The 144,179-nt window shown below is 41.1% G+C and overlaps 2 protein-coding genes across 3 annotated transcripts; one reads left to right on the top strand and one right to left on the bottom strand.

Moving 5' to 3' along the window:
- Nucleotides 1–32,776: 32,776 nt before the first annotated feature.
- Nucleotides 32,777–92,534, bottom strand: LOC124612918 (ubiquitin-related modifier 1). Of its 2 annotated transcripts, none has more exons than XM_047141409.1 (5): nucleotides 92,319–92,534; nucleotides 57,575–57,645; nucleotides 43,168–43,249; nucleotides 38,515–38,563; nucleotides 32,777–33,953 (listed from the first exon to the last, which is right to left on the bottom strand). In XM_047141409.1, the coding sequence occupies exons 1-5, from the start codon at nucleotides 92,360–92,362 to the stop codon at nucleotides 33,885–33,887; spliced, it is 315 nt and encodes a 104-aa protein (XP_046997365.1). In that variant the 5' UTR covers nucleotides 92,363–92,534; the 3' UTR covers nucleotides 32,777–33,884. The 2 variants fall into 2 exon arrangements, with proteins under 2 accessions (XP_046997365.1, XP_046997364.1); XM_047141408.1 differs by lacking the exon at nucleotides 92,319–92,534 and adding an exon at nucleotides 91,957–92,123.
- A 53-nt stretch (nucleotides 92,535–92,587) lies between these two features.
- Nucleotides 92,588–109,283, top strand: LOC124612919 (zinc finger HIT domain-containing protein 3). The gene is made up of 3 exons (XM_047141410.1): nucleotides 92,588–92,742; nucleotides 93,308–93,468; nucleotides 108,213–109,283. The coding sequence occupies exons 1-3, from the start codon at nucleotides 92,672–92,674 to the stop codon at nucleotides 108,383–108,385; spliced, it is 405 nt and encodes a 134-aa protein (XP_046997366.1). The 5' UTR covers nucleotides 92,588–92,671; the 3' UTR covers nucleotides 108,386–109,283.
- Nucleotides 109,284–144,179: the final 34,896 nt, after the last annotated feature.

The raw sequence follows: 144,179 nt of genomic DNA, 5'->3' as shown, positions 1-144,179 counted from the left end.
GGCCGTCTGGCACACAGGAGTTGGGACAGGTTTGTGCGACATTGTGGCGATGATGACAGACGCCTTGCCCAATGATACACAATGCTTTTGTTCACTGACAGACCTCCATTAACATTCGGCAAGTGTCTATAAATATCTGTGAAGCTCTAGTTTTCCACCAGAAAAATACTCAATGACAGCTCTCTGCTTGGAATGCACCTCCGTTACACATGCCAGTTTGAAAGCTATGTATAACGCCGTCACCCATCGGAACTTTATGAAACTATAGGGGCTGAGGCCCCGCAAGAAATGCTATATTTTTTTCAGCCAAAAATGGCCGAGAAAAAGATGTATTGCAGTACTTATTGAACAACCCTCGTGTTTTGGCAACTAACTTTCATGGTGTCTTTGATACAAAAATTTCATGGTCACATCTATTGTCGTCCACAACACAACTTCGAGTGGGCCAGTGCATTTCTAGCCTGGAGATATGGAAACATGCTGACCATTTATATGACTTCTTAAGGTTTCCTTTTTTTTATTTTTCTTTAACATGCACACAGTTTAACTGTGGAAAATGTATCTCTCTCTTATTAAAAACACACATATACACACACACATCTTCTGCAACACATTCAGAAATTCTTGTGTGCAGCAGGAGTAAGTATCAAACAGATATGTTTTCATTTTTCATGTGAAGTTAATTTTATTATTGATTAAATCCTTTACACCATTGTATAGATGGCCACAGATTTTTATGGCTGAATACCTCAGTCCTTCCTGTGCCCTACTAAAGCTGAGATATGGATATGTAAATCATTTGACCTTCTGATATTAGACACAGGAAAAAAAAACCATCAAGTGCTACATGGGGAGTTAAGTTCTGTTTTGCTGGCACCTGAGCAGTATTTGAAAGGATTGAGAAAAGTATAAGAAGAATTGCCTTCGGAATTACAGCTGGTGGTGAAGCCAAGCAGGGAGAACTTTGCATTCTATTACCACAGTGCAAAGGTGGGTGTAATAACAGACAGCTCATGATTGTTCATATTGGTGAAGGTACCAGCAGAGGGGAAGCACGTGGTGTTTAGTTTTTGCACAGTACACACTTATCCAGTGAGGTTAGTGGAAGTTTGAAAATGCAAGCAAGTAAGAGAGCAAAGAGGGCTGCTATTAGCGATGACCAAGGGCGACCTCCTGTAATGCCACAGCGGGTTAGCCTCTGTACGCCCAGCTTGTGAAATTGTGACAAGTAGGTGCATGCGTCATGCAAGGAGAGAAAAAGAGAGAAGCTCTCCAGCATCATAAATAAAACCAAGAAAATGTATCAAACGTACATGCTGTGCTCCATTTCCAACAAAGTGTAACTAGAAAAAAGTTTTTAATAAAAAAAATGTTTGTCAAAGATTTTGTAGTATATGTGGCACTTACGATATCCAGAAGGATTTGGTTACACAAATGTATGTCAGTTGATAGGCTGCTCTCTGCCAATCAATAGCCGTTCTAGCAGACTTGGACAGAGGCAAGTTTCTTGCCGCTGTACAACAGTATAACTGAATCTCTTTTCATGTGCAGTACATATGCATCTGGTGCTTTTTGACGAAGCCTTAAGGGCTGATGATTTTGACTGCCCCATCACATGTAATGGAATGACATGTAATGCAACATACTTTTACTCAGGTATGGGTATGTGGTACAATTCTTTTATAGCTGTTTTCTGATTTACATGCATATAGTTAGGACTACTTTGCAAAGTAGACTACCTCTATCTGCTTATATTTTCTAGATCTGAAGATGATCATTACTGACCAAAATTAATAATGTGATTACAAATAACCATTATGATCCAAGATTGGAATTATATTAAGGCAAGTATTTTCCTGGATCGCTGAAATTTTTTTCATGACTATACCACAACTTGTATAATCGTTTTCTGCTGACTGTAATAGACCACTTTTCTTGTTACACCAAGATGGTGCATATGCCAGACCAACAGGCAGTCGCAGTTGCACAAGTGTTAGTGAATAGGTAGATACTGAGTTTCTGGGTAGCAGTGACAATAACAATGAACCAGTGGATGAAATGGCTCTGAGCACTATGGGACTCAACTGCTGTGGTCATCAGTCCCCTAGAACTTAGAACTACTTAAACCTAACTAACCTAAGGACATCACACACACCCATGCCCGAGGCAGGATTCGAACCTGCGACCGTAGCAGCAGCGCGGCTCTGAACTGGAGCGCCTAGAACCGCACGGCCACCGCGGCCGGCACCAGTGGATGAATTTTGTGTCAGACCTAGATTAGATTATATTAATACTTGTTCCATAGATCATGAATACGACACTTCGTAATGATGTGGAATGTGTCAGATGAATAAAAGATGTCTGTACAAGATATTACATTATACAAAATATTGCATGACACTAATGTTTAAGGTTTTTTTTTCCCCCTTAATTTATATCTAAAAATTCAGCCAATGAGTAGGAGGAGTTGTCATCTAGAAATTCTTTTAATTTATTTTTAAATGTTAGTTGGCTATCTGTCAGGCTTTTGATGCTGTTTGGTAGGTGACCAAAGACTTTTGTGGCAGCATAATTTACCCCTTTCTGTGCCAAAGTCAGATTTAACCCTGCATAGTGAAGATCATCCTTTCTCCTGGTGTTATAGCTATGCACACTGCTATTACTTTTGAACTGGGTTGGATTATTAACAACAAATTTCATAAGTGAATATATTTACTGAGAGGATCCCTAGATCCTTAAATAGATGTCTGCAGGATGACCATGGGTGGGCTCCAGCAATTATTCTGATTACACGTTTTTGAGCAATGAATACTTTTCTACTCAACAATGAATTACCCCAGAATATGATGCCATACGAAAGCAGTGAATGAAAGTAGGCATAGTAGGCTAATGTACTGAGATTCTTATCACCAAAATTTGCAATAACCCTAACAGCATATGTAGCTGAACTCAGACATTTCAGCAGACCATCAATGTGTTGCTTCCAGTTTAACCTCTCATCAATGGACGCACCTAAAAATTTTGAAACTTCTACCTTAGCTACAGACTTCTGTTCAAAGTCTATATTTATTACTGGAGTTGTGCCATTTACTGTACGGAACTGTATATATATTGTGTTTTATCAAAATTTAAAGAGAGTCCGTTTGCTGAGAACCACTTAATAATTTTGTGAAAAACATCATTTACAATTACATCACTTAGTTCTTGGTTTTTGGATGTTATTACCATACTTGTATCATCAGCAAAAAGAACTAACTTTGCATCTTCATCAATGTGGAATGGTAAGTCATTAATGTATATCAAGAACAGTAAAGAACCTAAGACCGAACCCTGTGGGACCCCATACTTGATAGCCCCCCCAGTTTGAGGAATCAGCTGTTGTTTTAACATTACATGAACCACTTATTTCAACTTTCTGCATTCTTCCAGTTAAGTATGAATTAAACCATTTGTGCACTGCCCCATTCAAACCATAATGATTTAGCTTATCTAAAAGAATTCCATGATTTACACAATCAGAGGCCTTTGAGAGATCACAAAAAAAAATACCAATGGGTGATGTTCGGTTATTCAGAGCATTTAATATTTGATCAGTGAAAGCGTATATAGCATTTTCTGTTGAAAAGCCTTTCTGAAAACCAAACTGACATTTTGTTAGTACTTTATTTTTACAAATGTGGGAGGCTACTCTTGAATACATTACTTTCTCAAAAATTTTTGATAGAGCTGTCAGAAGAGAGATTGGGCAGTAGTTGTTGACACCCGACGTATCCCCCTTTTTATGCAATGGCTTTACAATGGCATATTTCAGTCTATCGGGGAAAACACCCTGCTCCAAAGAGCTATTACATACGTGGCTGAGAATCCTACTTATCTGTGGGGAACAAGCTTTAAGTACCTTGCTGGAAATGCCATCAATTCTGTAAGAGCTTTTACTTTTCAGTGAGTTTATTATTTTACCGATTTCAGAGGGAGAGGTTGGTGGAATTACAGTTGTTTCAAACTGCACAGGTATGGCCTCTTCTATAGGTAGCCTTGCCTCTTCTAGTGAAGATCTAGATCCTATTTTCCCCACAACATTTAAAAAATGATTATTGAAAATTTTTCAATTTCTGATTGTTTGTTAGTACACCTGTCATTCAGTTTTATGGCACTAAAGTCTTCCTGTGCTCTTGGTTTCCCTGTTTCCCTTTCAATAATATTCCAAATTGCTTTAATTTTATTATCAGAGTTACTGATCTCAGACATGATACACATGCTTCTGGACTTTTTTATAACTTTTCTTAGTACTGCACAATAGTTTTTATAATACTGAACAATTTCGGGATCAGTACTCCCTCTTGCTGTTAGATACAGTTCTCTTTTACGGTTGCAAGGTATTCTTATTCCTTTAGTTATCCAAGGTCTTTTTATATGTTTTCTTGGAATTATGTTTAACTATTTTCTTGGGAAAACAATTTTCAAATACCCTTAAAAATGTATCGTGAAATAAGTTATACTTCAAGTTTGCATCGGGTTCCTTATACACTTCATCCCAGTCTAGCTGCTGTAGGCTTTCCCTAAAGTTCGCAATATTTATATTGTTAATTGAACGCACTGCTTTGAAAGTCTGATTTGATATACTGCATGGAGCTATGTCATGTACTGTAACTAGCTGTGCACCATGATCTGAAAGACCATTCTCAACAGGATAAGCATTTATGTCCTTAAACTTATCTTGGTCTATAAAAAAGTTATCTGTCAATGTGCTGCTGTTCTTTGTTATCCGAGTAGGAAAATCAATGACGGAGCTCAAATTGAAAGAACTGAGTAATACTACTCCTATTACACTCTTTCAGGGAATCAACATTGAAATCCTCACAAATGATAATTTGCTTCCCCCTGTCTGACAGATAGCACAACAAAGCATCCAAGTTTTCTAGAAATAGCTGGAAATTCCCTGAGAAGGACCTATACACTGTTACAATTATGAAAGTGCCATAATTTAGTTTAAGTTCAGTGGCACATGCTTCCATATGTTGCTCTACACAATTTTTTTTTAGTTTCTAAATTTTTTACACTGTGGAAGCTTTTGACATATATGGCAACTCCTCCTCTCATCATATTATCTCTACTTACATGTTCAGCTAATTTGTGCCCATTGATACAAACCTTTTGCATATCAGTGACTATGTGATGCTCAGACAGGCATAGTACATCTATTACAGTCTCAGTTTCTATATCTTCTAAACAAAGCAGAAGCTCATCAATTTTATTCTTCAATCCCCCAATATTTTGATGAAATATACTAACATTACTTTTCACTTTACTTTTGTGAGTATCTTGAACTTTTTTAAGATCTTTAGTACTTGCCTGGCTGAGTTTCCCACTGGACACTGATCTTACACTAAAAAAGAGTTTCCACCATGAGATGTAGTTCCTCCCCCCTTTAAATTTCCTGCTATCAGCCCAGCCAGTTTACCCTTCCCTTTCTTGTTGAGGTGTAGGCCATGTCTAGTATTGTCCCAACTACAGAGTGAATCAACAGGAACCACACCAATGTGTGACCCTGCACCAGATCCAAGCAGCCGTTTCAACTCCAAATTAACTCTCCTGACAGAAGAGCTCAAATGAGGTCGGTCGTGGCGCTCCAGAACCGACACTGGTATGACTCGATGTTGATGCAATCTTTGCCAGGTCACATTCTATGCTGTACCCCAGATCTCTGTCAATACTGTTGCCCAGCCCACCCACAATAACCACAGTATCTTCCTTAGTAAAGCCTCTACATAGTGAAACTAAATCCTCCGTAACCTGCCCCAGTCCAGCACTAGGTTTGAAAAAACTTGTGACCTGTTATTCTGACCCTAATTCATCCTGCAGAAGTTGGCCCACACCCCTAGCATGCGAACTACCTAGCAACAAGACTTTCTTTCTCTTTGCAGACTTCCCCACATTCTCATTCAATTTGCTGCTGAAAGCTTGTTGAGCCATGTCTACATCTACTTCTGTGAGAGGCTCATCAGTTTCTGACTGAGGCAACAGGTCAAACCTATTTTGTACATTAATAACAAAGCTGTCAGAAGAATTTCTTGGCCTGTTCCTTATGCCTGTTGCCACTTCCCACCCCTGTTTACCCTTCTCCCCCCCTTAACCTGCCCAGTTCTCGCCTAGCCTCATCTAACTCAGCCCGAAGGGCAGCAATTTTCCTCTCCTGTTCCACAACCTTTCTATCTCTACTGCATAGCCTACAGAACCACGAGTCTCGCTCATTTTCCCAATTCCCACGCCACTACAATCGCCCCAATGAAAAAAGTTACTACATCCATCACTCCAGACCCCAGAGCTAACGATTCTATGGCACATCAGGCACTTTACACTCATGGTACAAATCGATTTTAGTGACAGAAAGACAATTAAGTTACCGGAAAACAATGAAAATACGTGTACAAAAAATTAGGCCTACTCGCGACTATGTAAACAGTGGTTCAGAAGTTTTTTACTGGAAATTACTTAAGAGATGACGATACTCTACAGATATAAAGGGGCAGCAAACGTAATAGCACACTAAACTATCAGTAAATGCACTTAAAATTGCGGTATAAAGTTTAATCTGAAAGCTCAAAAGTTCGGCCTGGCCGCAATATGTAAACAAAACAAACTTTACGTGATTGCTGTGAAAAAACGCGAGTAAGACAAAAACCTTTAATGGTGCGCTTGAAGAGCACTATAATTAACATAATAAATTAGTTTAAAGTGTTAAAAACAGTTTATTACTACTTAAATTACTTATCTTGTACGAGAGCTGTGACTCAGACGTCCGTATAGTAGGCGCAGGGCTACCAACAACCTGATGAAAGAATTGTGGTAACTTGCTCCAGGCAAAACAAACTGGGAATCAGTCTACTTCACCCACAAAGTAATGGAAGAACGGAATGAGTAACTGAGCAATTGGGAAGACGCTTAATTGTTAGGTGAACTCACACCATTCAGATTTGGACACATGTCTATCCTGCATGGTGAGTGCATAGAACTATGAAGTACACACTAGTACAGGGTTGCCAACATTAGAGATGGTTTACAGGAAGAAGACTCCATCAGCATGTGATATAAATCATCAGAAAAGTGGCAGGAAAGGGGAGGGAATAAGAGAGTTGGCTAGAACAGTAAGGGAAGTATGGAGGAAGGTATAATGAGTGAAAACTAAGTCATTGGGAGAAGCAGGAAGAGCCAGTCAAACAAATGGGGGAATTACCTCAGAATGAAGTGGTTCAGTGGGTTATAATGTCAAGCCCAAAGGGAAAGGTGAAGTCTGTAACACGGACCAGGATCCCTACCAAGTGACTAAAACTACATCACAGTTGAATGTACATGGTGTATATAGTACAGGGCATTAACATCATTTTGGATAAAATTATAAGTGTACTGAGACATGCTGTTTGGAGACAGCGCGGTTCAGGGGAGGGGTGGAGGCAGGTGATATTTGTCTCTGACTGAGATTTCTGTACAAGAGAAAGACCGAAGAAGAAGGATGCCAGTTTTGATGATGCTGCACCCCTTTGTCAGAGGTAGGATCATCACCTAGATGGAGTAGCTGTGTTTTTCACACAACCAGACATGATGTTACCCAGACACAGGTGGTCATTCGGTTCACTGTTTAATGTGTGGGAGTTGTAGAATGAAATTAGGAGCTTGGAAGAAGTTTTTACTGCATACAACAATTAGCAGGTACTAGTGGGAGGGAGGCGGTGTCTCGAAGAAACATGGGAATTTGCTTGAGACACATGGATGATTGAAGGAGCAGATGCAGGAGGTGATGGGAGTGGTTCTGCATGAATCCAGGGGAATACAAAGGGGGTAGGGTCAATATATGCTGCGGGCAGAATATTACAGACCATCCTCAGAACAGCAGACTGGAGCATTGTATGCAGGTTAAACAAAATGGCAGAGACCGCAAGGTGGTCAGCAGAGCCAAATAAAGTAACTGTGGAGTGGCATTCTATGTTGATCATGAACTTGGAGAACAGAGTGCTAAACAACACATGCATGCCCCAGAAACTGACTAAGGAATAAGGAAGTTGTGGATTATGCCAGGTCCTCAGCTGGCACTCTGAACTGGGATTTGGAAACAGTACCAGCTCTAACACAGGTGCTGGATGTAACACTGACATTAATCTCCCTGGGAGATAGTACCAGAGTAGCCAGATCGGAATTATGAAATCCGCAGGAGGCATCCATCAAGTGCTACATGAGCCAGTTAAGTCCTGTCTTGCTGTTACCTGAGCAGAACTTGAGAGGACTGAGGAAAGTGCAAGGAGAATTGCCACCAGAATTATAGCTCATAGAGCATAGCAACCAGAATTTGCCAATATACTACCACGGTGCAACAGTGGGTGATGCAACAGATAGAGCCTGATTGTTCGTATCGATGAAGGTACCAGTAGCGAGCAAGCACGCAGTCTTCAGATGTTACACAGTTTGAGGAAGTTGGAAAATTTGTGCAAGTAAGAGAGGTAGGGGCGTTGCTATTAGTGAAAGATGGGGATCAACAGGTGGTGATGACCAAGGATGAACTCCAGCAATGCCACAGCAGGTTTGTTACCACGTGCCTGACTCGTGAAATTGTGACAAGTAGGAGCACATGCAGTATGCAACTCCTCAGGGGTGAAACAGAGGAATGCCCTTTCCAAATGAAGGTGATCGAACTGGAACCATATTTTTGTAGGACAAATCTGCTCTGGTTATTCTCAAGTGCACAACAATGTAGTGATAGTTTCTAGTTGCTATTAGCAGGGGAAACTAATGGGGGTAAGACAATTGGAATTAAGAGGCAGCAGATTGTTGACGAATGGGATTTTGTGTTATATTTTCGGATCCATGTTTCATTTGCCAATTACTGTGATGGGAGTTATTCCACAAAATGTGACACAGCCACAGCCATACTGGTCATTGAACCATTAGTGATGTTGTTCCAACAAAATCTTACATTCCTTAAACCTAGCCTGGACCATTCATTAATCCAAAATACAGCAGCTGAGTTGTTAAGAATAGCCAATTTAGTCTTAGGTAATAGTTTTATTGATAAAGGGTAGAAGTCTGGGTGGGGGTAAGATCTGAGGGTCCAGGTTTTATCTGTAGGGGACAGCAGTGAAGTGCCACGGCCCAGTCTTTAAACAGAAAATTATTAGTCTTTAACAAAAGTAAGGAAAAGCAGAATGGAAGCACCATAGAGCATTTAGTTAACAGGTGTGGCAACATGTGGGTTATAATAACAGACATGCCAGTGGATTGCGCAGTGAGGACAACCGAGCTCAATGGTAAACAGTACACTGCAGCCGTAACCATGTCTCAAGTGGTGTGGTGTCGTCACGCCAGGGCAAGTCTCTTATTTTGGCAACATGGCTAGTGATACATGTGGGCTCTAGAGGTATATGAATAAGCCTGGATTTTAAGGCAGGAGTCACTCATTATTGCTGAAATCCAGAAGTACCACCATGACATTTGAGCAGCACTGTACAGCAAGATGACCAGGCTCCACCAGCTGCAGCCATGGGTTCTACACTAGGCTGCACCTGCCATCTCCACCAAGTCACTCGTGGGACTTGGTGTCTCAGCCCAGCTGATCTGCTGTCTGCACCTGTTGATTCTGATTTCCTAGCACGACTCCGTACCACAGTCCCAGCTGCCAGTCGACTGCTATCTGAGGGCAGTGATTCATACCCCACACAAAGCCACCTACGCGTTCTGTCACAGTGAGGCGAGTGGCCACTGGATCTGCATGACACTGAGGAAAGTAGTGCACACATCGCCACCACACATGTATATGCAGAGCCGAGGGGCCACCTCCCAAATGGGGCGCGATTGCAGCACTTGATGCACTGCTGATGTAATGTCCATGACCCACAGGGGCGGCTGGTCTCAGCAGCATGAGATGCGTAGTCCAGCAGCCTCAGGCAGAAGCCACTGCCAAAGTGGGTCCAGCCAGAGTCAGTGAGGAGAGGCACGCCTGCCTCACTATGCCATGTACCAAGGTCAATAATGCTCTTTGTAATTGAAAACATTGTTTGCCCTAGACCCCATAGCGTATCACCACCAATCATTCATGCCTCAGCATGCTACACTTTGTACATGACTGCAAATGAAAGGAGGAGCTAACTGTATGCTCTCAAAATCAAATACATGTAATACGAGTATCGGCCATATGCTTGCTTTGTGTAACTGTTGTGATGGAATTGTGAAGATTACCCTCATTTATCCTGACTTACAGTGCCCTTGAAAAAGAAACAGAAATACACCATGGTGTAGTCTACATATATTCCTTGCTATTATATAATTATGACTTGTTATTCACCTACATATACATTGTTCATATCAGGTTACTGTAAGAAAATTGCAAAGCATTTCTGGTAACACACTAACCAGGAACACAACTTATAAAGTGACTACACAAAGGAATCTATCTAATGTTTGCCACAGGGATCAATATTAGGTCCACCATATTATAAAGTCTTAGGTGTTTATTTGAGTAAAAACTAGAACTGAAAGCCGTTTTACAGGGATGTAAGCTGTGCGACTAGTGTGTTGTGGATAATATCAGATTCTGAAGTTTTAACAAAATCAAATAGGGTTAATGCAAGAGTAGGTTTAATAATGAATAAAAAAAAATAGGAGTGCGAGTAAGCTACTACAAACAGCATAGTGAATGCATTACTGTGGCCAAGATAGACATGGAAACCACACCTACCACAGTAGTACAAGCTCATACGCCAACTAGCTCCACAGATGACGAAGAGATTGATGAAATGTATGATGAGATAAAAGAAATTATTCAGATAGTGAAAGGAGATGAAAATTTAATAGTCATTGGTGACTGGAATTGAATAGTAAGGAAAGGAAGAGAAGGGAACGTAGTAAGTGAATATGGAATGGGGGTAAGGAATGAAAGAGGAAGCCGCCTGGTAGAATTTTGCACAGAGCATAACTTAATCATAGCTAACACTTGGTTCAAGAATCATGAAAGAAGGTTGCACACATGGAAGAATCCTGGAGATACTAACAGGTTTCAGATAGATTATATAATGGTAACACAGAGATTTAGGAACCAGGTTTTAAATTGTAAGACCTTTCCAGGGGCAGATGTGCACTCTGACCACAATCTATTGGTTATGAACTGTAGATTAAACCTGAAACTGTGTGAATTTAAGGAGATGGGATCTGGGTAAACTGACAGAACCAGAGGTTGTGAAGAGTTTCAGGGAGAGCATTAGGGAATGATTGACAAGAATGGGAGAAGAAATACAGCTATATGAAGAATGGGTAGCTTTGAGAGATGAAATAGTGAAGGCAGCAGAGGATCATGTACGTAAAAAGATGAGGGCAAGTAGAAATCCTTGGGCAACTGAAGAAATATTGAATTTAATTGATGAAAGGAGAAAATATAAAAATGCAGTAAATGAAGCAGGCAAAAAGGAATACAAAAGTCTCCAAATGAGATCGACAGGAAGTGCAAAATGGCTAAGCAGGGATGGCTAGAGGACAAATGTAAAGATGTAGAGGCACATAAAACTAGGGGTGAGCTAGATACTGAAAAATTAGAGAGACCTTTGGAGAAAAGAGAACCACTTGTACGAATATCAAGAGCTCAGATGGAAACCCAGTTCTAAGCAAAGAAGGGAAAGCAGAAAGGTGGAAGGAGTATGTACAGGGTCTATACAAGGGCGATGTACTTGAGGACAATATTATGGAAATGGAAGAGGATGTAGATGAAGATGAAATGGGAAATATGATACTGCATGAAGAGTTTGACAGAGCACTGAAAGATCTAAGTTGAAACAAGGCCCCGGGAGCAGACAACATTCCATTAAAACTACTGATAGCCTTGGGAGAGCCAGCCCTTACAAAACTCTACCACCTGGTGAGCAAAATATATACGACAGATGAAATACCCTCAGACTTCAAGAAGAATATAATAATTCCAATCCCAAATAAAGCAGGTGTTGACAGATGTGAAAATTACCGAACTATCAGTTTAATAAGTCATGGCTGCAAAATACTAACACGAATTGTTTACAGATGAATGGAAAAACTGGTAGAAGCTGACCTCGGGGAAGATCAGTTTGGATTCCGTAGAAATGTTGGAACACGTGAGGCAATACTGTCCCTATGACTACAATAAGGAAAGGCAAACCTACCTTTCTAGCATTTGTAGACTTAGAGAAAGCTGTTGACAATGTTGACTGGAATACTCTCTTTCAAATTCTAAAGGTGGCAGGGGTAAAATACAGGGAGCGAAAGGCTATTTACAATTTGTACAGAAACCAAATGGCAGTTATAAGAGTTGAGGGGCATGAAAGGGAAGTAGTGGTTGGGAAGGGAGTGAGACAGGGTTGTAGCCTCTCCTAGATGTTATTCAATCTGTATATTGAGCAAGCAGTAAAGGTAACAAAAGAAAAAAGGAGTTGGAATTAAAATCCATGGAGAAGAAATAAAAACTTTGAGGTTTGCTGATGACATTGTAATTCTCAGAGACAGCAAAGGACCTGGAAGAGCAGTTGAATCGAATGGACTGTGTCTTGAAAGGAGGATATAACATGAACATCAACAAAAGTAAAACGAGGATAATGGAATGGAGTCAAATTAAATCAGGTGATGCTAAGGGAATTAATTAGGAAATGAGACACTTAAAGTAGTAAAGGAATTTTGCTATTTGGGGAGCAAAATAACTGACAATGGTCAAAGTAGAGAGGATATAAAATGTAGACTGGCAATGGAAAGGAAAGCATTTCTGAAGAAGAGAAATTTGTTAACATCAAGTATAGATTTAAATGTTAGGAAGTCGTTTCTGAAATTGGGTGAAGTGTAGTCATGTAAGGAAGTTGAAATGGTTGAAATGGCTCTGAGCACTATGGGACTTAACAGCGAAGGTCATCAGTCCCCTAGAACTTAGAACTACTTAAACCTAACTATCCTAAGGACATCACACACATCCATGCCCGAGGCAGGATTCGAACCTGCGACCGTAGCGGTCGCGCGGTTCCAGACTGACGCGCCTAGAACCGCTCGGCCACACCGGCCGGCAAGGAAGTGAAACATGGACAATAAATAGTTTAGACAAGAAGAGAATAGAAGCTTTCGAAATGTGGTGTTACAGAAGAATGTTGAAAATTAGATGGGTAGACCACATAACTAATGACGAGGTATTGAATAGAATTGGAGAGAAGAGAAATTTGTGGCACAACTTGACTAGAAGAAGGGATCGGTTTGCAGGACATGATCTGAGGCATCAACAGATCACCAATTTAGTATTGGAGGGTAAAAATCGTAGAGGGAGACCAAGTGATGAATATACTACGCAGATTCAGAAGGATGTAGGTTGCAGTAGGTACTGGGAGATGAAGCAGCTTGCAAAGGATAGAGTAGCATGGAGAGCTGCACCAAACCAGTCTCTGGACTGAAGTCCACAACAACAACTGTTGTATGTGAATTTTTACTGTTGTGTTTATTGTGAGCCCCCGACTGGCGGGTGTGTTTCATCAGGGCACTGGTCACATTTGATAATGTTTTCACTAGTGGCTGTAATTCTTTCTGTAATTAAATTGTTTCAATTATGTAGAGAATTATATAATCTGCTAAAATACATTTGTTTTAATAACACCTCTTTTCCTATTACATTTTTTATGACATTCAAGCACAATTGTTTCCGTTTTATCTGCTGCATTTTACTTGTATAAGATGTGACTTAACTTTTTATACACTTGAGTATAAGGAATGTACTTCTTTGAAATAACGCAGTGGCGACATCTATTGGGCCTTTGATGGAGGCATGTTTCTTGCCGCTGCATACATGCCATAATGTTATTTGCTTAAGTAGGCAAAACGGCTAATGATTTTGAATGCAGCATCACATGTAATAGCGTAATATGTAAAATACAACACTTTTCTTATTCAGGTATGGATACCTGGTACACTTCTTTTATTGTTTTCTCCTTTAAATTCATATCATTATGAGTGTTTTGTAAATTAGGTTACCTCTATGTGCTTTTACTTTCTAGGTCTGAAAATGGTCATTACCAATGAAAATTCGGTGTGCCCGAGCGGTTCTAGGCGCTTCAGTCTGGAACCGCATGACCGCTACGGTCGCAGGTTCGAATCCTGCCTCGGGCATGGATGTGGGTGATGTCCTTAGGTTAGTTAGGTTTAAGTAGTTCTAAGTTCTAGGGGACTGATGACCTCAGATGTTAAGTCCCATAGTGCTCAGAGCCATTTGAACCATTTTTTAACCAATGAAAATTAATAACCTGATTGCAAACAAACATAGTGATTCACACACAAAATTATAATAAAGCACATAATGATTACCTACCAATGATTAGTTGAAAGGGTCTAACACGTCCACCCCAATAAATTGAATGTTTGCATTGCTTCTAGTAGCCTTTGTTACAGTACCTGCTTCCGACTCAAATCCACTCAATGTGCTCAATTCACAGAATTTTTGACTTATTAATCATTATCATCCTTCTTTCCCTTCCACTAATACTTTTCTTCCACACACTGATTTGTTGCCCGAGATCCCCCATGGCTTGATAAAATGTGATCATCCATCTCGTTTAACACTTCTAGTTTCAGCTTGGCTGGCAACACTACCTGTGGCCCCAATTTTGTCTCTCTACGTAACAATCCACTGTGCCTGCTAAACTGTTGTTGCTTGCCAAACTCCTTACATTCTTCATCTTCTGCACTGCTTGCCATTCCCCAAGGTCGTGATCTAGTGCCTGTACTACAGTTGTTTTCTAAGCCCGTCTGCATTGCCCTGTTTCCTTCCTGGTTGTGGATTCCTTCATACACAAATTCACCGAGTTTCAATGCTCACCTTGTCAATCTACTGAATGAGTCCTTCAAACTAAGTAACACTTCAAAGCATCATGGTCCATCACTACCTTGAAATTCCTTCAGGTAACACCAGGAGTATGTTACCCCATATATCAAGTTAAACATTGAAAACTTCCTGGCAGATTAAAACTGCGTGCCCGACCGAGACTCGAACTCGGGACCTTTGCCTTTCACGGGCAAGTGCTCTGGCAGAAGTAAAGCTGTGAGTACCGGGCGTGAGTCGTGCTTCGGTAGCTCAGATGGTAGAGCACTTGCCCGCGAAAGGCAAAGGTCCCGAGTTCGAGTCTCGGTCGGGCACACAGTTTTAATCTGCCAGGAAGTTTCATATCAGCGCACACTCCGCTGCAGAGCGAAAATCTCATTCTGGAAGTTAAACATTTCCTTTTCTGTTGCAGAATAATTCATCGTACAGGTAACATAAGTACATCACTCTGTATATCCAGCTAAGCATTTCCCTTTCTGTTGTAGAATAATTCTTCTCTACTGTGATCAACTGTCTTAATATGTAGGCAATAGGACGTTCCTGTCCGTTAATCTCATAGCTCAAAATACACCCCAGAGCATGAATTGACACGTCACATGATAATATGAACTCCTGAAAGTCTGGAAATACCAACACCAGACTACACATCAATACTCTCTTCAACTCAACAAATGTTTCCTCACATTCTTCCAACCATGCAAACTTAATCCCCTTCTTCAGCAACTGTGTACGTGGGCTGGCAATGTTCGATAACCCCTTCATGAATTTTCCATAATAATCTGTGAGACTGAGAAAAAGACTGTAATTCCTTGGTCGTTTGCGGTACCAGAAACTCTACTGCCTGTATTAACCTTGGCTCAGTCCTCATACAGTCATTACTAATGACATGGCCCAGATAGCTAACCTCTTCTAGCAGCTTCCACTCCTGTTAACACAATGCTCTATGACGCTTCCATGCTACTTTTTTTACTTTTGTTAAAGACTACTAATTTTCCTATGAAGGACTGGGTTGTGGCACTACAAAAGAAATGCTTTTCATTATCTCCAAACAGTGGAAACACCTGGTGTGAATCTTGGTGGAAGAAATCAGACATGACTTTACTGAAAAAAGGATACTTACATTAGTCTGGAATTATTTGAGAAATCCACAAAAACTCTTTTAATTACCATTTCTAAAACATGTTTTCAATCATTCTTTACCATATCTTCTACTTTTGTCAGGTATTACAGTGTTGATGCAATGCTAATTCCAGTAACAGTTCAGTGCGAAAGTTAATCCAGCTGTGGTGTGTAGGGTTGTGATATACCCTATAAAATGAATTCCTACAGATAATCACTAGATAACACATCACATTGCTTTGCTCTTCCAGGTAGCTGCCACACGATGTCAGTAGAGTGGCCCAAGTGGGTTTCTATATTATGAAAAGGATAGTTGCTACTCATCATATAGTGGAGATGCTGAGTCACAGATAGGTACAATAAAAAGACTAACATAAAATAAGCTTTCAGCCAACAAGGCCCCTGTCAAAAATAGCACACACACACACACACACACACACACACACAAACGACCACAGTCCCTCTGGCAGCTGAAGCCAGACTACGAGCAGCAGCAATGCATGATAGGGGGCAACTGGGTGGGGGTAAGGAGGGACTGGAGTGGGGAAGGAGAGAGATAGCAGGGTAGGGGTGGGTACAGTGAAGTGCTGCTGGGTAGCATGCAGGGGCGAGGCGGAGAGAGGGTAGGGCAGCTAGGTGCATTTGGTGGGTTAGGTGGAGAGCAGGGGAAAGGGGGGGGGGGCCAGGAGGGTGAACAGGAATGTAGGATATATTGCAGGGAGAGTTCCCACCTGCACAATTCAGAAAAGCTGGTGGTGGTGAGAAGGATCCACATGGCACAGGCTTTGAAGTAGTCATTGAAAGGAAGAATTTCATGTTGGCTGGCGTGCTCAGCAACGAGGTGGTCCAGTTGTTTCATGTGGACAGACAGCTTGTTGGTTGTCATCCCCATATGGAATGCAGCACAGTGGTTGCTGCTTAGCTAGTAGATCACGTGACTGGCACAGGTAGCCCTACCTTTGATGGGATGGGTGATGTTTGTGACTGGACTGGAGTAGGTTGTGGTGGGAGGATGTATGGGACAGATCTTGCACCTAGGTCTATTACAGGGATGTGAGCCAAGAGGTAAGGGGATGGGAGGAGGGTTGTGTAGGGATGGACAAGTATATTGTGTAGATTCAGTGGACTGCAGGATACCACTGTGGGAGAGGTGGGAAGGATGGTGGGCAACACATTTCTCATTTCAGGGCACAACGAGAGGTAGTCGAAACCCTGGAGGAGAGTGTAATTCAGTTGCTCCAGTTGTAGGTGTTACTGAGTTACGAGGGCAATGTTCCTCTCTGGCTGAACAGTGAGACTTTGGGAGGTGGTGCATGACTGAAAAGATAGGCACAGGAGATCTATTTCTGTACAAAGTTGAGAGGATAATTATGATCTGTGAACGTTTCAGAGAGACCCTTGGAATATCTTGAGGGGAACCACTTTTCACTGCAGATGCAACAGCCATAGGTGGCTAGGCTGTACGGAGGGGACATCTTGGTATGGAACGTTTGGCAGCTATTGAAGTAGAGATATTGCTGGTGGTTAGTAGGTTTGATATGGACAGAGGTACTGATTTAGCCTTCTTTGAGGCAGAGGTCAACACCTAGGAGGGCGGCTTGTTGAGCTGAGTACGACCAGGTGAAACAAATCGAGGAGAAGCTGTTGAGGTCCTGGTGGAATGTGGATAGGGTGTCCTCACCCTCAATCCAGATCACAAAGACATCATCAATGAATCTGAACCAGATGAGGAGTTTAGGAAGGATTCCTCTAGATGGCCCATGAACAGGTCGGCATAGGATGGTGTCATGCAGGTGTCCACAGCTGTACCCTGGACTTGTTTGTAGGTAATGTCTTCAAAGGAGAAATAATGGTTTGGAATATATCAGACTTTGGGAAAGGTAGTGTTCAATAGCAGTAAGGCCATGCGCATTGGGGATGTTAGTGTGAAGAGAGGCAGCATCAATAGTGACGAGCAGGGCACCATGTGGTTAAGAAGCAGGGACTGTGGAGATTTGGTGGAGGAAATGGTTGGTATTTTTTATATAGGAGGGTAGGTTCAGGGTAATACACTGAAGGTGTTGGTCTACATGAGCAGAGGTTCTCTCAATTTGGGGGGGGGGGGGGAGGGGGGGGGGGCGGCGGCACAGTAACTGGCCACAATGGGGCGTACCAGCGTACTGGGTGGTGGTGTTTATGGACTTTAGGAAGCATGTAGGAGGAAGGAGTGAGGGGAGTGATAGGAGTGAGGGGAGTGATACGAGTGAGGGGAGAGAGATGGACTCTGGGAAGAGGTTCTGGGCTGGGCCTAAGGATTTGAAGACAGACTGGAGATCCTGCTGGATTTCTGGAACGAGGTCACTGTGCAAAGTTTGTGGGTGGAATTATCTGACAGCTGGCGGAGTCCTTCTGTCAGGCAATCCTTCTGGTTCCAAACTACAGTGGTGGAACCTTTGTCCACAGGTACGATTATAAGATTGGGATCAGTTGTTAGGTTGTGGACTGCGGTCATTTCATTAGTTTGCATGTTGAGGGATTTAGGGAACGATGGTGAGGCAAAGTTAAGAAATTCTGGAAAGTTAACAGGGGGTGATTTGGGGGCAGTGGGGATGGATCACGGATGAATGGAGGAGTGAACTGAGTCAGGCAAGGTTCAGCATTGGTCCTTGGTTGAATCTCATTGGCAGGGTTGGCGGCAAAAAGTGTTTCCACTGTAGGAACAGAGAGACGGTCTTTAACAAGTCCTGCATGACTGATATTTCTGGGGGGCTAAGGCTTTTGGAGGAAACATTCATGACTGTTTTGGGACTGTTTAGGTTCTGGATTCTGTGTGGTGGTGGGAGGGAGTTTTGGAGGATAGAGTAAATGTAATAGGTTTGCAAGACAGGGTTTGTCAGCTATGAGGGGATATGGGGGAGGTTTGGTGGTTGTTGTAGAGGTGGTAGACAGTGGTACTCCAAGGCAGGAGTAGGAAGCAAGCAGGGTGGAGAGATTTTTAGGTGGCATATTGCTCTAGTTCCTGGAGGGCAAGAGTTTCAATGGATATCGTTCCAGGAATTTGGGATTGCATAGGAGGACAATTTTACACATGGAGAGAAGGTATTGCAAGAATGTTTGGGCTTGTTTCATATGGTTTTGCAGGACTATGTTGGTGAGGGCTAAGGATTGGCGGAATCAGAACAGATGGAGCTCATCCCCCATTTGGGGGGATTCCATGTGCCAAGCAACAACGCAGAAACAGTATGTGGGATTGGGTTCTGACTAAGGATAAGGAAACTTTTCTATATTGATGCAAATGGAAGGAACAAGAATCCATGGTGATGGCAAAAATGTGAAAAAAATTATATAAAAACAAAGATGATGTGACTCACCAAACGAAAGCGCTGGCACGTCGATAGACACACAAACAAACACAAACATACACACAAAATTCTAGCTTTCGCAACCAACGGTTGCCTCGTCAGGAAAGAGGGAAGTGTATGTTTGTGTGCCTATCGACGTGCCAGCGCTTTCGTTTGGTAAGTCACATCATCTTTGTTTTTAGATATATTTTTTCCCACGTGGAATGTTTCCCTCTTTTAATACATTACACGCAGTTTTTTCGAAATTTTCCCGAATTTCTCCGTCCTTTTAACATGTTTTGGCGGCAACACAACCACCTAACCTTTGTGCACATCGTTGTCTACCAACCCAAGTCCAACATAGCCCAGCTGTAACCAACACCTTTTCGCCTTTTTCACACCTGATCTCCAGTTACTTTCCAGTTCACCTTTATCTCTCCCCATATATTTTTATTTTCATTTTCATTTCAGCCTCATGTTACACTTTCCACCTTCTAATACCATGTCACCCTCACAACACCCCCACAACGACCCCATTAAGTTTTATTTACATTCCCTCCGCAAACGTGCCTTCGTCCTAGCCAGATTACGCTCCCATATTCTATTTTCTCAGGCTTGTCTAACATTTGGCATTACTCCCAAAGGCCTCACACTTAAAGTTCCCATCTCTGGCTACAACCCTTCTGTCCATCAGTCCCTATACCAGTTCCAAACTGAACAATCCATTGCCCTCACCCACCTAATCCTTCACCTACACATCAACTTAGCCAATGAACACATCCGTCAACTCCTATCCTTAATAAAAAGTCCTTAATCTTTCCTCTACCACATCCACACCAGCTGTTCAGAGCATCCTCCTACAGGCCAACCACAAATTAGAACAGCATGCCACCCTCCACCTCAAAAATCTATCCAATCTCCTGGTTTCCCACCTCCAGAAAGGCAACTCATTCACCCTTCACAACCTTTCCAGCAAACCTCAACCTCCTCTCATTGCACACAAACCCAGTCTCTCCCATCTACTCAATCTCCCACTTCCAGCTCCACTCCCTCCAAAACCTCAAAATTCCAATCAACACAATCTGGAACCACAACACCCTAATTCAGTAGCTAACCTTTCCTCCAAACCTCTCTCCCAATCCGAAACCTCTGTCCTATCCAAAGGCCTCACCTTCAGCCCCACTCCTAGATTCAACCAAACAGCCCTCGTCAAAGATTTACTGTCCTACTCTCGTACTCTCTGCTGGAAATATCACTTTGCCATGAAGAAAAATGATCCTAATCCTACTCCCAATGATCTAACTCCCCAGGACACTATCCAAATTGAACCCTGCCTGGAACAGTTCCGTCCTCCGTCGCAGTGGGACCCACCTCCTCTTCCACAAAATCACCCTCTCCAAACCTTCCAGGAATTTCTGACTTCCAGCCTTGCATCTCAATCCTTCTTAAAAAACCTTAATCCTACTCCCAACATCACCACTACTGAAGCCCAGGCTATCCGTGATCTGAAGGCTGACCGATCCATCGCCATTCTTCCGGCGGACAACGGTTCCACGACTGTGGTACTTGATCGTCGGGAGTATGTGGCTGAGGGACTGCGTCAGCTTTCAGACAACACCACATACAAAGTTTGCCAAGGTAATCCCATTCCCGATGTCCAGGCGGAGCTTCAAGGAATCCTCAGAACCTTAGGCCCCCTGCAAAACCTTTCACCTGACTCCATCAACCTCCTGACCCCACCGACACCCCGCACCCCTACCTTCTTCCTAAAATTCACAAACCCAATCATCCCGGCCGCCCCATTGTACCTGGTTACCAAGCCCCCACAGAACGTATCTCTGCCTACGTAGATCAACACCTTCAACCCATTACATGCAGTCTCCCATCCTTCATCAAAGACACCAACCACTTTCTCGAACACCTGGAATCCTTACCCAATCTGTTACCCCTGGAAACCATCTTGTAACCATTGATGCCACTTCCTTATACACAAATATTCCGCACGTCCAGGGCCTCGCTGCGATGGAGCATTTCCTTTCACGCCGAACACCTGCCACCCTACCTAAAAACCTCTTTCCTCATTACCTTAGCCAGCTTCATCCTGACCCACAACTTCTTCACTTTTGAAGGCCAGACATACCAACAATTAAAGGGAACAGCCATGGGTACCAGGATGGCCCCCTCATACGCCAACCTCTTCATAGGTCTCCTAGAGGAAGCCTTCTTGGTTACCCAGGCCTGCCAACCCAAAGTTTGGTACAGATTTATTGAGGACATCTTCGTGATCTGGACTCACAGTGAAGAAGAACTTCAGAATTTCCTCTCCAACCTCAACTCCTTTGGTTCCATCAGATTCACCTGGTCCTACTCCAAATCCCACGCCACTTTCCTTGACGTTCACCTCCATCTGTACAATGGCCAGCTTGACACGTCCGTCCACATGAAACCCACCAACAAGCAACAGTACCTGCATTATGAAAGCTGCCACCCATTCCACATCAAACGGTCCCTTCCCTACAGCCTAGGTCTTCGTGGCAAACGAATCTGCTCCAGTCCGGAATCCCTGAACCATTACACCAACAATCTGACAACAGCTTTCGCATCCCGTAACTACCCTCCCGACCTGGTACAGAAGCAAATAACCAGAGCCACTTCCTCATCCCCTCAAACCCAGAACCTCCCACAGAAGAACCACAAAAGTGCCCCACTTGTGACAGGATACTTTCCGGGACTGGACCAGACTCTGAATGTGGCTCTCCAGCAGGGATACGACTTCCTCAAATCCTGCCCTGAAATGAGATCCATCCTTCATGAAATCCTCCCCACTCCACCAAGAGTGTCTTTCCGCCGTCCACCTAACCTTCGTAACCTGTTAGTTCATCCCTATGAAATCCCCAAACCACCTTCCCTACCCGCTGGCTCCTATCCTTGTAACCGTCCCCGGTGTAAAACCTGTCCCATGCACCCTCCCACCACCACCTACTCCAGTCCTGTAACCCGGAAGGTGTACACGATCAAAGGCAGAGCCGCGTGTGAAAGCACCCATGTGATTTACCAACTGACCTGCCTACACTGTGATGCATTCTATGTGAGAATGACCAGCAACAAACTGCGCATGAATGGACACAGGCAGACAGAGTTTGTTGGTAATGAGGATCACCCTGTGGCTAAACATGCCTTGGTGCACGGCCAGCACATCTTGGCACAGTGTTACACCGTCCGGGTTATCTGGATACTTCCCACCAACACCAACCTATCCAAACTCCGGAGATGGGAACTTGCTCTTCAATATATCCTCTCTTCCCGTTACCCACCAGGCCTCAATCTCCGCTAATTTCAAGTTGCCGCCACTCATACCTCACCTGTCTTTCAACAACATCTTTGCCTCTGCACTTCCACCTCGACTGACATCTCTGCCCAAACTCTTTGTCTTTATATATGTCTGCTTGTGTCTGTATATGTGTGGATGGATATGTGTGTGTGTGCGCGAGTGTATACCCGTCCTTTATTCCCCCCTAAGGTAAGTCTTTCCGCTCCCGGGATTGGAATGACTCCTTACCCTCTCCCTTAAAACCCACATCCTTTAGTCTTTCCCTCTCCTTCCCTCTTTCCTGATGAGGCAACAGTTTGTTGTGATAGCTTGAATTTTGTGTGTTTGTTTGTGTGTCTATTGACCTGCCAGCGCTTTCGTTTGGTAAGTCACATCATCTTTGTTTTTGGATATATATATATATATATATATATATATATATATATATATATATATATATATATATATATATATATACACAAACACAGTTATAATAAAGGGAAACATTCCACGTAGGAAAAATATATCTAAAAACAAAGATGATGTGACTTACCAAATGAAAGTGCTGGCAGGTCGACAGACACACAAACATACACAAACATACACACAAAATTCAAGCTTTCGCAACAAACTGTTGCCTCATCAGGAAAGAGGGAAGGAGAGGGAAAGACGAAAGGATGTGGGTTTTAAGGGAGAGGGCAAGGAGTCATTCCAATCCCGGGAGCGGAAAGACTTACCTTAGGGGGGAAAAAAAGGAAAAAAGGACGGGTATACACTCGCGCACACACACACATATCCATCCACACATAGTTTGTTGCGAAAGCTTGAATTTCATGTGTATGTTTGTGTGTCTATCGACCTGCCAGCACTTTCGTTCGGTAAGTCACATCATCTGTGTTTTTAGATATATTTTTCCCACGTGGAATGTTTCCCTCTATTATATATATATATATATATATATATATATATATATATATATATATATAGACACACACACACACACACACACACACACACACACACACACACACACGTACATGGCGTAGAATTACACCTGAAAATTTGCAAAAATACATCCAAATATGTGGGGGGAAAAAAATCACAGAAAGGATTAAATAGGGAGAACAAGATTAAATCTGAGGGAGTACGATGATAGTGAAAGGCAAAAATCCACTAAAATTGCTGTGAAGTCACAAAGAGATCAAAGAGAACATTTTTTTATTTATATATTTTACTGTGGGTTGCAGGGTGCCCTCCCTCTACCCTCCCGTCTGCACCTAGCTGCCCTACCCTCTCTCCACCTTATCCCTGCACACTCCCCTACAGCACTTCACCATCCCACACCCCTAACCTGCTATCTGCCCTTCTCCCAACCCCAGCCTCCTCCTTACCCCCTCCCAGTTGCCTCTCCCATCACGCATTGCTGCTGCTGCTGCTGCTGCTGCGCTGTTCGTAGTCTGGCTTCAGCTTCCAGAGGTTCTGTGGTTGGTTGTGTGTGTGTGTGTGTGTGTGTGTGTGTGTGTGTGTGTGTGTGTTTGAACAAAGGTCTTGTTGGCCAAAGGCTTATTTTATGACAGTCTTTTTGTTGTGCCTATCTGTGACTCAGCATCTCCACTATACGGTGAGTAGCAACCATCCTTTTCATAATATTGTTACATTCCATCCTGGATTTTCCAAGTGTGTTTCTGTAACTTTAGTTGTGAACAGGACTTCGTGAGGTGGTGTTGAAACAAGTTTGAGCTTGCTGGGGTTTGGAAACCCCAACTTACCACTATCATCCCAGAAGAAGAAAAGTCAAGGTATCTATTTCATTGCATTTTGGATGTTGTTATTGTTGTGGTCTTCAGTCCTGAGACTGGTTTGATGCAGCTCTCCATGCTACCCTACCCTGTGCAAGTTTCTTCATCTCTCAGTACCTACTGCAACCTACATCCCTCTGAATCTGCTTAGTGTATTCATCTCTTGGTCTCCCTCTACGATTTTTACCCTCCACACTGCCCTCCAATGCTAAATTTGTGATCCCTTGGTGCCTCAGAACTTGTCCTAGCAACCGGTCCCTTCTTCTCATCAAGTTGTGCCACAAACTCCTCTTCTCCCCAATTCTATTCAATACCTCCTTATTAGTTATGTGATCTACCCATCTAATCTTCAGCATTCTTCTGTAGCACCACATTTCAAAAGCTTCTATTCTCTTCCTGTCCAAACTATTTATCGTCCATGTTTCACTTCCATACATGGCTACACTCCATATGAATACTTTCAAAAATGACTTCCTGACACTTAAATCTATACTCGATGTTAACAAATTTCTCTTCTTCAGAAACGCTTTCCTTGCCATTGCCATTTTGGATATGATACAATATTTTACTGTGTAACTAATAGTAGCAAATACTGCTGTGGATGGATCCTTACAGGATCCTAAGGGACCAATTACGAGCATTGATTGATGACTTACTTGATCAGGGAGCAATTGCATCTGATGATGAAGATGAAGAAGATGCTGTTATTGTCAGTGATCGCAACACATCATCAGAGCACGAAGAAGTGAAACAATGAAGACGTAGTCAGTGATAGTTATTATCTGGGAAAAGATGGAACGACAAAATGGAGAAAATAATTTTCACAACCTACTGTTAGAATGCCTGTTTTGCTAAGTAGATGTGTAATATTTTCTTTCAAGTTTAAGTCTATTGAATCAGCACATTAAGATATCTCAGATAACTTCAATACCCCATTATCAAAGCATTAATTACAAAAAATTCTGTACAGATATACACCAGAAAGTCCAACTTAAGAGTTGTGAAACCAGTTGTGTAGGTCTGTAATCGACTTGAATAAATACAGCTACAGTTGACTATTGAACTTTTCTTCAGTTTTACATTTTAATAGCTTTAATACCCATATTTAAACAATTGTTTACTGTATGAATTGTTGATCAATCATGTACGAACAAAGTCGCATAACATTATTACCCACCTTACAGGTGGTGCTGGTGATGCTAAACAATATTCAACACTGCTAGTGTATCTCTTTCCTTACATTACTGAAAAAATTGTTTTGTTTATACATAAGGAGACAGGTAGTAAGAGACAGAAGCATTCACGTGAACACATACTAAAACCCATAGAGAAGCGTCAAATGATGACAGTACTAGTGCTACTGTATTCAGCAGGGATAAACAAAACAAGTAGATTGATTTAGGCATCTGATGGAACTGGAAAAGACAGTTTTTTTCTTGGGCTACTATATCCTTCCAAAAATTCCAATCTCTTGCAGTGTCTTCATTTTGATGGCCAAGATAATTTAGCAGTAAGGATATAAGTACACAAATTGGTTCCCATTAGAGATGTTCTTGACCAGTTTTTAAGTAACTGCATAGAGCATTTCTCTGTCAGTGAATACATTACATTAGATAAGACATTAGAAGCATCTTGTGGGAACTGCAAACTATGATTTGAAAATCTTGACCTTAGTTGATGCCTTGCTGTATTAAATCAGGAATTTTGAAGTCTGTATAGGTCATCAGCCAGATGGATCTTTCAAAGTTAAAAAATAAAGCAGAAGACTTAGTAGAACAAATTATGCAACCCATTTTGGGTTCCAGTAGGAATGGTATGACAGATAACTGGTTCACAAGCTGCAGCCTTACCTCCAAACTTATGAAGGAACATAAACGTACAATGGTTTGTTCAATGCAGAGAGACAAGAGAGATTCTACTATTTGTCAACACATGAGGTCGAAGAGTTCACTCCAGCATTTTTGGATTTCATGAAGAGAAAACTTTGGTTTTGTATGTTCCCCAAAAGAGTACAGTGGTATTACTCAAGTCAAAAATGCACCATGATGCTACCATCAATAATTCCACAGGTGATACAGCTAAACCAGAGTTTAACATCTTCTATAGTATTGCAAAATATGGACTTGATGTTGTAGATGAACTTCTTGCTTCACGTTATACGTCAAAAAAAGGTGGGCTGTGGCCACTGATCTTGTTCTTTACTTTAAAGCAGTGGTTCCCAACAGGTGGTCCGCGGACCCCAGGAGTCCGCGAGCTATGCCAGAGGGGTCCGCAAGACACTATTAGAATAAAAAATATATTAAATATATTTCGTATGATAACAGATTTTTTTGTTTTGGCCGCTTCCTGCATGAGCAGAGCTTTAGCAAACACTAACTTCTGCGTCTAGCGTCTTCCTAGAGCCAACTGAGACTAGCACACTCTGGCGCAAAACTAGAATTAGATAGAAGCAAATAGTTCTGCTGTATGCCGTTAGACTGCGCGCGCTGCCTCTTTGCAGCTGACAACTGACAGTCACTTTACAGAGAAACTCACATTTCATACGACAATCAGCCATTGTTAATTTACTGCCAGTGCTTTCAAAGACCGTGTTGTTTACATATTCAGTATTCTGTATTAAAACATTAGTGTTTTCGCGGAAGCTACAGTTTGCATAGTTAAAAATGGACCATTGGTCAAAAAGTGGTTCGTTAAAACGAGAAAGGCCTACAGATGAAGAGGAAGAAAATGCATCTGATGTTCAAGCAAATAAGTCAGTGACTCTCGAACCGAAGTTGTCAGTGTCCATTGAACCTAAACTGTCGGCGTCCCTTGAACCTAACCCTTCCAAGATCAGTGTTAACCTTAATGGAAAAATTAGAAAATATAACTCTGATTACTTGGAAATCGGTTTTACGTTCACTGGACCTGAACAACAGCATAAACCTCAATGTGTAATTTGCTATGAAAACCTTTCGAATGAATGTATGAAACCAGCAAAACTCCGCCGCCATCTTGAAATAAAGCACCCAGAGTACAAAAGTAAGTCATTAGTTTTTTCAAAAATAAATTAGGAGAATTGAAAACATCTCGTAAAACAATTACCAAACACTGTGGTGCAAATGTAAATGAAAATGCAACCCTTGCGTCTTACGAGGTGGCTCAGCTTGTTGCTAAATGTAGGAAAAACGACACAATTGCTGAGGACCTTATACTGCCATCAATTAGCAATAATACTTTGCAAGAGAATGTTAGGTGATGCAACTGCTAAGGTAATAAGAACTGTCCCACTCTCAAATAATACTGTTCAAAGATGAATTATTGATATAGAGTTAACATCAAAGAAACATTGCTGGCTAGACTTTGCGTGAGTGACATGTACACCCCACAATTGGATGAAAGCACAGACATATCAAAAAAAGCTATAATGTTGGTTTTCGCATGATCCTTATGGGAGGACCAAGTGTTCAAAGATTTTCTTTTTTCATGCGAACTACTGCATACAACAGCAGACGATATTTTTACTGCATTAAATAATTATCTCAATGAACACAGTGTCACCTGGACAAAATGTGTAGGCTTGTCAATGGGTGGAGCAAAGTCAATGGCTGGCAAAAAAAACAGGACTTCTAGCTCACATCAAAGCAGTAGCCCCTGAGGTGAAATGGACTCACTGTACTGTTGTACCCATCGTGGAGCCTTAGTAGTCAAAAGATTGGCTGAACCTTTGCAAAAGATACTTAACAAAGTAGTTCAAATCATCAACTACATTAAAACTCGACATCTGCAATCCAGATTATTTTCTTTGTTGTGTAAAGAGACTGGCGGAGAGCATGAGCAACTTCTTATTCATACGGAAGTAAGATGGCTTTCTCGAGGTAGGATCTAGTCAAGATTTTTTGAACTTAGAGACGAGGTTCGTGTCTTCCTTCTTGACACAAAGTATGCGGATTTTCTCACTAACTTCTCTTGGCTTTGCTCAGCTGCATACTTGGCTGATGTGTTTGAACACTTGAATGTGTTAAACTTGAGTTTACAAGGAAAAAAAGGACACATGTTCAAAGTTGAGGATAAGATTAGCGCTATGGCCAAAAAGTGTCAGATCTGGGCGTCAAGGATAGAAAACGAGTCACTAACTAACTTTTCTACTTTAAAACAATTCTTGGAGTCATCAGAGGAGAGTTTGTCTGACCAGAACAAGATCAATGTAGCCGAGTATCTATGCAGCCTAGCCATCACTTTTAGAGAGTATTTCCCTGAACCTGGCCTTGACAACAGATAGATTCGAAATCCCTTCAGCTGTGAAGAAATAGACAAAATCCAAGGCCTCATTGAAGAAGAGCAAGATCAACTTGTGGATCTGTTCAGCTGTGGTACGATGATAAACATTTTCATTTGTGATAAAATTACAGACTTCTGGGCATCAGCACACAAGGACTACAAGAAACTTGGAGATAAGGCAATGAAAAAGATCCTCCCATTTGCAACCACATATCGGTGTGAGCAAGCATTTTTTTCCTTGTGTTTCATGAAAAACAAATATAGGAATCGGCTCGACATGCGGTCGGATTTCAGAGTGAAAGTTTCCAGTTTGGAACCTAATATTTCAGAAATAATTGACTCAAAGGTCAGATTGAACTCATCTTATTAAGAACTGAAAATTAAAACTAACTGTATACTGGTGGAGTACTCTGTTGTAACTGAATTTTTTCAAATAAATAATACCTTGTATTAAATTAGTGTTTTCTTATTTTTCACACGTCTACTCAATGCAATCTCAAGTGTAGTACACTTGAAAGACCAATATACTCAGTTTTAATATTTTCGTGTCATTTTCAGTTCATACTTAATTTTTATTTTTTTAAGGAGTTTGTTATACTAAACACCCAGATTTGAAGACAAAGATTTTGAGCAATAATCAAAAATTTAACAACAATGATGGCTAAATTGAAAAAGTTTTAAGCTGAATATTTTTCCAATAATGAATATGTCAATGTTTTTTCTAACAAGGGAACCTCCCCATCGCACCCCCCTCAGATTTAGTTATAAGTTGGCACAGTGGATAGGCCTTGAAAAACTGAACACAGATCAATCGAGAAAACAGGAAGAAGTTGTGTGGAAGTATGAAAAAAATAAGCAAAATATACAAACTGAATAGTCTATGCATATGATGTACAACATCAAGGACAATCTGATCTCATGAGCGCCGTGGTCCCGTGGTTAGCGTTAGCAGCTGCAGTGCGAGAGGTCCTTAGTTCAAATCTACCCTCGAGCGAAAATTTTAATTTTTTATTTTCAGACAATTATTATCTGTCCGTCCGATGCGATCACTTTTTTGGGAGTGATTATCACATCCACAAGAAAACCTAAATCGGGCAAGGTAAAAGAATCTTTTTACCCATTCGCCAAGTGTACAAGTTAGGTGAGTCGACAACATATTCTTGTCATATGACGCACATGCCGTCGCCAGTGTCGTATAGAATATATCAGACGTGTTTTCCTGTGGAGGAATCGGTTGACCTATGACCTTGCGATCAAATGTTTTCGGTTCCCATTGGAGAGGCACGTCCTTTTGTCTACTAATCGCACTGTTTTGCGGTGCGGTCGCAAAACACAGACACCAAACTTATTACAGTGAACAGAGACGTCAATGAACGAATGGACAGATCATAACTTTGCGAAAATAAAGTAGGTAAAAATTTTCACCCAACGAAAGACTTGAACCATGGATCTTTCATTCCGCAGCTGCTCACGCTAACCACGAGACCACGGCGCTCCTGAGCTCGCGCTATCCTTGATGTTGCTTATCTTGAACATGGACTACTCAGTTTGTATATTTTGCTTATTTTTTCATAGTTCCACACAACTTCATCCTGTTTTCTCGATTGATCTGTGTTCAGTTTTTTCAAGGCCTATCGAATGTGCCAACCTATAACTAAATCTGAGGGGGGTGCGATGGGGAGGTTCCCTTGTAAGTACCAAAAATAGAAAACGTATAAAAAGACTCTTAATTTGGGTTCTTTAGGTACTTGATACTGTGATATGACAAGATACCAATCACGCTCGATGAGGGTGTCCTCGAGAAAATTTTGTTGGGAACCCTTGCTCTAAAGAATGTGGCAGGTATTAATTCCCAAATAACTTATGATTCTAATACCAGAACCAAGTATATACATCAGAAGTTCTTCAAGAATTTGTCTCTAGAACTTATTAGGAGCCGAGTAAATCAGAAACAAAATGTGAATCTCCTTAGAGAACTGGTGCATGTGGCTGATGACATGCAACATAATTATTATCCCAAGAATCTCCAAACAAAGCTAGAAAAAAAAGGTGTTCATGTAAAATGTCCAAGGACAAAAGACCACAAAACAAAATATACTTGCAAGAGATGTGACAGATGTTTGTGTATGGACCATTTCATAGTAATGTTATGACTTTCTCAGTGAGGAGAAATTAGATTATGAATAATGGAAAGGTTTTTTGGCAATGTGTTTGTTATGGTACATGACTTTGTAATGCAGAGCAAGTAAATGTATATGACCTAATTTAGAGTTTTTTTCTACATTATATTGAGCTTTGTTAATTTAATGTGTTCAGTATTTCAGTACAATAGCTTTGGACACAAAACATTAGTTTCAATATTGTATGACTCGATATTTGTGACCAGTATGTGACTAATAACTAGTAAATAAAAATCCATTCATCTATATTAATAGTACACAATACTACTAACCTATACCAATAACCTGCAGTTTATTAAGCCACTAATTCAAATGCTAAAATATTTAAAATACACAAGAGAGTACGTGGGGTCTACTACTCCGCACAGACCACTGATGTAAGAATTTCATGTCACACCAGTGCTGGGTTAAGCATGTTCAGTTAATGAGAGAATGTTTCCTGGATAGGACGCTGACAGGCTTACAGAAGTATGCAAAAGTAAATCATAAAAACAAAATGTCCACAAAACATAAATAAAACTTGCCCGTGCTCACCCCACCTATCCCCCCCCCCCCCCCCACACACACACACACACTTTTTCAAAACAAAACAATTAAGACAAGATTTCGTTACACTAACTGCAATGGTCTGTATGGCAGTGCAACAGCTTTATCAGCAATTAGTTCCATTCTTGAAAGACATAAGCAGAGATTTGGAAGACACCCTTTGCTGGCAGCAACAGGCTCTTATTTGTTTCCTACATGTCCAGACATATACCCAAACTCCACCAACAACATTCCGGAAGTTGTTCAGGGATATTTTCCAAGTGTTTTGAAATAAGGACCAGCGATCTCCAGTGGTTCAGTACAGAGTACTTGCATTTTATTTTATTTCTTACCCCCGTTCACCTTCGTATACGTATTGCACTGAAAACATCTGTATGACAGTCCACATCTTGGTGGCATGCGCTCGCTGCATGTTTTGTTTGGAAACAACTGTGTTTCCTTCACTCACCCCCTGCCAACACTGATGACAAATTTACTCTTCACCCTCAAGTTTGCATTCAATACTGCTCAATTCTGTCCATGGTTTGTTTTACCTGCAGCTTCTGTTATACGTTAATAGTATCATACCACAGTAAGAAAAATTCTACTGATAAAGATCTGGACAAATGCATCTGAGTATGGATTCACTGAGTCCTATGGGAGAGATGCTCCTAAATCATAATTAGTCTCTAATGAGCAACCACAGACCACAGGTTCCAGGTACCAAAACACTAATAAAATATCCCTGACTAACTTCTGATATTTTATTGCTGACATTAAGATTCACCTAACATAAGAGTAAGATCCACAAACCAGTTTATCCTACAAGGATCTTCAAATTTTAAAAAAAGTTAATCGGAATGAGCAGTTCTGTGTGGATGGACACTGTCTGCAAAGAGAAAGTCTGGATGAATCACATCACTAAAAAGGAACACAAGCGGTTCCAGTAGCTCCTCCACATGTATCTTTTTGTATATTAACATGAATATAATAGAGGGAAACATTACACGTGGGAAAAATATATCTAAAAACAAAGATGATGAGACTTACCAAACAAAAGCGCTGGCAGGTGGATAGACACACAAACAAACACAAACATACACACAAAATTCTAGCTTTCGCAACCAACGGTTGCTTCGTCAGGAAAGAGGGAAGGAGAGGGAAAGACGAAAGGATGTGGGTTTTAAGGGAGAGGGTAAGGAGTCATTCCAATCCCGGGAGCAGAAAGACTTACCTTAGGGGGAAAAAAAGGACGGGTATACACTCGCACACACACACATATCCATCCGCACATACACAGACACAAGCAGAAAGTATGATTTGAAAATCTCTGCCTTAGTTGATGCCAGGCTGTGAATTTAGGAGTCTATATAGGTCTACAGCCAGATGGCTGTAGCAATAAAGCAAGAGACTTAGTGGAACAAATTAGACAATCTATTTTGCGTTCCGGTAGCAATGTTATGCAAATAACTGGTTCACAAGTTGCAACCTTGCCTCCAGACTTCTGAAGGAACATACACTTAATACAGTTTGTACAATGCAAAGAAATAAGACAGAGAGATTGCACCATCATTTGTCAACACGAGGTCTCTAGTTCACCAATCAAAATGTAAAGCTCCGAAAATTGCACAATCTCCTTTACACCTCTTTATCAGAGCCCCATCATCAACAAACTGGTCTGGTCTCATCGTATTATGTATTATCTTTGCCTTACAAACAGATTTTGTCAAGTAGTTATAGTCAGATATCAACCCTGAATTAATTTTCCCTCTACAGCACAGGGTGTGAGCTGATTTGAAATTTCCAGGCAGATTAAAACAGTGTCAGACCAGGACTCAAACTCAGACCTTTGCCTTCCACGAGTGAAATGCTCTACCAATTGAGCTATGTAAGCATGACTCCCAAACCAACCTCACAGCTTAAATTCCACCAGTATCTCTTCTGCTGAGTAGTGCTTCGATAGCTAAGCCAACAGAACACTTGCCAGCAAAAAGTGAAGTTTCCAGGGTTCGAATCCCATTTCAAAACTGAGATTTAATTGGCCACGATGTTCCAGACATCAATCTTGTTGTGAAGTCGTCACTCTAGGTCAAACTAGTACTTTCCAATGGCAAAAATTTTATGTGTCACTGTTTCAGGGCTAAAGATTTGAAGTGACACTTTGTAGCTCATTCAATGTCCTACATATTCAATGCAAACATGTTTTTGTGACATTATGTTGTGAACTTTTTGACAGAAGAGAAAACTAACTGAGACACTATCAGTCATTGCTTTGCTTAATACCTGAATTGTGTGATGATTCAAAGTTGTCGTCCTGATTCAGAAATGACTGAACTTTTTGTGACAACTAACTCTGCATACTGTAACGACTAGAAAGTTTTAAATGACAGGAAAGCGAATGTTTATACATCTATATACATATATTTTTAGAAAAGTATTGTACATAAATTAGTATATTAATGCTGCATCAACAGCAGGGTTAAAGCCAAAATTCCACTGCTGCACAGTGCTCAGGACTCTTCAGCCCCCATGAAGAGTCGATATGAACATCACATTATCACCTTGCTGCAGCTCATAGTCAAGCTCCCCCTAGAAAGTAAATAAATAAAATTAAAAAATTAATAAATAGTTCCAGACACTTTTTTATTACTAGGAAACTGTCACAGCAAAATAGTACACTTCACTGTTCTTGTGTATGTCAAGCTAATGTGGGCAGTACATCTCAGCTGATTATAACAACTTAAAACACCTGTATCAATAATAGTGAGAAAAATATAGATTGCTACTCACTGTGAAGATAACACTTTGAGTTGCAAACAGGCAACTGAAAAGGCTGGAATGTAACAATATTATCAAAAGGATAGTTGCTACTCACCATATAGCGACTCAGCATCTGCGATTCAGCACTTCCGCTACATGGTGAGTAGGAACTATCCATTTCATAACATTGCAACTGAAAGAGCTGTTACACATTTAGCTTTTGGCCAAAGCCTTCTTCAGAAAAGGAAACATGGGCACACACATTTACACTTGAATGCACACTTCACCCACACATGACAGCCATCTCTGGCAACTCTAACTGGATTGCAACTGTCACGTTGAGCGACAGTCTGGAGTAGGGCAGGGAAGGTGCAAGGATAGCAGGGTATGTGTGGGGAGAGAGTAAAGTGCTGTCTGTGGAGGGGACTAGATGGAGGCACAGCAAGATTGCCAGGTGCAGCATCAGGAGGCTGTGGAGGCAGGGAGGTGGAAGGGGGGGGGGGATGCCAGAGGTGGGGGGGAGGGGGGGGGAGAGGAATGGAAAACAAGGGGATCAGAGCAGGGGACATGTGGGCAGCTGCATTAGCAGAGGGTGGCACACAATGAGGATGAAGAAATGTGAATACGGAGGAGGTTATAGAACAGATGGAGCAGAAACTGTTGGGTGGAGGTTGTGGGAACAGTAGGTTACCACATTACAATACATTCTCCACTCTCAAAACTATCCTAGCCTCAACCTATGGTAATTTACTGTCCCACACCCTCCACTCAACAGTTTCTGCCCCCTCTACTGTATTATCTCCTCCTTATTCAGATTCCCTAACCTTCCTGGTGTGATACCCTTTGCTAATGCACATGCTCATATTTCACCTTCCCTGCTCCTCTCCTTTTATGCTCCCTGTTCCCCTCCCCCTCGTGCCCCCCCCCCCCCTTTCACTGCTCTGTCACCTCCCAGCCCCACAGTCCCTGATGCTGCACCTGGCAGTCATGTCATGCCTCCACCTCGTCTCTGCACGCTCCGCCAGACAGCGCCCTTCTCCCTCCCCCCGTGCCCTGTACCCTGGTATCCCTCTTCCTTCCCTGCCCCACTCCAGATTATCGCTCAATGTGACAGCAGCACTTCAGTCCGAGTTGCTGCTGGATATGGCAGTCATGTGCATGAGGTATCCTTGCTTGTGTAACTGTGTCCATCTTTCCGTTTCTGAAGAAGGCACTGGCCGAAAGTTAAGTGTATAACAGCCTTTTCACTGTGCCTGTCTGCAACTCAGTGCATCATCTTTACAGTAAGTAGCACTGTATCCTTTTCCCAGCAACATCTTAGATGTGTGGCAACATGTACACTGTGTATTTTCATATCCAAAAACTATAAATACAAATTCCACCAAATACAGCACAGCAGATTTCAAAGCCACGAAATCAAGATTGCGCTGGGCGATGAATGTGTGTATGCCAATCATAGCTCATGTCATATGATCTCACCAGCCAATGACAGCGAATATTCAGAGAACAGGACGCATTACGTAGACAGCAAACAACAATATCACTGTCAAGTAGAGTGAACACACAAATAGGAAAAGTTAACGGTTCAAATTAATTTACACAAAGCATAGCTACAAGAAAGGCAAAGCTTTCACATATCGTCTGTAGGCAATGAAAACCTCATAACTCCATCTGTCTGTGAAAATTCGTAATTCCAGTAACCAGTGACTCCATAATCAGAGAGAGATTTGAAAGTGTACGTATTCCCCTTATCTGTCAAAAACGAAGCTTCCACTATACAGTTACACACGTGGCAACTTTCTGTACCAGTTTCTATTGTTTTTTTATGGAACTGTTTTCGCTTCACCCGCAAAATTTAACAAATGGAATTACGAGGTTTTCATTGCCTACCATCAATATATTGGTTGTCAAATATTTTTGTTGTTTTTCTGGGGTGCACTTAGGCAGGATCCTCAGAGCATAGGGCACAGCTTAAATTGCAGCTGCTGAATATTTCTGACATGCATAATTACTAATTTCACTGCTTTGCACCAAACAATCCATGTGTTGGCTGGCTGATTGTATGTTACATCAAGAACTTCGACTTTTCCATAGAAAAGTCAATTAGTGTGAAATTGCTCAAGAACCCACAATTTTTAAGGACAATTATACTTTGTGCCTCTACGCAATTTGTGTCATCTTTACAATGAGTAGCAATGTATCCTTTTCATAATATTGTTGATAATTTAAAGACAGGTTTTTATTCTTTAAATTAGATTAACATTACTAAAACTGATGTTTATATGCATTTCAATCAGATGTGTTACTATCACTGTATTCCCAAATCCTCTCAATTGATAATACGTAACCATATTTCTAATACAATTTGAACAATGGGCAATATTAAGAAGATTCTCTGTACAAGCTGGCAGTGAAAGCAACCAGAATCAGTCACTTGCATTCAGTTATAGGCAACATAACTGTGTCACTTTGTTCCACAAACTAATTCTCTTTGGTGATGTGCTGCACTGCTAAGGTAATTCTATATTTTCCAAGCATCAGAACTTAGTGGCTGACTGTGACTAGTAATCAGCTGTTGCACAGGTTGAGTGCTGTCTCATGCTACTGCTTTGAATACCGTTAACTTGTACTTTAACACAGTTAATTGTCAATTTCATATTCTAGAGCTTTTATAGCTTGCATTAACTTGGAGCACAGCTCAACTAGTGAATGCTAGGACACACCAATGCAGAGAAGCTTTCAACTAGTGAATGCCATAACACCTCAACGTGGAGAAGCTTACAGCTTGTGAAAGCCAAACACTCACCAAGGTTAATATTTTATTAAACAAACCACTGATTGTGATTTTTATTTACCACATTCCAGCAACTTACTTAAATATTACTAAACTTTTGTAGGCACTTGGAGTTAGACAGCGTGGCACAGTACCACAAATGCTCACAACAGCTGGACAGTAATTTGTCAAAGTCTATGCAGCACCCTTCCTCAACACAAAATAACAAAACTAAATGACTTTTTTATCATGGCTGTAAACTTTTAACAGAGAAGCACTATCCTTCAAACCTAGCACACAAAAATATTTCTCATGCTTTATCTACACATGCCACTACTTCTCTAATGACCATCATGAAACGGACACAAAGGAGTATCCTCTCTAATATCCATTATTACCCAAAAGCTGACACAACTTAACTCGTCATTTGCCAAGGCTTTGATTACTTATCATTGCGCCCAAAAATGAGAAACATCCTAGCCATAATTCTTCGCACCCTCCCAAACTGGTAATCCATCACCCACCCAGTCTACGAACCTCTTGCCACATGAATGACATCTTAGTGGATGACCTATGTGCTAGACCTTTTTTATGCATCCACCTAGCATACCCTGGCTCCAGTCTCATCACAGGCATACTCTATGCTGCCAATGGAAGGGGAAACTGTGAAAACAGTCATTTCATATGTATCAAATCTGCAGTAACTTCTGCACAGCCTATTATGTGGGTATGCTCACTCAAATGAATGGCCACAATCAAACTGTGAGCATGAGCAGAGTTGACCACTAAGCTGTGGAACACAACGCTGAGCACAACATGTTACACTCCAATGGCTGCTTCACAACCAACACAATCTCAAACATCCCCTTCAATAACAGCTTCTATGGGCTACATAGGTAGTAATAGTGCTTATAACACATCCCCTGATCCTGTGATTCTCCTGGCTTCTACCTCTGCTCACCCCTGTCTCACAACCACATTCTCCCAGCCATCCTCATGAACCTCACTTCACTCATTTTACACTCATACCCTCCTCCCCACTGTTTACTTCTTCTTCTATTCAAACAAGAACAGTCCCTGAAAAATTTGTCAGGGGTCAAAGAAATTCTGTATGTTTTGCTATACTTGATAAAACAAAATGATTGTCATGACAGACCATCCACAAACACTCTACTATAATTTGAAGTTAGCAGCTGTCTAGCACTTGGTAATTTAAATTGTTTTTCAAATGTTTTGGTAATTTTAGTATCAATTAACACTTTGTGACACTCTTTTGCTTACTAAACAATGCATATCTTACCATAGCACACAAATAAGTTTTAAACATTACTTCAGATAAGCTGAGTATGGAAGCTATAGTGTGTGAACTGAAAAGAAAATGATGTAGCAAACACTTTCAAGATTCTTTCATTCAAGCTGTTGATATTCCTGAAGCAGCAAGATGCGATTGCTGAAAGGTAATCTAAAGTAAATAACTGTCACATTTTCACCACATTCTATCTACACTGCACATACATGCTGCAGGATATTTGCTCAGTGCAGCAACAATAGAAACACGTAAGAGGCAACAACTGTTGCAGTTACTAGCAACACTAAAAATTCAAAAGAATATATTACCAAGAGTTCCCAGTCAGCATCATTAACAAGAACAAGTATACCAGGCCTCCTGAAACAATAAATACAAAATAAAATAAATAGCTAGACATAAAAACTTTCCAAATCAAGTAAGAAACCAAATGTAATGTAAATACTAGGTTTTCATTCACTCTGACAACAAATGAAAATTAATGTACACTCAAATATAATACACTATACTCATTTCAGTTCCTACTGTTTCTGTACATATGAATCATAACATAACAGGATGTGCACAAGAGAAGTAACTCACAAAGAAAAAACAATAAGGGCGAGTAAGTGTGGCAGAAATAATGAGGATGAGATTGGGTTAAAGAAAGTGAAAAGGAGCAGTAATTAGTGTGATTTAAAATAAAAAAAAAAGACTGTGAATGTGTACTGACAAGGCAGTTTCCATCATGAGAGTTCAGTGGGAAAAAGGAAGGGACCAAAATCACAGAAATTATGAAAAAAATTCTTCCTGCTCTTGCTGTTCCAGATCATGAATGGTAACATAGATATTGAGTTTGGCCAATGTAGACAGTCTATACTTGGCCATTTACCTTGATAAAGCTGCCTTGGCTGCTAGTCACACAGTAGAAAATGTTGGACAGAACTATTAGTTTTAATCATAGGCCACGTGCATACTTACATATTTCACACAATTGCTGGCATGCTGCACCAGTGGTAGAAGTACAGACTGTATCACATTATTTGCCAGCCCATTCCTCTTGACTACATATCAAGCAAAACTATCTTTATACATCCATCAAATACCATAATCTAGAGCTCTACCACTGGCACAACATGCATGTGTTTTGTGTATGACAAGTATCAAGTTTTCAATCAGAACCAATGGACAAAAACCTGCTGTCAACATTTACAATGGAAACTCCAAGTTGGAATACCAACAATACTAGGAAAAGTATAGACTGCAACTCATGGTAAATATGACATATTGAGTTCCAGACAGGCACAATGACAAGACTTACACAATTAGCTTCTGGCCAAAGACTTCTTCAGAAAAGAAAACATTCACAAAAGCAAGCATACCCCATGCACACATGACCACCATATCCGGAAGCTCAGACGAGAATGCAACTGTCACCCCCCACCCCCCACAATCTTCTATCCCTGTCCCTTCCCAGCCACACTCCAGATTGCTGCTTTCATTCAACATGACAATTTAAAGACTGATTTACTACCGAAAATGGCAGTCATGTGTGTGAGATGTGCTTGCTTTTTTGTGTGTGTGTGTGTGTGTGTGTGTGTGTGTGTGTGTGTGTGTGTGTGTGTGTGTGTGCATGCTTTCTTTTCTGAAGAAGGCTTTGGCCAAAAGCTTAATGTGTAATAGTCTTTTTGCTGTGTCCGCCTGCAAATCAACATGTCACCCTTACGGAGAGTACGAGTCTCTACTTTCCTAATATTTTTGTCCACATTTACATTTTTACTTCACAAGGAAGTGACATAATTTTATGTTAAGTGTATATTTCTGCAAGTATCCAGATTTCTCTAATTTTGTTAGTGTGGTTTATGTGTATATGTGTATTTAAGACAGAATAATGTCTATCTACAATCTTTTGCAAAATGCCCCCAAAATTTTAAAACTAGCCATAATGGAATATCCTCTGTGGAAAACAAACAACAGAATGTACCAAAATAACCATTCACTAGCTCCCAGTCTCTTTACTATATAGTGGGACGTTATCTTTACTCATTTCATTGTTCATTTACACACCTCTTGTGATGCACCCTTTTAAATTCCCCGGTGGCAACATCAAGCGCTCATGTACTATGAATCTTCCTGAATGTCTTAACGATTGTCACAACAGACTACCTCGCTTCAGTATAGTCTATTTACAATCCTGTGAGAATTACTAAAATTATATTAAAAGTTTACATCCTGAAGCATGCTAGATCTTGTGTTGGTCTCCTGAAATTTTTTTGTATTGAATAACATAGTGGGAACCATATAAGAATACATGCTTGATCAAATCATCCATCTGGCTAGATATTCCATTAGCACACTGTTTACTGACCAAACAGTGGTATGGAAAGACTTTAAGAAATCAAGTGACATTGTTCCCTATTATATACAGCATTACAAATAACTGACTGCAAACCTACTTCATTAATATTATTAATTATGTAAGTCATCTTAGTACGTCCTTGAAAACTGGATTACTTCTATCTCACTCAAGTGTAACGACCTGCAGCAAACAACTAGAGGCGTTTACTAAAAACAAAACTTAATACGAAATTTTGATCAGGTCTGAATGCCTCTACTTTATGAAGATGTTTTAGTTGGATTTTAATTTGGCTGATGTATATTTGTGCATTTTTCATCTTTGCATCTGTGGAATGGCCAGGCAGAGAAATGTATTACAGTTTCATCTGTGAAAGAATGACAAAATTGGGTTTGGAGCGCCAAACTATACTGATTTTGCTGCACTTGCTTCAGCATCAGTTTCATCAACAAACAACTGAACAGGCCATTTCAGATCCCTGCTTGAATTTAAAAATTACCAAAATTTATTGCGATACAGCTCTTGTAGATAACACTTTTGTTTAATCCTTCAGCTTATCTATTATCTGATGGGGGGGGGGGGGGGGAGGGTTGGGGGGGGGGGGGGGAGAGAGAGAGAGAGAGAGGGAGAGGGAGAGGGAGAGGGAGAGGGAGAGGGAGAGGGAGAGGGAGAGGGAGAGGGAGAGGGAGAGGGAGAGGGAGAGGGAGAGGGAGAGGGAGAGGGAGAGGGAGAGGGAGAGGGAGAGGGAGAGGGAGAGATTTAAGCAAAAATTGAAAAACATGTTTGATCTCTTTCTCATCTTCATATTCTCCGAAAAAATAATACATTTATATATTTATGGAGAACAGGAAAAAAAAAAAAAAAAAAAAAAAAAAAATCACAAAAATGAACAGTCTGCACCAAGAAAAGTCAAACTTCATAGGTATGTATGCCAATGCCTTTTCCGTGCTCATCTTAAAATTTCTTTTATCCAAAGTAACACTATACAAATTCCACGACAGCATTACCTTGTCAAAGAGCAAAAAACATTTGATTTGAACTCATCAGGCTGGGTGTATGATAAGAGAACAGTCCTACAGCCAGTTAGCCATCACTGTAGTCACTCTTGCACATTTACATCTGCAATGGAATCAAGCTTACTAACTCTTTAACGTTTCAGAAACTTTTAGGTTGTGCACCTCACATGTATAAACAAAATTCAACTATTTTGAAATGTTTCACCTTTACAACCTGGTCCAAAACATATCCTGCATCATCAGCTTTGACCTAATTTTTTTTTTTTTTTAAGGTGCAATAGCAGTGGCTCTTTTCAGTAACCTCCCGATACTAACCTGAAGCTCATAATATTTGGTGGTTCATATGGTCTGAAATTTCCTTGTTAGTCATCATCTCTTCCTAGAGCACAGTGTTGACTGCCCATGTGTAAACTGTTTGCCCCCAACTGGCCACTGACTACAAACCATCCATATGTAGGCTTTTAATTTCAATCAGTCTTTAGAACAAAATCAAATACATACATGAAAATTGCAAAGGATTGTACTTTTAGCATTTGTTTCAGTAATCAGAAGAACGAAGGAACTTCAAAAACTAAAAAGTAAGTTACATATTACTACGCACATCAAGTAACTTTCTGGAATGCAGCACTACACTTCAAAGCAGCACAGATACATGACACTACTTTTCAATACAGTCACCAGTGTTTCCGCAAACAACAGTTGGACTATTCTACTAACCATTCCATTCATTGACAACAGAAAATCACACCATGGAGCCATTCGAGAACCACTATGTATATGTCCTCATCATTGGAAAAACTGGTTGCTGTTAATCAATTCCTCAATTGTTCAGACATTCTTGTCTTTAGTCGACATCGATAGCCTTCCTTCCCCATCAGCATCACCCACATTTATGCAGCTGTGGTCAAAGTGTTGGCACCATTTCATTCCTATTGGACACAACACTGTATTTGGACTGTACACTTCCAGAACTTCATAGTGAACCTGTGTGTAACTCAGATGTTTGCCTACAAGAATCCTGCTGTCCTGCACACTTCAACTTTGCAATATGTTTCCACCTGCTGTGCCATTTCACTCCCACACTGCGAAGCACCTATTATCCATACCCAAGTAGAACTGTGTCTGCAGGAAATTCGGAAGATTTACTCTCTTCTGACAAGCCTCACTCTTCTTACACAACAGTTTTAGCTTCACACGACTTGTGTAACTTTCTGCAGTAATTTTCTCTGACACTAAGAAATTTCACTTCTTAAACAAAATAAAAGCTTATTAGGACCACAAATCCTTAGCACGTTAACACAAGTTTTGTATGCTTTCTTCATCTTACATCTCAAAACATTAAACTGGATTTTTATGCTTCACATATCTGCAGCAAATTTTCTATCTGCTATACCCACAACTCTACTCCATTGCAATGGTATTCTGCAGAATGCTACTCTTTGCTCTTGAAACAAGTTGCTATTGTTTGCTAGTGAAGCAAGATATAAACTACCTACCTTTAAAACAAAAATTTATTGAAAAGCCACATATTACTTACCTAATTTGGAAAAGTAATGTTAAGTAAAATTAAATAAAACAGAGATACATTGCATAATTTCTAGTAAGTGACTTACACAGTTTCTCCTTGTAGAAAAAGCTCTGGTCTTTCTTTCAGTAAGTTATCCTTAATCCACAAAAGAAGCTTCCGAACTGTCCCTGTTAAAAGAGAAAAATTATAAGCTGTGTATCAACTGTGATGGTAAGATACCTTTAGCATCACCATAACCTCTACTAAAATGTGGAGCACTTTTAAGTTCTACAAACAGCCAGTAGATGGTGTAACGAGGTTGAAGAGGACTGGCACATGACTTACCATGAGGTAGAGACATCCTCAGAAATACCTAAGATTGCATTACAGCCATTCCATTTTGCATTGATAGATGTGAACAAGATTCGTTCCACATGGACAACACACAATTCAACCAAAGCTCAAAAAACAGGTTCATTTAAATTTGTGTAAGGAAATGCTCATACAATACAACAAGAGTACTTCCAATCCATAAAGCAGAATACAAAATGTGGATAACTTTTGTACATCCTGAAATTATATAGCAATTGACTGTTTGGATATTGAGAGATGAAGCAAAACCTACAAAAGTGTTTCATTTGTGATTCATGACAGAGAAAATGATCTTTGTTCCTTTGATGACATTGGATTTGTAATGATCATTCCTTTAGAAGATCTAAGAACATAGAATGCTGCATTTTATACAAAAGTTATTTGCCCCATGTCATTAATGGAACAAGGAAAAATAACAAAAATGTGACGGTCTTCACCATGCCAATGTAAGCTGTCATAAAAGGACATCAAACAATTGGTTACTTGAGAGACAAAAACATTGGAATCCTGTCTCATTGCCCTTATTTATCTGATTTATTGCCCCAACTTCTTTTTGTTCCCTTATGCCATTCAAGAACGCACGGACATTTATTTTTGTCATCCCAAGAAGCTGCTGAATTGCTGAATACTTCTAAATCATGTTTTTAAAGTACCTACATCATAGTGGAAGAAATTTTTTGAGAATTGGTTCAAATGCCTGTAAAAGAGTACAAATTTTAAACGGCAATAGTTTCAGAAACATTGTTTTGTAAAACTTCAAAAGCAGCCCTCATACTAGAGAACTACTACAGTTACTGCAGCTCCACTACTAAACATTAAAAGATAACAAAAGATAGATTTTAGACTCTCTCTCTCTCTCTCTCTCTCTCTCTCTCTCTCTCTGTCTGTGTGTGTGTGTGTGTGTGTGTGTGTGTGTGTGTGTGTAAAACATATTAGAACATATTAGAAACAAATGAGCTAAACGCGAGAATAAAGATGGATTTCTAAACATTCCATTAACATCTTTGGGCTCCTGCAACACAAATGTTGGATGGATGGAGTGACATCCAAGAGCTAACCTGTAAGTGTAACATACTGTTATCTTTTTTTACTAATCTACCATGGACTGTCCATGAAGTTTGATGAACATTCTAACTTTGACATTCTGATGGGAGAGCCAGGCTTATGATTGACTCAGATTTCAATGACAGGAAGACTGATATATTTTTAATCTAGGATATAATCATGTCTGACGTGTTCCACATCCTGGAGGACCTCCTCACTACGGATCAATTGGAATGAAGTAAATCTAATAACTAATAACTGGTGTTTTCTGGGTCTCTCTCTTCTGTATAAACATATTACCGTAATTTTTCTGTTTTTATTTCTATAGCACCATGAAGAAGGAACAATAGGTTCTCAAATTATGAAATTTCAGTTTTAATTCCATTGATGTGGCTGTATCATGGGGCTATAAAACTCTAAAGCTTCAGTTATTTTCTGGCTCATTGGAAGGGACTCATATGGCTTTAATTATCATCTCAAAAAAAAAAAAAAAAACAGTTACAAAATTTTTCATCTGAAACTTCTTGGCAGATTAAAACTTTCTTCTGAACAAGGAGTCAAATTTGGAACCTTTATCTTTTGTGGGAAAATATTCTTCCAACTCAGCTCTTCAGGCACAGCACTTGGCCCACCTTCACATCTCCACTTCCACAGTACCTCTACCCTGGAAAGATTCCAATCAACGAAGTCCAAAGAAGGTCAATTTGGGTAAAAAATTTGGTACTCAAAACTTTTTGTACAGTGGTATGAGGGAGGGCCATGAACAACTTACTGGAAGTCCTTTTTGGTGGGGTGTGAGCACTGGGTGGGTGGGAAGGCAGGGATTAAAGGACATGTTTTTATGCTTTTTTTAAATAACTCGGAAACTGCAGATTCTAGCAAAAATGATTCCTGGTACAAAATTAAACAACATTAATTTCCTATAAAGAGAATCCTAATCATTTTTTCACTTTAAAGAGGATCCTTATCAAACTTTTCTATGGATAATAGTTTCCATATTGCAGTTGATGAAAATATCACTGATTGCTAAAAATAGTATTTGAATATGATTATTGTTAAATGAAGTGGACCAAGAACAAATATTAAATGTGTGCACCACATCTAAGTGCAGTAGAACCACATTAAGGGAGTAAATGTGTTCTGGTGATGGGACAGGCTGAAAAGATGTGGGGTGGGGGGGCAGGGGGGGGGGGGGATGTTACCATGTGAGGGAAGGCAGGTTGCCAGTTTGTGGTCAAGCACTTCCCTACATTGTAGGACCGCAATCTGAAGAGCAAGCAGGTGAGTCCCCTGTCCCTAACCCATTATGTCACAACAAACAATTACAGGGTGTTTCACAAAGCTGTACTGAATTTTACCTCAGTTCAGCTTATTAATGAATGGCAACACAGTGTGCAGACACATCCTGGGAGTGTTTATTTTTTGTGAAGTGCATTAACACTATATGGAATACAGACATGAGTTACTAATAATACCAACACATGGGCAGATTCTACTTAAATCTCTACAAACTGTTAAACACTGCTAGAGTGAAAACTGATTCTCAGTCATTCTATATGGCCTTCTCCCAGGAAAGGTGGCTTCCAACACTGTCAGCACTGCTAACTTTTCAGTTTACAGACAGACTATAGCTCCTCAGCAATTCCCATCCAGTTCTCTTACATGAGTGGACAAGATAACTTAATCGATCTCTATTTATATAGTGGAATTATTAAGTGAGTACTTATCTGCAATTGTTAATTGAGCTTTTGTGTAAAATATGTTCCCATAACCAACGCCTGAGAAGTGTTTAGTTTGGAAGTTTATACTGTCAGTGACCTATGTAGTGTTGGTGGAAAAGGGATTGGAATCATAAATGTCGCAACTTCTTGCTGTCTATATTGACAGTGTGTTGTAAGGCTGTGTAGCCATCTTGTAGGCACTTGGTGGTGAATTAATGTGTACCACAAAGTTACTGCACTTCTCTCGCCATTGTGTTAGTGATAGGCTATATAAATCTCTTGTATAAAGGAATTGCTGGCACATCACCAGTACATAATGCAAAGTAGGTGGGAATGTGCATGATGGAATGGGACTAATAACGTATAAGTGTATGTGCTGTAAAGAATTGCCTGACTTTTGTTGAAATGTCTTACGTTCCCTAACAACTTGATGACCTATTGCTGTTGCAGGGGGAGCCTCTGCGTCTCATCAGAATTTCAAAGAGCCGAGGTTGGGCAGACGCATTTGATACCCCTCACATTATGAAAAGTATTCCAGCCACTGCTAACGGAGACAATGAAACCTGGGATAGGCTCTTCAGTGGCGTACACAACAGCTCCTGCTGTTGAGATTTCTACATAACTGTTCACTTAACAACTGCAAATAAGTATTCACTTAATAAACTGAAAATAACTCAACTATATAAACATGAGGTCAGTGAGTTGTGTGTGTGTGTGTGTGTGTGTGTGTGTGTGTGTGTGCGCACACGTGTGTGTTTTTTTAAGTGAGTGAACTATTGTTGAGAAAGGCCTTAATGGCCAAAAGCTTTATTTGTGACTGTCTTTTTGTTGTGCCTATCTGCAACTTAGCATCTCCGCTATATAGTGAGTAGCAACTTTCCTTTTCATAATATTGTTACATTCCATCCTGGATTTTTGATTGTTTGAGCTCAGTGAAGTTATTTCATCTAGTCACATAAGAACATTGAACAGGAAATGCTGGCTGTAAACTTTCCAGCAAGCAGCACTCATAGTGGGAGATGTTACCTTTCTTGGAAGAATGCTTTAAGCACTGTACAAAATGACCTAGAATTGCTCTCCCCTATAGGAGTGTAGAACAGTGTGCATAGATTTACGTAAATTCTGTACATATGCTGTTTCTTGTGTTAGTATTACTAGTAACTCATATCTGTATTCCAAGTAGTGTTAACACATTTTGTGGAAAATGACACCCAGATGCTGGGTTAGAGTCCCAGTCCAGCAAATAGTTCTAATCTTCCAGGAAGTTTCAAATCATTACATACTTTTCTTTTTTGGTAGGCTCCCAGCTTACAAGTCACCAGAGATTTAAAAGGCAAAGGGGCAGTATAATTTTGTGAAATACCTTGTAGTTGTTCCTCATAACTTTTTGCGATATAGAGAGAGGGGAATCACCTGCTCGCTCTTCAGTTTGCAGACCTATGAAGGAGAAAAATGCCTGACCACAATTCAGGAACCTTCCTTTCCTAATGCATCTTCCTTGCATCCCCCCCCCCCCTCGGCCCCCTCCCCGAAAAAAAGATCCTGCCATTCACCCAGAACACAGTATCTTCCTTAATACAGTTTTACTGCAATTACTGATGGTACATATATTTGTTCTTGACTCATTTCATTTAACAATAAACATTATTATACACTATTACATCATCTTTTTTAATAAGCTGCAATTTTTTTCATACCTCCAATGCAGAAACTATTAGTCATAGAGAAAAAAAATGAATACAGTACTTTTTGTAGGAAATGTAATGTAGTTTAATTTTATACTGGGAATTTCAAGTTATTCACGAAAAACATAAAAAAAGGGACCTTTCAACATCCCACACCCTCTCCCTCACACCTCGCCAGTGAGATTTTTAGTATGTTGTCCCTGGCATTCCCTCCCGCCAATGTACAAAACATTGCAACTACATGAATTTTTCCCCTAATTTTCCTTTATCGACTACTCTAAACATCAGCAGAGCATTTGTTTGCAAAACCCAAAAGTTCTGGGTTTGAGTCCCAGTCCAGCATATAGTTCTAATCTGCCAGGAAGTTTCAAATAACTGCTCACTTTTCTTTTTTGGTAGGCTTCCGATCTACTTGTCAGCAGTCCTCGTCTGGTACACACTGAATTCCCTACACCAATAAAAAGATTATTAACATGATTCAGAAATAGAAAGTAAGGTGTTAAGAAGACAAAAAGGTGATACTTCCTTATATGGAACAAAATGGTACATGAATGTTAAAAATAGCCACACAAATAATTATGAATGCGATGACAATTAACACTAACCAACAAATGTGTGCTACAGTTATAGACAGCTCGATGTTCTACCGAAAGAGATTTGCTGAGACTTCACAACTTAAAGAAGCTTTTTATAAATACATCACCTAATAAAGGGCAGGAATGCACAGATGTCCCTAATTGGAAATGACATGTACATTCTGTTGCATAACACAATGGTACACTTGGTGCAGCCAGAAACATTTCAGAGACCTTCCCTAGCAACGAAAGACAAAGAACAGAAGGGGCACATAGCCTGGCATAATTCCAGAAAGAAAGGACCGCTGATGGTGCAGCAGTGAACACATAAGCTATTACTACACCCTGAATGAGCTGGGCATCCAAGCCATCAACATAGCAGAATGACATCGAGGCGACGGAGAGCTATCATCACAATACTGACTGCGCAAAGTGTCACAAGAAAGCTTAAGTCAGACACAAGAGTAGCTACTCAGTATACTGACATGGCAGAAAGCGTGTCTGACAGGTAAAAGTGTGAAATTCTGAAGCAACCCACAGGGCTGGCCAGATGAGAAAAACAGAACAAATGAAGTCATTGCTACCTCACTGTACCAGAACACATGAGATCCACTTGGTCCTGTCTGGAATGACTTGGATGCTGTGAGCCACAACGCCAAGTGAATCAAGACTGATGTGGAGCGGTGACCATCACCACCCAGCAGGCCTTCTGGATGCAGGGCCTGGGTGCAGATCGACATCCGTCATCATGCAGACATGTCACAGCTGCCACCCATCTCTATTCCTGTGGCAGGCTTCGATGCCACTGGATGTTACATGTGTCTCTGCACAAATTAACATACTCCGAGCAGAACGGGCAGATCTCTTGCATGTGTGCAGAGAACAATGGAGTCATGGGTGCCCTTCCTTCTCTAGGAAGCTGTTAGTTGCCCTGAACAACACAGATGCCACCATGTACTAATTTCATGGGGCAATGTCCTTGTGACAACACTGGTGCACACCATCAACTCAGCCACCGCCGCTGTGGCTGTGAACCACACCTTGGTCAGCACATACCGGGTGGTCGCTTGCAGCCTGCACTTCTGCACTCGCTGAATGTCCATATCTCAACTGTCAAACAACGGAAAATCCAGGATGACTGTAACAATAATATGAAAAGGAAAGTTGCTACTCACCATACACTGGAGATGCTGAGTCGCAGATAGGCACAACAAAAATACTGTCACACACACACACACACACACACACACACACACACACACACACACAAATGCAACTCTCATACACATATAACTGCACTCTCTGGCAGCTGGAGCCACACTGCGAGCAGCAGTGCATGATGGAAGTAGCAACTAAAAAATGGCTCTGAGCACTATGGGACTTAACTTCTGAGGTCATCAGTCCTCTAGAACTTAGAACTACTTAAACCTAACTAACCTAAGGACATCACACACATCCATGCCTGAGGCAGGATTCGAACCTGCGACCATAACAGTCGTGCGGTTCCAGACTGTAGCGCCTAGAACCGCTCGGCCACCCGGCTGGCGAAGTAGCAACTAGTTGGAGTAAGGAACTGGGAGGGGGAGGGATAGTAGGGTACGGGTGGGGGACAGTGAAGTGCTGCTGGGGAGCATGCAGGGACAAGTTGAAGAGAGGGTAGGGAAGCTAGGTGCACTCGGGAGGTTAGGTGGTGGGCAGTGGAGAGGAAAGAGAGGGGGGAGGGGGGTTGCGGAAAAGGAGAGAAGTAAAAAGGCTGGGTGTGATGGTGGAATGAGGGCTGCCTAGTGCTGGAATGGGAACAGGGAAGGGGCTGGATGGGTAAGGACAATGTTAACGAAGGTTGAGGCCAGGAGGGTTACAGGAACATAGGATATGTTGCAGGGAGAGTTCCCACTTGTGCAATTCAGAAAAGCTGCTGTTGGTGGGAAGGATCCATATGGCACAGACTGTAAAGCAGTCACTGAAATGAAAGATGTCATGTTGGGCAGCATGCTCAGCAACAAGATGGTCCACTTTTATGGCCACAGTTTGACGGTGGCCATTCATGCGGACAGACGGCTTGTTGGTTGTCATGCCCACATACAAGGCAGCTTAGTTTGTAGATCACATGACTGGTGTCTCAGGTAGCCCTATAGCCCTACCTTTGATGGGATAGGTGATGTTTGTGACCAGACTGGAGAGAGGGATGTATGGGACAGGTTTACATCTATTACAGGGTTATAAGTCATGAGTTAAGGAGTTGAGAGCAGGTGGTGTGTACAGATAGACAAGTATATTGTGTAAGTTCAGTGGACAACATAAACCCTGTGGAAGGGGTGGCAAGGATAGTGGGCAGGATATTACTCATTCCAGGGAATGACGAGAGGTAGTCGAAACCCTGGAGGAAAATGTAATTCAGTTGCTCCTGCCCTGGGTCGTAGTGAGTTACGAGAGGAATGCTGCTCTATGGCCAGTCGGTGAAACTTTGGAAGGTGGCGAGAGACTGGAAAGATAAGGCATGGGACATTTGCTTTTGAGAGGATAATTACGGTCTGTGAAGGCTTCAGTCAGACCCTCGGTATTTTTTTAGAAGGACCGTTTTTCACTGCAGATGCAATGAACAGAGGTGGCTAGGCTGTATGAAAGGGACTTCTTGATATGGAACGGGTGACGGCTGTCAAAGTGGAGTTAGTAGGTTTGGTATGTAGCCATATTTGAGGTGGAGGTCAACATCTAGGAAGGCAGCTTCTTGTGTTGACTAGGACCAGGTGTAGCAAATGGCGGATTGTTGAGGTTCTACATCTACATTTATACTCCGCAAGCCACCCAACAGTGTGTGGCGGAGGGCACTTTACATGCCACTGTCATTACCTCCCTTTTCTGTTCCAGTCGCGTATGGTTCGCGGGAAGAACGACTGTCTGAAAGCCTCCGTGCGCGCTCGAATCTCTATAATTTTACATTCGTGATCTCCTCGGGAGGTATAAGTAGGGGCAAGCAATATATTCGATACCTCATCCAGAACGCACCATCTCTAAACCTGGCGAGCAAGCTACACCGCGATGCAGAGCGCCTCTCTTGCAGAGTCTGCCACTTGAGTTTGTTAAACATCTCCGTAACGTTATCACGCTTACCAAATATCCCTGTGGCGAAACGCGCCGCTCTTCTTTGGATCTCCTCCGTCAAGCCGATCTGGTACGGATCCCACACTGATGAGCAATACTCAAGTATAGGTCGAACGAGTGTTTTGTAAGCCACCTCCTTTGTTGATGGACTACATTTTCTAAGGACTCTCCCAATGAATCTCCACTTCAAATCGTTCCGCACGGATACTCCCAGATATTTTACAGAAGTAACTGCTACCAGTGTTTGTTCCGCTATCATATAATCATACAATAAAGGATCCTTCTTTCTATGTATTCGCAATATATTACATTTGTCTATGTTAAGGGTCAGTTGCCACTCCCTGCACCAAATGCCTATCCGCTGCAGATCTTCCTGCATTTCACTACAATTTTCTAATGCTGCAACTTCTCTGTATACTACAGCATCATCCGCGAAAAGCCGCATGGAACTTTCGACACTATCTACTAGGTCATTTATATATATTGTGAAAAGCAATGATCCATAACACTCCCCTGTGGCACGCCAGAGGTTACTTTAACATCTGTAGACGTCTTCTCTCCATTGATAACAAGATGCTGTGTTCTGTTTGCTAAAAACTCTTCCATCCAGCCACACAGCTGGTCTGATATTCCGTAGGCTCTTACTTTGTTTATCAGGCGACAGTGCGGAACTGTATCAAATGCCTTCCGGAAGTCAAGGAAAGTAGCATCTACCTGGTAGTCTGTATCTAATATTTTCTGGGTCTCATGAACAAATAAAGCGAGTTGGGTCTCACACAATCGCTGTTTCCGGAATCCACGCTGATTCCTACAGAGTAGATACTGTGTTTCCAAAAACGACATGATACTCGAGCAAAAAACATGTTCTAAAATTCTACAACACATCGACGTCAGAGATATAGGTCTATAGTTTTGCGCATCTGCTCAATGACCCTTTTTGAAGACTGGTACTACGTGTGCTCTTTTCCAATCATTTGGAACCTTCCGTTCCTCTAGAGACTTGCGGTACACGGCTGTTAGAAGGGGGGCAAGTTCTTTCGCGTACTCTGTGTAGAATCGAATTGGTATCCCGTCAGGTCCAGTGGACCTTCCTCTGTTGAGTGATTCCAGTTGCTTTTCTATTCCTTGGACACTTATTTCGATGTCAGCCATTTTTTCGTTTGTGCAATGATTTAGAGAAGGAACTGCAGTGCGGTCTTCCTCTGTGAAACAGCTTTGGAGAAAGGTGTTTAGTATTTCAGCTTTACGCGTGTCATCCTCTGTTTCAATGCCATCATCATCCCAGAGTGTTTGGATATGCTGTTTCGAGCCACTTACTGATTTAACGTAAGACCAGAACTTCCTAGGATTTTCTGCCAAGTCGCTACAAAGAATTTTACTTTCAAATTCACTGAACACTTCACACATAGCCCTCCTTACGCTAACTTTGACATCGTTTAGCTTCTGTTTGTCTGAGAGGTTTTGGCTGCGTTTAAACTTGGAGTGAAACTCTCTTTGCTTTCGCAGTAGTTTCCTAACTTTGTTGTTGAACCACGGTGGGTTTTTCCTGTCCCCTCACAGTTTTACTCGGCACGTACCTGTCTAAAACGCATTTTACGATTGCCTTGAACTTTTTCCATAAACATTCAACATTGTCAGTGTTGGAACAGATATTTTCGTTTTGATCTGTTATGTAGTCTGAAATCTGCCTTCTATTACTCTTGCTAAACAGATAAACCTTCCTCCCTTTTTTTATATTCCTATTAACTTCCATATTCAGGGGTGCTGCAATGGCCTTATGATCACTGATTCCCTGTTCTGCACTTACAGAGTTGAAAAGTTCGGGTCTGTTTGTTATCAGTAGGTCCAAGATGTTATCTCCACGAGTCGGTTCTCTGTTGAATTGCTCGAGGTAATTTTTGGATAGTGCACTCAGTATAATGTCACTTGATGCTCTGTCCCTACCACCTGTCCTAAACATCTGAATGTCCCAGTCTACATCTGGTAAATTGAAATCTCCACCTAAGACCATAACATGCTGAGAAAATTTATGTGAAATGTATTCCAAATTTTCTCTCAGTTGTTCTGCCACTAATGCTGCTCAGTCGGGAGGTCGGTAAAAGGAGCCAATTATTAACCTAGCTCGGTTGTTGAGTGTAACCTCCACCCATAATAATTCACAGGAACTATCCACTTCTACTTCACTACAGGATAAACTACTACTAACAGCAACAAACACGCCACCACCGGTTGCATGCACTCTATCCCTTCTAAACACAGTGTGCCTTTGAAAAATTTCGGTAGAATTTATCTCTGGCTTCAGCCAGCTTTCTTTACTTATAATGATTTCAGCTTCAGTGCTTTCTATCAGCGCTTGATGTTCCGGTACTTTACCAATGCAGCTTTGACAGTTTAAAATTACAATACCGATTGCTGCTTGGTCCCCGCATGTCCTGACTTTGCCCCGCACCCTTTGAGGCTGTTGCCCTTTCTGTACTTGCCCGAGGCCATCTAACCTAAAAAACCGCCCAGTCCACGCCACACAACCCCTGCTACCCATGTAGCCACTTGCTGTGTGTAGTGGACTCCTGACCTATCCAGCGGAACCTGAAACCCCACCACCATATGGCGCAAGTCGAGGAATCTGCAGCCCACACGGTCGCAGAACCGTCTCAGCCTCTGAGTCAGACCCTCCACTCGGCTCTGTACCAAAGGTCCACAGTCAGTCCTGTCGACGATGCTGCAGATGGTGAGCTCTGCTTTCATCCCGCTAGCGAGACTGGCAGTCTTCACCAAATCAGCTAGCCGCCAGAAGCCAGAGAGGATTTCCTCCGATCCATAGCGACACACATCATTGGTGCCGACATGAGCGACCACCTGCAGATGGGTGCACCCTGTACCCTTCATGGCATCCAGAAGGACCCTTTCCACATCTGGAATGACTCCCCCCGGTATGCACACGGAGTGCACATTGGTTTTCTTCCCCTCTCTTGCTGCCATATCCCTAAGGGGCCCCATTACGCGCCTGCCGTTGGAGCTCCCAACTCAGTAAGCCCACCCTCTGCGACCGCCCGGATCTTGCAGACTGAGGGGCAACCTCTGGAACAGGACAAGCAGCAAGCAGCCATGTCCGGCCGAAGATCAGTATCAGCCTGAGACAGAGCCTGAAACCGGTTCGTCAGACAAACTGGAGAGGCCTTCCGTTCAGCCCTCCGGAATGTCTTTCGCCCCCTGCCACACCTCGAGACGACCTCCCACTCAACCACAGGTGAGGGATCAGCCTCAATGTGGGCAGTATCATGGGCAGCCAGTCTGATCAGCTGGCCGTCCCCGACAAACCCCCATCCGGACTCCCACAGTGATGCCCATTGGCAACAGCCTCAAGCTGTGTGACCAAAGCCAACACTGCCTGAAGCTGGGAGCGAAGGGATGCCAACTCAGCCTGCATCCGAACACAGCAGTTGCAGTCTCTATCCATGCTAAAAACTGTTGTGAAAAGAACGTCTGAACTAATCTACGGTTATTAAAATACAAGATTGCCTAGTAAATGCAGTAATGCTGCTACTTGCGCACTGCTGACACACTGCTCGGCAGCGGAAGGAGACTACGCGATTTTACACTATTCAGGTACTAAAACGCGATGCTACAACTCTCAAATACTATAATACGCCCGAAATTTATGAATTAGACAATGCAAGTACCAAAAACATGCAAAGAAATTAAGAATTAAACTATGTAACAAATAAGTGAGCTAGGAGTCTATGACTTTCTGCTGTCAGCTGCTTATCCAACGGCGCCAGCAAGCACACCGCCACAGGTTCTGGAGGAATGTGGTGAGGATGTCCACACCCTAAATCCAGATCATTAAGATGACATCAATTAATCTGAACCATTCTGGGTGTGTAGGAAGGATTCCACTAGATGACTGATGAATAGGTTGGCATAGGATAGTGCCATGCAGGTGCCCACAGCCATACCCTGGGATTGTTTGTAGGTAATGCCTTCATAGAAGTAATTGTGGGTGCGGATATAGTTGGATATGGCAACTACGAAGGAGGTTGCTGGTTTGGAATCCGTCGGACGTTGGGAAAGGTAGTGTTGAATAGAGGTAAGGCCATGGGCATTAGAGGTGTTAGTGTAAACAGAGGTGGCACCAACAGTGACGGGCAGGGCGCAGTGTGGTAAAGGGACACGAACTGCGTAGAGTCGATGGAGGAAATGGCTGGTATCTTTTCTATAGGAGGGTAATAGGTTGAAGGGGTTGGTCTACGAGAGCAGAGATTAGGTTCATTGGAGCAAGTAGAAGGGGGCAGGGGGGGGGGGGGGGGCTGGTAGAGAGGTGAGCAGAGAGATGGACTCCAGGGAGAGGTTCTGGGATGGGCCTAAGGACTTGAGGAGTGGCTGGAGATCCTCCTGGGTTTCTGATATGGGGTCACAGTGGCAAGGTTTGTAGGTGGACATATCTGACAATTGGCAGAGTCCTTCTGCCAGGTAATCTTTGCAGTTCAAAACAACAGTGGTGGAGCCTTTGTCCACAGGTAGTATTAGACGGTCAGGATCAGTTTTTAGATGGCTGTGGTTCTTTCTGAGGATGTAAGGTTAGTTCGCATGTTGAGGGATTTAGGCAAGGTTCGAGGTTAAGAAATTCTGAAAAGTTAATGAGGTGATATGGGGGCAGTGGGGCTGGATCACAGATGGATGGAGGAGTGTACTGAGTCAGGCAGTGTTCAACATTGGTCTTTGGTTGAGTCTGATTGGTAGGGTTGGTGGCAAAAAAGTGTTTCCACTGTAGAGACCAGGAGAAGGAGAGGTCTTTAACAAGTACTGCACGACTGAATTTGCCGAGTGGGGCAAAAGGTGAGGCCTTTTAAAGGACTGATATTACGGGGGGGCTATGGCTTTATAGGAAAGGTTCATGACTGTGTTAGAGGTCTGTTTAGCTTCTGCATTTTGTGTGGTGATGGGAGGGAGTTTTGGAGGGTGGGGTAAATGTAGCAGCCCTGCAAGACAGGGTTTGTCAGCTATGAGGGGATGTGGAGGAGGTTTTGAGGTTATTGTAGAGGTACTGGACAGTGGTACTACAAAGTGGGAGTACGAAGTGAGCAGGGTGGAGAGTTTTTTGAGGTGGCGTTGAGCATGTTGCTCTAGTTCCTGGAGGGCAAGAGTTTCAATGTGTGTTATGGGTTCCAAGAATTTGAGATTGCATAGCAGGAGAATTTTGCAAATGGAGAGAAGGTACTGCATGGAGGTTTGGGCCTGACTGATATGGTTTTGCAGGACTATGTTAGTGAGGGCTAGCACCTAGCTGCCCAACCCTCTCTCCACTGCATCCCTGCACGGTCACCAGCAGCACTTCACTGTCCCTCAGCCCTACCCTACTATCCCTTCCCCTCCCTGCCCCAGCCTCCTCCTTACCCCCACCCAGTTGCCACTCCCATCACGCACTGCCACTGCTGGCTGCTGTTCACAGTGTGGCTTCAGCTGCCAGAGTGTGCAGTTATATGTGTGTGTTGCATTTGTGCGTGTGTGTGTCTGTCGTCTATTTTTGATGAGGCCGAAAGCTTATTTGTGACAGTCTTTTTGTTGTGCCTATCTGTGACTCAGCGTCTCTGCTACATGGTGAGTAGCCTTTTTCCTTTTCATATTATTATTATATATCTCAACTGTCATATTTTATTGACAGTAAGTGTTTTAATGTTGCGACCCTATTTTAATACCACCTTCAGGGATCAGACAGGCATCTACCTCTGAGATGGCATACCCATACTCCTGAATGGCGCTCCATTGAACTCCTGGCATTGACCTGACTTTGGCACCAACCACGATTGCATCCTACCCTCAAGGTGCTACAGTTCTCACAAATTAAGACATTGCAATTATTTTACACTTATAATTTCCACATATTTATGCTATCGCTGTACCACCATGATATCTGCTGTGTAAAATCAACCACTCAGTGAACAGCCTTACTCATACATATCAAATGGCAAAAGTGAAAACTCAATTTGTGAACACTTTCATGAAATTTCACTTACATGTCTTGTCAGTATGGGGCAACTCCAGTGTATGTTTCTTCACTTTGTCAAACAGCAGCTCTGCTCCTCCACTACAAAAAGAAGTAACAATGAAATTAGATAAGGAGCGGTGACAAGCATAATTCTGATGCAAGCACTGCCCACATTATTTAAGAATGTACAGATTAACATAAGCAATGTAAACTGGTATAGCTAACACAGTAACATTTAATTATTTTGATTAATGCACATTAAACAATTTAATAAAACCTAAATCAGGATGGTCAGATGGAGATTTAAGGCTTGTAAATGCACTGCAGTTGGGCACAGAGGTTGACAGTTGCTGGAATAAACACATCAGTAGAAAGTCTTTTGAATCTCAAAAATTGAATACAACAGAGTTGGTGTTTAAGAATAAGTATATTGATAATATGATTTTGGGTAACAAGGTTACTGCATGGTAACAAATCACAGCAAATAATGCAAAAAGTTTTGGTAAAACGAATTAGATAGTTCCCGTGTGTGTGTGTGTGTGTGTGTGTGTGTGTGTGTGTGTGTGTGTGTGTGGTTGGGAGGTACCCAATGGCAAGGTTACCTGAACCATTAAGACAATTAGAAGAAACGAATGTGGGTGAAATGCCAAAAATGTGATAAAATTAGTTTGAAGCAATCTGATGTAAAATTCCACTCACCCTCTCCAAATCTCACCCATGGTGAATTGCACAATCACACTAAAATAAATTATCAACTAAAATACATCTAAAACAAGAGGCAAATGAAAATAAGGACACAGAATATGTGGCTGGATGATCACTTACAAAAACCATGAATGAGCCAGCCACAGTGATAACATTTTAGAAACTTCTCATTAAAATTTGAGCGAACAATTCGAACAGTTCAAAAAATCGCAAAACACATACTATGTTTGACTCATTGTCAGTAAAAATATTGTGAAAATCTGTTGGCAAATGAGCCACTGTGCTCTTGTGACCTGCACGCCACAAGCACCACTCCTTCATCATACGGCTGTGTCCTTACACAAAGATGAGAGAGAAAGATTCCATCCTGTCAATGTTGTTGGAAAGAGATATGCCACAGCTGCATTGTTGACTTTATCAGATGCAGCTTATTGTCTGTCACTTCCAGGCACTCGTCTTCCCACTGACTGATGACACTGTATCTTAACAGCAAGGCGATAGTGTGGGCAGGGACGGCACACTGAACTACCCGAGGATCGCAAAATGCATCCTTGGTTACTACGTCTGCCTACACATGTGCCCAGGCATCCAGCAGAAAGGTGGGGCGCGGCCTACTGGATATTCAGGACTACTTTATCTGCTGGGTACAAAAGCTGTAGAGAGGTAATGAACACAGGGTGTCGGAATACTCAAGAAATTTACTGTTGCATCACATATCATCTGCTCCCTATCTGCTAAGTCGTGTATAATTCCACATTGAAAACAGTGAAGTCTTGAGCAACTGGATCTTGAGGACACAATCAGGAAAACCAACGGAGTCATCTGTTTACATCCATCTGATAATACAGCTATGCACTTGTGGTGCTCATTAAAAACATCATAAAATATTGTATGAGATGGAGGAGTGCAACCTCTCCAGCACCATTTTAAATCTAAAATTAATTTGAGCCTCTACTGTAACCAGGGGGACAGTCAGTTAAAAACCTGGATTTGAGTTTGTACTTGCCCCATACCAAATTACTCCAGCATATGTTTCACGCAGATCCCAAACAGCCTAGTTGCTCGTGGACAATTGGAGAAAAGGTGTTACAAAGTCTCATGAGCAACAGTATGGTATGCTGGTGAAATAAGAGCAGTGAGGACCTTACATGCTTGACACAATGAGGAGCTGCGGCCAGATGGTGAGTGGTGGTTCCCCAGGCTCATCATAGTGACTGTGTATGGGACTGGTCCTGTTATCATCCGTGGCCAGCCTGATCTCCTCAAGGTGATTAGTGTAAATAATCTTCAGGCATGAACAGCTTGTTGATTCATACACTGTGCATCTGTGGTCTAGCTGCAGTCTCATAAAAGCCCTAAAAATACTGCAGCATACTCATCCAGTCCAGAGGCTAAGGCACTTTAAGATACCCAGTACCTTCTGTGTTCTTCCCCTTTGTGATTTAGTTATGGTAACCACAACAGTTTGGAATCAAAAATGTGGCCCAGAAACCTCGCCATGTCTTTAAAGTGTAGAATGGTATGCCTTGTATGCAAGTCAAGTACATTAAAAATACAATGAGAACGATAAAACACACACACACACACACACACACACACACACACACACACACACACACATTTATTTATCTGCAGAAACTGTAATACTCGTCTTTGCACCTCATGTCTTTGTAACTCACTCCTCCAGCCTCTTCACTGTAAGTTGTAAGTTATGGAGTCACTGTTGTAGTAGAATTGGCCACAAGACTCCTCACCATAGATGTCATACTGTTAATGGCAATGGCAAAGAGGGTGACACTTAAAATATGCCAATATAATACTGCTGGATAGCCACCTCCACCAGGGTCAGGTAGTCAACAGTTGACTGCTGTCTCCTGAACCGATGCTGAATTCGCTCCAAGGACTTTCCTACACAGTGTGTTAAAGTTACACCCAGGAAACTACTGGGACGCATTTTCTGCTTTTCTGGTTTGAGGAGAGGTATCAAAAGTGCCTCACCTCACCAACTGAGAACTTGTCCACCGTCAAATTAAAACACACTATGAGTATTTCCATTGTGGCTGATTGCAAGTTTTGCAGCCTGCTGCATCGGATTTGGTTGTAACTGCGCACAGTATCACAAGCCACAGACAGTGCTCAATACAACTCCCACATGCCACATGGAGAAAGAGCAATTATAGGACAAAGAATTGGTGAATTTGAAGTTCCACGTTGCACAGTAGCAGCAAAATGCTGGATCATGCCTGGCAGTGTCAGTATTCATTGCAAAACGCACTGCCACTGTCTGGACGATGTCTTATGGTGTTATTTGGAGACATCCCTGGTTCAGCACCGCTGCAATACATACACAAATGCATTTACCAGAAATCCTTCTGATGGCCTCCATACTTCCGCAAAACAAATGGTGTGATTGATCGAGCCCAGGAACTCTTGCCATGAGCTTCTCTTGCTCTTATTGATTATGTGTCAGGCCCTGGTTCTAGCTATTTGTAAAGCTCTAAGGTTTTCTACAGTTGTGCGGAACTTCAACCGTCACAGAGCTCAACACCTGACCCCAACTGCAGAGTGCCATTCCTCAATTCACTAAGGTACAGGCTGCCTTCTAAGATTACATAAGGACTTTGAGATGGATAAGTCGGCAGCATGGTTGATCACTCAGGTGATGTAGTTCATTCAGCTGCCTCAGTGTTCAAACACAAGTCAGTTGGCTAAACAGAGTCTAGTTATGTCTGCTGATCATCCATCTAGGTGGTTTACTTTTCAGTACTGCTCCATCTGGTAGGTGGATCCAGAGTAAGAAGTCATCACTGGAATGAAGATCAACAGTAACCTCCACTCAGCAGAATCTGCAACTGCTGAGGAGCAGAAAGGGAGATCTAAGGCTGGGGATAGCCCAGTAGCACAGTCAAAATGAGTTGGATTGCCCGTTTCAAGATATCATAAGGCTCTCTAATGCTTGACCCCTGGGGCAAGAAGACTGGAAGCCTCATAACACATTATGGGCATTTAAGTCTCACAAAAGGACAAAAAGTACTGGGAGTTAGTAAGATCTGTGAGAGCGTAAGAATCTATTGCTTCTTGTGGAGGTAAATACAGTGACCACATGGCGATCCTCTGACCGATATGACCTTCAACTGCAAATGTTTGCAGCTCAATGACCAAGGATAGTGCAGAAGAGTGGTATGTATCGTGAAGAAACACAGCTACCCTCCCTCAGCTTGCCCCTGTCATGTCATCCTTGTGGTGGAGGGTACAGCATCGTGCCCAATGGATGGCAGTAAGCTTAAAATGGGTTTCTTGTAAACATGAGAACAGGGGAAACTCCTGCACTAGTAGTTGCAGTTCCTTCACATGTGTCCTGAACCCGCTGATGTTCTGCTGCAGTATGGGAGCCATTTTATCAGTGAGGTTTTTCTTTCATCCTGTCTCTAAGCCAGGGTCTGGAAAGAAAGCTGGTAGTCTGTGTGCTGACTCATCACACTGTCCAGTGAACTATATGCTCCTACAGGTGCACACAGAGAATGCTGGTTAGCTTGCTAGTCAATGTGCAGCAGCCCCATTATGAGTAAAACATCATGCGCACTCCACGCGATTTTACAAAAACCACTTATTACAAAAAAATTTACTATAACGAAAGGTTTAGCTTCGTATGTCAGCTTCATGGTGATGTGCCCATCATCCCTCTAATGGTCTTGGTGCATTATTACACCAGACATCAGGCCACAGCTCTTGGCTGATATATATCTACAAATCAGCAAGTTAAATGTTTATCCTTTTCTCTGTTTTCCTCGCAACCTATTTAGTAAATTATGTGTGTATTTTTTTAAAGAGGATTAGAATTAATCTCACAGTTTTGTAAGTGTAAATTCATTCAGTCTGTAGTGCAGGAGTTGTTCATTTGTTTTGAGCTCTGCAGTCTTCCTCACGCAATTTTACAGAAACCATTTATTACAAAAATGAAAAATTGACTATTACGAAAGGTAATAGACAATACATTTGGTAAGCTAGTCAGTCAGGCTCCAGCTCTCAGCTGATATACATCTACAGAGCAGCAAGTTAAGTGTTTATCTTTTTCTGTGTTTTTGTCATAGTATATTTATTAAATTTCGTGTACTTCTCTGTATAGGAGTTCAACCTCGCTTTTTGCAAGGGTGAATTCGTTTAGCCTGTAGCTCAATAGCTGTTCACTGAGGAGCCAGCTTCATAGCTTATTAACATGTCAGCATCCATTGGTGACACATCTGGAGCATAGGAAGTTGTCTCCTTTTATAGTTTACTTCTTCAGTTAGTCTTGCGAGGATGGTTAGGGCGTGTGCATGCTGTGCGTGGATGCAGGAGGAGCTGGTCGCAGTTCGCAGACAGCTGAATGCGCTTTTGGCTACAGTCCGTCACCTTCAGGCTGCTGCCTCAGGGTGTAGCAGTGGCGGAGAATCTGGCGCGTCATGTGGGACACCTCAGGTGCCGCTTGTTTTGCGCAAGGGCTCTGCTTCCGAGGCACCTCACAATGTTGCCCATCATGGTTTATCTGCCCTCACCGCAGGGTGAGTGGAGTGTGCTAACGTGTTTGCATCTCTCAATATGGATGGCCAATGTGAATGGACAGGTGGCCACTCCCTCAGCAAAGTCCAAGCAGGCACACGGGGAGGGGTTTACTAGTTATCGAGAGCTCTAACATTATGCGCATTATGGAGCTCCTTATGCAGAGAATGTTGAGAGCTGAAAAGGAAGCAATGTGCACTCAGTATGTCTGCCGGAGGGAGGGATTGGGGGGGGGGGGGGGGGGGGGGGCTTATCCAAGATGTGAAGTGGCCTTGCCTGTGGCTATTGAGTGTGCAGGGTGCAGTCATCTGCATTTTGTGGCTCACACTGGCAGCAATGACTCCTGTCACATGGGTTTGCACAAACGGCTGGTGGAGGTGAAGAAGACTGCTGGCCTCATTAGTTGGGTGCAAGCAGAGCTCACAATTTGTAGCACTGTTCCCAGAGTTGATTGGGGCTCTTTGGTTTGAGGCCGAGTGGAAGGTCTCCAACAAAGGCTTTGTTGATTCTGTGATGGTCTTGGCTGCAGATTTCTAACCTGTGTAATGTGGGGATTTGTAGAACCCCCCTGAATAGGTCAGGGATATAATACACAAAGGAAGTAACTATTCAGGTAGCAGAGTACTTGTGAAGTGCCAATGAAGGTTTTTTCGGCTAGGCAGTAATTTGAGATGCTCTGATGAACACTCGTCAGGCAATATGCAGCAAGGGAAGTCAGATTGCGTTCAGAGTACAGACACTTCAAGTCTCCAAATTTTATCAGTAAACTGTTAAAGTATTTGTAATAAAGTTCACGAATTTACTGTCCTCCAAGAAAGTTCTCGTACTCACGTTATATGTAGGATCAAGAGTTGGCTGAAACCCAAAGCAGAAAGCTCTGAGATATTTAGCAAGTCATGGAACATATATTGGAAAGGCAGATTAGAGGCCACAGTACAGGGAGTGTTCGTTGCAGTTCACAAAAATATTGTCTCTACTGAGGTCAAAGTTGAGTGTGACAGTGAATTATAATAGGTGTCGGTAAAACAAGAAAATTGTTGGAGATTTTTACCAGTCATCCGGTTCTGCTGTCACAGTTCCATAATCATTCAAAGAAAGTCTACTGTCAGTAATGCATAAATACCCAGATCACGTAATACTAGTTGGAGGTGACCTTAACCTACCAAGTATAGACTGGGATGTCTAAGGATTCACTGTGCGAAGTACAGACAAATAGTCATGCAAAATACTTTTCAATATGTTTTCTGAAAAATGTCTTGAGCAACAAGCTCGGCAGCCCACAGACCTTTTAGCTACAAATAGGCCAGATCTTATCAGAAAGGTTAATATGCAAACAGGAATTAGCGATCATGATGTCATTATAGCAATTATGGCTACAAAAGGTAATAAATCAGTCAAGGAGTCTAGGAGAGCATTTCTACTACGTGAGCAGATAAGTAGTTGTTAGCATCTCACTTAGACACTGAATTGACATCACTTAGTTCCAGTAAGATGGATATAGTGGAATTATGGGCAAAGTTTAAGCGGACTGTAAATATTGAGCTGGAGAGTTATGTGCCTAGTAAGTGAACAAAGAATGGGAAAGATCCGCTATGGTTTAATAATGAAATCGGAAAAAGCTGAGGAAGCAGAGGCTGTTGCAGTCACGGTTCAAAAGAAAATGCACAAATGACGGCAAGCAAAGGTTACTAGAGACTCGTGCATCTGTGAAAAGATCTTGGCATAAAGCATGCACCAACCACCACCATCACACACCTTAGCAAAAGATCTGACAGAGAACCCAAGAAAATTCTGGTCCTATGTAAAATCACTAAGCAGGACTAAGGCTTCCATTTGCTCCTGATTTAACAGTCTGGTGCAGCAGCTGATTTGACGCTTCAGGCAGACTCCCAAATGGACAACGTAGCAATAAGCATCCCTGCCGTAGAGATGCAACTGACAGATTTGAAATCCCAAATCAGTTTTACAAAGAGTAGTCTATGGCATTAGCTCCTTACCTAGCCTGCATTTATCATGAATCTCTAGCCCAAAACAAAGTCCCAAGTGACTGGAAAGAAGTGCAGGTAACTCCAGTAAATAAAAAGGTTAGAAGAACAGATCCACAAAATTACAGACTAATATCCCTAACATTGGTTGGCTGCAGAATCCTGAAACATATTCTCAGTTTGAATATAATGACATTTCTTGTGACTGAGAAGCTTTACATCCACGAATCAGCATACAATTAGAAAGCATAGCTCATGCGAAACTCAGCTTGCCCTTTTCTCATATGATATACTGCAAACTATGGGTGAAGGGCAACAGGCAGATCTCGTACTTCTAGACTTCCAGAAGGCATTTGACACAGTCCCCCACTGCAAGCTATTAATAAAGGTACAGGTATATGAAATAAATTCACAGATATGTAAGTGGCGCGAAGACTTCTTAAGTAATAGAATCCATTATATTGTCCTTGACAGCAAGTGTTCATCAGAGACAAGGGTATCGTCAGAAGCGCCCCAGGGAAGTGTGATAGGACCGCTGTTCTTCCCTATATACATACATAAACTGGTGGACAGCAATCTATGATTGTTTGCTGACAATGCTATCATGTACAGTGTAATACCACAACCCCTCTCTGGGATCCTGTATCCTCTTCCAGTCTCATCCCTACCCTCCAGAACACAGTCATATCAGTTATTTACACCAATTTAAACTGCTGCTTTGATTTTGTCTTTTCTGGTTATCTGGATTCGAAAACATGAAAGATTTTTTTTTAAGCTATTCTTTTGACATTGTTTACCTTCGGCCTCACCAGTATGCAGAATGAAGGAAACATGCTGGATTAAAAGCTGATGTGCCATCACAATTTGTACTTTATACAAACTTCAGTCACGTGGTAGGAATAGTTTTGCTACTGTAATTATGGAGTAATTAACGATTAAAGTTCCGACATTTGTAGTCATCAAAAGGCAGCTAATTTTATATTTTCAAGTTACAAAATTGTTTGTATCCCTAATAGAAATATGACATCATGATTTTTTCAATCAGAACTAAATGTGCTCATGTTCTAATTGGTGTTAGTTAATAAAACTGTAATTATGACTATATAGAAATATAAAATTTTACTCGTACAAAATTTAATTAATTGAATCTAGGCCTTTCTTTCAATAAAACTAACCCCTCTGTTATCCTGGAAATGATAGTGTGATTATCCTTCCAGCAAGTAAAATGATACATGCAAATTAATAAAATGTATTGTTGCAATGATAAAACATGTAATTTATAGTCTTAATAGAAACAGACTCTTTCCTGTCTTTGCACAAAATTATTCACTTTTATTTGATGTACATTTCTGTGTAATTTGGGAAGATGTATGTAAAAATTTTAATTGTATAAATCTAAAAATTAAATATGTAACAATGACAGTAATTGTTTACCAGCCAGGGAAGGCAAGAGCGCTAATGCGCTGCTTCCTGGACTCGGGTAGACGCGCCGACCCCAGATTGAATCTCCTCGGCGGATTAATGACGAGGGCCGGTATGCCAGCCAGCCTGGATGTGGTTTTTATGCGGTTTTCCACATCCTGCTAGGTGAATACTGGGCTGGTCCCCGTGTTCTGCCTCAGTTACACGACTCACAGACATCTGTACATGTTCGCACTCTTTCATGACTTACACTCGACACAGACAGTTGAGGTACACTACTTACGTCCCAGGAGGTTCGAGGTGGGGGTAGGAAGGGTATCTGGTCACCCTCTGCAACTAACACTGCCAAATCCATAATAACAAGGCTGACCCCACGCTGACATGGGACAAGGCCCAAAGAAAGAAAAAAAAAGAAATGACAGTAATTGTTTAAAACTACCACAAATAGAGGCGATTTTTACGCAGCCAGAATTTCAGTCTGAGGTCAGTCTTACGTCAGTCATGAGACAGTGTTAACTCAATTTTACGTATGTAGTTCATCGCCAAACATCTAGCGTGCAAAATAAAACTCTTTGCGAACAAGAAATACTGGAAGCTTTTTTGACCATTGCATGATACCTGGGTGGCGATGCAGCGACATCAAGATGAATCTATGGCAGCATTAAGAAGCAGCATCCCGGATTACACAACATACTTATTATTTATTTGGTGGAGGATATCCATAACATGATTTTTAAGCAACGACACACATCCCAAACTTCACAACTCAAAAACATTATGTTACAACAGTAAGGTGTCAAAGTTGAGTGGCTGTAGGAAGAGACATGATGACTTAGACAAAATTTCTAGTTGGTGTGATGAATGGTAGCTAGCTCTAAATGTGAAAAAATCTAAGTTAATGAGGATGAGTAGGAAGAAAAACCTGTAACATTCAGATACAGTACAACTAGTGTCCTGCTTGACACAATCAAGTCATTTAAGTATCTGGGTGTAATGTTGCAAAGTGATATGAAATGGAACAAGCATGTGAGGACTATGGTAGAGAAGGCAAATGGTCGACTTTGGTTTGTTGGGAGAACTTCAGGAAAAACTGGTACACCTGTAAAGGAGAACGCATATAGGATGCTGGTGCGATCCAGTCTTGAGTGCAGCTCAAGTGTTTGGGATCCGTACCAGGTCAGATTGAAGGAAGACATAAGCAATTCTGAGGTGGGCTGCTAAATTTGTTACTGGTAGGTTCGAACAATATGTAAGAGTTATGTTTCAGAAACTCAAATGGGAATCCCTGGAGGGATGATAATGTTCTTTTCAAGAAATGCTATTGAGAAAATTTGGAGAATCAGCATTTGAAGCTGACTGTTGAATGATTCTATGGCCGCCAACATACAATGCGCGTAAGGACCACAAAGGTAAGATACAAGAAATTATTGCTTATACAGAGACATATGGACAGTCGCTTTTCCCTCACTCTATTTGCAAATGGAAGAGGAAAGGAAATGACTAGTAGTGGTACAGCGTACTACACACACCACACACTTAGAGTTAAATGTAAATGAAGATGTGGATGCAGATGTATGTTTCTTTCTATGAAATTTAGCTATGATACTGAATTTTTCTTTACATTTGGGAGGAGGTCTCCAAACTCGAGAAAATGAACTTTCACTTCCGATCAAATGTGCATGAGAATGAAATATTCTTGACATGCCCCATACTTCCTAACCCATTTGAAATACTGAAGCAAGGTTTTGGCACATCATAGCAGGAAAAGTGGAGAGTATTTTGCCATGTGCTTGACACACGGAACTTCTACATCAATATAGCCATAGCTGTAGCTTTTATTTAATTTTTACAATCGAATACAGTAATTTTTATAAAATCATTGATAAGTAGTGAAAATAGAATGTGCTAGTATGAAAATAAACATGAAATTTCTATTTTTGTGTTACTGCAAACAAGCGCAATGTTTTATGTAATGTATTGACCTCTCTGGCTACCTACTGCTTGTTTAAAAAGATGCTGTTTCAAGATCCTACTGCAATAGCTACTGCAAGGCGAGTTTGTGCTAATTATACAGTGTTTTGGCAAAAGAAAAAAAACTGAATCTGTCAACATGAGAAATGTAGTCATTACTCATAACTGATGATGCTTCTTCAAATGAGAAAAGAATCCTATAGGCCATCATATTTTTAATTGGGAACAATTGGAATGGAAACTTAATAAATTTTCTTCTAGGTCTTCACCTGAGAAATATGAAAATTATTTGCAGCAAATAGTGTACCACATTTTTTTCCTACTCCAGTTCAGAGAGAATTATCTTTTGATTGTTTAAAGATAGCTTATACACATTTACACCTATTATCACCTGATCACCACACTGACACATGGACAAAAGGCCCTGAGATTCGAGTGCCCAACATAATCGCAAGCTAACCATCCTCTTGAGCAGTTTACAAAGTAAGTTGGTCAGGCTAATCAGTCGACAGGTGTCGAGAGACACTGGGTTCTTGCTGGCCTTAAATACGGGGCTAACTAAGCTATCTTGCCTTGCAATGGTGACACCCGTGAGCCAAATGCAGATGAAGATTCTGAGTAGATGTTGCCTTTGGGTAACATCCAAGTGTTACACCATTGGGTTGTGGATGGAATCTGGGCCTGCGGCTGAGTCAAGTGAAGAGGTAAGAGGGTGCAAGAATTACCATTCAGGGAATGGTTCATTGTAGCCTTCAGTTTGGTGGGTGTTGAAACAGAGAGAGGATTCTTCAACTCATCATTTCTGCCAGAGAAAGGTAGCAGAATAGGAAGAGGACGCCTATGCTGTCGTGAAGCGTGTCGTGAGGTATTCTGCAAGGACTGATGGATCAGTATACAGAGAACCATGCAGGATAAGACCCTGGACAGTTGATTGTCATTAGTGGTCCAGAAGGCTGCGGAGCTTGGACCAAACCTGGGATGAAGAGCCATACATCCCCAGGGAGGAAACACAGTGCTCCCAGCATTCCGCTTTACTCTGCTTAATAACGTAGCGAGCCTTAGCACAGTGACACTTAAAAGTGACAAGGTTAGCCTGTGAAAGGTGTATAAATTGTTGAGTGACCGCCACAAGGGGTGTTATGCACTGAAGTCCCTGAGGAGGAGATACGAGGGTCGGGGTTGCTGTATTAAGGTAGGTAGTTCAATATAAGGAAGTGGCCTATCTGAAGGCAGGTAGGAATTGCAAATGGTGATTTCTGGGGTCGTATGCATTCGTATCACTATTGCTTTCAGGTTGGTACAAAGGGAGATCCAGTCACTAATGACATCACTGCGAACCAAAATGCAAACCCCTTCAGATGCTATCTCGGGGCGAGCACAGTTCTGACAGAATGCTCAATAACCATGAAATATTGGAGAGTGGTCATAATGGAAGTGTGTTTCTTAAAGAAAAAGGCAGAACACAGAATAAGAGAAACAAGCTGTATTTGTGGTAGATGATGACAACATCTATTGCAATTCCACTCGATTATAGTGTCGCGAGAGTCCAGGTTAATAAAGAAGCCGAGGGGAGGTTATGTTATCGGGTCAGTGGTCATCACCAATGAGGATGGGGTGACATCCATAAAAACTAGGTCTGATTCAGAGTGAGAAGGAAGAGGCAAAGCCACCCAAGATGCCAGCGAAGTCTCGACCTTGGACTTGTACTCCTGCTTCTTCTTCTCCCTTGGAGGGAGGGAAGAGGTGTTATCAGTAAGGGAATATGTGGCAGTGATGTCCAGATTGGACAGTGTGTGAGCAGCTTTGGGGCCCTCATCTGACCCAAGGTTGCATGCTTCCTATATTGAGAACACCGGGCAGAGGTATTTGGAGATGGGGGCTCCATCCCTATCTGGAGCCAGGGAAGACAAATTCTTCTCTGGCCGAGTAGGAGAAGGAGAAGGAGAAGGAGGAGGAGGAGGAGCAGTTTCTTGAGGAGAGGGACAAGAGCTGCTGGAGGGAAGGGGGAACAGCAGGGGTGGGACAGAGGAGGGGGCATGGGACAAGAGTAAGGAAGAGGAAGGAGGAGGAAAGGATGTAACAGAGCCAAAAGTAGAAGACATCAACACTGGGTGAAGTCAGTTATAGTTTTGACGAGCCACAGTATAAGACAATCTATGGACTTATACTCTTGGATCTCCTTTTCTTTGTTGTAAGGTGGACAATCAGGCAAGCGTGGAGAGTGTCAGTCATGACTATTTATACACACATAGTGAAACAATGGGGCTTCCCTCATGGAGTGGATGTCCAGTCACCACACAGAGTGTCCGCTGTACAGCAGGAAGATATGTTCCCAAAAGAAAAGCACCTCATGGGTGGCGGTACGTATGGCTTCATGCCACATTGGTAACACGTAACCTGGAGCTTCTGTGGAATGGTATTTCCCTCGAAAGCCAGAATAAAAGTGCCGGTATTAGTGTGGTTGTCTTTACAACATTGCTGCACACATCGAATAAAATGAATGCCTCATAGCTGCAGATTAGCCCGGAATTACTCATCAGTTCAAAGGATGAGGTCCCTATGAAAAATCGCTCGCTGGACCATATTCAGAGACTGGTGAGGGTTAATAGACACTGGGACTATATGATAAAAAGCATGTAGAAAAAGATATGATCAACCAGGAGCCCAACCTCAGCTTACAGAGAGACTCCATTTCGTCAAACTTGTCCTCCACAAAAACAATGGCTTTGTGGCGATGAATGTGTCCCCGTCCATCCTACTGCAAACCAGGTAGTGGGGCTGCAATAGCTTGGGGCTCCGAGTGTACACGCACAAATTCAAGAAAGAATCACGAGCCCCTGGAGAGTGTCCACAGATGAAACAGGTATTTAATTTGTAATGTATAATAGAATAACGCAGCTTTTTTGCTGCAGAGTATAACTGACTCAATAAAACTCTTTCATAACTTTGAGGCTGTGAACACACTGACAACTAGCAGAACCTTGCCAACTATGCATCAAAGTCAATATCACTGATGAATTAAAGGATACTTTTAGTAAGATGATTCACTCCCTCACTTTGTACTGGGATAAGGATGGAATGATGTGATTCTGTCAGAGACAGCAAAGGACCTGGAAGAGCAGTCGAAAGGAGTGGACAGTGTCTTGAAAAAAGGATATTTGATGAACAGCTACAAAAGCAAAACACATGTAATGGAATGTAACTGAATTACATCAGGTGATGCTGAGACACTTAAAGTGGTAGATGAGTTTTGCTATTTGGGCAGCAAAATAGCAGATGATGGTCTAAGCAGAGAGGATATAAAATGCTGACTGGCAATGGCAAGAAAAGCATTTCTGAAGAAGAGAAATTTGTTAACATTGAACTTGAAACTTTTGAAATGTGGTACTATAGAAGATTACCGAAGGTTAAGTGTATAGATCACACAGTTAATGAGGAGGTACTGAACAGAATTGGGGAGAAAAGAAATTTGTGGCACAACCTGACAAGCAGGAGGGATCGGTTGATAGGACACAACTTGAAACATCAAGGGATCACAAACTTAGTATCAGAGTGTAGGGGCTAAAAAATGTAGGATGGAGACCAAAAGATGAATACAGTAAGCAGTTCAGAAAGATGCAAGTTGCAATAGTTATTCGGAGATGAGGAAGCTTACACAGGATAAAGTAGCATGGGGAGCTGCATTGAACCAGTATTCATACTGAAGACCACAACAACAACAATAACAACAACAATCTTCTCCATATATTTATGTGCTGCATTTCAATGCATTCTAATTTTGTTTTCTTATTTAAAGCCTGTATGACAAATACCAGGTCTGAGAGCCATATGTGATGGTAGGATCGATACACAAATTGAAAACCTTCTTTTTTAGACATACTACTAAGTTAGCCTTCTTGAAATATATAAAGCTCCAATACTTTCTCTTTTTGTTAGTAGCCTGAGTATCAATTCCAATTGCTGGCTGTGCTGAATTATAGGACTTATCCCTATAGATCATTTGGACTACCTGCGAAGAGCACTACTTCATCTGCAAATGTCAGATGGTACAATTTCTTTCCTGTAGTTGTGATTCCTGGGTTCTCCTAATCTTGTCTTCTACAGGCATGTTCTAAAGTTTCTTCAAACTGTAAATAACTTGGTTGAGATCAGCTCTCCTCCTCTAACTCTTCTCCAAATGTTAAATTTTTCACCTAATTTTTTTCAGATTTATTGCTGTTTCTGGTTCCATTTATGAATCATACTCATTAAGGTTTAAAGACTGGTGCTAACACTGCACAACACTTTGACATAAATGGGAATTACATGCACATCTTTCTGATAGCACACCTTACCAGCAACTCTCCCCTTAGTATTTCTGTGCCAAATGTGATGCATCTTTCCTAAATCAATTTCAATATAATATCTCCACTTCTGTGTAATACCTGGCCAGGTAGCCACATGATAATGCAACCACTTCCGGGGCAGGGAGGTATGCTGGCCCCACATCAAAACCGTCCAGCAGATTAACAAGGGGCTGGTGTGCTGGCCAGCCTTGGACGTGGTTTTTAGGCAGTTTCCCATATCCCACAAGGTGAATATACTGGGCTGGTTCCCAAGTTTCGCCTCAGGTATATGCTACGCATACACTTTCTCACACTAGCATACAGGATGTACTCTACATGCAGAGAGATTGGGTACACTGCTTCTGTCCTGGGTGGGAGGGTGAAAGGGGGGAGGGGGGTGAATAGCAGACTCATGACCTTGGCTGTTTGTTCTCCTTAAATACTTACTTGAAATACTTACTTGGTGTCAGCATCTGTATAATGATCACATTCTACACAAATACAATTTAGTATTCCTATTTCCAACAGACTACATAATTTCATCTGGGTGGTTGTTTTTGGTACATCTTCATACAACACTGCAATTTAATGGTGTTTCTTATCTGAACATGGTTTTTAAAGTTTTAAATATTGCTTTAGTGTTTTGAAAGTACAAACATAATGTTAGTACCAGTCGCATGCTGAATCCCACCCCGTATATCCCATATCGTCTAACAATGCACTTCTGCTTCTGCTTGCAGAATAGGCTATGAAGTAAGCACATAGAGCCTCAGCTACAGCTGTGATTGACTGATGCCCAGCCCCTACTACCCAACTCCCTAAAATGTCAACCACAATGTTATTTTAATCAAAGTGTTGTAGAGGTAGTATTAAAAGTGTGTAAATAATTTCCATGCCAAATATGGCCAAACATGACACACATTTCCAAATCAATACAATTGTTACATATGGACTTACTGAAATAACTGTTCAAATGTAGATCAAATATTAAGCAACATATATATTTGTACAACATTTGTACAAGTGAAAATGAAGTATTAACATGAAAATAAATATCAAAAGTTAAACAATGGAAACTCCAGGCTAAAAATCAACAATATAAGGGAAAAGATAGACTGCTAGTCACTGTAAAGATGACATGTACGACATGCTGAATTGTAGAGAGGCACAGCAAAAAAACTGTTACACAATTAACTTTTGGCCAAAGCCTTCTTCAGAAAAGGAAATGTGTGTGCACGCACATGCACACATTCATTACACAAGCAAGTACACCTCACACCCATATTACTGCTGTCTCCGGCAGTGAGAATCAGATCAAGCTGCCAAAGATGGCATTCGTGTGTATGAGATGTGCTTACTTGTATGTAAAATCCAGTTGGGCAGGCATGGCCATAGTGAGGGAGTGCATTCACTTTACGCAGAAAGAGCTGGACAAGAATGCGCAAACTTTGCTCCCATGCCACCTGCATATGGCACAGGCACTACCAGCATACACATGGAAATGGGTGGAGTGCAACTCTTACACTGACAATGAGGTACAGAAACGACATGATACCACAAAACAGCTCAGCAAATTTGCCACTGTCAGGAGCTCCAAAGGCCAACAAGGAGGCAAGTAACACCAGAGCTATTGCGAATATGATAAAGAAAGTACTGGATTCAGCTACAACTTCAGACCTCATGAAAGTATGAGCATCATACCCATCGCAAGGACTATACTGAAATGGAAAATTATTAATGGCATTGAGGAAGCAAAGGAAGAAATGGAGATCAGGTGGGAAACACGCAGGGTCATCAACAAGTCTGTGTTTCTGAAAGCGTACATGATTGCAATGGAACGAGAGATTATCCAATCACTGAGAGATGATGTTGACACGCCGGCCGGGGTGGCTGAACGGTTCTAGGCACTACAGTATGGAACTGCGCGACCGCTACGGTTGCAGGTTCGAATCCTGCCTCTGGCATGGGTGTGTGTGATGTCCTTAGGTTAGTTAGGTTTAAGTAGTTCTAAGTTTTAGGGGACTGATGACCTCAGAAGTTAAGTCCCATAGTGCTCAGAGCCATTTTTTTTTTTTTTATGTTGACACTATGGCCTTTCCATCAGATGGAGGGAATGCAATGCTGGTGATGTACAGCGACAACTATTATCATAAAATTGGCTCACTGCTACAGGGTCCGACCTATAGAAAGCTCAAGAAGGATGCAACCACTATGGCGACCAGTGACTCTACTGAAGAGCACAGGTCTACCAGAGGACGTGAAGAAGTGGTCATTTCCCAGGGTACCAGTGATGCCACACCTGTACGGACTGACCAAAATCCACAAGGTCATCTCTTTGTAGCCATGTGTCCTTAACTAGTTTCACCACATCAGCCGAGTTCTTAACGTGTCCCATATGGGATTTTAGAAGTGTTGCAAGATATTTGGCTAGTTCACAAGGAAGGGTGCCCACGAAGCCAATACTCAACACCATTAATTCACACAATTATGGACTAGCTAAATATCTTGCAACACTTCTAAAATCCCTTATGGGACATATTAAGAACTCAGCCAATGTGGTGAAAGTAGTTAAGGACACATACCTACAAAGAGATGACATGCTAGTGAGTTTCAACATTATATCACCATTCATAAAATTACCTCTGTAAGATTCCTTGGCAATCAGTCTCAACATTTTGAGACATAGTTACTTTTAAACATGCAATGATGAACACCACCTCCAAGTTCAATGTAGAATTTTATGCGTAGCCATGGGATCCCCATTGGGTCCAGGGATAACAGATCTCAACCTGGAACACATTGAAGATGTGGTTCTTCAAAGTGCTAGCCAGAAATTCAAGCACTTCTTCCGCTATGCTGATGAAGCTTTTGTAGTATGGGAGCATAGAAGACAGGTAGTGGATCAGTTTCTGGATAACTTCAAAAGGAACCATCAAAACGTTGCTTTCTGTATGGAAATAAAGGAGACTGTTTTACCTCCCTTTCTTAGACATACTAATGAAGAAGGAGGCAGTTGGTACACTAGACCATTCAGTACATAGGAACAAGACCTGCACAGACCTATACCTATATGCAACAAGCTGCCACCACACAGGGCAACGGCAGACAGTGCTTACCATCCTGGTACAAAGGACATGAGACATTTGCAATAAAGAAAGCCTCCCAGCCGAACTACAACAATACAGGAAAGTGTTTTGTAAAAACTGGTAGTGAAGCACAGACAGCAGGGCTTTCAAGAAGAGAAAAGAAGCAGCAAACTGGAAAGAGGAAGAAGACAAGAGACTCACTTTCTCCCATGTTTGGGACCACTTTCAGCAAGAACTGTGAGGCTACTTGAAAAAAACAATGTAAAAGCCGTCTTCTGACTACTGGTGAAGACGAGAGTGTGGCTCGCGAAAGACCCATTAAACTGAACCTACCTGGAATCTACAGCATCGTCTGTGAATGTGGCCAACACCACACTGGTCAAACACAGTGCTGTACTACAAAATGCTGTGTGAAGCACATCAGATATTTGTGATTTGGGCATGTAGAGAAATCAGCAATAGCAGAGTATGGAAACAAAGAAGACTACATTTTTGGCTTTGAGAACACCAAGGTGCAACTGGCTATTGGGGCAGCATTATGAAGGAATACACTGAAATACAGATTCATGAGAAACTGGTCAAAAGGGATGAAGGATACTACCTGAGTGTGGCACAGAACCTTGCACTAGCAGCAATACGACAAGAGATCACCCAGCACCCCCCCCCCCCCCCTCATAAGATATGGCAGGAATACTCAGTCAGACATGATAGCACACTGGCTACCTCCGCCTCGCCACCCACACAGTACGCAGTACCCAGTGCTGTAAGTTGACGGGGGGGGGGGGGGGGGGGGGGGGGGGGGGGGGGGGAGCTACATCCGCAATATCTTGATATTTTGCCAGAACAGAACATGATGAGTATGACACACTTCGAAACATATTGGTATTTAGCATTGCCACCCAGCTTGAAACATGACAGCTTTCATCAACATGGCCTTTCAATTTTTAGATATTGTTTTAGTGTCCCAAAACTCCAAACATGGTGTTAGTACCAGTATTTGTGTGAATTAGGTGTGTTTTCTCCCATCCTGCATCATCTAGCATAGCACTTCTGCTTATGCCTGCAGAATGGGCAGCACAGTGAGTATGAGGACCCCTGGAAACAGCCACAACTGGCTGATGTCCTGCCCCTACCACTCAATCACTGAAATGTCAATCACAAAGTTATTTTAATTGAAGTAATGTACAGACGGTATGAAAAGTTCTGGCAGAATATAAAAAATGTAGGAGTTACGTAAACAACTTACTGAACAGTAGAAGTGTTGAGTCTTTGACAGGCACACACAAAGGAATGAAAACCTCACTAGCTTTTGGAAGAATACTCTCTTGGAAGTTTTCACTCTTCTTTATTTGCCTGTCAATGTCTCAATGCTTCTATTCAGTGACTTCTTTCCTTTAGTTCTAAGTTATTTATGAAATGTAGTTGAGAATAGTGGAGGATATTTTAGGACTTGGTAGCTCATTTCTTAATCATTTGTTCTCAAAAGATAGAGGCCTAAAGATAATGGCGGTCTGTGCTAAATCTAAAACTTTTTTTATTACTTCTTAATAACAAAACAAGGGCAAGAGCCAATAACATGACGTGCTTAGGATTTCATAGCATTAACATTACATTTATCATTTTCCATTGATCTATTGGAGAGGAGTCTCTGGGATGAGGATTTTTCCCCCCTCAGATACATGGATAATGTACAATTCTAATGCAGACAGAGTCATGAGCTATAATCCTTGTGAAGATATTCTTCAATGGAGGAGTTGGCCATCAGGAAGTTCTTTTATTCACTCTGAAACAGATCTTTATCACTTACAAGACCTTTGATATGCTCTAGTAAGTTACTGAATGTATGAGTACCCATGTATTTGACTCCTTTTTGTACTAATGTTAAGCTTTTATAGTCCTTATACAGATTGTTTTTATTTCTGGTATTATAATCATGTTTTGCACATTTTGTGTAAAAAGAGACATGTTGGAAATGACAAAGGATATCAACGAGTATATGTACTGAGAAGTAGTAGTTAGAATACCAAGTTTCTTAAAGAGGTCTCTGCATGATGATCTAGGACTGACATCAGATATAATTCTAATGACTTGTTTCTGAATTTTGAAAATGTTCTCTTTGTTGAGTTTCCCCAAAAGATGATTCCATGACTCATTAGTGAATGGAAGTAGGCCGAATAAACTAACTTCTTCATTTTTAAATCACCTATTTCTACTATCATGCATACTGCAAATGTAGCTGAACTAAGATGTTTCATTAAGACTAGAGAGTGAGTTTTCCAATTTAGGTTGTGGTCAGTTTGTAGCACTAAAAATTTGACACTGTCTACAGCTTTAATTTCATTGTTTGAATACAGTATACTTATAGGGTCAGGTATTCTTTGTTAGGTACTAAACTGTATGTACTGGGTCTTGTCAAAATTCAGTGACAACCCATTTTCTGTGAACCACCCATTGATACTTACAAATATTTCACTAGCCGATTGCTCAGTGAGATCACAGGTACTGTGTTTTTATACCAATACTTGTATCATCTGCAAATAGGACAAAATTTGCATTTTGTGGTATTGCATATGGAAGGTCATTAATATATGATAAGAACAACATGGGACCTAAAATAGAGCCCCGGGGCACCCCTTGTCTGATGGTTTCATATTTTGAATGACTATTGTTACGTGGTAAGCCTGATACAGACACATACTGTTTTCTATTAAAAAGATAGGATGAGAACCATGAGCCTGCTACTCCTGTTATCCCATAATATTTTAACTTTTGTATAAGGACATCACGCTTAACACAATCAAAAGCTTTAGCCAGGTCACAGAATATTCCAAGTGGTAATAACTTTTAATTTATTGACTCTAATATATCATCTGTAAAGTGAATATAGCTTGATCAGTTGACAATCCTTTCCAAAAGCCAAACTGATTGCGAATGAGAATATTTTTCTGTACTAAGTGTTTATAAAGTCTATTGTACATAACCCTTTCAAACACTTTTGAAAATATTGTCAATAATGAAATGGGACGGAACTTTCCACTGATGATTTGTCTTCTTTTTTGTGTAATGGTTTGACAATAGCGTATTTAAGCCTATCTGGAAAAGTGCCACTGTGGAGGGATTCATTACATAAGTAACTCAGTATGTCACAAAGTTCAAAGGAGCAATGTTTAATTATGGTAGTGCTTATTTCATAATAACCACTGGAAAATTTGTTTTTAAGAGAGCTAATAATATTAGAAATCTCTTTCGGTGAGGTAGGATATAGTTGAGTTTTGTCAAACTTCTGCGGAAATGCATTTTTTAAATATTTTAAGCTGTCTTCTGAGGAACTATGCAAAACTAAGTTGTCTGCTACTGAAGGGAAAAAATTGTTGAAAGTGTCTGGAATTTTGGAGGTATCTCTTGTAAACTCATAATTACATTTAACATAATTTCCTCATTTGCCTGATTAGTTTTTCCTGTTTCATTTTTTACTATGTTCCATACAGTTTTTATCTTGTTATTAGAGTCATTTATTTTTTGTTGAAAATAAATACATTTTGAAGTTCTGATTACTTAGTTTAGAATTTTACAATATAATTTATAATGTGATTTAGCTCTGTAGTCATTGTTTTCTCTTGATATTAAGTACAGTCTTCTTTTTGTCTTGCAAGATACTTTTATTTCATTTGCAATCCAAGGTTTTGAAACATTTAATCTATTTGCTTTGATTACTTTCTTAGGGCAAATTTAATCTATTTGTTTTGATTACTTTCTTAGGGCAGCAGTTTTCAATGTGACCTATGACTGTTTTAGAGAAATGGTTATCTTTTTCATTTATCCCGAGTGAGTTGTATACATCTTTCCTGTATGTATTCCTCAAACAGTTTTTTATACCTTCAATTCCTGTTTCATTTATCATATGTATAGTTTCCCACTTCATTTTATTAGTTGAATCAGACCTCACTATATGAGGGCTATCCACAAAGTACATTACGTTTTGGAATTAAAAATAAACAAGGTATTGGAAATTTTTTTTATTATATGCAGATGAAAGCCACACTTAAATACTACTTTTCTACATAGTTGCCATTTAAATTAAGGCACTTATCGTAGCGATGGACGAGCTTGGAAATTCCTTTGTCGTAAAATTCGGCCGCCTGCGCCTTCAACCACGTGGTTACCTCTTTTGGGACAGAAAAGGTGTGATTTTTGTGGATTTCCTGGAAAGAGGCACTACAGTAAACTCTCAAAGGTATTGCCAAACTCTGCACAACCTCAGAAGAGCAATACAAAACAAGCGCAGGGGAAAGTAGGGCCCAAAGATCTTGCTGATTCACGACAACGCCCGGCCCCACACGGCAAATGCCACTCCTGAAGTTCTCGAATCTTTTAAGTGGGAGTTGTTTCCTCATCCGCCGTACAGTCCCGACCTGGCACCGAGCAACTTCCACTTATTCCCAGCAATGAAGAAGTGGTTGGCTATGCAGCGTTTTGATGATGATGCACAGCTTCAACAAGAGGTAACCACGTGGTTGAAGGCGCAGGCGGCCGAATTTTACGACGAAGGAATTTCCAAGCTCGTCCATCGCTACGATAAGTGCCTTAATTTAAATGGCAACTATGTAAAAAAGTAGTATTTAAGTGTGGCTTTCATCTGTATATAATAAAAAAAATTTCCAATAGTTTATTTATTTTCAATTCCAAAACGTAATGTACTTTGTGGATAGCCCTCGTATTAAATGTAAGCAACTGGCCACCTTGATCTGAAAGGTCATTAAATATTGGATTTATACTATGATTTGCTAGTGTGGTAGTATCTATGAAAATGTTTTCAATATCAGTGCTGCTGGTACCCATAACCCTGGTTGGGAACTGTACTAAGGGAATGAGATTATAAGAAGTGGTAAGAGGCTCCAGTATGGATCTTGAGTATCTATCCTCAAGAAAATTTAAATTAAAATCTCCACTTAGTATGAGTTCATTATTTTTAGAAGTTACGAAATTTAACACTGCATCAATCTGTTTAGTGATTAGCTGGAAAATACCAATTGGAGCGCTGTATATTGTTACTATAATATTTTTTCTTTTGTGTGTTTCTACTTGTGTGGCACATGCTTCAAAATGCTGATCACTACGGTATTTAAGAACGTCAATGTTTTTATAACTGCAACCCTTTCTAATGTAAGTGGCAACTCCTCCTTTCTCCATCTCTTTTCTACAATACTTAGAAGCTAACGTATACACTTCCATATTAAGCATTTCAATTTCACTACCTAAATGACGTTCAGAAATACAAATAATATCAACAGGGTTTGTAGACTGTAGCTCATCTAAACAGATACGAAATTCATTAATTTTGAATTTTAAACCTCTGATATTTTGATGTAGTAAATTTACTGTTACTTTTTTTGTCTTCACAAATATTATGCTTAACATTTTCAGTTGCATCTTGTTTCAATATTGAATGTGTAGATAATGAGCTTAACCTAAAAAAGAACTACTTCCACGAGTTGCAGTGTCCCCCCTTAAAGAATTTGCTAGTGTCCAAAATTAAAGCGACAAACCGCTTTTTCCCGATGTCATATCTAATTTATGGTATAATCACACAAAATGTCAACAATGTCCATACAATCGTGTTCTGTACAGAAGATGGCATTCTGGTAAATGGACAACCACGTCAACGATAACGTCAGGGCACCCATCAAATGAGGTAGTGTTTGCCGGATAGTCCCACATCCACAATCGCTGTGTACACAGTCACAGATGGTGCAATATGGCACAAAGAAGACACCTACCACACACTCTGTGCAAGAGGGCCATAAGAAGAATGGTTGCAGGACAGTCACAAACTGATGTGGCCCGAAGGCTTAATGCAATACTCGACCTCATAGATGGTTGATGTTTTCTTGGATACTGCACATATGGCATGGGTTGTTCGCTCTCCCAATTTGAATCCCATAGAGAATGTCTGGGATGTGCTAGGGAGACAGGTTGCATCCACCGATCACTCTCCAAGACTTGAAAGCAGCTCTGCAGGAAGAATGGACATTATTGCCTCAACATGAGACTGATGACATCACTCATAGCATGTCCCATCGCTGTCATGCCTCTACTACAACTAGACATGGCAATACCCTATGCTGAGCGCATTAACCAGTTGTCGGAATGTGTGCTCAAATCCGTTAAGTTGGAAAAAAAACTAAGAACATTTTTCTCTACTGATAAGCATGTTGCAGTTGTTTAAATTCTGTGTTCTTTACATTGTTTCTACTTTACTATTGTGTGTTTACATTGTTTTGTGGCAAAATAAATGTAACTTTACAAAATTTCTGTCTGTTGCTTGAATTTTGGACACCAGTGTACTTTCGAGGTTGGAAAGAAAAGAATGCAAGTTCAGAATTCAATATATTGACATTGAGGTCATTACATAAAGAGAATATGTTATTTTAGACCAGCCAGGGTAGGAAACTTGTGAAGGGATTTAGATAAATTGGCAGAAACCTTACAAAGGTGTCTAGATTAGATTAGATTAGTACTAGTTCCATGGATCATGAATACGATGTTTCGTAATGATGTGGAACGAGTCAAATTTTCCAATACATGACATAATTAAGTTAATTTAACAACTTACTTAAGTTAATATAACAACTTTTTTATTTTTTGTGTTTTTTTATTTTTTTAATAATTTTTTTTTCTTTTTTTCCTTAATTTACATCTAAAAATTCCTCTATGGAGTAGAAGAAGCTGTCATTCAGAAATTCTTTTAATTTCTTCTTAAATACTTGTTGGTTATCTGCCAGACTTTTTATACTATTTGGTAAGTGACCAAAGAGTTTAGTGGCAGTATAATTCACCCCTTTCTGTGCCAAAGTTAGATTTAATCTTGAATAGTGAAGATCATCCGTTCTCCTAGTATTGTAGTTATGCACACTGCTATTACTTTTGAATTGGGTTTGGTTGTTAATAACAAATTTCATAAGAGAGTATATATACTGAGAAGCTACTGTGAATATCCCTAGATCCTTAAATAAATGTCTGCAGGATGATCTTGGGTGGACTCCAGCTATTATTCTGATTACACGCTTTTGTGCAATAAATACTTTATTCCTCAGTGATGAATTACCCCAAAATATGATACCATATGAAAGCAATGAGTGAAAATAGGCGTAGTAAGCTAATTTACTAAGATGTTTATCACCAAAATTTGCAATTACCCTTATTGCATAAGTAGCTGAACTCAAACGTTTCAGCGGATCATCGATGTGTTCCTTCCAATTTAATCTCTCATCAATGGACACACCTAAAAATTTGGAATATTCTACCTTAGCTATATGCTTCTGGTTAAGGTCTATATTTATTAATGGCATCATACCATTCACTGTACAGAACTGTATGTACTGTGTCTTATCAAAATTCAGTGAGAGTCCGTTTACAAAGAATCACTCAGTAATTTTCTGAAATACAGTATTGACAATTTCATCAGTTAATTCTTGTTTGTCAGGTGTGATTACTATACTTGTATCATCAGAAAAGAGAACTAACTTTGCCTCTTCATGAATATAAAATGGCAAGTCATTAATATATATTAAGAACAACAAAGGACCCAAGACTGACCCTTGTAGAACCCCATTCTTGATAGTTCCCCAGTTTGAGGAATGTGCTGATCTTTGCATATTATGAGAATTGCTTATTTCAACTTTCTGCGCTCGTCCAGTTAGGTACGAACTGAACCATTTGTGCACTGTCCCACTCATGCCACAATATTTGAGCTTGTCTAGCAGAACTTCATGATTTACACAATCAAAAGCCTTTGAGCGATCACAAAAAATACCCAAGGGTGGTGTTCAGTTATTCAGATCATTCAAAATTTGATTGGTGAAAGCATATATGGCATTTTCTGTGAAAAACCTTTCTGGAAACCAAACTGACATTTTGTTAATACTTCATTTTTACAGATATGTGAAGCTACTCTTTAATACATTACTTTCTCAAATATTTTGAATAAAGCTGTTAGAAGGGAGATTGGACGGTAATTGTTGACATCAGATCTATCCCCCTTTTTATGCAAAGGTATAACAACAGCATATTTCAGTCTATCAGGGAAAATGCCCTGTTCCAGAGAGCTATTACACAGGTGGCTGAGAATCTTACTTATCTGTTGAGAACAAGCTTTTAGTATTTTGCTGGAAATGCCATCAAATCCATGTGAGTTTTTGCTTTTAAGCAAGTTTATTCTTTTCCTAATTCCAGAGGGAGAAGTGGGTGAGATTTCAATTGTATCAAATTGCATAGGTATGGCCTCTTCCATTAACAGCCTAGCATCTTCTAATGAACACCTGGATCCTACTATATACACAACATTTAGAAAATGATTATTAAAAATATTTTCAACTTCTGACTTTTTGTTCGTAAAGTTTTCATTCAATTTGATGGTAATACTGTCTTCCTGTGCTCTTGGTTGACCTGTTTCTCTTTTAATAATATTCCAAATTGTTTTAATTTTATTATCAGCGTTGCTGATTTCAGACATAATACACATACTTCTGGATTTTTTAATAACTTTTCTTAATATAACACAGTAGTTTTTATAATGTTTGATAGTTTCTGGGTCACTACTCTTTCTTGCTGTCAGATACATTTTCCTTTTCCGGTTAAAAGATATTTTTATACCCTTAGTAAGCCATGGTTTGTTACAAGATTTCTTATGAGTATATTTAACTATTTTATTAGGGAAGCAGTTTTCAAATGCATTTACAAAAATGTCATGAAATAAATTATATTTTAAATTGGCATCAGGTTCACGGTACACCTCATCCCAGCCTAACTGCTGTAGGCTTTCCCTGAAATTTGCAATTGTTAAATCGTTGGCTGAATGTACTACTTTGGAGGACTGTTTAGTATTGCTGAATGGAGCTATGTCATATATTGTAACTAGCTGTGCACCATGATCAGAAAGACCATTCTCAACAGGCTGAGCATTTATCTGGTTAAACTTATCTTGGTCTATAAAGAAGTTATCTATCAGTGAGCTGCTATCCTTTACCACCCGAGTAGGAAAATCAATAACAGGTGTCAAATTGAAAGAACCGAGTAATACTTCAAGGTCATTTTTCCTATTACCCTGTTTCAGAGAATCTACATTGAAGTCCCCACAAATAATAATTTGCTTCTCCCTGTCTGACAGATAGCACGAGAAGGAGTCCAAATTTTTCAGAAATAGATGAAAATTTCCTGATGAGGACCTATATACAGTTACAATTATAAATGTGCCTTTATTTAATTTAAGCTCACAGGCACATGCTTCTATATGTTTCTCTACACAAAACTTTTTTGTTACTATACTTTTTGCACAATGATAACTTTTGACATATATGGCAACTCCTCCTTTCTCCATATTTTCTCTCATTACATGTGCAGAGAGCTTATATCCACTTACATTTACCTTATCCATATCAGTAACAATGTGATGCTCAGACAGGCATAGTATATCTATTTCATCCTCAGCTTCTAAATCTTCTAAATAAACCAGAAGCTCATCTATTTTATTCTTTAAACTCCCAATATTTTGATGAAATATACTTACATTATTTTTAATTATACTTTCATGAGAACCTTTCCTTATTCTAACATTTGCAGTACTCTCCTGTCTGAGTTTCTCATTGTGCTTAGGCCTAGTTCCTATACCAGTGGTCACATGGTGTTCAGAGAGGCAGATTATGTCAAATGGGTTGGGTGACTTTAATTCATCAATGCAATTACCTAGGACTGAGATACAACTTGGTGGAGATAAAATTTCTGGTGATTGGTGAAAATTTATAATTGATAGCTGTGATAGGTGATCCAATGTGCTAGAATTGTGCTGTTTAATTTCTTTCCTAATTTGAAGATTTGTTTCAATCCTGACCTCTCGTAGAACTTGACATCTTTCTGTCTTACCTATCCTAAAAATGGTGCTGCTCCAACACCTGTAATCACTGGTATTTTACCATTCATGGCAGTGCCTCCCCCCCTTAAATTTCCTGCTATTACCCCAGTCAGTTTCCCCTTCCCTTTCCTGTTGAGATGTAGGCCGTGCCTGGTATAGTCCCACCTACTGAGAGAAACAACAGGAACCACACCAATATGAGCCCCCGCACCCGACCCAAGCAGCCGTTCCAACTCCAAATTAACTCTCCCAACAGAAGAGTTCAAATGAGGCCGGTCATGGCGTCTCAGGACAGATACAAATTCAACATTGGTGTGTCTCGATGCCGACGCAATCATTACCAGGTCACACTCTATACTGTACCCAGGATCTCTGTCGATGCTGTTTCCTGGCCCTCCCACAATAACCACGGTGTCTTCCCTGGTAAATCCTTTACAGAGTGAACCTAAATCCTCTGTCACCTGATCCAGACTAGCACTTGGTTTGAAAAAATTTGTGACCTGGTATTCTGGTCCTAATTCCTCCTGCAGAAGTTGGCCTACACCTCTGGCATGAGAACTGCCTAACAACAAAACTTTCTTCCTTTTCGATGACTTTCCTACATTCTTTTTCAATTTCCTATTGAAAGTTTGTTGTGTCCTGTCTACACTTACCTCTGCTTGAGGCTCATCAGTTTCTAACTGAAGCAACAGGTCAAACTTATTTTTGACATTCACCATGAAACTGTCAGATTTAGTTCTAGGCCTGTTCCTTCTGTTACCTGTTGCCACTTCCCACCTCTCTTTGCCCTTCTCCCTCCTTAACCTGTCTGAACTCACTTCTCTTCACTATGGATTTTTGAATAATTATAAACATCACAACATTTGCTGATGGGTGGAAGGTTATTGGTGGTGGTGGTGGTGGGAATTCGTGAATAAACATTTTCCAGTGTGCATAGTGGCGCACAAGATATGATGTGCAGAATGCATTAGACGCTATGGAATATACATGTTCTGTGTTTGTTGATGGGGCAACGTAATATAATTTGGTAGTCAAATGTAATAATATGTGTTGTACAAATAAAACTTAAGTTTATTTTGTCCCTTACATAGTTGTTACCTGTCATTCAGCTGTGTTAATCTACATAAACTGCAACATGTTATGGGTCCAGGTACTGGATTAAAGTGAAATAATAAGCTTTAAGGTGACATGTACTTGCGCAAAAGGTGCGCGGAAGTTCGTATAAACTTGGATTGTGTACACTATACGAAGAAGAAAATAACTTTACAATGAGTACAACACAGAAGCCGCAAATAGAGCGGCTTGTAGGGCGCGAAAACTACGCGACCTGGAAATTTGCCATTGAGACGTATTTGCACATGGATGACTTATGGGATGTCATAAATGGTAAACTGGCACCTACAGAATCAAGTTTTGCTACTAAGGATCGGAAGTTAATTATGTTCACACAGAAAAGGCTATGTCAGCAAAGGAGGTATGGGACAAACTGAAAAACGCATTTGAAGATGGCGGTTTAACCAGAAAAGTAGGATTACTTTGTGAGCTGATAACCACAAGATTGAGTAAGTGTAAAAGTGTGGATGAATATGTGAATAAAATAATTTCAATCTCCAATCGTCTGAGGAATATTGGTTTTGAAATTGCGGATGAATGGATTGGAACTTTATTGTTAGCTGGACTACCAGAGAAATCTTCGCCAATGATTATGGATTTGGAAAATTCAGGAATATCCATTACAGCGGACAGTGTTAAAGTAAAGATTCTACAGAAGGTGAAGAATGAACCAGATTCTAATGCTTCAAGAAAAGAAACAGTGTCAGCTTTACACTCTAAGTACAAGAAGAAGAAGCCAATAAGATGTTTCAGATGCCAGAAAATTGGACATATTGCTTTAAAGTGTAATGAAAAGTTAAGTATAAAAGAAAAGAAGCATGTTAATTCTGGTAGTCCTGAGAGAAAGACTATCGATAAAGGTAAGGCATTTTCTGTTTTTACTCTTTAATGAAGCGAGTTACGCAGAATGGTTCCTAGATTCAGGGGCATCTGTGCACATTACCAAAGCTCCATCAGGTTTGTATGATGTTCAGTCAAGGACTCACATTGGAATTTCTACAGTTGACAGATCTAAGTTAAGGTGTGGACTCGCAGGAAAAGTGGATTTTAATTTGCATGTGAATGGGGAAAAGGAAATTGTTACTGCTCATGATGTACATTATGTAAAGAATATTGCAACTAATTTGTTGTCAGTAAGCGAAATAGTACAGGAGGGTAACAAAGTTATCTTTGATTTAGAGGGAGCCAAAGTGACAAACTCTTGTGGATATATTGTAGCTACTGCAAGTAATGTAACAGGTATTTACAATGTGAACACAGTTCAAAATAATGCTGAAACAGGAAATCACTCTGTTTATGCTGCAAAAGGTTTCTTGTGGCAAAGGAGACTTTGACATTTGAATATGAAAAGTATGACTTTACTGAACAATATGGCAACTGGGATGGAAAATTATGGAATGAATAATGTTCAATGTGAGTTTGCAAGGGGAGCAGGCTAGATTGCCATTTAAATCGAGTCGGAGCAGATCTACCGAAGTCTTGCAACTCATATATTCAGATCTTTGTGGACCTATGGAGAATGAATCCTTAGGAGGTAGCTTCTATTTCCTGACATTCATAGACGATTTTTCTACATATTTGCATGTTTATTTTATAAGTAGCAAGGATAAAGTGAGTGATGTATTTGTTGTTTATTGCAAAATAATGAAATATATGCTGCCCAACAAGACAGACTGGGAAGAAAATTAAAATTATTAGATCAGACAATGGATCAGAATACGTAAACAGACGGTTAAAGGAACAGTTGAATGGAATGGGTATTAGGCATCAGACTACCATTCGCTACAGTCCTTCTCAGAATGGAGTTGCAGAATGAGCCAATAGAACCATTGTAGAAAAGGCAAGAAGTATGTTAAGCGATGCTGAGCAACCTAAGTGTTTTTGGGCAGAGGCTGTGTCAACATCAGTGTATTTAATTAACAGATCACCTACCAAAGCTGTGAGACAAAAGACACCTTATGAAGTACGGACTGGGAAGAAACTGGATCTAAAGCACTTAAAAGTCTTTGGATGTGAAGCCCTGGTTCATATTCCAAAACCATTAAGAGGAAAGTTGGATGCAAAATCTCAAAAATATATTTTTGTTGGCTACTGTAAGGATTCAAAAGGCTACAGATTTTATAATCCTGTGAATAAGAAGACAATACGTAGTAGAGATGTATTTTTGGAGGATTATAGACCTAAAATAAAGAATAGTAGTCAAAATGACACAGTAATGCAATCAAGCATAATGTGTTGGATGTTGTTGGATGTTTAAGGGGGACTAAACAGCGAAGGTCATCAGTCCCCATAATGTGTGATAGTGCTGAAACAGAGATGGAAACTGAAACAGAAGAAGACGAGAATAAAGAGGAAACTGATGTGCTACCTGAGAATCAAATTGAGGAAGAAGATTCAACAGAGGAAGTCAGTTTAAGGCGGTCTTCACGTATAGTAAAACCAAAAGAATATCCAGATTATGAAATATATGCTGCCAAAACCATCAACAATGAACCAATCACAGCTGATGAAGTTTCAGCAAGTTCAAGTGCTCAAGATTGAAAAAAGGCTGTTGAAAAGCAGCTGCAATCTTTTGTGGATAATGATACATATGAATGGGTTGGCGTGCTTGAAAATAAAAAGCCACTGAGAACAAGATGGGTGTTAAGTATTAAAAATCCTGAAAGTGCAATACCAAAATTCAAAACCAGATTGGTAGTTAAAGAATATTCCCAGAAAGAAGGAATAGATTACAATGAAACTTTCTTGCCAGTGGTGAAGTATTCATCATTAAGATACCTTTTAGCTCTGGCAGTAAAGAAAGACTTATTAATTCATCAAATGGATGTGAAAACAGCCTACCTGAATGGAAGACTGGAAGAGGAAACATGTGATTCCACCTGATGAAATTAAGCGACCTTATAAAGGGAAAAGGAGAATTTGGCATTTGAAGAAAGGCATATATGGTTTAAAGCAAAGTGGCCATTGCTGGAATAAATGTTTGCATAAAAGTTTGATAAAACTAGGTATGTTACAGTCAAAGGCAGATTCCAGTATATATCATAAAAGAAGTAATGAAGAAATTGCAATCATGGCCATATGGGTAGATGATTCTTTTATTTTAACCAATAGTGAAAGCCAGATGGAGTTTTTAAAGAACAGTTACGGTCAGAATTTAATATGCATGATTTAAGGGAAATTAATCAATACTTAGGCATGAAGATTCTAAGAAGTGCCAACAGAGGAGAATTATCGATTGATCAATCTCTGTAAACAAGGAAGATCTTAGAAAAGTTCAAAATGAAAAATTGTAAACCTGTTCCTACTCCTATTAAAAACAATACAAAACTGCTAATAACTGATGATGACAAGAAATGTAAGGAAAGTGTACCCTATTTGGAAGCTGTAGGAAGTCTACTGTACTTAGCACAGTCTTCCAGACCAGACATTGCATTTGCCACAAATGCAGAAAGCAAGTTTTGCAGTGATCTGAAAGAAAAACACTGGATGGCAGTCAAGAGAATATTCAGACATTTAAATGGAACTGCTGATTATAAGTTAAAATATTCTGAAACTGGAAATGCAAATTTAGAAGGATACAGTGATGCAGACTGGGGAAATGAGTTGGAAAGAAGGTACTCCATCACTGCAAGTTGTTTTAGACTAATGGGAAGATTGATATCATGGTCTTGTAAGAGACAAAGAACTGTTGCTTTGAGTACTGTAGAAGCTAAATATATGGCCTTGTCCTCCACTATCCAAGAAGCTCTTTGGATCCATACACTGATGAGTGAAACAGAATCTCCTCCAACATTAAAGCCAACTGTGATATTTTGTGACAATATGGGAGCTATTAAACTTGCAAAAAATAATGTCACCAGTGTAAGATCCAAACATATTGACATAAGGCATCACTTTATAAGACATCATGTGGAACAGGGGAATATAATCCTCACTTACCTATGCACGGAAGAAATGTTATGTTATCTCCTAACCAAACCTCTCAGTGAGGACAAATTTCAGAAGCTGGTTAAACATTATGGTGTTGAGTATCTGAAAAACATTCGTTCAAGGGGGAGTGTTGTGTATATGTGAAGAAACATTTTCCAGTGTGCATAGTGGCGCACAAGATATTAGACTCTATGGAATATATATGTCCCATGTTTGTTGATGGGGCAACATAATATAATTTGGTAGTCAAATGTATTAATGTGTGTTGTGCGAATAAAGCATAAGTTTGTTTTGTCCCTTAAATAGTTGTTAACTGTCATTTAGCTACATTAATCTATATAAACTACAACAGGACAAATTTTGCAAAGTTTCAGTCTTTATGGAGAGGAGTTCATCTACTGTAATTACTTTAAATACAGTACTAACACTACTTTTCTCGTAACTACAATGGTTAACAGACAAATTATGGATGTCTAATAGACAGGACAACTTTTTACCATGATCAAATGGTTTGTTAATCTCAAGGGGAATGTATTTACCAACCTGAGTTAGCCTCAAGAATCACAATGACACACTTAGTAGTTTCATACCACACTCCAGGAATATGTTTTCTGTCAGTGATTTTGGAACACCCTAAAGACTATAAAATGTAGCTTCTGTAGTGAAGGTATGATTCAACTGAGCATGGTAGGTATACGAGGACATAAGCAATACTATTTAGTAGCAATTAACTTTTACCATGGAACGAACAATGATTTGCACATTGCATAGCTGATAGTAGACCATGTGGTCTAGTGAAGTGTTTAGATCCAATAAGCAAATTTAATGTACTAAGCCAAAACACGTATTTAAACAGATCAGAGTATTTACTGTAAGTGATAAATTTAGCATCTGGGTGAATACAAACCTATCTACTAAGATATAACCATATGAAATAAGTTTTTTTCAACGAAGTTTATATCTGAAGCACTCAGCAACCATTATGGGGAAGCCCAAAAATTTTATTAGGGTAATAACCATCCTTTAATTCACATACAGTATTCAAATGCAACATTTTACATTCCTCTGAAAAATAGTTTTCCCCCCTCTGTTATACGCCTCCATGCAAAAATTAAAGAGCACATTCTTTACTATAGAAATACTGAAATCTCAAGAAGCCCACTGTTAACACTGATACAGGAGTGAATGTATAGTAAAACGTTAGCAGCAGGCAGTCGTTTTTCTATTATCTCACTGGTACGTGCAAAGAGAAAAATTAATTACGAAAATAATAAATAAATAATGCTCGTAAAATATAACCTTGCCGGAATTTTCTTCGACTGTCGAGAGTCGTAAGTCACATGCTACTATTCGCTAGAGTTTCAACACATGCTATTGACATCGCAGATTACGCTACCACACACTACACACTGATACGCAATGCCCTCCTATGCACAAATTTTCTAGAAGTGCTTCGCCGTTCATGAAGAGTAAGTCTATTTCTGTAGACAATCATAAAAGTTTCGTTGATGACATTCGTCCAGGAAGTCTGTATTACGTTGAAACTACAGAAAGATACACTACCGCTAGTAAAATGATATTTCATCAAACACAGAAGCATAAAATAACGACTGTGCACAGCGGCAGGGCAGAGCAAGATTAATAAATATATTGTAAGTACGACTGACACATTAGTAATACATTTTTCTTTTTTGGTAAAGTGACTTTTGGGAAATGTTAATAAGTGAACACAATGGTACTTCAAACGAAGTGCCCATGCCAATAAAATTAAGTCAGAAAAATTACATACCCAAACTCTAAAGTTAGACGAAGCGGCAAATTTGTATCTGCCATATTTTCACAATGATGACAACACAACGATAACACAGTTGTACGTTGTTCCTCTAGGATTTTCCAAAACCTTCGTTTGAAAAAATATTTTTATTGACACATTAATGTTTCATATCAAATGTCAAGAAATGCACAAGTTACAAAGAAGTTTCTTCAATAGAATCCTTCAAATTAAAAAAAAATCTCATGGCACTACTGTAAAAACAAACTACTACTACTAGAATAAACAAGCACACCAACATTACAGTTACTGAAGTAAGTGTTTGTATATAGCTGTCGCCAGAACCGTGTGTGAAGTGCAAGGACTGGAAGATGACAATTGTTTGCAATGTATGCGAGCTTGGAAAGTCAAAGTATAAATGTCCGGAATGTCTGATTTCTTAGTAAGTATTTACTCTGTCTGATACGTAGGATATTATTGTAATGTGGAAACCGTGATGGTAACTGTTACAGCAGCCCATTTTTTGCATTTTGCACCATGAATATATTCTGTAGGATTTACGCCCTACTTGTTTTTCTTTTATGCACTTCTGAAATACTCCTATGAGCGGCGAACTGCATAGTGCTTGATTCGTCTCGAGACCGGAATCTGAAATAAATATCACCCCTAGCTATAACAAAAACTATTTTCAGTTATATTTTGCTGAAATTGAAGGAGATTGTGCAGATACATTTTCAAAGTCCGGATTTTTTACCATCTCAACAGCAGTCGCATTATAGAATTATAGGCCTATATATTGTTTCCAATTTCTGTAGCAACAACAGAACTCCAATCCTGGATTAAAGTCCACTGTAAAGCCAGCTACGCCATTGTGATTTTACCCATCACACCATGGTGAAGGCTTGGACTTTTAGAAAATTTGTGCATAAGGGAAAGAGTATTGAAAGTAGAATACATTTTCCATTAATACCATAGATGGTATCATTGTATTGTAATACATATTTCAGTTGTTCTCTTGACTGCTGGAAGACTCACAAATCTTCAACAACATGTAAGCCTGTAGTATACAGACAGGTACAGCGTCGTCTTAATTTGGTAAGTGCAGCAGAAGAAAATGCTGAATCCACGTCAGAAGATGCTGTTGCCAAGGAGAAGCTACAAGCATTAGGTATACATTGCTGTTTTTTACATAGTAGTATTTAGTGATACAGTAGTCCCGTATATAGTTCATCTACTTGTAAGAATGTGTAAATGGCAAAGCTAGAGAGAGAGAGAGAGAGAGAGAGAGAGAGAGAGAGAGAGAGAGAGAGAGCAGTGTTATTTATGTAATGGGCACCAGTTTACTTCCCACTAAAATTAATGTTCACTTTCATTAGCTTTACTTTCTTTTTCTTTTGTATCCAAGCATTAATGTGATACGTCTAGCAAATGTAAGGAAATTGCAGCGAAACTTCAATTATTCCACATTGTAATATCATGTATGTACTGCTATATCCAACAAAAATCTAATTACAGGTTAGGAATTAGAGATCTGTTAAATGAATTATGAAAATGTAGCTTTCACTTGGACCCAAAAAAAATTCACATTGGAAACAATATTCTCTCTACTGAGACTGAATTTGATCTGTCCAGTGAAGTTACCTGGTCACATACAACAGATCTAGGTGGAAAAAGTAGTTAATTGTTGGATGTTTTTACTGGCCACTTGATTCTGCTGTGACAGTGTTACAGTCATTGACAGTCAGTCTACGGTCAGTAGTATGGAAGTACCCACATTGTGCAATATTAATTGGAGGAGACTCTAAACTACAGAGTATAAACTATTCATTGCAGGGGGTACAGGTACACAGTCTTCCGAAGTTCTCTTGAACACAGTTTCCCAAAAACTGTCTTGAGCAGCTAGTTCTACAGCCCACACACAGTGGAAATATTTTAGACCTTATAGCTACAAACAGGCCTGATTGGTGGTATCAGTATGGAGACAGGTATTAGTGATCATGATGTCATTATAGCGACTTTGGTAACTGAAGTTAATGGAATCGATAAAGTAGCCTAGGAGAGTATTTCTGCTAGAAAGAGCAGATAGACAGTTATTAGCATCCAACTTGGAAATGAATTGACATCATTTAGTTACAGTATGATGGACTTAGAGGGTAAATCTTAAACGGATTGTAAATCATATTCTGCAGAAGTATGTGCCTAGTATGTGGAGTAAGGACAAGAAAGACCCACTGTAGTTCAACAACAAAATTCAAATAATGCTGGGAATTGAAGGCTGTTACACTCTCGGTTCAAAAGAGAAAGCGCGACTGACGACAGGCAAAAGTTAACAGAAATTCATCAGTCTTTAAAAAGATTGATGTGCGAACCTTTAAACAACTACCACCATCGTACATTGGCAATAGATCTGCTGAACTCAACAAAAATCTGGTCCCACGTAAAATCACTAAGTGGGTCTAAGGCTTCTATCCACTCACCCGTTTACTAGTTTAGTGTAGCAGTAGGAGATAGGAAAAGTAAAGATGAAGTTTTAAATTTTGCAGTTAAGAAATTGTTCATGCAGGAGAATCGTACAAAGGTACCGTTGTTTGACCGTCGCGCAGTCTCTCATATGAGAAGGGATTGAGAAGGTCCAAAGAAGAGCAGCATGATTCGTGACAGGTACATTTAGCCATCGTGAGAGCGTTACAGATCTCACAGAAAGTTTGAAGTGGGACACACTTGCAGATAGACGACGCACTAAACAGAAGGGGCTGCTCACTAAATTCTGAAATCAAATCTTCAGCGAGGATGTAGAGCATATATTATTACCACCAACTTTCAGATCGCATAATGATCATCATTCAAAGATAAGGGAAATAAGAGCTCGTACCGATGCATTCCGACAGTCGTATTTCCCTTGCGCGGTCTGCGAGTGGAACAGAGGGGGGGAAATATGACTTTGGTGCAAATTGTGCCCTCCGCCACACACCGCTTGGTGGCTAACGGAGTATATATGTAGATGTAGATGAAGGGCATAGTAATAAGCACCGCTGGCATAGACAAACAACAGAAAGAGTTGAAAACGAATAAATCACCAGGTCTGGATGGAGTCCCAATATGATTTTACAAAGAGTCCTCTGCGGCATTAGCCCCTTACCTAGCTTGCATTTATTGTGAATCTCTTGCACAGCACAAAGTCCCAAGTAACTGGAAACAAGTGCAGGTGACTCCAGTATATAAGGTGGTTAGAAGAATGGACCCAGAAAATTACAGACCAATATCGCTACTTTGGTTGGCTCCAGAATCCTTGAACATACTCTCAGTTTGAATATAATGAACTTTCTTGAGACTGAGAAGCTTTATGTCCACAAATCAGCATACGTTTAGAAAGCATAACTCGTGCAAAACTCAGCTTGCCCTTTTCTCACATAATATGCTGCAAACTATGGATGAAGGGCAACAGGCAGATGTTATATTTCTAGATATCCGGAAGGTGTTTGACACAGTGCCCCACTGCAGGCTGTTAACAAAGGTATGAACATATAGAATAAGTTCACAGGTGAGTGAGTGGCTCGAAGACTTCTAAGCAATAGAACACAGTATATTGCATCCTGGACAGTGAGTGTTCATCAGAGACAAGGGTATCATCAAGAGTGCCACAGGGAAGTGTGATAGGATCAGTGCTGTTCTTTATACACATAAATGATTTGGCAGACAGTGCGGGCAGCGATCTGTGATTGTTTGCTGTCGATGCTCTTGTGTACGGTACAGTACATCTGTCTTAAGATGCACCTGTTTGTTCCTAACCCAATGTGATGCTTCGAATATCAAAGATTTGGCCATACTAGTATGGGACTTAAAGGGAGGGATACATGTGGCAATTTTAGAGGCTCAGCTCACAAATCGGGCAATTCTTATATACTTCCTCCGAAATGTGTAAACTGCTTCAGGGATCACCCAGTGTGGAGCAGAATGTAATGTTTACAGTGAGGGAAGGAAAATTCAGGAGTTGAAAATCAGAGACACACACACTATGGTGAAGCTAAGAAAGCTTTCAAAGCTATGTGACCTCCGTTTTTGATACTTCTTTTGCATCAGCCCTTAAGACATCAATTGCCAAGTGTTATGCCCATACACGAACTAAGATGACAGATTCAAGTATGAGCACTTGCACTTGCCAGTGTACCTGTGGGGGAGGGGGGGGGGGGGACATTTGGTAACAAAAGTTACTCAGAAGCAGTCAGCAATGGGCACCACCTAAGCCACATACCACTGCCCACCATCAGAAGCCTACTAAACTGTCCCCTCGACCCAAGCAACCACCTCCTCCCGTAAGAAAGAAAGCCGTTATTCGGAAAGTAGTTCCAAGTCAAAGAAAGTGGTAGTTTAACCTTTGGATTGGCAAGCTCTCTCCCTATCTGATGGGGACTATGCTCTTGAGAGTATGGACTTCTAATCGGAGGAACCGGAGAGCCAGAAACCGGCTAACGTTCCCCCTGACCTACCCGGTAAATTGTCACCTCCGAGTGAGAAAGAGAAGAACTACAATTGCTAAACAATGTCTTCCGCAGGGACTTCTCGTATTGTAGTGGAATTTAAATGGATGTCGCTCACATTTGGAAGAATTACAGCTCCTGGTCCAGGAGAAAGCATTCTGCCTCTGCTTAAAAGAAACACATCTTGAAGTCACCGAGACTCCAGCATTGTAGGGTTACCACATCTACGGGAAGAATGATATTACTGGAGACAGGGCTAAAGGTGAAGTGGCTGATTTCGTCGATGACAGATACCACTCCTTTTACCACGACCATACAAGCAATTGCCATGAAAGTCCTAGCTCCCTTTAATGTAACAGTGTGTTCGTTGTATCTTCCACCTAATGATGCTTTGGATGCAGACACGTTGACAGAACTCTTCCTGGCACTGCCACACCCATTCCTCCTCCCCTCTCCGCCCCCCCCCCCCCCCCCCCTGCTTGTCCAGGGGTTAGAATAGGCCCGAGGTATTCCTACCTGTCATACAAGGTGACTTAAAGGAATTTCACATGTTTCAGCCATTATGTGATGGACCCCTGTAGGGTTTTGTAGGGTTTCACCTCCATTCTTCAAAATTTTCCTAAAGAGCGAGCCAATTGGGGAAGGGCGCTTTACAAGGTGCATGTTGTCCATCGTGCATTGAGATCTTTAGCCCATTTTCTCGTAGTCGCATTGCAGTCCTGCCCATTCTCCATCTCTTGGTCGAGAACACCTTCCTGGGTGCGTTTTCCACCATGCACTGTCGATTTCTGCATCAACGATGACCATGGACTACTTTGCACCTGATATTCAGCACATTGTGGTGGGACCACCATGTACCCTGTTGGTTGTAGCCCCCTGAACACACAGGGATCTCTCTGCTGATGCCTGCACCATTAACTCCCCACATATGCCAAGGGGTAGATGCCCATTCCCCTGGGGAATTGGGACTCCTGGCAATGGCCATCCTGCCAGGTGGCGTTTAGTGCGGCTAGGTGGCGCCTGTGGGGAGGGCACCTAGTTGGAGTGGATGGCATCAGGGTGGATGACACCCAATGAAGCATAGTCCATCATCTCTTGCTGGTGGTGAAACACTAGCAGTCTCTTAAGCGATCACGAGCTCAATTCAACGCACAGAAGTATAACCCCAAATCGTTCCCCTCCCTGGCCACACCATATGAGGAATGTCAGGTTAAGGATGGCAGCGAATCTTATTCGCCCCGGTACCTTGTGTATTCGAGAGCTGATGGGGAATCTTTCATGACGATGGAGCCTCAGTTTTTTGTTGAGCATTTAGAGGACAAGTTCAGGGAGGTGGAGGGCTTGTCCAAAATGAGATCTGGATCAGTCTTGATCAAAACAGCATCCTCTGCCCAGTCATGGGAGTTACTCGCTTGTGATAAGCTGGGGGATGTTTTTGTAATCATCGCTCCCCATGAGAACTTAAATATGGTCCAGGGTATCATATTTCACAGAGACCTTCTTTTGCAGTCCGACGATAAGCTGCATGCCAGTTTTAGAGCGGCGAGGTGTACATTTCGTCTGGCATGTCCACCGTGGTCCGAAGGATAATCAGGTTGCCACCGGTGCCTTCATCTTGGCCTTTAAGCGAGATACATTGCCCGAGAAGCTCAAGGTGATGGTCTACTGGTGTGATGTAAAGCCCTATCTCCCTCCCCCGATGCGGTGCTTTAAGTGCTGGAAGTTCGGCCCTGTGTCTTCCCACTGTACTTCCAGCGTCACACGCCAAGATTGCAGATGCCCATCACATCCTAATACTCCATGTGCCCCGCCTCCCGTCTGTGTCGACTGCGGAGAGCACCATTTGCCTCGCTCGCCTGACTGCAGGATTCTCTCGAAAGAAAGAAAATTGTAGAGTACAAGACCCTGGACCGACAAACCTACACTGAGGCTAAGAGAAAAATCGAACACCTGCATCCTGTGCATATGACATCCGCTACAACAGTTCTGGCATCATCAGCTCCACCAACCCACGTGATCTCTCAGAGCCGGAAGATTACACCAGCCCCCTTGATGGTGGGGGGCATTTCCTTCCGTGTTGCTCCTGCACCACCTACCTCGGTAGCAACACCGCCCCCAGCCATCAGCAACATCCATCCCCACTTCTAAGCCGGAGAAGCATAAGTTTTCTCCGGCTTCTCTCGCTAGGAAGGGGTCCCTTGGGTCACTCCCTTCCCAGGTTTCTTCTAGTGGGAAAGACGGCACCTGCCAGCGGCTGAAGAGCCCAAAAACAGCTGGTTGTAGGGCTTCAAGCTCATCCTCAGTCCCGGAGGCTGAGCCAGTGAAGTCCTCCCAGCCAGGGAAACCCAAGGAGCACCAAGAGAAATCAAACAGAAAACCCCCTTAAGACCAAGGAAATTGCGGTGGCACCCACACCACTGATACCTACAAACTCTGCAGCTGAGGATGGGGTGGAGATTTTGGTGTCCGCTAAGGACCTAGATTTCGCTAGACCCTCAGACACAATGGATATAGACTGCTCAGGCAATAAATCGGTGGCACCAGGTGACTCTGAGGTGTAAACTGCCCCATTGAATGTTCCATGCCTACCCAGTCTCACGATGTCATCCTCCAGTGGAATTGAGGCGGTTTTTTTCCATCGCCTGGCTGAGCTGCGGCAACTGTTAAGCTTTACATCTGCCACCTGCATTGCACTCTAGAAAACCTGGTTCCCAGCAATGCAGACCCCTGCCCTCTGCGGCTATAAGGGATATTACAGGAACCGTAGCAACTATAATCTTGAGTGTCAGGTGGAGTTTGCATTTATGTCCTAAACTCGGCCTGTAGTGAACGTGTACCCCTTCAAACCCCTCTTGAAGCTGTGGCTTTCAGAATGACAACGACGCAGGAAATAACTGTCTGCAATGTATATCTTTCTTCAGATGGTGCAGTACCCTTGAATGTATTAGCTGCACTGATTGATCAACTCCCTAAACCTTTCCTACTTCTGGGAGATTTTAATGCCTATAACCCCTTTTGGGGTGGTACCATGCTTACTGGCCAAGGCAGAGATGTTGAAACTTTACTGTCGCAATTCGACCTCTGCCTCTTAAATACTGGGTCCACCACACATTTCAGTGTGGCTCATGGTAGTTATTCGGCCATTAATTTATCAATTTGCAGCCCAGGACTTCTCCCATCTATCCACTGGAGAGCACATGATGACCTGTGTGGTAGTGACCACTTCCCCATCTTCCTGTCACTGCCCCAGCATCAGGCACACGGACACCTGCCCAGATGGGCTTTGAACAAGGCGGACTGGGGAACTTTCACCTCTGCTGTCACCCCTGAATCTCCCCCACATGGTAACATCGATGTGAAGGTTTAGCAGGTGATAGCACAATTGTTTCTGCAACAGAAAACGTGATCCCTTGGTCTTTAGGGTGCCTGAGGCTTAAGGCAGTCCCTTGGTGGTCACTGGAAGTCGCTGAAACAGTTAAGGAGCATCGGCGAGCTCTACTGCGGCATAAGCAGCACCCTTCCATGGAGCACCTCATAGCCTTTAAACAGCTCCATGCCCTTGTTCGCTACCTTATCAAACAACGGAAGAAGGAGTGTTGGGAGAGATACGTCTCCACCATTGGGTGCCACACGTCACCTTCCCAAGTCTGGGAAAAGATCAAACGTCTTTTTGGGTACCAGGCCCCAACAGCTGTCCCCAGTGTTACCATAAATGGCGAGCTATGTACCGACGCAAATGCAATTGCCGAACACTTTGCTCGAGCCTCTGCATTGGAGAATTACCCCCCCAGTCTTTCGCACACTCAAACGACGGCTGGAAGGGAATATCCTCTCATTCACTACATGCTGCAGTGAATCCTATAACACCCCATTTACAGAGTGGGAGGTCCTCAGTGCCCTTGCACATTGCCCCAACACAGCTCTTGAGCCAGATGGGATCCACAGCCAGATGATTAAACACCTCTCATCTGACTGCAAGTGACATCTTGTCGTCATCTTCAACCAGCTCGGGTGCGATGGCGAGAGAGCACCATCATTCCAGTGCTAAAATCCGGTAAACACCCGCTTGATGTGGATAGCTATCGGCCCATCAGCCTGACCAACGTTCTTTGTAAGCTGCTGGAACATATAGTATGTCGGCGGTTGGGTTGGGTCCTGGAATCACGTGGCTTGCTGGCTCCATGTCAGGGTGGCTTCCGCCAGGATCGTTCTACCACTGATAATCTTGTGTCCATCAAATCTGCCATCAAAACAGCCTTTTCCAGACGGCAACACTAGATTGCCGTCTTTTTTTACTTACATGAAGCATACTACATGACTTGGTGACATCATATCCTTGCCACATTGTATGAGTGGGGTCTCCGGGGACAACTCCCGATTTCTATCCAAAACTTCCTGTCGCTCCATACTTTCCGTGCCCAAGTTGGTGACTCCCATAATTCCATCCATATCCAGGAGAATGGAGTCCCGCAGGACGCTGTATTGAGTGTGTCTATTTTTAGTGGCCAATAACGGTCTAGCGGCAGCTGCTAGGCCCTCCATCTCACCTTCTCTGTATGCAGATGACTTCTGTATTCCGTACTGCTGCTCCAATACTGTTGTTGCTGAGCGGCACCTCCAGGGAGCCATCCAAAAGGCACAGTCGTGGGCTCTAGCTCACGGCTTCCAGTTTTCAGCCGCAAAGTCGTGTGTCATGCACTTCTGTCGGCTTCGTACCATTCATCTGGAACCTGCACTTCACCTTAATGATGATCCACTCACTGTAGTGGAGACATAGCAATTCCTAGGACTGGTTTTTGATGCTTGATTGGCTTGGTTCCCTCATCTTCGTCAGCTTAAGCAGAAGTGCTGGCAGCACCTCAGTGCCTTCCGTTGCCTAAGCAACACCAATTGGGTTGCAGATCGCTGTACGCTGCTGCAGCTCTACAGAGCCCTTGTCCAATCCCAAACTGACTATGGGAGTGTGGTTCATGGTTCGGAAGTGCCTTCAGCACTGCATTCACTCGACCCTGTGCACCACTGAGGAGCTTTTAGGACAAGTCTGGTGACCAGTGTACTGGTGGAGGCTGGCGTCCCTCCACTGCAGATCAGATGTGCACAACTGCTGGCCAGTTATGCAGCACACATTCATAGTTCCCCTGAGTATCCGAATTATCTTCTCCTTTTCGCACCCGCCGCAGTCCATCTCCTGCATCAGCAGCCCACATCGGGGCTAATGATTGCGGTCCGCGTGCGGTCTCTTCTCTCCGAACTAGAGTCCTTCCCTGTACCACCTCTACTTGCGGTCCATTCACGTACGCCTCTATGGTATACGCCTCAGCCCGCAGCTTCATCCAGACCTTTTGCATGGCCCTAAGTACTCTGTTAACCCTACCACTCTCCGCTGTCACTTCCTCTCGATTCTTGACGTGTTCCGGGGTTCTGAAGTGGTTTACACCGACGGCTCAATGCTGATGGTTACGTAGGCTTTGCATATGTTCATGGAGGACATATTGAGCAGCACCCCTTGCCAGTTGTCTGCAGTGTTTTCACTGCAGAGCTGGCGGCCATATCTCGTGCTCTTTGAGTACATCTGCTCATGCCCTGGTGAGTCATTTCTCCTGTGTACTGACTCATTGAGCAGCCTACAAGCTATCGACCAGTGCTACCCTTGCCACCCTCTGGTAGTGTCCATTCAGGAGTAGTCCCATTCCATGGTGTTTGTGTGGACCCCAGGACATGTCTGAAGCCCCGGCAATGAACTTGCTGAGAGGCTGGCCAAACAGGTGACGCGGAAACCGCTTCTGGAGATAGGCATCTCCGAAGCTGACCTGCGTTCTGTCTTACACTGCAGGGTTTTCCGGCTCTGGGAGATGGAATGGCATAACAGTACGCACAACAAACTGTGTGTCATTAAGGAGACTATGAATGTGTGGAAGTCTTCGATGCAGGCCTCTCGCAGGGAATCAGTTGTCCTCTGCCGGTTCTGCATTGGCCATACATGGCTAACGCATGCTTACCTACTCCATCGCGAGGACCCACCTCAGTGTCGCTGTAGCTCCTCAATGACAGTCGTTCACCTCTTGCTGGACTACCCACTTTCTGCCACTCTGCGGCAGGCTTTTAACTGTCCCAGCACACTACCTTCGGTGTTGGGCGACAATGCCTCCACAGCAGCTTTAGTTTTACATTTTATCCATGAGAGTGGGTTTTATACTTCTATGTAGGTTTTAGCATATGTCCTTTGTCCCTCTGTGTCCTGCACCCTAGTGCTTTTAGGGTGGTGGTTTTAATGTGTTGCAGAGTGGCTGGCTTTCCCTTTTTATTCTCGTGATTGGCCAACCACTGTAATCTGCTTTCACGTTTTACTCTTCTGTTTCTAGCGTCTCTCTGTTGTTTTCTTGTCCTCTTTTGTTCCTTTTAGTATTGGTTGCCTTCCCTTCGTTCATGTGGCTTTTCCTTTCTTTCTGTTTTGTGTTATGTGTTTCATCCATTTTCTTCTCATACTTGTGGCATTGTTTTTTTAGGAACAAGGGACCGATAACCTTATAGTTTGGTCCCTTCTGTCCTCTTTTAAACCAACCAATCAACCAACCAGACATTCTTCCTTGTGGGAGACTTCAATGCACACAGTGTGCTGTTGGGCTCAGCTACCCCTTGTTACAAGGTTCGGATGATGGAGCGACTCATCCATTTTGAGAATATCTGCCTTCTGAACATGGGTCAGATGACACACTTTTCCACAGCCATAGGGCCTTCTTCAGCCATAGGCCTTTGTTTTTGTTCCCCAGCTATTGCAGACGCCATTCAGTGGGAAGTGGCTACAGATTTACATTCTAGTAACCACTTTCCAGTGTGGATACATCTGCCAACTAGGGCGGTGGCTGACAGGAGACCACAAAGATGGACGATACAAAGGGCAAATTGGTTGCAGTACAATCGACAGGCTAGTTTTGAATAAAAGGATTGTGCACAGGAGACGGTGGCCCATATCACTTGTCTGTGTCTATGATTAGTTATATCTAAAAATCTCTTATAGCTCATTGTGGCCCTCAGGATATCCGTGCCAGTACTGACTGACTCCCATGATTGTTTTAAATTTACATGTTGGCCTTTCTTTAAATCTACCAAAAATAAGATGCAAATAGTGCCATAATTTCACGTCTCTATGTAACTTAACAATCTCTTGTATGTTTATAGTGTATTCTAAGTTTGCCCATTTGTTTGTTATTATGGGATACTAAATTATCAGTCATATCAGTTTGGAAAAGCTTGAAAAATGTATAAACTTCATTATAAATAAAGTTTGGATATCTTGTGAGACTGGGTGAAACTTCTGTGTTATGATTTTGCTTAGTTAGTTTTGTTTTAGAGGCCAGTTTTTTATTCCATTTTGAAAGTTTGTGTTTTCCTAAGAGCACCTCAATTTCTGAACTTATTTCTTCCTCACTCTCGCTTTTGTCATCCTGTTCTGTGTTAGTAGATAAAGTGAAAGTGAAAATGGTACAAACCTCCAAAATTCTCAGAAAAAAAATCAAATATTAACACAAGCAGGCGTGCATGGTCTGGAGTGCCCACTACCGCTTTCCCTGTGAAGCAACACAATACTGTGGGCTCTTGAGTCGTGGAGGGAGGGTAGTAGAGGGAAGGAGGAGGGGGGAGGGGGCGGCAGCTGAACAAATATCTAGAGCTGCCATGTCACAGGGCTAAGTGTTACGCTACAGCACTAAGAAAATCTGCAATGGGTACTCGATCCCCCATTGCACCCACTAAAAGGTTAATAAATTAGACCTGGATAAATTGAAAGGACTAGAGGATGTTGAGTGCTCCAAAGGGAACATTAAGAAAAGGTTAAATGAAAGGAGTACATGGAAAGAAGAATAAGGCAGAAATTTTTGTATAACGCGGTAGATATCGAATTTAATTGAGGAAGGAGGAAAATAGCAAAGTGCAGAAAATTAAGCAGACAGTAGAGAATACCGATATCTAAAAATGAGTGTGGCACACTTAAAGCAGGGCTGGCTAGAGAAGAAGTGCAGTGTTGTAGAAGCATGCATGACTATACAAAAATTAACTAAAGACTTAGAAAGTAGGAGAAGCATCCGTATGAGCATAAAAAGCCAAAATTTTAAGTTGGTCATAAGAGAAATTGGGAAGGGGTGTGTAGAAATATTACAAAAAGGGGAAAAAAAACTTGAGGACAGTATTATGAAAAAAGGATGTGAATGAAAGTAAGATGGGGCCGTGATATTGCAAAAAGAGTTTACAGAACACTGAAAGACCTAACCTGAACCAAAGTACCTCAAGTACTTAATTTTCTCTCAGAATTATTATGATCCTTGAGAGAATCCACCATGACAAAACTGTTCCACGTGGTATGTAAGATATACGGGTTCCCACAGACACCCAGGAGAATGCAATAACACAAATACCAAAGAAGGCAGGCAATTGGAGATGTGTGTGTCAACAAACTATTAGTGTAACAATTCATACCTGCAAAATAGTAACATGAATTATGTAGAGAAGGATGGAACGAATGGCAGAAATTTACCTCAGGGGATATCTAAGTTTGGTTTCCAGAGCAATATAGAATCACCTATTTTAGAAAATAGACTGAAGGAAGTCAAACCGGTATTTATAGCATTTGTGGGCTTAGATAAAAGGTTTTGTTTGACAGTGTTAGATGGCGTAAACTCTACAACATGTTACAGATTGCAGTTAGATTAGGACAACACGAAAGGGAGGCAGTAATTGAGAAGGAAGTGAGACAGGGATGTATTACATTGCCTATGTTAATTAAACTGTAAGTAGCAAGCAGTACAGGAAACAATAAATTTCGAAAAGGGAGAAGAAATAATAACTTGGAGGTTTGCTGATGTCATTGTAATTGTGTCAGAAGTGGCAAAGTATTTGGAAGATACTTTGAATGAAATGGCTAGTCTCTGAAAATGGGTTGTAGAATGAATCAACAAAAGTAAAAACAAGGGTTAATGGAGTGTAATGAGATTAAACCAGGCAATGCTGAGGAAATAAAGATTAGAAAGTCAGACACTAAAAGTAGTAGATAGGTTTTGCTATATTTGGGAAGCAAAATAACTGATTACTGAAGTAGAAAAGGTATCAAATGCGGGCAGGCTACAGCAAGAAAACCATCTCTGAAAAAGAGAAACTTGTTACAATCTAATATAAGTAATTGTTATTAAATCTGTTGTGACAGTATTTACTGTACACAGAAGTGAAACAGGAGTGATAAAAAGCACAGTCAAAAGAAGGATAGAAGCTTTTGAAATGTGGTCGTAACACCAACAACAATCACAATCTACCAGTGGGGTAGTTGAGGCTATTAAGTGGGCACCACGGAAGGTTGGAGTGTGTGCTCTACCCTGTAGCACTTATTTCTTCACGATTTGTAATGATGAAACACCAATACGTACATTCCTTTTGTCCAAGTCAGCATCCATTTAGGGAGTTGCAGGAAATACTTTATTGACAATTTAAAAAATTTTCTTACATTTGATTTAAAGCCAGTACTTGCCATTCTTTTGTTTGGCCGACATCAGGATGGAAGCACCCTGAATCAGGCCACAGAGCACATCCGGCGACACAGGCTTTCCGATTGTGTCCTCTGCTCAGACACTCTCAGTGCCATTCAAAGTCTCTGTGCGCTGTAAACTGCCCATCCCTTAGTTCAATGGGTCCAGGAAAACTGTCACTTGCTCACTCTTGATGGAGCCACTATGGTGTTTATGTGGGTTCCTGGGCGTGTCTGTCTGCCAGGAAACAAGGCTGCTGACACTGCTGCCAAGGCTGCAGTCCTCGTACCTCAGCCCATTAGTTCCTATGTTCCCTCTGACAATCTCTGTTGTGCTGTCTGACATGTGGTGGTGTCACTTTGGCATCAGCATTGATCCTCCCTTCATGGGAATAAGCTCCAGATCATTAAGGCTCTATCAGTGGCTTGGACGACCTCTTCTCGGCCCTCGCGCCACGAGGAGGTCATTTTAATTACACTATGCATTGGGCACTGCCTTTTTAGCCATCGTCATTTGTAAAGTAGCGCTCCCCCCACCACTTTGTGCACATTGTGCCCAAGTTTTAACTGTTTGCCATTTCCCGATGGAATGCCCATTTTTTAACTCCTTACGTTCCCGCTTGGGTTTGCCATCTTAGTTATTGGCCGTTTTAGCGAACGGCGCTTGGGCTGTAGACTGCATTTTACTTCTTATCTGTCGTAGCAATATGGCACAGGCCATTTAATTTTTAGTTCTGGACCTCCAATTCTGTGCACCCTGTATCAGACCTTTCTCCACATCCCTGTTTTTAGCTGTATTCTCATGTCGATTGGGATTGATGTGCAATCACTTTTTAATTCCTGTCTTCGTGTTCCATAGTTTTGACTTGGGCACATATGACCCCAGTTGTTTTTGCACCCTAAAACAAAAAAATCCAACCCAATCAGGATGTAATCCTAGAAGCAGTTACTTCTAGTTAAGATTGCTGATAGGCAGAGCTTCCCCAAGTGGCATCTGTTGCCAACCATTAACATTCATGGGAAGAGAACTACATGTTCTCTGTTGAGACTTGACCAACGCACTGTTGGGAGGCACATTCTATCTCTCTCTCTGAACTTGATTCTTAGCCTGTTATGGCATGACTCTCCCACTATGTCTTCCTGATAACTTCTCGGACTGTGTTTAATCATTGACTTGTGTTGTCCCTTTGAATGACCGGTGACAAATACGCCACCCCATCGTGTCTCTCCTGTATCAGATCTATATATATTTTTTATTTTTAGCTGTTAAATCTTCTTTTCCTCACCCTGGCACCTGGACACTTTGTTAAGAAAGGCATTTTTTTTCCCTCATTCAGAAAGTGTAGCTATTTAAATGTATTTATTATGAGGACTATAAATATAGCATACTACTGTACATTATTGGTGGATGTAAATGCTGCCTCTGAGGAAATAATACTGGGAACCAATTACTGATCTTCTGCTTCTCCAGAAGAGGTGCAGTTGCATCAGCAGCCTTAACTATGAAACTCGCTGGGTATCCACTGAAAGTGTTTCATAGGAACCTAATTTATCCCTGTCTGACTTGCATATGTTGGGGCTCTTACAGGAATAGGAAGTGTCTAGTGGACAAAAATTCAGTGACAGTGGAACAGTTAAACAGAAAATGTGCAGTTGGCTGTTGGAATGTCCCTCACCTTTCTTTGATGAAGGGTCAAGAAGTTGCCTGAAAATGTATTTCTATGAAAGAAAACTACAAAAAAAGTCACTTTGTTATATCAGTCACAAATATATTTGGAAAAAAAGTTTAATTTTAAATGGTTTTTATATTGTGGTTGCTATGATACTGAATACTTCTCTACATTTATATACTGCAGTGATGATTGTTTGAACAACAGATTACATATAACTAAATTAAATACTCTTATTGTAATTATCTTTCAGCGGAATCGGATGAACTCAAAGATGTTCTGAAAAACCATGAATTAAGAGAGATGTTAATAGCAATTGATAAGTCTAAATTTCCTTCACAAGCAATACAGGCAGCAATGATGGAACCTATGTTTGTGGAATTTGCTGACATTTGCCTGAAAATTGTTGAGCCACCAGCAGAATGAAAAGCCTATTTGTATACTCGGAATGCTTTTTTTCCATGTAACATTTGTGTGTGCTGCATTAAGTTCTTTATGTGAAAATATTGTTGTGTATGTGAAAAATTATTTATTTAAGATTGTTGTGATGTAATTATCTTGCTGCAAACATCATTTTATAAATTTGTTATACATTAAAAATGCTTCGTTTTAATAGCAGAACAAATGTATTGACTGTGGCATAATATTTATGTTGCTGTTGCTTAAATTTCTAATGAATAAACACATTTTCTGGCTAATAGTATCGAGAATGCAAAATAAGACGACAAGAACTTACTTGTTGTTTCTGGTGCAAATAAGCCAGTCTGTAGTCATAGGGCACCATACATGTGACCACTGTCCCGCTCCAAATAATTTTTGTTATCCATATATGTATGTGGAAAAATATATAAATCTAGGTAGGCATAGTTTCATTTCTGTAACTAAAAAATGTAAAATTAGAAAAAGTTCTCATTGTTTGTCATTGTGCATAGCAAGCTAGTTTCAAATGGTGCTTAACTGTTTTCAGTAGCAATACTTTAGATCTGTTATGTCAGACATGATTACTATCAATTAAATATCTGCAATGATAGTGCCATTAATATTAGACATTCATATATGCCAAAGTACCAATACTGTTCTTTCAAAGCAGATTATTTTGATCACCTGGAACTGTTCATGTAAAATAACAGCTCCTTTCAACCCCAAATACTTTTTTGCTTTACTCTGTATTGTAAGGCAAATAAGTGAACCGCTACAGTAAAATCTATTTGTTTGTCATATTCAGTGTTCCTGTTTGATAAATATATGAAGAATGTTTTCAGAATTAATGGAATTTTTGGTGCACTTTAAGTTGAAATAAAGATGTGTGCATTCTCCCAAAATAATATGCCATTGTAATGTAATTCATGTGTGAACTATCTGCAAAGTAAGAAAGAATTATGTTTAATCAGTATGCTGAAAAGCAAGCAGTACAAATTTATAGACACTATTGAACCAGTTAACAAGTGAGTGGTCTGGGTCATCTGGAAATGGAACAGCTGCATGAAAATGGTTTGGAACTCATTCTGGGCAAAGTTGCAATTAAAAGTTAATTCCTAATGTGCCTCAGATCTCTGGCAGACACGCATCCACGAAGATCTTGCTATGTTAAGTGATTAATATTGAAATCGAAGCTAGTTTAGTTAAAATCACATTTTGGACTATAGTGGCCAGCATGGAAAAAAAGGGCTACAAAGTCATCTCTCCGTCTTACAGCATTGTCAGCTTTTTGTTCCCACTGATAATTTCAAATGTTCATAAAAATTTAAGAAAAATAGTGGACAACTCTTGATGAAGGTTTCTCGGGTCTCCAGGCGGGTGGTAGCGTTGATATCTCGCATTGTTTTGAGAAGTTTCATACTACCCGAAATGTTGTGAGATATCAACGCTACCACCTGGCTGGAAACCCGAGAAACCTTCAACAGTTTACGCCGGGAGAGCCTACAGTCACATATTGGGCAATTCTGTTTTTAGTCTAAAATATGATGAAGTACTTTCCAAAAGCAAATTCTCACTAGCTGCTAGAGGAAAAAATGAATCACTAATGTATTTTAACTGAAAAAAATGTATGAACATCCTGAAAGTTTACAGATGCATATGCTCCATCTTTTATTTCAGAAACCTAAAAGTATTCCGAGATAAAAAATAAAATATTATAAGAGGTGTGAAACAATGCTGACTGTATAGCAAAAAATGTAGTCGCTGATGTATTTTCATTCTGTAGGACTGCGAAGAAACTTCCCACAAGAAAGTTGTTAAGAAAACTACTAAATTATTTTTGGTAACATTTTAGAGATCATTATTGTATTGTATCACATAGAGGGACAAATTACTTCCATGATATTCCGTGCGCAGCAGTACACGAGTCATTGTAGGCCGTCGCCAAGAGTTTTGTTCGAACGGCTCGCTTTAATATGACAGAATATGTTCTACTTCCCAAAAATATTTTACTAGCTGCTAATACATATCCTTTGTCATTGCATCCATCACTCAAAATGCCACCATACGCTATGCAAAAGTTAATTGTATTTAATTTTAAGCCAGTATTTTCACTGAAGTCTAGCAAAATATTTGTTTGAAAGGTTTTGTGAAACCCAGGTTGTATCTAAAGTTGCTGTAAGCCTATTATTCTCCGCACACAATACTTGCTTGGTACACAAAAATCTCGTTCTTACTACTACAATGTCCCTGTCTTGTGTTACAAATTTCATCCATCATTACAGTTCTGAATTTTAAAAAAAGTTGGTGGAGAAGACAGCGCATTGAAGTGACTGGCCAGAATAATCAATTTTATCAGACCCTGTATTTCTCTAGATGTGGGATACTACCCTCTTGTCAAACTAAAGTAATACAATTCTACGTTCTAGCTTTTTGTAAAAGTTGTCAAATATCATAGATTTCTATGCTCTTCTCGAAGAATCAGAATAGGTGTCGAGACTGTTCTGGTGTTACTGCACTGTTTATATATAGAGTCGATACAGAAGCACCACAACGTTTTGTGATTTTATGAACTGCATTACCACCTTACTACGAAACAGCCAGTAAATCCTTCTATGAAAACAAGGAGTTAAATTTCGAATGTACAATTAAACTGAATGCAGTAAGATTATATCCAAATGTAAAGACATTCGATACAGGTTTTTAGGGAAAACTGTTGTTAATTAATGCAGAATTGACTATCTTATTTTAATTGACACTTACTGTCGAGTAAACCAATCGCCACCACTTGTGATAAATTTATCAGACGTATACTGTAAGGGAAAAACATTCACAGTATGTCCTCTTTTCTGGCTCCGTGTCTTCAGATTTACTGTTGCTTGTTTCATCCAGGTGTATCTTCACAGATTCCACTATGGTGTCTCTTAAACCTTGGTTCAAGAAATAAGTTTCTTGCAAAGCTTCTGCGTGTTTTAAGCACCTCTCCCAGTCCTGCTGAGTAACATTGTCAAGAGCTTCGTGTGTTAGCTTCTGGGCACCAGCAAGTTTGAAAGTAGTATTTCTTTTCGCCACTTCTCACTTTACTTGGGCATATATCAATCAATGGGATTATACTGGCAGTGATGCAGTGGTAGACGACCAGTTGGTGTCCCATTTCGTTTGCCAGTTGATCTAATTTGCAAGTTTTTTTGGCACTTATGATTTTTTCCTTAGACAGGATTTCAGCCTTTGTTTCATTGAATCAAAGTGAAACATCGTTTCTCTATAACCACTCCTTGCACCAATTTGAATGTGGCAACTTTTCTATCTGACTGGAGTGGTAGCTGACGTTATCCATCACAGTAATTGACCCTTCTTCCAGCGCAGACAACAGTTGAATAAACCAATTCTTAAAAACTTCTCCATTCATTTCTGAATGGTAATCAGATTGGCAAGAACTTTCCCCGCCACAAAAAACAAGTTTGGCCTCCGGTATGAAGCCTATGGTTAATGAACCAGCGTGGGTGATGATTAAATGGCCACTTTCAAACCACCGTTTCCTTTGGAGTCGTGCCATATATACTTATTGGTGTGGTTCTGTGATACCCAAGTTTCATCCAAGTACACTACAGGCCTGGTGTCTTCAGCACACAAGAAGTGCATCATACACAAAAACTTTGCTTTTGCTGCTGCAATGTCTCTGCGTTCTATTAATAATTTTCGTCTGTCATTACATTTCTTGAATCGGAAACCAAGGGAGTGGGGAAGATGAAGAACAGAGGTCCCTGACCCCAGGCATTGGATACTCTCCGCTGTCATAATATCCAAGTACAGTTCTACGCACGAGCTCTTTGGTAAAATTGTCAAAGTCGGTTGATTTCCATTCACATTCGTATCCCTTTCTTGGAGAATCGAAACACTCATTCACTTGGAGATTCTGCCATTGACACAGATTTGCTAATACGGCCTACAGTTGACTTGGAGACACCACACGCTTTAGCAGTAAGTTTATGAATTTGCGCAAAATTTAAGTTATTCCTCGCTTCTTCATTGTCGGCCAGATCAGTAAAAAACTTGAGTACATTCGATACGGCAATTTTCGATTGTCTTTCTGCCCTTTATGCACACCGACCGGAGGAGTACTACAAGTAGGCCGTTGCTCCTGCATTCTTATTCACCACCGAACACACATCAAAGCACCTTTTTAAAGTCCGAGATCAGATGTGAACACTCGATATAGCATGGTAACACTGAGCTTTCAGCTCCTCTGACCTACCGCACTTTAATGAGACCTACATGGAGACAAAGCTGAGAGGCGGGCGAATCGCAATCCACAGCCCCTCCTGGCGGCAGGCAGTGGCCGTGACCTTGAGGACTCTACTATTGTGCCGGCCACTCTAGTGCATTTACTTTTTATCTAGGCTATCTATTGAAGGGTTTACTTTTCTGAATGTATTTGGATCAAAAAGAAAGTATTTCATAAAGACTGATAGTCGTTAGTTTTGTTTACATTTTAGTCATGAATCTCATGCGAGTGTAGATTCTATTTTTATTATTATTATTATTATTATTAGACTTAGCGGTTCAAAGTTAAATTAATTCATGTCGTATACAGTTTAGGTATTTAATTAAAACTTTCAAAAGTAGGTTTAAAAGTTTGTTTACACTAGCGTTTAGTTACATATTGGTACATGCTACGAAACTTCAGTGCTCTTGTGCTTTTATGTAAATTTTTCTATCAAACTATGTTTGAAAAATGTGGTGGTTGCCTTAGAAATCTAAAGGGGGAAGTTTTCTGTGAAAACTGTAGGTTATGGTTTAATTGGGGCGAATGTAGCGGCGAGTAAATGGAGATTGGTAATGAGGCTCTTCCATGGCAATGTAGGTTATGTAGAAAGGACAGAAAAATCACTTAACAGGAGACAAAAATTTGTGCACTTAACGCTGAATTGGAAAACACAAATTTGGAATTATGTAGGGAACGGGAGGACAAAGAGACGGTGCTGGGAAAAAGTAGCAAGCAAAGGGCGAAAAAGGGAGACTGTTGATAAAACTTTGGAAATTCAGTTAGTAAATCAGTTTTTCTTGCTATCTGAAGTAGTGGCGGAAGGGCCTCATCCAGATGTAGTTGAATGTAGGTTGAAGTAGAATATTTGATTAAAGAAAACAGAGAGGTGGGGATCAAAACAGAACAGTAAAAGAAGAATTCTACTTCTAGGTAGCAGTCATGGGAGGGGTATTTTCAGGAGAAAATAGGTGCATGGTACCAGGTCACAAGTTTTGTGAAACAAAGTGCTAGCCTTACCCAGGTGACAGGAAACTTATGTCAGCTATGCAGGGACTTTGAGAAGGAAGATCAGATAATTATAGTTGGGGAGCAGGAAACAGCCTGGCTATGAATCCAAGATATAATATTAAGAGCAACCTGGACAAAATAAGAGCAGAAACTGAGCACACAAATGTGGGGTTTGTGAAGGTCTTTCAGTGCCCTGCTGTAAGACATGTCTACACTGAGCTGAACAGGATGCTCCAGACACCAGCAAAATCTCACGTAAGTGGAGTTCCAGTTGATGCTATTGGTAGGTGGGGATACACTACACATTCCCTGCACCTAAATAAGAAGGGGAAATATGTTAGCTTCTCTACTAGCTGATACTGTAAGGGGGACCACAGTCACACACAGGATGATCCCTGTGGTTAATGAGACCAGGCAGACAGGTTTTTTAGGTTAAAGCCAAAGTCCAGACAAACAACATTCAAGAAAAATAGAATAAAAGAAGCTTCATTTACACTAAATAGGGATAAAGCTAAGGGTAGTACCAATTTACTTCAGCAAAATATTAGGGGAATAAAGAGTAAAGTAGATGAGCTGTTAGTGTGTTTAATTGATATCAAAAATAATAGTGAGATTGATATACTTTGTCTGTCTGAACACTATATAACTGTGGGGATGGGAAGTGTCAGTATAAATGGGTATAATTTAGCATCTTACACTCGCAGATCTAGCATGGATAGAGGAGGAGTCCTCATTTACACAAATCAAGGGTATAAGTACAAAACTGTATATGTAAGCAAATTTTGTGCCAATTAGCATTTTGAAGTTTGTGTATGTGAACTACAGCTAGATAATGTAGTGTTGATATTAGCATATTCATAAAGAAGTGTAACTCCCTATTATGCTGTCTGTCAGAAAAGAAGAAGTTATTAATCTGTAGTGATTTCAATGTAAACTTTCTAAGCAATTCTGATAGGAAAAGTGAACTAGAAGTATTATTAATGACATACAACTTAGAATCAGTGATCAACTTCCCTACATGTATAGCTCAAGACAGTAGCAGTCTAACAAATAATGTATTTGTACAGCAAGAGGCTTAAAAACTAACACATGCTTTCCCTATGGTAAACAAATTATCAGACCATGATGCACAATTGATTGACTTACGGAACCTAGCAGGGTGTACAGTTCAGAAAACATTAAGTAAAAGTGTAAGGCTGGTCGACCCAGTATCTATAGAGCACTCCAGAGCAACTTTAAGAAATGTTAATTGGGGAGATGTATATAATGAGCCAAATGCTAATGACAAATGCAACATATTTCTGGATAAATTTATATCCCCTTTTGAACATTGTTGCCCCCAACAAAATTGGTAAACGTACCACCAGTTTTCAAAGCAACCATGGATTACTACAGGTATTAAAGTATCTTCAGAAAGAAAAATAAAATTGCGAGAGACAGCAAGAATTAGTAAAGAAAAAGCAGTACATGGAAGAGTCAGATTTGAGAAATCCCTGTCAGATTAATTTTCATCTAACAACCCCTTGTGAAATAAGGAGGATCATTAAATCTTTGAAAAATGAATGTTCTGTTTGAGTAGATGACATCTCTAACAAGATATTAAAACAATGTGGAGCAGTTACATCTGATGTTCTCAGTCACATCTGTATTGCATCACCAACTCAAGGTATTTTTCCCAGACAGGTTAAAATATGATTGTCAAGCCTCTCAAAGAAGGGGGAGGGGAGGACACCACAGATGTCAATAACTACCAACCAGTATCCTTGCTTACAGCATTTTCAACAGTTGTCGAGAAAGTAATGTACTTGAGTGGTTAGCAATCTCAACAGTAATGGAGTACTTAGTAAATCACAGTTTGGATTTCAAAAATGCTGTTCTACTGAAACAGCAATATACAATTCCACTGCCTACATAACAGTCCTTAAAAAGTAAAATGTCACCAATAAGAATTTTCTGTGACCTATCCAAAGGATTTGATTGTCTGAACCATGACATCATATTACAGAAATTGCAATTCTATGGTATTAATGGAACAGCATATGATTGGTTTAAGTCATATCTACAGAACAGGAAGCAAAAGGTTTCTTCATATGGTTTAAGTGATTTAAGGAAGTTTCCCCACTTCACCTAACTGGGGTGAAATTACATTAGGTGTTCTACAGGGTACAATCGTGGGTCCCCTTCTTATCTGAAACAAGAAGCTAAACTGACACTGTTTGCTGATGATACAAACATCATTATTAATCCAGTAAGAGAGACTCCAATAGAAAATGATACAAATAATATCTCTGGAAAAGTTACTGATTGGTTTTCTATGAATGGGCTTGCTCTGAACTTTGAAAAAACACAGTACATCCAATTTTCTAATTTTGGATCTCCTAAAGCGACTAGGTGCAGCAGTCAGAATAATTGCTAATTTTGAGGATATAGGAGTTAGCAAGCAAACATACTTTGCGTACTTTCAGTCTCAGATGTCGTACAAAATAATATTTTGGAGTAACTCAACACCAAAAGGTATTCACTGCTCAAAAGAAAGTGGTGAGAATAATGTGTGAGGTCCATAGTTGCATGTATTGTAGGCACCTGTTTAAAAGGTTAGGAATTCTTACAACAGCCTCACAGTTTGTTTACTCAATAATAAAATTTGTTCTCAACAACATGGACCAGTTTAAAAACAACTGTGACATTCATGATTGTAATACCAGAAGACAGACAGACTTACACTGTCCTCTACTTAACCTATCTTTAGCACAGAAAGTGTTAAAATATGCTGCTGTAAAACTTCCGATAAATTACCAGATGAAATAAAATGACTGACAGACAGCAGTAATAGTTTCAGGAATAAATTGAAATCATATCTCCTTCACAGCTTCCTCTATACAATAGATGAGTTCTTTAATAGGAATAAATAAATCTATAGGTATAATATGTGTGTTTTGTACCATTTAAGGAAATGGGGTAGGTAATAAAAATTGTAAGCTTTTTAGAAGAAAAAAAAAAGGAAACCTTGATTCATGTGTACATTTCTTTGCACTTGACACGTTGCACATCATAACAGTTACTATGAGATTGATTAATGGAACATGTAACTAACTAATATATGGTGCTGGGGTTCAGTACACCACAGAGCAGCTGTGCATGCCTTTCCCAAAACAAAATTTATTTTTTACACCTGATGACAAACATAATTTAATTAATGAAAAGGGAGGTTCTTCATGAAAACAATGCCATAAATGGTGACACTGTTGTTGAGGTAATAGTCAAACACTTCTTAACATATTTTCTTCCGTTTTTGTGTAAAAACAACCTTGTATATGGGGCCAGCATTTGCAGAAACTGAATTGCTTTAAAGGGTCTATTTTAACCCACTTGCTGAGATGAAAAATAGTCATGACAACGAGTTTTTGTATCAGTAGTCAGTCCATACATCACAGCAGTGGAACTTGGTGTGTCACAGGGAATGAGGTTCTTGGTTTAATGGCCTGGGCTACGAGGATGATACAAACCCCCCCAAAAAAACTGAATCTCAAGGTATGCTGCATGCCAATGGGATGCATGGCTATTGAAGTGAAACCATCATTAGTGGGCAACCTGTGGAGGACCTACCACACACAAGAAAGGAAAGGGTACCATGTAGTGCATAATTTGATTAACTTTATCATCATTGAAAAGTGCCACAAAAAATGAAAGGGTAGCATTTAGTGCATAATTTAATAAACTTTATGCTCACCATCTTGAAATGGTTTGGTTGGAGAAACAAAGCCCCTAAAATTCACCTTGTCCTAGGGTTTCTGACAAGCAAGGTGACAGACGTCGCAAGTGGGGGGACCTGCACTGGATCTATAAACCTGGGCAAATGTTTCCCCATTACCTTGTCTGCCCTTCTCCCAGCTTACTGCCCCAAAGTTTGATACCTAAATCCTGTCATCCGGCTTTAATATGATTGGCCACCTTCCAGCATTCTAGCAGTATTCCAACTTCACGTGGACAAACTTCATGTCATTTTCATACTTTTACAGGTAGCATAAATCTGCATAACATCAAATCTCCAAAAGCAGATCGTTCAATGACCATAGGTTGGACAAGGGGGAGTTCAGACTAAAGGCAAACATAAGAGAAATGTGTTCGGTTACAAGCCTCATATATGACCATATTGAAGGCATACCCAAAGCAGGGTAGGGAACTATCGCAGCAGATATGGTCTGTGTGATGGGAAGTCAGTATGGCAGTGCACAATCTGTGGTTTACCTACCCCCACAAATGGCTAATTAGGGTAATATGGTGTTGTCGTGGCATGAGCAATACCAAAGCAGAAATAGTGGATGGATGCCCAGACAAAGATACTGGCCTTATCTGTGACTAAAACCAGGCACGCCCCAAAGGTCCCACATATTGATTGGAGGCAGTTTATCATAATCTGGGATGTAGTGCCCTGAATAAGAAGCAATTAGTAAAAGTGTGTAAACACATTCACATACACAAAACATATACTGATTGCAGTCTCAAGAGCATGGGAACACCACCACATAATCAACATACATCCTTTCCATGGGCTGATTAATGACTTTCAATGATAGGAATCATTGTTAGGTATTTAATGCTAGATTGCTAATGCCATGCATCTCATAATCTGATAGAAAACGCCAAATTTGCTTATTGATAGCCTTCCATATGAAATACTCCATAGCTTTCATCTTAAACCCCCAAATGACCTCCTGCAGGAGTTTCATTGTAGTATTTAGAAACGAGAGACTAAATCCATGGGTGACACTATTTTATGACCATGGCTTACCCGAGCAGAACAACACAGAATATTCCCCTTCATGAAATACAGCCTAACAATTTCCCCTTTCTTAATTCTCTCCTTCAATCTGCTTAACTGTGGGACAGATTCCTGGTGTTTCCTGACATATTTAAAAAAGAAGAGAACATGTAGTTAATACTGAGCAAATTCAATGATATGAGACATCCAATTTACAGGATTCACATGTCTTTTCATCCAGAAGTTTATCTCATTATTCCCCAAACATCCTGCTTTGGCCATCGGCGATAGTATCCTTGGTACTGCAGATGTGCTTAACCCATAATTAGAAAGCAGAAATCCTCACTGCCCATCTTGCAATACATCTTGGCATTGCCAACACCTAACTGATGGCCCTGTTATCTGTTTCTAACAAGAATGGACAGTGTTCAAGATAGCTTTTCATCTTCTCAACTCAAAACAAAAAGGCCAGGGCCTCTAGTTCATACACAGAATATTTTGGTTCAGGTGAGGAGAGGGTATACAAAGCATATGCAGTAGGCAGTCTCCCATTAGCTTCCTCCTGTAGAAGGATAGCCACAACACCTACTATTGATGCTTCAGTCTGGACAGTAAATTCCCTATTAAAATTGAGCATTGCCATCAGAGGGGCACAAGTCAAAGCTACCTTCAAGGCTTTGCATGCTGTTTGCTGGGAAAAGCCACATTCAAATTTCCTCCTTTTTCCCTGTGGTCTTCAAGAGGTGCACAAGCTGAGCAAAGTTGGAAATAAATTTCTGCAAAACATTGATCATGCCAGTTCTTACAACTTATTCCTGGGGTACAGATTTAAAAGTATAAACTTGCAAACAAGTTGGAAAACACCACACAGTCTCTGGGCCATACGAAGCAGTCAACATTGATATTAATAACATACAAAGAACTGAACCAATCTAAACCATACACAAGCCAGGAACGTCAACTGTAAAAGTACAAAATGGCAAGTAGGTCAAGAGAGCAAATTGGGAGAGAGATCTCTAAACAGTGTGGCGTTCGCTGTGTTATTCTGTGGTTTGGTATTTAACTAATTTGTAAATGAAAATGATAATCTTATTTTATTACATTGAGTAATTACTAAATAATTTTTCTCCTGGCTAAAGAATTGGTCAAGTCGCTAAAGAACTCCAAGTTAACATCGTATTAAAGTGTTGTCTGTAAGTTGTGTAAGTGTCACTAAATCACAGTTCATACAACAGATTCTATACAACTATGGATTATGATGGAAACAGTTATCTTCAGCAAAATGATCATTAAAACCACCAAATATCAGCCGCGCACAACACTGACGTATGTTACCTGAATCAATATTCTTCGCAACTCAAGCGTAATTAATTTCGGCTCCATACATCAGCTAGAAAAGCTCGTTATAACGATCGTGCTATGAGCACTGTTTTTAAAGAACCAATCTGATTCGAATTATTTTCATTAAAATGAGTTTGGAACCACTGGTGCACATTTATTTTTACACATTTGTATTACTTTCGGCATTTATGTCTGCAGAGTTGCGTAATTTGAATTTGCCGCTGAGATAATTGTTAAGATTGGGGCAGACAATTGATAGAGACTTTCCATTGTTAGACCAAATAAGTAAGTATTTGAAATGCTTATTAAACTCTATAAACTCTACTTTCGTATTGTGCACTATTTAGACTTCATCAAGCAAACATTTGATTTGTTTCTAAGGAAAACAGACAAAAACGCGATACAAATCTCTATCATCAATGGCTGTGCGCCTTGCAGCGGAAAGAAATAACACAGATAACGCTTACTGAGAGAGGAATTAAAGTTACAAATAATTATTCACTCATATTTATAATAATAATGAACTCTATTCTCAAGTAATAATTAACAAATAATTACAATTTCTTAACTGACCTCAGTTTGATATGCGTCCGCAACCTACAAAAGCCAACCAACAAAAGGTTAAAAACAAAGGAAGACAAACGCAGATCATAAAAGGAATTTACAATTATCATTGTCTTTGTATGATACACATCGATATGTCCAATTACATCATAGAATATTATATAGATAATTAATAATTATCATCCTTTTCACCATTTTTTCATATGTTGAATAGATAATGTTTATAAATGTTAGAAGCATAATTTCCTCTCGTCGCACTGTAGCTAAAATTTATCTCGTGGATGTTACAACAGGTAGCAGTCTATGTGTGGCAGAATATCATCATGTCTGACTTCTAAACTAGCATTCTAAACATAGAAGTGCATTGAGTTGGCAGCCACAGTACCTTGTTGTCTGACACCAGAAGCTCTTTCCAATACCATGACACAGATGCCCCTTTTGTTGTCCACCATAACAAATTTTCTGGCTGCCAGCATCATTAGTTCCAAGTTCTTTATTGTCATGGCATTATAGACAGACACAGATACCAAACCAATAAAGTGCACTGTTCCCTACGAATTTTTCAGGTGTGAGCATGGCTGAATGGACTTAGTGTGTCACCAACACCCTGACTGGAAACTACGTGACCCAGAAAGAAAGTATCACATTGCACAAAGCTCATCTTTGATGACTTAACAGTGAATCCAGCATTGTAATATGCTCAAGATGTTACTCAAAACATTCACTAAAAGTTACAAGATGCCAGGGTAAGTATACCAAAACTGCTGATACGAAAAAGCTTAGTCCAAAATTCCAGAAAGGACGGTGGCCAAGATTCCAGTCTATATCCATCCTGCCCCTTAGGTACAACAAAGATGGGGGAAGAATAGGGTGATTTAGACAGTCTCATAATCCCCTCTTCCAGCATCTCATCTCATCTATAGCAGTCTTAAGATGCTTAATCCAAAATGGAAACATTTGATATGGTGGATACCTTATGGGGATATTGTCTGTAAACTTTGTTCTATATTATTCCCGTTTCATTTAATCCAGACATGTTTAGTCTCTGCATGACCACATAGCTGGCAGAGCCAATGAACCTGTTCAGGAGATAAAATGACTACAATCATAATTGTCTCTCTCAGCAGCATCTGTCATGACTACTCTTATTTGATTCCTGTGCAACTCTTCCTGACAAATGTTTAAGAAAGTTTTAGGCATGCACCCTATGGACACCAAAGGAAAACTTGCCTCTCCTCCGATCTGGGATTAGGTCCATATATTGGACATAATTCGCCCCCAAAGTAGTGGGAACTGACAAATTCCAAGCCACCTTGGCTTTAATCATCTCGGTAAGTGGATCTGAACTTTAATGGGAACTTCCCCCAACAACTACATTTCCCTGGAATTCGCTACCCTAAGGACACTCTCCCACCAGTGACACAGGAAATTTGCATATCCAGCTCTATGCCAGATATCAAATATGATTGACCAGGCTCATAGAACTTCCAGAAACCAAAATGCACACATTGGTTCTTCAATGATGCTCCCGCACACAAATATCCAAGATCCACTTACAGAATGGAATTTAAGGTGAAATACCCTTCACCTCTTGGCTTATACCAGACTTGTTCTTTGGCTACTTGAAATTCCTCACCAGTTGGCTCTTAACTTGGCACCTATAACATGCGATACCTGATGAGTGTGATCTATTATCTGACACCTTGCTCTCATATGGCTGCCATACTCTCATGTGGCTGTTGACTCCTTAACTCAATCCCCACATGTGTATCTTCAGTATGGCATATGGCCTGCACCTTCAAAATCAGTCTTTCCATCTTCTTGAAGCTCTTACATTGCTCACTAAAAATGACTCTTCATCAGTTTCTGGGGAGCATTCCCTTCAAAATATTACAAATTATCTCATGCTCCTGAAACTGTAAGCATATGTATTTTTGTAATGGCTCATCATGCAGCGGTACACCAAAGTAACACTTTTCTATGCACTGATGGCACATCTGTGTGGTCAAAGTCCCTAGATATTGACCGCCTAAATTCCAAAAATCCTCCTTAAAAAATAGTTTGATCAAAACACCAAGTGGCCATCAGACACAAAAGTTGGTAAAACTACTTGTCACTCAGGTTTAACACTTATCCATACTCCTGTAAATCCAAGAGAATATAAAGTGACCATTTGACCTCCTCATTGCACATCATAGACTACAGTCCCCCTTCCTGCAGCAGTCCTGCTTGAGGGTTAGGCAATTTTGTAAAATGTCTGAGTAACCCACATACGATTCTTGGCTAGTTCTCTCACTATGCTCTGGTTACATAGATACAAGCTGCCTCCTCCATCACTGATTCAGTGGAACAACTGATTAATCTGTATGTTCTCCTGGGCAATATCTCAGCTTGCTCCTGTAACTGTTAGCATAATGCACCACTCACGTCATAATTCTACTAATTTCCAAGTGTGATGGCTGAGTAGTATGAAAGAAGTCCCTTACGAAATAAGCTCTCCTGGCAGCCACTGAAAGCTGGTGACAGCATCACTCACATTAGTCAGGTACAAGTTTGGTGGGGCCAAAATGCAGTCAGTTGCCTTGCTCAGCCAGTGGCCAGATTGGCCATCCTCCAGGAAATGTCACAACCTCTAATGGATAATCCACACGCAAGCTCATCCTTCCACAGCTCTGGAGCACAGGGCAACACCCTCTCAGACATTCTGAAACACAATTATCGACAGATAGTGTCTGCTAGGCCAGGCAAAGACAAAAGAAAATGTCCTTATTAAAACTATGAGAATTTAAAATTTTGAAAATTGACATCTGTCACCTGTGCTAATTTTCCGTTTTGCACACCAATCACCACTCCTGTAACAACACTCTTCTACCAATGTGTGAGGGCAGCTAAGATTGGTGGTGCTAGGTTGAGAGGTGTGCAACAACATTTAGGTAACATCTTTATTAACAACTTAAAAATCTCAAATAGCAGATCAAAATCAAGCTCCAGTTCACATTTACAGTTCAGTAACACAACATATAATAATCGCAATACATGGCCGTTAAAAAAATAAAAGACAATACCGCATCACTTCTACTGCAATTTACAAAATTTAACCCCCACAGTAAATGGCTGCCAATGCTGCAAAGAAAAGAACTACCCTAGAGATGTCAGGTTTATGATGCCATTTACATTTCCCTTAAAAAGATCACATAGCACAAATTCATGTGAGTACATTAGCCACCTACTCACTGTTGATAGTACACAGCACACATACCATTACAGTTTTAAAACTCAAGACTGGCCCTTCCAAAAACTCAACCTCAAACAGTAATCACCAGAGTTTGAGGAAACACAGTTTAGTTTAAATAGGACCATCCAAAACATGCAATACCCAAATCATAAAGATGACTTCCAGTTATTGGACACCAGTGATGAAAACTACAACTGCCATTCATTCAATAATCTAACATGAGGCCTATGATTATTAGTCAATAGTGAACAGAAAAAAACTTTTGTAGAAATTAAAAAAAATTTGAGCTTGACAACAGCAGCTACACCAGCATGCATCATTCAGCGCAGCTTACTACAACTGCCTTTTAACAAAGTTCACAGGATCTCCAAAACCCAACTCTGCAGTCACGCAACAGCTTTCTAGTGAGGCAAGAATATAACAGTTCATTTGATACAATTGGTTGTAATTTTGTACAAGCTAACTGAGCTAATACAAACCCAAGGTAATATGCTGGCAGTGAATATTGTTGATGATGCCAATTTCTCGCCAGATCGAGGCATGTGGCACTAAACCCATGCACTGCCAGTATGATGTCAGATGATATTCCCTTGATGATGATTCAAGGGGAAGACCAAGCTTGGAAAGCTGTGCCCCACAGAGCAAAGCCCAGAGCACCTCACCAGTTGCAGTCAACTTGTATATTTTTCTGGTGGCACGCACAGGATGTATGATGTTTGGCAGGTGTTTAAATGGCTTAGTGATGTGACGGAAATGAACTGTCACATAAGTGTCAACATCAGTAAAAGACTGATGCTAAACATCAGACTATGTAGACCTTATTCTGACAGTTCTAATTGTTCTGCTTCGGAGGTGATTGAATATGAAGTCTGCCTGAAGCAACCGTTAGCCCGTGATTAAGACCCCAAATGTTGCTGGATCCCCACTTAAGCAGAGAGACAGGGTGAAAGAAAAACTTCACTAATAAAATTCGTCCCATACTACAGTTTCAGGACACATGTGAAGGAAATGACTCCTGTGCTTTTGTTTAGAGGAGATACATTTTAAACTGACTGGCATCCCGGTAATAAGTGGCTATACCATCCACCACTAGGATGACATGAGTAGAGAAAGCTCCCCCCCCCCACCCCCCCACCCCCGCACCACACATCACTCCTCTGCTCTATTCTTGGTTACTGAACTGCAAGCAACTGCAGTTTAAGTTCATGTGGATCACAGGTTCACTTTATGCTTACTTTATTTGCCTCCACAAGAAAGAGGCTTCCACAAATTTTAATGATCAATTTCCATATATTTTCTCCTACTGAGAGACTACAGTGTCCTTAATATGTTATGGGGCTCCCATCTACTTGCCCCAGTAACTGAGTTTTAGAGAACTTCATAATGCCTCAGGAGCTATGCATTGTTGACATGGACAACTCCTCTCTCACATATAGTTCTGAGTGGGAAGTTGCTGTTGATCTTTATTCCAGTGACTACTTCTCACTATGGATCTGCCTACAAAATGGAGCAATAATTGAAAGAGAGCTAATTAGATGGCAAAGCTGACTGGACACTGTTTATCCAGCTGGCAGTATTTGAAAACAGGCAGCACCCAGAAATGGGTGGATCACATCACATTAGTGATCCACCATGCCCTCAACTTATCCATCCCGAAGTTCTTGGGTCATCTTCGAAGGCAGACTGTACCTCAGTGACCTGATGCACGCCACACAGTGATCTGTGTCAGGTGTGCAGTTCTGCAACAGTTTCAATGCCACCCAACAGCAGAAAAACTCACAGTCTTTCGAGTATCAAGAGCCAAATCTTGACACATCTTCAAGTGCAGCAAAAAAAGGTAAAGGCAAGTATTCCAGTTACTCCACTTGTTCTACAAATGTATGGGGGAGCCATCAAGAGACTATCAGGTAAAGCAGTCATCTGCCTATAGCAGCAGTGATGGAGCAGGGGTGTCCCCAAACATCCAGAGACATCGCACAGACAATGGCAGATCATTTTGTAATGACAACTGCCATTGCCAGCCAGGATCCAGTATTCTGCCACTACCATACAACCATGGAAAGTGGTGAGTTGGACTTTGGATCCAACATTTGTGAATCACAACATTGCCCCTTCTCCGTATGGGAGCTGGACTGTCTAAGACTTATGCTACTACACCCAATCTTGATCAAATCCACTACGGCATGCTGTGAAACTTGTAAACGGTGACAAAGAAAGTCCTCCAAGATTGTTTTAATACGATATGACAGGCAGGATAATTTCCCAACTTGTTGAGGGAGGCAACTTCGATACCTCTCCTCAAACTAGGCAAGGACAAAACATGTCCATGTGTTACCAGGGAGTTGTCTTCATGAGCTGCATAGGAGAGGCTCCAGATGAATGGTCGTTCAACATCTAGTTTGGATATTAGAGACTAGGCAGCTCCTTAGCCCCTTTTAGTGTAAATTGAGGAGATGTCAATGCACTGCCGACAACTGGCTCATGCTAGAGGCAGCTATCCAGCAGGCTTTCCTATGTAAACGGTATGTTTAGGTATATTCTTTGACATCAGTAAGGCGTACAATGCTACTTGCAGACACAGTATTTTAGGGCAGCTCGAGAGAGAGAGACTTGCGTGACATTGCAGCTAGCTATGGGTCTGTGGCGTATGGATTGGAAAGACCTTCTTACAGCACACTACACTGTTGGTTGTTCAGCTATGGAACACCTTTTCTCCAATTATCCATATGCAGTAAGGTCTCTTGGGATCTGAGTGACGCATGTACCGGAGTCAGCTGGTGTGATGTACACTCCTGGAAATTGAAATAAGAACACCGTGAATTCATTGTCCCAGGAAGGGGAAACTTTATTGACACATTCCTGGGGTCAGATACATCACATGATCACACTGACAGAACCACAGGCGCATAGACACAGGCAACAGAGCATGCACAATGTCGGCACTAGTACAGTGTATATCCACCTTTCGCAGCAATGCAGGCTGCTATTCTCCCATGGAGACGATCGTAGAGATGCTGGATGTAGTCCTGTGGAACGGCTTGCCATGCCATTTCCACCTGGCGCCTCAGTTGGACCAGCGTTCGTGCTGGACGTGCAGACCGCGTGAGACGACGCTTCATCCAGTCCCAAACATGCTCAATGGGGAACAGATCCGGAGATCTTGCTGGCCAGGGTAGTTGATTTACACCTTCTAGAGCACGTTGGGTGGCACGGGATACATGCGGACGTGCATTGTCCTGTTGGAACAGCAAGTTCCCTTGCCGGTCTAGGAATGGTAGAACGATGGGTTCGATGACGGTTTGGATGTACCGTGCACTATTCAGTGCCCCCTCGCCGATCACCAGTGGTGTACGGCCAGTGTAGGAGATCGCTCCCCACACCATGATGCCGGGTGTTGGCCCTGTGTGCCTCGATCGTATGCAGTCCTGATTGTGGCGCTCACCTGCACGGCGCCAAACACGCATACGACCATCATTGGCACCAAGGCAGAAGCGACTCTCATCGCTGAAGACGACACGTCTCCATTCGTCCCTCCATTCATGCCTGTCGCGACACCACTGGAGGCGGGCTGCACGATGTTGGGGCGTGAGCGGAAGACGGCCTAACGGTGTGCGGGACCGTAGCCCAGCTTCATGGAGACGGTTGCGAATGGTCCTCGCCGATACCCCAGGAGCAACAGTGTCCCTAATTTGCTGGGAAGTGGCGGTGCGGTCCCCTACGGCACTGCGTAGGATCCTACGGTCTTGGCGTGCATCCGTGCGTCACTGCGGTCCGGTCCCAGGTCGACGGGCACGTGCACCTTCTGCCGACCACTGGCGACAACATCGATGTACTGTGGAGACCTCACGCCCCACGTGTTGAGCAATTCGGCGGTACGTCCACCCGGCCTCCCGCATGCCCACTATACGCCCTCGTTCAAAGTCCGTCAACTGCACATACGGTTCATGTCCACGCTGTCGCGGCATGCTACCAGTGTTAAAGACTGCGATGGAGCTCCGTATGCCACAGCAAACTGGCTGACACTGACGGCGGCGGTGCACAAATGCTGCGCAGCTAGCGCCATTCGACGGCCAACACCGCGGTTCCTGGTGTGTCCACTGTGCCGTGCGTGTGATCATTGCTTGTACAGCCCTCTCGCAGTGTCCGGAGCAAGTATGGTGGGTCTGACACACCGGTGTCAATGTGTTCTTTTTTCCATTTCCAGGAGTGTATAAAAGCAAATCCAGGGACGTCGTTAACTGCCATCCTGGTTACTGCAGAGGCCCAGAGTAATTTTAGGTTTAGTGCGGTACAGGAGAGGCTGCCCTCTTTCATACATTTTTCCTATAATATTTTATGACATTTTAAAAGGGCATCACAACTGTATAGCTGTGTTGTCAAAGGGGCCTAAACAGGGAGACTCCATTGGTTTCCCTTGTGTTTCACCTGATCATGTCCTCAAGATCCAGCTACTTCAAGGATTCACCATGTTTAATATGGAAATACATGTAATCTTGAGGGTACTGGAGCAGATGAGATGAATTGTGACCACTAACTTCCTCACCTGTTCTGACTCCCTGACTGCTGTCACTCTCTACAACATTTGTATCTAGCAGATAAAATAGTCCTAGACATCCAGGATGTCCTTTTCCACCTACAAAGTGTCAGGAAGGAGTTGTCTTTCTGATGGGTGCCAGGGCACATGGTGAAACAAAATGACGGCTGTAGTGAAACGTCATCTTTCAGAGTGTGGCTTAAGCAAAATCAGACCCATGAAAGAACTGTGCCAGGATTCTAAGTACACATCATTCACCATCTGACAACCTTTATTACCATTAAAAGGACACTATATGTACTATGAGAAACTATTTCTGAGATCAGCAACAATCACATGAAACAGTAGTTGAAAAGGGAACAACAGCTCGGACACCAACAACAGTTTTAAAATGAAATAGAGCCTTCTATCAAATTATAACTCTTTATAATATTGATATCAAACTATTACCAAATGTTATCACATAAACCACAGACTGTATATATTTTAACAAAGGGCACAGCTTGGGAGAACAGTAACTGGCACAAATAAGTTAAATATAACTTTCACTATTTTTAACAAAAACACTACAGACTGCCCCACGGGGCTGACTCAACATTAAAGAACCATGAAACTAAGGGACAACAGCCTAAATACTAGAATTTAAAAAAAAAAACCAACAACATCAAATGTGAAATGTCAGGGCTAGGCTGCTGCCTCTATATCTCCAGTGAGAAACAAGTTCTGGTGCTGTGACTAACCTTAGAAAAATCCCTTAAATGCTAGGTTTAAGCAATGCAATGCTTTTCTTCTCACAAGATTTGACAGTTAACACCAAACACAAACAGAAGCCAACAGGGCAATGACCTGATCAAATAAGGAATAACTAAAAACAAGTGTGAGGTCTGCAAAGCCAGTGCTGTTACAGCCCCTGACATTAAAAGAAGGGTGGGAGGGGGGATACCACATTAAATACACTCCTAAACCAAAAGAATGAGCAATGTACAACAGGAGTGGCTTCCCATAGTAATTAAAAAAAAATTGTCCAAATTTTAAAATATTACACTGATAAAATGAGGGGTACCAAACTGGCATAGAATAACTGGCTGCACAGGCCCTTATAATGAGAAAAACAGTAGTTACATAAAAGAATTACTAGATTACAATTATGTAAGTTAGCAAGTGGCAACCTCCTCTGACTGCTTAGGCCTTTAGAATGAGGAAAACAGCAGTTACCTGGAACAGTTAACAGATTACAGGCATGTAGAAGCACAGCTGCAAAGGCACTATGGTCCAAGAGTCCTATACGGCAGCATACCACACTGTCCATGATGCTAGAACAGACTAAAGGTGTGTCTAAGTCCAGGCAACCATTGCACACTCAACACAGCTACAGTTACAGTCCTCAGTGAGAAGGCTAAAGTTGAGTCAGCATTATAGTACACATTGCACTGTAGCACTGTGGGTATCGCAAAAGATGGTAGAATAGAAAGATAATTCCACAAGTATTTCTGAGCATGGACTAAGAAACCTAAACACCCAGAAATTAGCAGCTCAGCTCTGATTTACGAAGGCATCAGGAACGAGACACGTGGGACAATGGGACTCTTACACAGACAGAACAGTCATGCTCACTTGTATAATTTGATGTACCCTTTCAAACAATAAGTGTGTTTCTCAGAGCCAGAATTCCCATTAGGCAAACAAGGGTACTTAATTCATGGCCACAAATCAGTTACCATGTGCAACTAGATTACCACATGGCAGATTAATCAGTTCCAGAAGACTTGAGTGAGCTTTATACTAAGAAAGTCACTATACACAAACAAGCTTTCAAATGCCCAAAGTCAGTGCACCTCACCCCATATTCAGCCATGTAAACCCCCTTGACACCAACAGAGGAGGATGTCGCTGCCCAAGCACCACTGGTCCCAGCTCACCACTGTAAGGCAATGCCTCACTTTCTCAATCGTGACACCACCACCACACCCTGTAGATAAACAGTTCACTCTATACTGTGGCTGTGAACGCATGTGGATCAGGTGGACAATTTGTGAAAGGAAAAGGAGCTGACATGGCTCATGTAATAGTCAAAGAGGTGTGTCACAATACTCAGATATTTCAATTTGCCATCCCCACACATTCTATAACCTCACTGTTGAGGCAGAGTGTCATGCGTCAATGGGAAGAAGAGTGGATGGAATCGGCAGACAACAAGCTGTACCTGGTGAAGTCTACTTCTGCCATGGCATACCTCTTTCCAGCCATGCAGATGGAATGAGGTCCTTCACAAAGGACACAACTTTATGATGCACTCAGCCATGGCATACTTCCTTCCAGCCACAGAAATGTGAAGAGGCTCTTCTCACTAGCCTTCCCATAGCACACAGTCCTCAGATGTATGACTTCTTGCTCCAATGAGAGAACCATTCCATGTGTGGTGCTTGTGGTGTACAGATCATGGTGCTCCACATTTTAGTAGACTATATTTAATACTCAAACAAGAGGGCAGCAGCTCATTTGCTGACAGATTTGCCCTCTGTTTCGATTGACAGTCAAATGAATGTGGTAAGACTTCTAAGGTTTTGTGGAATGTCCAACTTGTTCTCTAAATTTTTAGGGAGAAGTTTATAATCAGGATAGCTAATTCATTCACATTTCTTCATGTAATTATTTTAGCTCTGCTCATATTTATTTGTGTTTTAATAGCTGGTTTCAGAAGATTTGACCATTTTTACATTGTGAATTTTAAAATTTTCCCGGTGAATTGAATGTTCAAACAAATTTCAGGCTTGCAGCCGGTCGTCGTTCAATACTTCGCACAATATTTCAACTGGGCACCTGCCAGTCACCTTCAGGTGAGCCGTCGCAGACTGACGAAAACGTCCTCCGTTCCGCAATATATAGCGTACTGTAAGTATTCTGCGCATGCGTCGAAAACTTGATAGTTGAACCACACTGCCCGCCGGCAGCGCCTTCACTGGTGGAATAGCGGAACTCAGTCGCCCTCTGCGCTGCTGTGTGCCACAGCCGTCAATGCACTCTGTCGTGTTCGATTTGAGCAAATCATGGAGATGATGGGATTCCATGCACTGTCCAGCTGGTAGCTGCTGTCACGGTTTAACAGATTTTCCGCCAGTCGTATTTCTACGGATTCTTTAATAATGGAGTCCCAGAAAGACGTTGCTGCGGACAAAATCATTGTTTTCTTATACTCCATACTCCATTAATGGGGCACTATTAGTTAAAACTAAGAAGCAGGAAGTGAATAAAGAGGAGAACATGCCAGAACAATCTTTAGCTTTTCTTCCTTTCGTTGGCAACACTTCGTTTAAAATAGCAATAATCCTCCGAAAATTTCAGGTAAAAGTGGTTTTCCGCCCACCATCGAAGATTGCGGACCTTGTGGGATCAGTTAAGGACAATCTGTTACTACGAAAGGCCGGAATTTACAAGATACCGTGTCAATGTGGTATGGCTTACATAGGTCAAACCACACGCACCGTGAAAGAACGCTGCACTGAACATCAACGTTACACCCGCCCTTTGCAGCCAAGCAAGTCCGCTATTGCTAAACATTGTATTTCTACTGGACATTCAATGGAGTATGAGAAAACAACGATTTTGTCCACAGCAACGTCTTTCTGGGACTCCATTATTAACGAATCCGTAGAAATACGACTGGCGGAAAATCTGTTAAACCGTGACAGCGGCTACCAGCTGGACAGTGCATGGAATCCCATCATCTCCATGATTTGCACAAATCAAACACGACAGAGTGCATCGACGGCCGTGGCAAACAGCAATGCAGAGGGCGACTGAGTTCCGCTATTCCACCAGCGAGGGCGCTGCCGCCGGGCAGTGTGGTTCAGCTATCAAGTTTTCGACGCATGCGCAGAATAGTTAGAATACGCTATATATTGCGGAACGGAGGACGTTTTTGCCAGTCTGCGACGGCTCACCTGAAGATGACTGGCAGGTGCCCAGTTGAAATATCGTGCGAAGTACTGAATGACAACCGGCTGCAAGCCTGAAATTTGTTTGAACATTTTTACATTGTTTTGAAGGTATGAGCTATGTGATAGTGCAGATTGCCTTGAATGATGTTGGGACAGAATGTGTGTTTTTGTGTAAGACTTCCTCTTCTCTTTTTGTGCCCTTTTAACCACATTTGTTTGTCCTAGTATTTGTATGGCTGCTGATAACTGAGTCATTAAGCGTCCATAAATGAGAAAAACCCATGCAATATTTTGTTTGTGGACAAAAAGTGAGCCTTTTGATTACCTAAGGATCTATCTCTAGTTTAGAATACAATGAGAGAACTGCGATGTGTGTGTGTGTGTGTGTGTGTGTGTTTTGTAAAGTTAAGTTTATAGTAACAACTGAACTCAGCCTTGGAATATTACAGAGGCATTTCTCTTACTGTTTTAATAGCTGGCTACTCCTAGTCTTTTGTAAGCAATCTATCAGCCCCCATAATACAATTTTTCCTGATGTAGGATATATATTGTACTATCATGAAAGACAACTTTTCAGACTAAGTGTGCGTGACAATAGGATGTAGTTTTGCTTTATTTATTTTTAATATGAAAATTCTGAAATTTTTAGTCATATCTGTCTTTTATTATTTTAGTCTTGTTGCAAGCAAGTGCACAACTCAGTGCCCTAAACTCTCCAGACAAAACTAGAAAATTTGTACTGCAGTACCAGTGGCACACCTAGTAAAAAAGGTGCAGATGGTTTTGGTCTGACAAGATTCAGATTGTTAGCGAGGTCCTTGTTCCCTAAATCATTTGAACAATTTCTATCAAAATAATGTGGAAAAAGTCAGTTCAGAGGCTAAGTATACATGCATACTGTCTTGCTAACAATTCTCTGAAAAACTCATAACTATCTCTCTTCTTTTGTTACCACACATTTTTGGTTCCTATCTTCCATCTTCTCTGGTCTTGCTTTATTTCTTCAAGAGTGTCACATAAGCCTGGGCTTTAACAAGGTGGCATATTGCACATTTTATGGTCTGATAGCAAGTAATGTGTTTTGCTATTCTGTACATCATTGGTGTGGTGTGTGATGTTTTCTGAGACACTGTTTGTACCAAGAGGTTAAAGGGTTGATGTAGAGCATGTTTGCAAATACTACACACTAAAAAGTTGCAATGTGGTAAAAAGATATGATGCTGACAAGAGACAGATCACCTAGTTAAATCCCAGCTTTGCTTGCATACTAAATTTGACTCTAACCCTCTGTTCTGATTTTAGTGCTATCTCTCTGTTTTAAAATTAAAATGTGGACCACTTTGAATCTATATGAAAGCATACTAAACTACAAATATAAATCATTCTTTCTCATTTTCCCAGCTCACAAACTGCAAAGTCTTGCAGGCTCTCACATTGTTCTCAAATTTCTTTTCACACTGCACACACTTAGGCAATAAATGAGGTTAGTCACAAAAAGGTCTAGTGACCCCATAAAAGTACAGCTGAGTTGATTCAATTACCACTCCACTGCTGAAATTTACCCCTGAGCCACAACTGAAGTGCCCCTTGATAGTGTATTACAGCTCTACCTTTGCTGAACTGTGAGGCTGGGCCAATGTGTCTGCCTGCCATGCCCACCAGTGTGCACTGTTGCTGGAATCATCAGAACTCAGTCATTGCTCTCATTGTCCATGCTACACTGTCACACTGGCTACAGGGCTGCCATTGTAAAGCTCAATGTCAGCTACAGCAGTTGCTGTATTAATCAGGGATATACCCCCATAAACTGGTAGTGAGATGGAGAGGGTATCGCTCATATCATTACATGAAGCATTTGGGTTGCATTGCTGCCAAAGAGGCTGGAAGAATTGTATCCATGCCGCCGCACAGTACAGAGCTGCACCAAGTGTTTGCTAACGATAGACATTGTGGGTGTTGCAGAAAACCCAGAGACTCTGCTGATTGGTATAGGGCATCTTGTTGTCTGAATTTTTGAGAGGTAGGACACATTAGCAATAGCTGTACCCAGAGGCAAGGACAGTACAATCGATAAAGGAATAATTATAGACAATAAGAGGGTCCACAGTGGGAAAATGACAAGACAGACAGCTCCTGCCACCCAGTCCTGCTCCCAATAAAAACCATTAATGCAGTCCATTACAATGACATAAATGAGGTGGCTAGTGTAATATTGGAAGGTAAACTCCAAGGGGAAACTGTCAAAATTTTGATTGATACCGGTGTGCATATCAGTTTCTTATTTGTGTCTAACAGTGATAAGTGAGCACTAAAACAGCCACATTGTCACATCAGTGGGCTAATCCAGTACATACATGCTCTTTAAAGTTAAAATTGATAGTAGCAGTAATTACCATTGGGATATGGAAGTTGTGAGGAAGAGAAAGAGAGATTTTGATGTCATTTTGGAGAATGATTTTCTACATCAGTATAGAGGCATGAGAGATTATAGGATGCAAACTGTTAAATTCATTGGGAAACTTCACTGTTTCAGCAGTGATGCCCATACTCCACAGCTACAAGGAGCCCATGAAAAAGCACCATTTCCCAGTCTTCTCTAGAACTGTGGACTACCATTCTCATTGCAATTAATGGTGGTAAGGAATGAATTCTCTGGATCAGCATCAAATTTGACAGCAGCTGGCATCTGTCCTGCTGGCTGATCCAGTCAGCCAGAACAACATTCTTGGCTGGCTACAGGTCCTTGTGAAAAGAAGTGTGAGTAAAGTAGAAGCTGTGAAAAAGAAGTTTTATGTTCCTGTGCATATTGACAATTTTGGGTAGCGAGAGGTAGAGACACCCTGTGGAACCATACTTGCATGTGGACAAGAGGTAGATGAGGGAGAATTACAGTGTCATAAGCAGTTAAAAAGTACAAAAAAGAAACAGTTACACATGAAGAAAGTGCTTGTTATGACACCACTTCTCAGTAACCAGTTACGGGAACATGTGGATAGATTGTATTGTCTAGTTTGCAAAGTGTGCACTTAAGTTTGGAATAGAGAAGTGTTCTTATGCAAGCCATAGAGCCAGTACCTGGGGCTTGTTGTAAGTTTGTCTGGAGTGGAGCTAGATACCTGTCTTTGGCTCGGACTGGGCTGTTTTTTAGGTTAGAGGGTCTTAAAGAAACACAAAAAGGGCTTCAGTCTCAAAGGGTGCAGGTCAAACACAGGAAGAACATAGATCTAGGAACCATTTGTATAACAGTTGTGAATTGTCACAGCTGTATTGGGAAAATACCAAAGCTCCAAGCACTAATAGAAAGCACTGGTGCTCAAGTTATAGACACCAAAAGCTGTCTAAAGCTGGAGATAAGTTCAGCTAAAATTTTTGCAAACGACCTTACAGTGTTGTGAAAGAATAGGCTAAATACAGTCAGCAGTGGCGTGTTTGTTGCTGTTAGAAGTAGTTTATCTAGTAGCAAAATTGAAGTAGATAGTTCCTGTGAGTTAGTATTGGTAGATATCTTTCTTGGCAACTCAGATAATGCAATTGCTGGAAGGTCCAAAGAAAGCTTGAGTGTAATTTGAAACATGTACCCCAGCTCATACATTTATGATCGGTGGTGACTTCAATTTACCCTCAATATGTTGGCAAAAATACATGTTTATATCATCATCAGACATTTGTGCTAAACGCATTGCTTGTCCATCCTCTTTTGGAGTACTGATGCGTGGTGTGGGATCCTTACCAGACAGGATTAATGGATTACATCTAGAAAGTAAGGGCAGCAAATTTGGTATCATCAAGAAATAGAGATTGTCATTAGCGTGATACAGAATTTTATATGAAAATCATTAAAACAAAAGCATTTTTTGTTGTGGCAGTATCTTCTCAAGAAATTTCAGTCACCAATTTCTGCTCCAAATGCAGAAAATAATTTGTTGACGTTGACCTACATACAGTGAAATGTTCATCATAATAAAATAAGGAAAATCAGAGAAACATGGAAAGATATAGGTGTTCTTTTATCCACATGCTGTTTGAGAGTGGAATAAGAGAGAATTAGTGTGAAGGTGGTTTGACAAACCCTGTGCGAGGCATGTAAGTGTGATATGCAGAGTAGCCTTGTAGATGTGGATGTAGATGCAGATGCAGACACAGACCCAGATGGTTCATGCCAGCTCAATCGGTAGAAGCTAACTACAATACAACTGAAGAAGAATTACTAGCCCTTGTATTTGGGGTAAGCTATTTTAAATATTTCTTATATGGAAGAAAGGAGAAGAGGAGTTTGTGGCACAACTTGACTAGAAGAAGGGATCGGTTGGTAGGACATGTTCTGAGGCATCAAGGGATCACCAATTTAGTATTGGAGGGCAGCGTGAAGGGTAAAAATCGTAGAGGGAGACCAAGGGATGAGTACACTAAACAGATTCCAGAGGATGTAGGTTGCAGTAGGTACTGGGAGATGAAGAAGCTTGCACAGGATAGAGTAGCATGGAGAGCTGCATCGAACCAGTCTCAGGACTGAAGACCACAACAACAACAACAACAACAACATGGAAGAAAATTCACTGTGGTCACTGACAATGCTGCCCTTTTGTAGATGTTAATTTTAAATGATCCCAGTAGTCATTTAACTCACTGGGCATTAAGATTATCAGAATATGTCTACGGTGGGCTTCGCGAACTGGGTCGTTTGCAGCAGAATGCAGATATTTTAAGCTGAATAGTCATGGTGGTGCAGGCAGACAATGTTTTAATAGAAGAAATACAAGAATCACAAGAAAGAGATGTGAAATGTCAGCAATATGCCTCCCATCTGGATTTTGTTGCAGAGAATGGTATAATATAGTCGCAGAAGAAGCTGAATAGCACTGTGGTGCAGCGGTTATAACACTAAACTGTTGCATGGAGGGTCATGAGTTCAAAACTAACCTGGACTGTACAATTTTAATATCTATATGCAGTTTGAGTGCATTCTAGCAGTATCCACAAATGTCAAGAATCATTGTACTGTAATGTTCTGTATCTGTATATATACTGTATGTGTTCGGTTCAAATGGCTCTGAGCACTATGGGACTTAACTTCTAAGGTCATCAGTCCCCTAGAACTTAGAACTAATTAAACCTAACCAACCTAAGGACATCACACACATCCATGCCAGAGGCAGGATTCGAACCTGTGACCATAGCGGTCGCGCGGTTCAAGACTGTAGTGCCTAGAACCGCTCGGCCACCCCAGCCGGCGTATGTGTTCGGGCCGGAGGCAGTTCGCTCCGTGCTCTTATATGTGCAAGTGCTGAATAGACCTTCGTTAAGTGAAGTTAGCATTTGTTATTCATCTAATTGCACCTTCTTCTACATGACATTATTCTGCTGGAGACACCAGGTATTGAAACTTGTGATAGCGCACATTATTGATGACGCAGTGGCTCCCATCAGGCCATGACAGAGCCACTGTTTACGTGGGGAGAAACCCGAGTTCGAGCCATATTCAACAGATCGCAATGTACCAGAAACAGAAGAAGAAGAAGATGTTATGATGACAGCAAAGGTGTGCCACCACATGAGACCTCCTTCCAGGTTCTCTGGTGATGATCGCCAAGATCCAAACAAGAGGCTGAAGGTATATGAGCGTGTAGCCAAATTTAACAAATGGGATGACACCATGTGTTTGGCTAACATATTTTTCTACTTGGAGGCCACTGCCAAGCAATGGTATGAGAACAACGAGGAGAAATTCACAAGCTGGGAAGTATTCCAGGCAGAACTGCGCAAGTGTTTTGGCTACACACAATGACAGAAGTGCAAGGCTGAAGATATATTAAAGTGCAGGGCACAGCGTCCAGGAGAAACTACAGCATCCTACATTCAAGACATCTTGGAGCTGTGTAAAATAGTGGATCCTAGAATGAAGGAGGAAGACAAGGTTGCACATCTCATCAAGGGTGTTGCTGAGGACATGTTTCAAGCCCTACTCCTGAAGGAAGTTTCGACAGCAGACAACGTCATAAAATGGTGCCAGTATATCAAGACAATGCATCAAAAAAGGATTACACGCAAGATGTTTGTATGGCTTCCAAATGTCATACCAATGTCTGTGATGGAGGAAGCAACTGATTTCACAAGTGTTCTTCATCTGATAGTGAGAGAGGAAATTCAGAAGGCACTTGGATTGCAAGGCAAGCAAAAAAATGAGATGCTTCAAGAGATCATTAGGGAGGAATTGGAACAGACGTTGAACCGAGTCTCTCGTCCGCCATTTCTGTTTAAAACGGTGAAAAAGTCAAGACCCAGGTGGAGTTACATTCCTACAATGCCGCATGAGGAACCTGTTTGGGCACCAAGGAAGACTGACATCTGGAGGACCCGGGATAACCAACCAGTATGTTTCCACTGCGGACGACCGGGACATGTGGTGCGCTATTGTCGAGAAACACGGAGGATATTTGATGATGCCTGTGCCAGAAAGCAGACTGATCTTAGCTGACACCAACTCCGGGATGATGAAGATGAACTAGAAGATGTGGTTGCAGGACGACCATCTCCATCACCGTTTAGAAGCTCTAGCCGATCACCTAGCCTCCACAACCTGGAAAACTAAAGGGTGTGACCTTCCTTGGAGGTGAGGCTGCTGAAGAGAAAAATCGTCCGCCATCAGTCACTACAAAAATGATAGGAAACTACTTCGATATCCTCAGGGATGGCTGACCAGCCCAAGTTCTTGTGGACTCTGGAGCATCATATTCAGTCATTTTGGAGGAGTACCATCACCAGTTGCAGAAAACCATATTGATTGACAGCAAAACATATTTTCTGAAGGTGGCTAATGGGAAATATGTAAAACCTACAGGAAGATGTACCATTCGTGGGAGTATAAGTGGCCATACACAGCCCTTCGAATTCATTGTCTTACAAGAGTGTAGTCATGACATCATTCTCGGATGGGACTTTTTGAAAACTTCTTAGGCAATTATAGATTGTGATGGCTCAAAGATTATGCTAGATGAAATGAAATACTGTGGACAGGAAGATGTGCATCCGAGTGTGTGGAGACTGTGTGCTGGATGAGGTGATCATTCCTGCAGTCAGCACTAGAAAAGTAACTATCATGTGTCATGCCATGCATCAACCCATGGATGTAGTGGAATGTAAGAGAAGCATACCACTGAAGAATAACTGGTCATCCCAGCCTCTGTTGTCTCGTTTAAGAATGGATTCGGTGAATTGTGGATAGTTAACTGTCGCCGAAAACCACAGATCCTTCCAAGATGCATGTGCATATCAAATGCCGAGCCATTAATTGAAGAACAGCTGAACGTCATAGAAACCTCCCATGCCAAGTCTGTCGGCGAAATTAGCACCACCACTACAAGACAAGATCTTCTAGCTCAACTATCACCAGATCTCACTAAGGAACAACAGAAGAAGCTACTTGCTATTCTTCTAGAGTTCTCTGTATGCTTCAATCCACAGGTGAAGATCAAATTAGACAAATCAATGGTGAAGTACCGGATTAGCACTGGAGACGATGAACCAATAAGCCAGAGATCATACCGTGTGTCAGCATCGGAACTTCGAATAATTCGCAACGAGGTACAGAAAATGATGAAGAATAACATCATTCAGCCTTCGCAGAGCCTTTGGTCGTGACCAGTGGTCCTCGTCAGGAAGAATGATGGCAGTTGGCCCTTTTTTTGTTGATTGCAGGAACTTTAATAAGATAACTATAAAGGACGTTTACCCTCTTCCATGAATTGACGATACACTAGACTGTCTGAAGGGGGCTAAGTTTTTCCCATCCATGGACATGTACTCGGCATACTGGAAAATCAAAGTAGATGAGGCTGATCGTGAGAAAACTGCATTCATCACCCCTGAGGGCCTGTATGAGTTCAAGGTGAAGCCGTTTGGTTTGTGTAATGCACCAACAACTTTTGAGCAGATGATGGACAATCTTCTATATCACCTGAAGTGGACGAGGTGTCTTTGTTATTTAAATGACATTATAGTGTTCTCAGAGACCTTTGATGAACATATAAAAAGACTGAGGGCCATTCTTAAGTGTCTCCAACAAGGTGGACTTAAACTTAATCCAAGAAAGTGTCTCTTTGGAGCAAAAGAAATCAAAATACTTGGACACCTTGTTTCAAACAAAGGTGTGCGGTCAGACTCAGAAAATGTGAGATCTGTAATGGAATTTCCTATTCCTAAAAGTATTAGAGATGTGAGGAGCTTCCTCGGATTATGTTCTTATTACTGTCATTTTATCACAGGCTTTTGTATCAAAGCCAGGCCACTCCAAGAGTTGTTAAAATCTGATACTAAATTTATTTGGGGTGGTGCTCAACAAGATTCTTTTGATGTGCTGCGAAAAGCTCTGATGACTGACCCTGTACTTGGTCTGTATGATGAGGGAGCACCTACAGCTGCCTGTACATTACTTTTTCTGAAATTTTGGAGAATGCTGGCAAAAGTGAAATCGGTCAGTAGTTTGATGGTATCTCTTTATCCGCTTTCTTGAATAGAGGCTTAACATCTGCATATTTTAGCCAGTCAGGGAATGTCCCAGTTATAATTGACTGGTTACACAAGTAACTTAGAATTGTACTAAACTCACAAGAACATGCCTTAATTAACTTTGTTGATATTTCATCGTAACCGCTAGAATGCTTTGTTTTTAAAGATTTTATTATGGGCGTTATTTCTTTTGGTGAAGTGAGTGACATATCCCTGTACCTGAAGCTATTTGTAAAGGCTAGTTTCAGATATTCAAGGGCATTATTTACTGATCCTGACAGTCCCATTCTATCAGTAATGGATATAAAGTACTTGTTAAATAGATTTGCCACACTATGCCCATCGGCTACTAATGTGTCATCTACCCTTAGTGCTATTTGCCCCTGTTCCTTTCTGGTTCTACCAGTCTCCCTCTTTCACTATATCCCGTATTGTTTTTATTTTGTTCCCTGAGATTGATATCTTCTTCTTGTAGTGCATTTGTCTAGATGTTTGAATTACTTTTTTTAATATTTTACAGTATTCCTTGTTTTTAGCTAAATCATCAGCATTGGAGCTATTCTTGGTCGACAGATACATTTTCCTTTTTGTCTTACAGGAAATCTTTATTCCTTGTGTAATCCATGGTTTTATTATAGACTTCTGTTTGATTTGAGTAACTTTTAGAGGAAAACAGTTTTCAAACATGGTACTGACATTGTTCATGAATGTGTTATATTTTTCATTCATGCCATGAGCACTATAAACATCTTTCCAGTTCATATCTTTGAGCAGTTTTCCAAAACACTCAATTTTTGGTTGAGGGACTAGTGAATTAAGTCATCAGTCATCATCAAAATGGGAAGAAATTACATGTGGTGTCCCACAAGGATCCATCTTAGGGCCATTGCTTTTTCTTTTGTACATTAATGATCTCTCATCAGTTACACTGCCAGAAGCAGAGTTCGTTTTGTTTGCAGATGACACAAGTATTGCAATAAATAGTATGTCAAGTGTAGTTCTAGAAAGATCTGCTAATGATATTTTCATGGATATTAATAAATGGTTTAAAGCCAACTCACTGACATTAAACTTCAAAAAGACTCACTACATGCAATTCAGAACCTGTAAGAGGTTTCCACCCAGCATGTGCATAAAGTATGAAGAAGAGCAGATAGAAGAGGTTGACAGTCTTAAATTCCTGGGATTACAACTTGATAATAAATTCAGTTGGGAGGACCACACCACAGAACTGCAGAAATGCCTTAACAAATCTGTGTTTTCAATTCGAGTGTTAGCAGACATAGGTGACATAAAAATGAAAAAGCTTGCATACTTTGCCTACTTTCATTCCATAATGTCATATGGTTTAATATTTTGGGGTAACTCTTCAAGTCAAACAAAACTTTCAGAGTCCAAAAGTGTGTAATGTGTATTATTTGTGGAGTAAATTCACGGATGTCCTGTAGAAACCTCTTCAAAGAACTGGGTATACTAACTACTGCCTTTCAGTATATTTACTCCTTAATGAAATTTGTCCTAAGTAATATATCTCTTTTTCCAACAAACAGCTCAGTTCATACATACAATACCAGGAACAAAAATGATCTGCACAAGGACTTAAAAGCACTTACTTTATTTCATAAAGGGGTCCACTACTCAGGAACACTCATCTTCAATAATTTGCCAGCAAACATAAAAAATTTAGTTACAAATAAAGATCAGTTCAAAAGGAGCCTGAAAGACTTACTCCACTGACAAATTTTTTAATAGAAACAAATGATGTATTGTATATATTCATACTATTAGTATTGTTATTTCAGCTCTTAAAAAAAAAAGAAAAAGAAAAGAAAAGGCATGTTCCACATCCACGAGGATCTCCTCAGCACGGATCTATGGAACGAAAAACTAATCTAATCTAATCTAAGAACTACACACAGATGCCACTGGATATGGGATTGGTGCTGTTCTGGTGCAAATTTCAGATGGAAAAGAGAAGGTTATAGCCTATGCTTCTAGGACATTTACACAAGTTGAGAGAAACTGCTCAACTACAGAAAGAGAATGTCTTGCTGTGATCTGGGCCATGTGCAAATTTTGACAGTATCTCTACGGAAGGCCATTCACAGTTGTTACAGACCATCATTCACTTTGTTGGCTGACAGGTCTTAAGGATCAAACAGGACGACTTGCCAGGTGGGCACTACGTTTTCAAGAGTACGACAGTACCATAGTGTATGAAAGTGGAAGAAAACACCAAGATGCTGACTGTCTTTCAAGAAACCCTGTGCAAGATCATCAAGACTTTGATGAAGATAGTGACTGTCTTGCTGCACTCCAGGATCTCTCTGCTGAGCAGAAGAAGGATGCCAAGATATCTCCAATTATGCTTGCCTTAAATCAGTCAGAGGATGTGTAAGGACAATTTAAAGTAGTTAATGGATAACTCTGCAAGAAAAACTTTGATCTGTTTGGAAAGAGGTGGCTACCAGCGATTCCTAAACACATGCGCTTAGATGTTCTACAGAAATTCCATGACACACCTGAGGCCAGACATGTAGGATTTATTAAGACATATGATAGAATCCACAAGAGATTTTTCCGACCAGTTTATTTAGGAGTGTCCATTACTATGTGTTGCACTGTTGAGAGTGCCAGAGGAGAAAGGCAGCTCCTCAGAAACCACCTGGCCAACTCATACCAATTCCGCCAGCCAAAACGCCTTTCCGGCTTGATGGGATTGACCTCCTCAGATGATTTCCAATATCTGCTAGTGGCAATAGATGGTTTATAGATTGCACTGATTACTGACACGCTATGCCATTACAAAAGCGGTGAAAACAGCCAAAGCATCTGAGGTAGCCAAATTCATCATGAAAGACATTGTATTAAAACACGGTGTCCCGAGGTAATTAATTATGGATTGAGGGAAAGTTTTTCAATTGAATCTTCTGACAGAGATAAACAACATTATTCATCGCATGATGACTGCCTTACCATCCAGAAACTAACGGGCTTACTGAATGCCTTAATAAGACCTTGGCCAACATGCTATCAATGTTCGTCAGTGTTGAGCAGAGCAACTGGGATGAGGTGCTATCTTTCATGACGTTTGCCTACAACACTGCCAAACAAGACACCACAGGATTTGTGCCCTTTTTCCTGGTACATGGGCATGCGGTGACTACAATGATAGACACTGTGCTTCTGTTACAGCCTGATGACATGGGCGATGACTACATTGGCCAGGTGTTAACCAGAGCTGAGGAAGCTCGGCAGTTAGCTCGACTCCGCACGCTGCAGGCTCAAGAAAATGATCACCGAAGGTATGATGCGAGGCACCGCCCTGTTGTCTACCAGCCTGGTGACCTCATCTGGATCTTCACTCCTGTTTGGAAGATTGATCTCTCTGAGAAGCTCCTCAGGTGGTACTTTGGACCTTATAAGGTTGTAAGACAGTTGCCTGATGTTACTAATGAAGTTGAAGATTTTGACCCCGACACAAGACAACAAATGATCAGAGATACAGTCCAAATCCTTTGACTGAAGCCCTACAAGGATCCTGCAACCCAGCGTAAATTTGATGCTCCATCGACAGGCAACAGTGAAAAGGTGATTAAGAGCATAGTGGCAAAAGAAATTCTAGAGACGCTGTTCCCTTAAGGAGGGA

The sequence above is a fragment of the Schistocerca americana genome, chromosome 4 (genome assembly GCF_021461395.2).
Source record: "Schistocerca americana isolate TAMUIC-IGC-003095 chromosome 4, iqSchAmer2.1, whole genome shotgun sequence".
NCBI classification, from domain to species: domain Eukaryota; kingdom Metazoa; phylum Arthropoda; class Insecta; order Orthoptera; family Acrididae; genus Schistocerca; species Schistocerca americana.
The sequence above is the reverse complement of the archived record's forward strand: the minus strand, read 5'-3'. Positions and strand labels throughout refer to the sequence as shown.

What these genes read in the sequence shown, in the direction of transcription:
- LOC124612918 (XM_047141408.1), bottom strand. Translation starts at nt 92,114, where the DNA reads ATGAAATATCATTTTACTAGCGGTAGTGTATCTTTCTGTAGTTTCAAC. An exon ending in TCTAGAAAATTTGTGCATAG is followed by an intron (nt 57,646 to 91,956) that starts GAGGGCATTGCG and finishes TTCTTTTTGTAG; the next exon opens with TGGAGGAGCAGAGCTGCTGT. An exon ending in GCCCCATACTGACAAGACAT is followed by an intron (nt 43,250 to 57,574) that starts GTAAGTGAAATT and finishes CTCTTTTAACAG; the next exon opens with GGACAGTTCGGAAGCTTCTT.
- LOC124612919 (XM_047141410.1), top strand. Translation starts at nt 92,672, where the DNA reads ATGACAATTGTTTGCAATGTATGCGAGCTTGGAAAGTCAAAGTATAAA. An exon ending in CCGGAATGTCTGATTTCTTA is followed by an intron (nt 92,743 to 93,307) that starts GTAAGTATTTAC and finishes TACATATTTCAG; the next exon opens with TTGTTCTCTTGACTGCTGGA. An exon ending in GGAGAAGCTACAAGCATTAG is followed by an intron (nt 93,469 to 108,212) that starts GTATACATTGCT and finishes ATTATCTTTCAG; the next exon opens with CGGAATCGGATGAACTCAAA.